The sequence below is a fragment of the Macaca thibetana genome, chromosome 2 (genome assembly GCF_024542745.1).
Source record: "Macaca thibetana thibetana isolate TM-01 chromosome 2, ASM2454274v1, whole genome shotgun sequence".
In the NCBI taxonomy this organism is placed as follows: Eukaryota; Metazoa; Chordata; class Mammalia; order Primates; family Cercopithecidae; genus Macaca; species Macaca thibetana.
Genome location: NC_065579.1, coordinates 48571718 through 48712308, shown reverse-complemented (window position 1 = coordinate 48712308; position 140591 = coordinate 48571718). Strand labels below are relative to the sequence as shown.

Genomic DNA, 140591 nt, shown 5'->3' with positions numbered 1-140591 from the left:
GAAAGGAACGTGTAGTCTATCCCTCAGCAAGGATAAAGCAAGTAGATAAATAATTGTAGCACAAAGCTAAGTAATTATTACATAAAATAAATACAGTGGTTTTTCTTTTATGTGTATTACTGGATTCTCGCAACTATATCATGAGGTAAACATCCATCTCATTTTTCAGAAGAAGCGCAAACCTCATCAACAGGTGATAGTACCAAGAAGATAGAAGTGCTATAAGGAGTCCCTGCTGTAGTTGTAATGAAGGAAAACCAAAGGGTTGGATAAAAGGTGAGACACATGAAAGCTCCTAGAGCTAGAGGAGCTGCTTCCACCTAGAGGTGGAACTTAGTTAATGCAAGAATTTGTAGAGCTGCCCAGTCTCAAGGTTCCAACCAGAAATCTGATGAGGCCAATTTTCCTAATCCTGTGTCCCAGCTGCCCAGAGCAGGTTCATGGTGAATGTTCACTAGTGTGTGTAACGAGGGTGGGGAAGGTGCTAGAGCTGGGGAGATGGTGATGCCTTTGCACATAATATCTAAACCAAAAAATAAATTGCAAATTCTAAAAACATGTGCTGCCATTAGCTGGCTTAATAGTTGCCCATTACATTTCTTGCTGTTCTTAACTTGTACTGCTCCTCAGCAAAGAAGCCAGTTGTGAAATCATGTAATTTGGGGATATATAACTGCTATCTTTACCCAAAGATTGAATTCTAGGCCAGACGTTGGATATGCATCTGGGGCACATATGGAGAAAAAAACAACCTAATTATGAGATAGGTGGGATGATGCAACTACCTATAATAACTAGTGAAAATGACGAAGACTATAAAACCAGCCAGCTCTATTTAATGCTTCCTATAAGCCAGACACTGTTCCAGTTCTAAAGACTTTCCATATATTAACCCATTTAATTCTCATAACCCTATGAGATACATTACTATAATGATTCCCATTTTACAAAATAGAAAATGAAGATTTAGGTATCTTGCACAAAGCCACTCACCTAGCTGTATATACACAAAACTGTTATTTGACTGCCCAAAGCACTGAGAAGCAAAAAGAATAAAGCTGGAGGCATTACATTACCTGACTTCAAATTATATTACAAAGCTGTAGTAACCAAAACAGCATAATACTGGTATAAATATCCAGAGGCTACACTCCAAATTTTTATGCCCTGTTTTTCTTTCATCTCTGTAATCTTTTATTTCTTGTCTGATAACCCAGAAATACAGGGAAGCAGAAATAGAGGAGAAAGGTGGCATGCTACTTCATGTGTTTTAAAATTTAGGACTGTGCCCGGGAAACCTAAGAGACTCGGAAGTCTTGTCTGAGGGTAGTTCTCTCCAGAGAGGCTTACCTTTGCTCCTACTGTTGCCTCAGTGGTGTTACCAGCTGATGACCATTTTTTGTATTATTTCTTCCGTTTGGTGTTTCCCAAGTCATGTATATATTTCAAATATGAACCCCTAAATGATGTGGACAAATCCTGGTTTATGAATTCTCAGGGAACAAATTTTTCCCTACCTGTAGCAGAGGTCAAAACAATCAAGTTTTCTCTTAACTTCTATTTACCAATTTTTCCATTTCACTTTTTACACTGGAGTGTGTCCCTTTGAGACTTTCCACTTTACTGGGGGTCTCTCTTCTAATACCAACCCTTGCCTAAGCCCAAGACCTCACTTCCAGCCTCATGGTGGTGGATAAAATCAAAGTCCCTTGATAATAAACATTGGTGACTCCTTCCATTTGAGAAGCCAAAGAAAACGTCAGACTAAGCTTAATAGTAAGAAATTTCCAATTATTCTTTATTTTTGACTTCTGCTAAAATCTTGTACTCTCCCAAATCTACACTTTGCATCTAAATGCCCTTTGGTTATATTTCAGCCCAAATTTAGGTGTTCTATGGAAAGAGGGTTTTAAGATTATCTAGTCTGCAACATTGCTAGCAATGTGAGTGACCTATTTTTTTAAACTGCATATGATGTTTACAGTGAAGTATTTGGAGGAAAGTTCTTTAACACAAAATCGTGTAATATGGAAACTTGCAACTTATTACTATTTGTTATACCTAACTTACAGCTAAATCTTTATTCTTCTCTTCGAGTAGAATTATCTATCATCATATTATTGAGTTCCAGATTCTCTTAAAATGTTTAATATTTCTAGTACTACTGTTAAGTAAAAGACATTTATTTAAAATTGTGTCAGCTCTTCTATGACCCAGGCTTAGGCAAATTTATTTTAGGAAATTATAGGAGCAATCTTTTCCTTAAACAGTTTTGAAAACATGATGCTCAAATTGCCTTAGCTAACAATCACTAAACATAATTTACATGAGTTTTAACTTTTTTCATTATGACAGATAAAAGATAATATAGTTAGAAATCAGACCATTTTAAAACCTCTTGATTTTACAGAAATAAACGAGTAGAGAGTGCTAGAGAGAAGCAAGTAGAGTGACAAAATATTTATTTGGCTTTGCTACTCCTTGCTCCATATCAGAAAGCTGAATAAAACAAGCTACAATAGGGGGCAGCACCAGCTCGTGGATTTTTTTGTTAAACTATGCTCATTTTTTAATCCAAGAATTTATCAGTACCAATCTATAAATTTTAATGAATAGAATCAGTGAATTTTAAAATCAGAAGTAGTATTAAGGACCATCTGCTCTACATTCTAATACACAAGTGAAGGAAGTGGGAGAGGCCCAGGTTACGTGTCTAAAGTTACATTGAGAATTAACTAGCAATCAAACCAGAACTAAAAATACAGATCGCCATTTTTATTCCAGTTTCTGTGCCGTCAGAGCAAAAATTTAGCAGAGATTTAAAACATTTTAAAGCAACATCTTTCATAACATTGAGATTTTAAGCATGAAAAAATTAAAACCCAGTTTCAAATTATTCTAATGTTCAAAATCTTTTTTAAGCCCATACTCATGGTGCCTACCTCCATGAATCATTTTAATTTCAGAGGTTTTCTAACTATAAAGGAGAAACGAAATTACTATGTTACAAAAACAGCAACAAAACATTTAAAATGTGTGTGTCCCAGATAACATGATTTTTTATTTATTCCTCCACTCATACACTGATAATCCTTTCTCTTCTTCCGTAGTCACCAGGCACATCTGAGTTCAATTTCTTTATTCAAATATATGTTTTTACATTTTTTGTTAAAACCTATTAATTGATAGCTTTTCCTGCTTTGAAGAGATGTAATTATTAGTTAAAACGAGAATGTCAGATGGGCACAGACAGAATCAAGCTATTATTTGAATAGGAAAAGGAAAATATGGCGAATGGGCATGAAATGCAATCTGCCCAGATATGACTCAGCCTGCCTAGTGGCCTGACAGATGACATCAAATGGACAATATAGCTGGGGATGTGGGGGTATTTTTTTCAAAAGTCTGGTAAATCAGATGACAGCTATGAAGATTTTTCCTGGCCATGCTCAGGGTCTATTTTATTCCTTCTAATTACTTAGATACTATTATTTTTTCTAATATTTATAACATTTCTATTTTGTTTTCTGTTTATTGTGTTTGTGTATCTCTCTTAATTCTATATGGCTTTATGCATTTCTGTTTACAAAGTATTCATCCCACCTGTTTGAGTTAAAATCAGAGGGCCTGCCTGGACATAGGAGTCAGGGAGAGATTATGTCATTGACTTCAATGATAGCTCTGTAACTTTCAAAAGGATGCTATGTTTATATTGCTGGTATTTTGAGAGATTACTTTGTCAATGAAATCCCTTGAGAAATAGATATCAGAGGAAAACAGAAATCATTTTTATCCTGATAAGGCTGTTTTAAGGATATGCCATATATTCCGGCAACAATAGGTTTGCAGAATGACATAGAATCAGTTACCCTCCCTGTCTCAGGCAGAGACGGAAAAGCAGAGGGGTTCCTAGTAGAGGCTTGTCTCTGTAATATTATCCCCTGGAGGAGGTAGGACTGTGTGTGCCCTTCAGATAGGCTGCCTCCCCAAAGAGAGGCAAAAAGAAGGAGTTGAACTACTCATGCTCAGTTTTTTCTTTCAGAGGGCAGAGAACGGTCAGGAGTGTTCTGTAATGCCACTATCTCCCATGGGAATGTCAGGGGTGAGGAATGATTGTGGGAGATGTGCGCTTGTCTGTTGAAGTCTTCCCTAATGTTACAGCTTCTGATTTCATTGATTCACATTGAAGCCTGGAATAAACACAGTATTTCCTTTCAGTTAGGTGTGGAAACATGGCAAAGTTCTGGCCCATTAAAAGTGAAGTGTGGCAACTTCTTTAAAAGTTAAGTGGCGTATATCTTTTGCTTCTATTTATTCTTTCCTGCTTCCTGTGGACTCCAGTGTCAATGTAAAGGCTAACAGCAGAAAACCTTTCCTGGACCATGAGCTGTTCTTGGGAATGTAAACCATGAATAGTAGAACAACTTAGAAGCAACTTGGATTGCTGAGGATTTCTTAGATAAAGTAATGCCACCACAGAGCTGCCATATGATTCCTAGACTGTTTTTAGTTAAGAATTAAATTGTTTAAATAAAATTTTTTGGAGGGGCCTCTTATCTGCATCTAAACTCAATGATAAAATACTTATCTCCCAACATACAAGCTTTTAAAATATGTAAGCCCTACAAGACAGGGATGCCGTCTCACCACTCCTATTCAACATAGTGTTGGAAGTTCTGGCCAGGGCAATCAGGCAGGAGAAAGAAATAAAGGCTATTCAATTAAGAAAAGAGGAAGTCAAATTGTCCCTGTTTGCAGATGACATGATTGTATATTTAGAAAACCCCATCATCTCAGGCCAAAATCTCCTTAAGCTGATAAGCAACTTCAGCAAAGTCTCAGGATACAAAATCAATGTGCAAAAATTACAAGCATTCCTATACAACAATAACAGAAAAACAGAGAGCCAAATCATGAGTGAACTCCCATTCACAATTGCTTCAAAGAGAATAAAATACCTAGGAATCCAACTTACAAGGGATGTGAAGGACCTCTTCAAGGAGAACTACAAACCACTGCTCAATGAAATAAAAGAGGACACAAACAAATGGAAGAACGTTCCATGCTCATGGATAGGAAGAATCAATATTGTGAAAATGGCCATACTGCCCAAGGTAATTTATAGATTCAGTGCCATCCCCATCAAGCTACCAATGACTTTCTTCACAGAATTGGAAATAAAAACTACTTTAAAGTTCAAACGGAACCAAAAAAGAGCCCGCATTGCCAAGATAATCCTAAGCCAAAAGAACAAAGCTGGAGGCATCACACTACCTGACTTCAAACTATTCTACAAGGCTACAGTAACCAAAAGAGCATGGTACTGGTACCAAAACAGAGATACAGACCAATGGAAGAGAACAGAGGCCTCAAAAGTAATACCACACATCTACAACCATCTGATCTTTGACAAACCTGACAAAAACAAGAAATGGGGACAGGATTCCCTATTTAATAAATGGTGCTGGATAAACTGGCTAGCCATATGTAGAAAGTTGAAACTAGATCCCTTCCTTACCCCTTACACAGAAACTAATTCAAGATGGATTAGAGACTTAAATGATAGACCTAAAAGCATAAAAACCCTAGAAGAAAACCTAGGCAATACCATTCAGGACATAGGCATGGGCAAGGACTTCATGTCTAAAACACCAAAAGCAACAGCAACAAAAGCCAAACTTGACAAATGGGATCTAATTAAACTAAAGAGGTTCTGCACAGCAAAAGAAACTACCATCAGAGTGAGCAGGCAACCTACAGAATGGGAGAAAATTTTTGCAATCTGCCCATCTGACAAAGGGCTAATATCCAGAATCTACAAAGAACTTAAACAAATTTACAACAAAAAATCAAACAACCCCATCAAAAAGTGGGCAAAGGATATGAACAGAGACTTCTCAAAAGTAGACATTTATGCAGCCAACAGACACATGAAAAAATGCTCATCATCACTGGCCATCAGAGAAATGCAAATCAAAACCACAATGAGATACCGTCTCACACCAGTTAGAATGGTGATCATTAAAAAGTCAGGAAACAGCAGGTGCTGGAGAGGATGTGGAGAAATAGGAACATTTTTACACTGTTGGTGGGACTGTAAACTAGTTCAACCATTGTGGAAGACAGTGTGACAATTCCTCAAGGATCTAGAACTAGAAATACCATTTGACCCAGCCATCTCATTACTGGGTATATACCCAAAGGATTATAAATCATGCTGCTATAAAGACACTTGCACACATGTGTTTATTGTGGCACTATTCACAATAGCAAAGACTTGGAACCAACCCAAATGTCCATCAATGATAGACTGGATTAAGAAAATGTGGCACATATACACCATGGAATACTATGCAGCCATGAAAAAGGATGAGTTCATGTCTTTTGTAGGGACATGGATGAAGCTGGAAACCATCATTCTCAGCAAACTATCACAAGGACAAAAACCTAACACCACATGTTCTCACTCATAGGTGGGAATTGAACAATGAGAACACTTGGACACAGGATGGGGAACATCACACACCAAGGCCTGTCGTGTGGTGGGGGGAGTGGGGAGGGATAGCATTAGGAGATATACCTAATGTAAATGACAAGTTAATGGGTGCAGCACACCAATATGGCACATGTATACATATGTAACAAACCACGTTGTGCACATGTACCCTAGAACATAAAGTATAATGATAATAAAAATAAATAAATAAAATATGTAAGCCCTAAGTCAGATGTTCGTTTTTAAAAATATATCTAAGGGTTGACACATTTAACCTAATTGATTGTTACAATTTTTCTATCTAGGACACATTCTTTTCAGAGTATAAGCGTATAATTCTCCATATTTTGGTAAATGATTAAAAATTTTGGTAAATGATTAAAAATGATTAAAAAGTTAAAAATAGATCAAGGTTTTAATAGCAGTTACCTCTGGAAAGTAGATTTGGGGAGTTCATATTTATTTTAGATTTTTCTGCATTGCTTGAATTTGTAAGAAAAATATTAAATTCAAAATATTAATATTAATTTCAAAAATATAAGAAAAAAATTAATTTCTTTTGAGATATAACTAGAAATCCTATACCTGGAAAGGCCGGGGGATGCCATTTTTAGGCTATAATTTAAGGCTCTCTAATGAAGAAACATTAAAATTTCCTGAAAACTTTTTAGTAATACCAATACAGGGGTCTTGCCTGTAGACATTGATTTAATTATTCTTGGTGGGATCTGGACATGTGTATACTTAAAAGTTCCCTAGATGTTTGTTACGTGTAGGGCAAATTAAGAAGCACTGGACATCAGTCACCAGCTCCTTACTGTTGTACATGAGTCACCTGGAATACTTTGAAAAATCCCACACCCTGGCAGAATTCCAGAGCCACTGCACTGGCATCTGGAGTTTTTCAGGTGATTCTAATGTGGAGACAAGTTTGGCAACAGCTGTTACTGCCTGAAAGCCTCCAGGAAACTTTCCCTCAATTTGCATGTAAGCCAAAAAAAAAAACTGTCTTGCTTTTATCTGTGTTTTTAGCCAAGTTGCTAGATGAAATACAGGTCCTATTAAATGTGAATTACAGACCTCAATTTTTAATAAAAGAATGTCACATGCAATATTTAAGACACACAGAAAAATTATTCATTGCTTATCTGAATGTCCTTGAATGCAATCAAATTTAATTGGGGTGGGTACTTCCTGTATTTCTCAACATTTTTATTTGTCAAATCTGACAACCCTACAAACAAAACACAACAGTACTCTAAAAATCACTAAAAAGCAATGTAAATTTTTTCTGTATATAAAGGAGTGTTAAGGAGACCGAACATTGAGGAGAAAGCAAAGAGAAATCACCTTGCTAATGCCCAGTAATATCTCCTAGAAGTCTTCATCTCCCTTCCTGAATAATGCTAAGCTTTATAACAACTGGCTTAGTTTCTTTGCTGTATGCCCTCACTCAACTCAGTAAGTAGGCAACTCTCAAACTCTACTCCTATTACTTCCATCCCTACCCTCACACCTTCTTCCTTTTGATCAATTCAACCTATTACAGTTTTTGCTAATAATTTTTTTCCTGAACCACACAAAAAAGTTGCAAATCAAGAAAATGCACATATAGGCTAGCTGGTGTGTTTGCAGAACTATTGGGACCCCTTTTCCATGTATCATACCACTTTTATTGATGTGCAAATGTAAGCTTAAGAGGACAGTGAAATTCAAGTAAATTTATCTCCTGACTGATGTTTTCAGTGCCATTTTCAAATATAAACCAGAGAGTCTCTTTCCATAATAGTCTAGAGAGAGAAGGAAGGACTATTATCTCTGCCAACTATTACATTTCATTTTCTGGAATTCTCCATCAACCACACAAACTTTGATGATAGATAACAAATATACAATAAAAGCACAACAAACACTTAAATTATAAGTGTCTAATACTCATTTTGGGGGTAGGAAAGAATATATATGTTAAGTTTTGGATGTGTTCTACAGAAACATTGTGATGTATTAGAGTGTATTAAATTTTGTGGGGCCCAGATGTTGGCTTGAGTCCAGCAGCCAGCCTTACTAAGTAACCTTAGGTGGGACATGAAGCTCTGTGCTCTTCCACTTTTGCATCTGTAAATTAAAGTCATAATGCCTGAATTGTTTTGATAATAGTGTGATTGTGAGAACTAAAATGAGATAATATATGTGGATAAGGCTGGCCCTTGGAAACATTAGCATTTTTACTAAGTAAAAGCAAAGAAGTGTAGGAACTGCTCTAGTTTTGTTCTATACAAGGTAACTTAGGCTCTTGGATAGTCTTTTATGAGCTATCAAGGCAAATGGACCCAGAAATATTCTCAAAGAATAAAAGAAATGTTTGGATAGCAGGCCACATGTAAGCAATGATTTTTTTTTTAAGTAAAAAGAAAAGATGAAAAATGCCAAGCCACAAGATTAGCCCTCTTAGAGGCTCCTGGCATCCTAACCGGGGATCATGGATATGTTAAATAATCATGTTCCCTTCCCTTGATTAGATGGAAGCATTAAGTCATCTCAAACTAAAACTGAGTCACAGACAAACTTACGGGAAGATACTCAAAGTCTGAGTGGTAAAGTAAACAAAATGGTAAAACAAAAAAAGTATATGGATTCCATATTTCCGTATGTCCATGTTAGCGAGAGTTCCCCTAGTGAACCATGACCCATTTCTGTTTTTAGAGTTCAGGTGACTGCCTTTACCTTGGGCCCCTCTATGTTTGAATGTGATCATTTAGACAGACTCTACACTCTATATGTCATTAAAGTTTTCATGAAGAATTTTTTTAAAAATCAAACATCATATTTAACCCTCCAAGAAAGAAAAGAAAAGCAATGTGAGTAGCCAAGTTACCTAGCTACAGATAACTCATTTGTTTGGTTTTTAAACACACTAAATTATTTGCAAACCTAACCGCCCTGTGTGTGTGTGTGTGTGTGTGTGTGTGTGTGTGTGTGTGTGTGTGTGTGTGTTTAACAAAATATTTATTCTTCGTCAGGACTTAGTTGCGGTGAGAGCCCAGTGAGCATAATTTCCTAAGGTTTCTTTTGTTAATACAGTTTTGGAAATCATCTTTTAGAAATGACTCCCTATCCTGCAAACTACAAAACTGAATTCGTGTCATAAACTCTATGCTTCAGTTGAAACACTCACCATATTCACTCACTTATGTTAAACCTATCTTTACCAAATTAAATTACTCCCCTCTGAAAGCCACCAGTGGCTTTCCACTTACTCACAAAGCTTTGTTTCCCAGAAGGGTCCTAGATCATTCTTATGTCTTAAGGTAGCTTACTCCTTTTCTTCATGTCACCACCTCAGAAAAGCATGCCCAGATCCATCTCCAGTCCCTCACGTCATTCTCTCTTTCTTCTTAGCACGTAACACCATCAGAAATATAATTTGTTATACTTTTAGTTCTTTAAGGAATCGCCAAACTGTTTTCCACAGTGGCTGTACCAGTTTACATTCCCACCAGCAGTGATGTGTTCCCTGTTGGCCGTCTCCATGCCAATATCTCCTGTTTTTTTTATTTTTTGATTATGGCCATTCTTGCAAGAGTAAGGTGGTATCACATTGTGGTTTTGATTTGCATTTCCCTGATCATTAGTGATGTTGAGCAATTTTTCGTATGTTTGTTGGCCATTTGTATATCTTCTTTTGAGAATTGTCTATTCATGTCCTTAACCCACTTTTCGATGGGATTGTTTGTTTCTTTCTTACTGATTTGTTTGATCCAGCAATCCCACTACTGGGAATCTACCCAGAGGAAAATAAGTCATTATTCAGAAAAGATACTTGCACATGCATGTTGATAGCAGGACAATTCACAATTGCAAACTTGTGACACCAACCCAAACACCCATCAGTCAATGAGTGGATAAAGAAACCATGGCACGTATATACTATGGAATACTACACAGTCATAAAAAGGAATGAATTAACAGCATTCACGGTGACCTGGATAAGATTGGAGATACTATTCTAAGTGATGTAACTCAGGAATGGAAAGCCAAATATCATATATTCTCACTGATATGTGGGAGCTAAGCTATAAGGACACAAAGGCATAAGAATGATACAATGGACTTTAGGGACTTGGTGGGGGAAGAGTGGGAGGGGGACGAGGGATAAAAGACCACAAATATGGTACGCTGTACACTGCTCTGGTGATGGGTGCACCAAAATCTCACAAATCACCAATAAAGACCTTACTCATGTAACCAAATACCACCTGTACCCCAATAACTTATGGATAAAAAGAAATATAATTTGTTTGCTTGTTTATGCATTCTGAAAAGGCAGAGATATTGTGTGTTATGTTTACCTATATCCTCACTGCCTATAACAGTAACTAACAAGAAGTAGGGACTAAATAAATGTTGAATAAATGCCATTGAGTATAAGCAAAATAATATGATGGTCTCTATAAAGATAACTTCAAATGACACATTTAAAAGGGTGTGGATAAGAATAGCATCATTAGAATTGTTGTGTTCCCAGTCATGATAGTTACTTTAAAACAGACATTAGTTATTTGGAAATATTCATTGGCCAAAAGAAAAAAAAAGCCATTTTTGTTTAAAAATGCAACACGTTCTATATTCAGCTTGACTACTCTTCTTATGCTCTTCTAAGCCTTTTAGCAGACGTTTAACACCTGGCTAAAGTTTTGTCCTCTGATAAAAATCTAGGAATAATTTTTCTCCTAACCAAATTGTCCTGCAGTTCATGCTTTCAGAAGGGTTTAGGAGGTTAGGAATGGAGCAAGTGTTAGGAAACGAGCAAGTATTAGGAATGGAGCAAGTGGTTAGAAGGTTAGGAATGAAGCAAGTGTGTCTCAGAAGTCAGCACAGGAATCTTAGGAGCTGTTAATTGGTCAATTTTCTGTCTCATAACAACTGGTTGCTGGTAAATGAGGGTACCAGTTGAGGAGATGGGAGTCAATTATGTTGTTTTAGGCATTTGTTACAAGGAGAAAACCAGCCTAAGACCTTAGGTGGCCAAATATGTAATCTGGGGCCTTCTCAATATTTCTGGAGACAATAAGCAATGGTTGTAGTAGCAGTTTGTTTTTTGTTTATTTGTTTGTAATCATTGCTGTTGCTGTTGCTTCTGCACCAGGAATGGTGCATTGGTGCAAGATGGCAGAGTCTGCTTTATAGGGCAGAAACTTTGTTGTTTAATGTATTAGAGGCTTTGGCCCTTAGGTTTATGGATGAGAGTAATTAATGACTGTTCCTTTCTTGGTTGGAAAGTCTTTTTCAAATTGGTAAATACTTAAAACAACAATAACAACAAAAACTCAATGGCAAGTTGTTGGCAATGGACAGAGAAACTTAGGCACACAGGAAGTCTATCAAGACTAACTTAGCTGATTTAGCAGAAGTGAACAGAACTGAAATGTAAATCTGTTCAGGGTGGTATGTCAATGAGAAGTAAGCCAATTCTTGAGTTGAAAGATGGGACATCAAATTGATTATATAGTATGATTGCAATGTTGCTTCACATGCATATTCTTTCTTGCTTACGTACACATACACACAACATAAATCACAAATATACATATATGCAGACACAACACTAAAACACATCAGAATGTAAAGACTGGTTACTTCTGGGGAGTTGGATTATGAGTTATTTTGTTTTCTTTATTCTCTGTTCTCCAATTTTTCTTGCCAAGCTTCTGCATTCAGTCTCTTCATATCCAGCTCTACTACCAAAGAAACTCTGATGCTTTTCCAGCCCAAGCCAGCCAAGTCCTGAAGTATCCAAGTTAACCTCTGACTCCCTGGGCTCAGAAATGTTTTGTTGCTTCTGTTTGTTTCCCGTCCCTGGGTCCACGCTCACAGGATTAAATTGTTCTTTACATTAAACTGTAATTAATAGTTTCCCTGTCTGGCACTCAGGTAGTTTTAAAACATGGCCAAAAATTATTTGACACAACTCCTAGCGAGAGATGGGGACTTTGTCCCCTCCCCTTTAATATGGGTAGTCTTGTGATTGTGAATGTTTGAACCAGGTGAGTGTGGTGGGAATGACACTGTGTGGCTTATGAAGCTGGGACATGAAGGGCAGTGCAGTTTCAAGCTTGTTTCTGGAACACTCACTCTTGGAACTCTAAGCCACCATATAAAGTCTGACTACGTTGAAGCTGTCTGCTGTGAATTAGCTCAGGCTCCCTGGAGAGATTATGCGTAGGCACTGAGCCCGACAGTGAGTGAATGAGCCTTCAGATGATTCCAGCTTTTTCAGTTTTCTCTCAGCCTTTGAATCTTCCTGGCTGACACCACAGACAAGGAGAAGCAGGGTGAAGCTGTTTTTCCTGTGCATTTTCTGCATTTCTGAGGCCAGAATCTGTGAGCTTAATAAAATGGTGGTTGTAAGTGGCACTGCCAGATTTTGGGGTGATTTGTTACACAGCAGTTGTAACCAGAACAGGAAATTTGAATCCAACTTGAGTCAGACTTCCTACAAAGGACTGAAGTCAGCTATTTTCTTTCTATGGCCCAGGAGCTAAATCAACTATTCTCCCAGGCTAACATCATGCCCTTCACAAATGTTCCATTAACTCAAGCAGCCTGAAGGAGAAACTCTGCTTCCTATCACAGATATGCTCAAGGAGCCCCTATACATAGTTAGAGATTTCTCTTAATAAGTCGTATCCTTCCCTTAATAAGTCATATCCTTCACCTGTGAAACTTCTGCATCCTGAGATTAAAGGACTCGATTTGCTTTGCTTCCCACGTTCTAGAAATTGTCTCACTTCTTAACAAGCATGAATGAATTTGTCTCCTGGTCCAATTTGGATTTAGCTGAAGATTATAACCTGAATGTTTTCTTCAGTCAGGATCTAAGGACACATATACCCTGAATGTCAGATCCCAGAAGAAAGGACAAAGTAAAGGTAGAGAGAACATGAATATAAATTGAAAGCACAGGAGAAAATCAGAACTAAAAGGAAATGTTAAAAAACAAAACAAAACAAAACTGTCATTCTTGGTCATTTACTGTGTGCCATTATGTTACGTGTGTTATGTCATTTCAACATAACAACAGTTCTAATGATGTAGGTATTTTATTATACCCATGATAAATAGAGGCATGTATCTTTCTTAAAGTGGGCAGAGGTTATAGTTGTACATATTAGTCTGAGACCAGATCCTGCTCTCTTAATCACTAGGCCCTATAGTCTAGAAATAATCAAAATTATTTTTATACTAATATTTAAGTGTTATTTGCCTTTTTTCACTTTCATTATCTCATGAGTATGTGAGGGAATTTTCCAATGTATATTTGGAAGCTCTGTATAACTAAGTGAGCCAATATATTGGAAACATTTGATGCACAAAGTTACAAAATCATACATGGGTAAAAGAGCCATTCAAAGTGCAAGATGCACGAATTGATTTTAATTTAATATAACAATACCAAACACAGATTTCACATCACAACCAACCTTTCAGAAACTGCCACTTTTCAAATTTTGGTATGTCTTCAAAGAAGACTATCCACACTTATCTGAAAAGGCTGTTAAGATAAGCTTATCTTCTTCTTTTTTTTTTTTTTTTGCCACATATTTGTGTAAGGCTAGATTTCTTCATTTACTTCAAAAACCCCATGAGGAATTAAATGCAGAAGATATGAGTGTAGCTGTGTCCTCTTAACCCAAATACTAAAGAAATTTGCCATTCTTTTAACTCAACGTTTTGTTATAAAATATAGTTATCTTTGATATGTTATTGATGTTATCTAGTTAACATTGTTATTTTAAAATGTATAAATATTATTTAAATATGTGTTTTAACTTTGAATACAGTACTTTGAATACAATAACTTTGAATACAGTAAAAATCAATGAATATAACCCTTACAAATAAAAGGTCTTTGGGGCCTTTAATAATTTTTAGGGAGGGAAAATGAGACCTAATGTTTGAGAATCTCTGGCCTAGAAATTTGGTAAATGAATATGTAGCTCCAAAAATATGAGCCTTTTGCTTTTATAATAGAGTTTTTATAATAGACTCTTTTATAATAGAGTCTGCATTGTATTTAAGTGCTTTTAAGTATAAAGAGAGAGAGGTGAGTGTATAGGAGAGAGGGCCATTGATAAGGTGCCGTGTGTGAGGAAGTTCCAAGTGAGTGGATCCGGAGCAAAATTGGAGAGACTTTCCTGGGAGAGTCAGTGATGACAATAAATGCAAGTCCATCTATGGTTGAGCAACAGAAGTAGGAGGGGAATTTAGTGCAAAACCTTTATACTGATGGCTTCTGCTTTTTCTATAAAGTAAACAATAACAATTACTTTAAGATTGACGCTGTGGGTTGGATGTTGAGGAAAGAGGTAGGTAGCTGTACAAGCCATTCAATTAACAGAGAAACCTTCCGAGGATCAGATAGCCCTACGCTGGCAAATGATCAAAAATGAATTCTTGCATTCCTGAACGTCTCATGGAAAAACATAACGGTTTTTTGTTGTTATTTAATATTGTTTATTCAGATTGTACTTAGCTCTTGCAAAGAGCAAAAAAAATGAGAAAAAGCTTATCTTATAAAAAAGGTAACAACTTGGAGTTAGGCATCTTAGGTAAATCTCATTAAATTGAACAGCAAATTAAACAGTTTTTAAAATTTTATTTTAGGAACTGTTGTTATATTCTTCTTTATGTCCACTACAGAGTAAAAACAATGTGACTATTTCTAATGTAGTATATGGTTGACAAGTACAGAACAAGAGTTATTACATTTATGAGGTTGGAAACTAACACTTGATCAAAAATCATTCATCAAACTAACTTCCAAAGTTCCCTAAAACAGAATCTCACCGATGTAACTTAAAAATAAATATTGGGGTTTAACCTGTTTCTGATTCAACCAAGGAAGACATAACCCTCTCAAGCAATTCGATGAAAATATTAAACAATGCTATATCAACTTAACTCATAATGCAGGTTAAGACATGTTTTCCTGGGAGTTCACACTATGAGGTAGGTAGAAAGCCTTGGTGTAGCTCTGGACCTGCTATCTGTCAGGGGCCCAGGAGGTAAGAGAAGGTACTTTCTGATGAGAACTCATTGGAGAAGCAGAAGATCTCCATGCATAATGACCTTACACAACATCTTCCTTTTTACAATTACTACATTCCTTTAAGAGAGGCTAAATGTTTTATCTCTGAAATGCACACAGCGATTATTGGCACTATGAATGATGCCAAATTGTATTAGCAGATCCTTGTGACAACTCAGGGAAATGTAAAACCTATGCCTCACGTTCCATAGCTACCTCGTCACACTGTCATGAGACCAAGACCGAACTTTCTTCAAATGATGCACTAAAAAAGTCACAGAATTGTAGGTGGGCATATGAAAGCCTCAGCAATATTTGATATGAAGGGAACAATATTGATTTAGATTGTCTTGATGCTGACCTTAGTATCTATGAGTACTTGATTCTCAGAGTTATGTTAGTCTAGTACTGCAGATCATCCACAGATTTATTTTACAATTTGAATACAATTGGTTTCTTAGTTACGTTGAAAACTGAACTTTGTTCAGTTTCTAAATGTATTTTCTCAAATTGCTGCAAAGAACAAATTAATGCAAAATAAAGTAGCAGATGTTTTGTGGACCTTCTCTCTTGCATTAGTGCTTAAAATCATTATAGGAAAAACACTGGATTGAGTTTAGAAAAATGAAAAACTAATTTCTCTTGGTTGTAAAGATTATATGTTTTGAGAGCTTTTATTAAAACTGATATTGAATTTGAACTACTTTGATAGTTTTACCTTTCGTTTAAATTTTTTTGACTTAATGCTAAACTGAATTTCATTTAAAATAATTTAAATATACTACAAAGGTTTCAGAGTATACAAATGCAGTTACAAATTATATGCTGTCTAGAAAGCATGCTAGGCATATTGTTTTACATGTTTACATATTGTTCATGCTTTACATGAACAATTGGAGGTTCCAGTTTATTTATGGAAGTTTTCAAAAAGATTTAAATTATTTCATAATCAAGCTTTTAAATTTTACTTTATGCAAAATCTTATTAAAAGCAATCTCAACAGGGCTATAGTTTGATTTAAAATCTTTCTAGTTTTTAATGTGTATGATACTTAATTTTTTGTTTGGTTTGTTTTGGTTTTTTGAGACAGAGTATGGCTCTGTCGACCAGGCTGGAATGAAGTGGCACGATCTTGGCTCACTGCAACCTCCGCCTTCTGGATTCAAGTGATTCTCCTGTCTCAGCCTCCCGAGTAGCTGGGATTACAGGTGCCTGCAACCACACCCTGCTAATTTTTGTATTTTTAGTAGAGACAGGGTTTTGCCATGTTGGCCAGGCTGGTCTCGAACTCCTGACCTCAGGTGATCCACCGACCTTGGCCTCCAAAGGTGCTAGAATTACAAGCATGAGCCACCGCACCCAACTCAAGACTTACTTATTTTTAATGCATGCACAAAATCTTCTACTTTTATGTCTGGGAGGATTTTTCATAATGTACACTCTGTGTTGCTTTATTGCTTATAAATCTTCCTGATACTATCTGTGTAAATTATTTTAAATATGAATAAAAATATTTTCATGCTATAAAATACTTTTTAGTAAAGAAGTTTTTGCAAAATTAAGTAAATATGGGATGCATTCCCATTTAAATAAAAATTAAGGAATCAGTGCCTCAATATTAAATGTAAAATTTTCATTGAAAACAAATGCCACTTGGTAATGTTTTATTTTCTAAGTTAGATGCTTCATTGTATTATTCTTAATAGATTTTTAAATATTATACATATAATTTATTTATAATATTTATATCCATTTTAATTCTGGCCAATTATGATAATAGAATTCTCAGGAAAGTTATGTTATTAGACTTACATAATTAAGTAGCTGTTTCTGAACATATTTAGACAACGTGCATTGGACTGGTGCCCAGCTTAGGGTGTCTAAAGTCGGTTCTGTTTCATTTCCTGTCCTACCTACCAGTTAAACCTTCCTCCTATGAAGGAGGTTTTTAGCAACTATTGGGAGAAAACAGATCATTTCTTAAAAATATTGTTTACTATAAGGAAAACAAATAAAATCTTATTTTAATTCTATTCGCTTTACAGGGGAAAAATAAAAAGGATGAAATTGAGCTGTCTTTGACCATATCCAGGAGGTAGAGTTGCCTCCAATCCATTGTTTACATGGCAGTTGGTAGAATATTTTTGAACAGCAAATCTGATTATGTTTCTCTTGCATTTTGAACTCTTCAACAACTTCCAATTGACTTTTTCATAAAAGCCAACTCTCCTCCACCAAATGTCCTTCCAACTCCACCCTGCCTCTTTAGTTCCACCTCCTCTCACACACTTTGCTCACTACTGGTGAGCAATTTGAGTCTGTCCTCATGCTTTATGATTTTCAAATCCCTGGAATACTCTCTCCCTAACTCCTCCTTCGTCTAACGAGTCTTACAATTTCGGTCTTCATTTAAACATTTTCTTATTAAACCCTTCCCTGACTATGTTAACCCTCCATACCAGCCCACATCCACACACTTCGTACTTCTTCCTTTCATCACATTTACAATGCTTTTATTATTTTTTCATCATCATCCCCTATGATAGAATGCAAGTTCTCAAAGGACTAGAAATGCTTCTGTTCCCAACACACTCTATTCCCAGTACACACGATATATACGGTGCCCAAAGCTCTACAGATGAATCAGTACATTTTTTTATTTAATAAAGCATCAAAATAGTTTCATAAAAGACATTTTCATCCAGTCCCTGAGAGCTGCATCTATTGATTTAAAGCACCCTTAGCACATTTTATTTCTTCAAACAGAAGCATGAATAAAGCAGAGTAGTTTAGTTGGAATCACAAGTATGTCCTTATCAGCAGATAAAACAAACACAGACTTTCTACAAAGAACCCTTAAAACATTTTCCTCCAGATCACCTCATTCCCACAGGTCAAGTTCAAATTTTATTGAGGTGTAATTATACAGATACAGTAAAATAAATATATGTTATGGAATGTTGACACCATCAAGCTCACTCTTTAGTGACTAAGTTCATTTTGATGATACAGTTTTTAAAGAATATATGTTTAATATGTTGACCATTCAGACTTTATATACAAGTTTCAAGAAGCTGAAATGTGTATGCCTGCAGATGAAAATTTCAGTAAGAAACAAAGCATTTCTTGCTAGAAAAAGACTCGTAATTTGGAGCTACTATGTATGTTGGAATGTGAAATTATGTGATAGGGCCACAAGCCAAATATAAAGTCTTTATAGAAAGTCTCTGCACCTCAGATCTTCTGTCTCTCCTGGCATAGACAGAAAACTATTCCTCCCTTGACTCCAACTCTTCAGCGAAATGGGGAATTATTTTCTGCATTGTAGAATAGAGGGAATTGACTACGGAACTCACCTAAGATGAATATAACATAAAGTAATACACTAAAAATATGGCAGCTAAATGAATCTCTACATTCTGAGTAGTAAGACCCACACGATTATTTTAGCCCACCCTATTCAAGAACTAAAATATAACAGCCAAACTTAAAGGCCATACCTCCCCTACATTCAGGAAATTGAAGGTTTCTTCTATAGAGAAGTTGCATCAAGGCCAGGCACAGTGGCTGATGCCTGTAATCCCAGCATTTTGGGGGGCCAAGGCAGGCGGATCACCTGAGGTCAGGAGTTCAAGACCAGCCTGGCCAACATGACGTGACCCCCTTCTACTATAAATACAACAATTAGCTGGGTGTGGTGGCGCATGCTTGTAGTCCCAGCTACTGAGGAGGCTGAGACAGGAGGATCGCTTGTTGAACCCAGGAAGCAGAGGTTGCAGTGAGCTGAGATCACACCACTGGCCTGAGTGACAGAGAGAGACTGACTCAAAAAAGAAAAAAAAAGAAGTAGCATCAAAAGAAAAGACAGATACTGACATCGGGAGCCTTCCCCAAACAAAATGTTTAGATGTTCTCTTCTCTCATCACCTTACAGAATGTATGCCAGTTGACAAACCCCACCTTTGCACATAGAGCTATCTGTCATCTTTTAAACACCTCGTCTGACTAGAAAGTCAAGGATAAGCAGACCATATGAGACAAGCTTTCACATAAATATAGTGGCCAAAACAAATGAACTGAAGAAAACAGAGTGCAGGCATGAAATTGAAGAAAACTATAAAAAAACCACTCTATTATATTTGAAGAATTAAAAGACAGTGTATTCATAAAACAATAATGGACTGACATTTAAAGATGAACATTCAGAAAATAAGAAACAACTTCTAAAGTTTAAATTATGAAATAAAAATTTGAAAGTGGCAGATAAATTTAAATAATATTCTAAATAGAATAAAAAGGCAAATAAATGAAAAATCAGAGAAGGTAAGGAAATTACAGGATCAATATAGGAGAGAGAATAAAGAAAATGGAGTGGAAATTTTTTCAAAAAGTGGTTCACTGAATACACAGAACAATGAATGACAGAAGATTTACCCCAAAATGCATCATTATGTCACTGTGAATTTTAGAACACTGTGAATACAAAATATTTTAGAGGGAGGGAGGGAGACAGAGAGAGAAGAGATACAGGTTGTAAACACAACCTTGATCAGAAGTCATTGTAACAATGAAACAATCTGAAATTCTGAAGGAAAGTGAAAACCAATCTAAAGTCTTATATTCACTAAAACTAGCATTTAACTTATAAGAGTGGAATGAGGAGATTTTTAGGCATGAAAAGTTTCAAAACATTTACATTTCATTAACGTTTTCTCAGAAAGTTACTGGAGGACGTGTTCCACCAAAACAATGGAATGCATCACAGGAATGAGGATCTACTAAAGGAGAGAGGCTAAGGTATTCCAATGATTCCAATGATGAGAAATCCCATGGGAATTTCAGCTCCATCAATCCAGGTAGGAGAAGGATGAAGGTTTCCTCTAGGAGAGTCATCTCTAAGAAAAAAGAAAAAGAAATTGCTTGATGTGATTGACCACATTGGTTGAAGTTTTACAGCTTATCCCAAAGAATTAAAATATAGTGATGGCACATAGAAAACTAAGTAACTGAATAAATAATTTAATGATAATTTATTACACAGTGAATAAATTTAAAAGACAATTATTAATTCCAGGAAAAACAGAAAACATATAAGAAAGGAAATTAAATTATGGTAAATTACTTAGCTTACCAATAAATATTATTTATACAACCACAATCATGCAAACACTACATATTAATCTAACTAAAATTGTGACACACGTGCAGAAGATTGGCAATGGTATGTGTGTGAGTGTGAATGTATGTATGTTTGTGTGTGTGTGTATGTGAGGGGGAGAGGAAGACACACAGAGAGAGAGAGATAAACAGAAAGAGACAGAGAGAAAAGACAGACTTCTACCAATCTACCATCTTCCTTGGCAGGCAGTCAACTAATAGGTAATGGACTATATTGGTTACCCAACCATTCATAATTCTTCCTTATGGAGCCGAAATTTTATTTAAGTTTCCAAATCAAACTGTCTATTGTGTGATTCAGAGAAAGCTGACATCATCTATAGCTCTAGGGATAGATAGGAAGCCAAACATGAATGGCAATCATTTTCTTCTGGCATGGTTGGTTTAAAAATGGTCACATGACCTAATTCTGGCCAGTGACACAAGGTGATGTCTTCTGGGCAGTTTCTGGGTAAAGACAAAAATAAAAGCACTACTTTTTCTTTTTCTGGGTAACATAATGCCCAGGACTTCTGCAAACATGTTGCTACCAGTACAAGAACCATAGGAGGGCAGGGTCAATAACATCGGAGAGAAATAGAGGCAGAGACCTAATAGACTGTGCCTGGGGACTTCCCTATCTCTGGACAACTTCATACGTGCACTAATAAGTTTTATTTAATTTCAGCCAAATCAAGAGGCTAAGAAACAGCCCAGGGTTTCATAGATGGTAAGTGGCAAAATCAGGATTGGAACCCAGAGTGGCCTGAGTCAAAGACCTGAGGTCAACATCATGTCATACTGCCGTTGTTGAGCAATCTTTAAAGTATCCTCTTAAAAACAGAAATCAAATTTGTGATAAAGAAATTAGTGCATGTGAAAGTGGGGGGATGTGCCCTATTGTCAACAATAAAGACTACAAATAAACTCTAAGAACTTACCTTCTACTGATTTATTCTCTCAATAAAAAGTGGCATTTTTGGTTTTAGGTGGTGTCAGTATCAAAACTAATTATTTTCTTGACTATGAAATAATTATATAACTTTAATTACTTAATTATAGACCAATGTCAAATACACTTTAGCAATATCAACAACAAATAACAACAAACAATTACCATAAAAAGATAATTCAAATTATTATTTTATATGGGACACTGCAATATATTCAAAATAATCCAGTTTCCCAAATTGAGAAAATTTATTTTTTCTTTAATACGTTTTAATGTAGATATATTACAGACTAAATCAAGTTATAACAATTTAATTTATTATTTAGCACAGTGATTTGCTTTTGTATGTACATATTCAAAGAGGAAGCAGGATCTAATGCATTTTGAAAGCCGAAAGACAAAGAACAATGTCTGGAATGTGGTCTTTGCACTAAAACTATTTGTTGAATGAAAAACTGTGCATCTACTTTAAGAAAACCAAGAGTGGAATAAAGATAAAAAGAGATTTCTGACTTTTGGGATTGATTTTGGCCAGTCTTGCTGTGTGGATACTAGTTGTATCATTTATTTATTTTGATTTAGAAAATAAGTTATAATTATTGAAAAACTGAAGCATTCAAAGAAGGCATTAAAGTAGTTGATTTAATAATATTTCTCATTTCTTTAAATTTAAAATGTTTAGGGAAAAATTTTTTGTTTAATAACCTGTTGTTCATATAAGTATTTATCTTTTATTATAGCTAAAACCTTTTTCGGTAAATACTGATAATCCTTTGCACTTAAATAATGTTTTTAGGATAAAATTGGTGTCAATAGTCTCTGAATTCCAATTTTTAAGAATCATATTAACAGCCGGAAAAAAAAAAAAAAAAAAGAGTGCCCATAGACATTAACAAAGTAACACTGCAACAGTAATTAAGAAAAATACTGTGGTTGAAGTAAAAGATAAATTAGAGGGCAGTAACCAAATGGTTACCTTTCAATACCAGAGTGGCATAATGTAATGTTAGAGAACTTTGCAAAATAAGATGTCTGCAGGGAGTTCACCCACCATTTCACATGCATTCAGCAAATGGGCTGCATGATCATTATAGTGATCTTCAAAAAGGATGAAGCGGCTCTGTGCATTGTGATCTGTGCCTATAATACAGAAAATTATACCTGATAGAAACCATCCCTTTTAGAAACCTGTTATGAAAAAATACGCTAAGGAAGACAACACTTATAATTCTAAGGTGCTGCATTCAGACTGGGCATGGTGTGGCACACTGGCCAATGCCATGCTTTTCTCTATTGGTATATGCTTTAAAGTAAATTCTCCTTCCTTTCAGTTCTATTGCAAAAATGTTTCCTTTTTTGGGGAAAAAAAAAAGCCACAGAATGCATTACCCAGATTTTAATAATGTAGATTAAGAATACCATTTGTACCTTTATGCCATATTTCTGAAGAATATCCACTTCCCTAAGGCCAAAGTTTTATAATTTTCTATCATTTTATCCTCTCTGTTCTTTATATAACATCTAATATTAGAGTTATTTACATCTTTAACAAAATAACATCTAATATTAGAGTTTTACAACTGTTTCTATTACATAATAGATCTCAGTATTTTCTTAGGTAGACTATACTTCATTTCAAGAGAGCATCCTTAGAGATCTCACCAAGTAGAATTATAATACAATTGTTTAACTGAAAGTTTCTGTTTGAATCAAACACTTGTGATCAATGTATGTTAATCTCATGTCTATCATAAAAAGCTCTGCCAGAATAGGGAGGACCAGAACCAGCAGACTAAGAGGCATGGGCAGGACAGGTAAAGAAATACCTAATAGCAGATGGTAAGACAATGCAGGCAGGAGGCCTTGAGGAGGTTCAGGGGTTCAATTAAGTGACAGAACTCCATTTTCTGGAAAACTTAGAAGAAGATCAGGAAAGATCTCAGTCTGAGATGAATTAGGCAATCAGACAGGGATCGAAGATAGTGACTAAAATACTTGAACCAAGGTATATAAGGACATGCTTAATCATAGAGGAATAAAGTAACAATATCATTATCGGAAATTGAGCATAGCATACAATCAAAACTGACTCAGAAAGATTCAATTCCATGCTGAGCCCAAGAATTATTGCTCATAGACTCCTTGTATTCTCAATACTTACGGAAAGGATTTGTTTTAGATTCTAGGGGTAGGAAAAGAAGCCAGTCAAAATTTATGGGGGTCTAAAGCATTAGAGATCCTTTTAAAAAATTATATGAGTTACAAATATAAAATAAAACAAAGAAGTAAGTCCTCATTTAGAATAAGAAAAGAAAACCTAATAATTTAGAGAATCCTTGGAGCTCAGGCACCTTTTTTTCTAAGATTTCCCCAGGCAGTTTCTGAGAAGTGTTTTCTTAGTGATGGTTCCTGATTACAGCCCGGCTTCCCTTCCAGCCTAGCATATTGTACAACTTCCAGACACTCCTAACTCTCACAGGGACCTTTGCAAGTGAGGGGCATTGACATTTAAGCTTCACTAGTTCCAGGGTAAATCTACCTCTGGGCAGAGCAGATGTCAGAGAAAGGAGCTAAATGGTCCCAAGAAGCAGGAGAATGAGAGATTATAAAGGCAGAGAGTCTTTCAAAAAAAATCATTAGAAACTATTGTTGAACAAGAAAATGTTGACGATACATGGTGATTAATCATAATTAATGCTAATCTGGTGTTAGCTATGCCAACAAGTATGTCATCTTGTGGAACTTTGGTCAAACATATTTGGAAGACTGAATGTGAATGCCACAATGATTGCTGACCCTGTTGGATGACTCATGGCCTAGACAGTTCTGCCCAATAGTTTTGACTAGTCACAAACATCTGCTATAATCATCTTCAAAATACTTGTGTTTGCTGGCATTCTTTCCTATCCTGGCATGCTCTTCTTACTTTGAACTTGACTGAGTTTCGTTTTACATCTGACATCATTTTGCTAGGTACAAGGGTTTCACAACTCATATCCACCTAAAGAAGATTCCAGATAAGCACACTAAGATGACTAAAACATAGAATTAGTGTTATTTAAAAAATATACTGAAAAGTGTCCTTATCCTCTCTTGAAGACAAATAAGAAACGAAAGAAATAAAACACCTCAGAAAATAAACCATGCTCATTTTCTCTGGGATAAATCACTGTTTATGTTGCACCAGGAAACCTGTTTTACTTACGGTTAAACAGGTCATTTTAATGTTTAAGTCTAGCTCCTAGGAAGTTCTTCCCCTTACTATTTGTGTTTGGTTCTTTTTATTTCTAATTTCTTAATGTAGTTGGTCTCATACACGCTTCGTTTGAAAGGATGTTCAGCCTTGAAAAAGTCACCTGGTAAATCATTCCTGTCAAATTACAGCTTAAAGAATTTAAAGGGAAAACTGCTGGGGCCCACAGACTATACTGCAAACCTCTCATATGTAAAGGGCAGCTTCAGATTTGTGGCAACTCAATCATCCTAAAATTAGAGAGGTCATCCCCTAACATCTGCAGCAGAGGCCTGTTTAGAATGAAGAGTCACAGCAAAAAAGCTCTGCTTCATGGTGTTCTCTAAACCCTCATCTCCAGTTTGTATCTTATATTTGCTGTTGTTTCTGCTTCCATCTAAGTTCTGATCTTAAACTATGTTTCCCGACGCTACAATCAATGACTTCTCTGAGGCTTCCTCCTATTGCCCAGTCTCTCTTCTCTAAGACTTCTCCTATTTATCTGAGTTTAACAGTCTCTTTTGCCGATTTCTTTTTTCCTGTTTCCTCAAAAGGGTCTGCCTTCTCTGAGTTTCACCTCTTGGATGTCTGGTGGTTTTTCTTTGTCCTCTAATTCATTTAACATCCCCCTTCATCTGTACCTCCAGGGTTATTACACAAATTCCCGAAGCTTTACTTCTTATTCACTCCACAAATATTCATTGAATAAATATTCGTTGACTCCTTTTTCTCTCTTACGTCCGCATTCAAACATCAAATTTTGTTGGCTCTACATTCAAATCTATCTGGAAATTGACCTTCATTTACTGCTATTGACTTGCTTAAAGCCTCCGTCATCTCTCTCCTGGACCACTACATTATCCTTCAAGTTGGTCTACAGGTCTACAGGCTTTCTGCTTCATTTCTCCACTCACCCTCCCTTATCTTCCTCTAATGTGGCAGCTGTGGACTCTGTCATCCTTTTTAAATCCTACTTCAGATCATGTCACTGCTCTGCTTACAACCATCCAAAAGGCATTTCAATTCATCCAGGGTAAAGGACAAAGCTGCTACCAGGCTTTACCCTTATCACACTGTTTATCTGCTTGTCTCCGCCCTGCTTATTACCTCTCAGGCTTCATCTCCTACTATTCTTACCCATAGTCACTGAACACTCAATTGCCCTCTTGCCTCCTCATAACACTCCAGATATTTCTGGTCTCACGGTCCTTACATTTCCTGTTTCTTCTGCCTGGAACGCAGGTTCCCTGTACAGCATGGCCCCCTCTTTTTCTCACCACTTTCAGATCTTTGCTTAAGAATCATCTTCTCAGTGGGGCTTTCCCAGGATCCCTTACTAAGGTTTCAGTATACCTCCCCTCCTTATTGATCCTTCCTAGTTACGTTTCCTGACTGACTTTCTTTCTACCACTTACTACCATGACATGTTTATCTGTTTCACCTGAAACTAAAGCACAATAGATTTTTGTTTTTTTCTGTCACTAATAAATTTGTTTTTACCAATATCTATCTAGAACAATGCCTGAGATATAGCAGTCACAGAATATTTTTTGAATGAATCAATGAATAAACAAATGTGCTACTATGGTACTTACTCTTCAATGATGAAAAATAATTCAATCCTGACCTTAATAGATACACTGTCTAATAATAATGCTAAGAAAAGACCCTGTCACAAATGAGAGAGGTCTGCTTCAGAAGTTAAAAATCATGGAACAGGGACATCTCTACCCAGCCTGAGGTAGGGCAAGGTACCCCAGTTGGGCTTCCTGTAGGAGGTGGCACTTCAGCTTGACAGATTTTAGCCCGATGAAGGAAGGAGGGCAGGTTTTGTCATCCTTTTTTTTTTTTTTTTTTTTTTAAGATATAGGGATAACATGAACAAAGGTATGGTTGCTGAGCAAATGCTGCTTCTCTCATTTCTCCTCAAATTTCCTTACCATTTCTGAGCATGTCACCCTGAATTGTTATGATCAAGAGTTATATCATTGGAGTGGCTGCTACCACAGCAGGTTGGGAATGCCTGGGAATTAATGAGTGTCCCTCAGCCCTTAAGTCAATGACTGATAGGTGTTGGGAATATATATCCCAGTTCTCTGACCCATTGACCAGGATATTTTTGAGTGATATATAGTATATCAATTTTGCGGGATTAAGCTCCAATTACCCACTGTGGTTGATTTAATTGGATATTTTCCCCTTCCTGTGTCATTTTAGTCTCACCTATCTTGTTTTCTCGAAACTCTCCACAAACTGCTAGTCACTGAATTTGGGCTCATGCTCGGAGGAACCCAAATGATTCCTACCTAAACTTTAGAGAATGAAAGTGACAAAGTATTTGGTCTGCTTTAGGAGATAATAAAGCAAACTACATTGGTTGGGTCTAGTTTGGCATGCAGGGATCTGAATACTATGTTAGGGAATTTGTATTGTTTCCAAATCTCTTATGAAATCTGTTTGGGGATGAAGCAAGCAAAAGGACATGAGTATGATTCATCTAGTTGTGGTATATAGTGGTATTATACTGGTGGTAGGGAAAGTCTACAGGAAATGGCCTAGGATACACTCAAGAGTGCATTAGTTAGTGAGGTAGCAGTGAGAATGGAAAGGAATAGATGAAGACAGAACATAAAGGGGAAAAAATGACAAAATTTGAGTCCAGCTCTGTGAGCTGGCGGGTGTAGGGGATAGGAAGAGAGAAGTAAAAATGTCTGAGGACACATGAGTTAGAGAGCAGTAGTATCAACAGAGATGAGGGAGCTGACTAGGATCTGGATTTGATGAGTTAAAAGACATATCGGGCCAGGCGTGGTGGCTCACGCCTGTAATCCCAACACTTTGGGAGGCCGAGGCAGGTGGATCACGAGGTCAGGAGATCAAGACCATCCTAGCTAACACGGTGAAACCCCATCTCTACTAAAAATACAAAAAAAATTAGCCGGGCCTGGTGGCAGGCGCCTGTAGTCCCAGTTACTCCAGAGGTTGAGGCAGGAGAATGGTGTGAACCCGGGAGGCGGAGCAAGCTTGCAGTGAGCAGAGATTGCACCACTACACTCCAGCCGGGGTGACAGAGCGTGACTCTGTTTAAAAAAAAAAAAAAAAGACATACTGAGTTTGTGCCAATGGAACATCCAAGTAGAAATGTTCAGCAGATGGCTGGAAATATAAGAAAGCAGGAAGGAATTGGTTTCAGAATTGGGGCTCTTTCAGACTGTGTTAGAAGTGTCTAGGTATTTTGAAAATCCCAAAGAAATACTTGCTTTATATGAGTCTCACAGTACAGACATTGTGATTCTTAACAGAGAAGGAAGAATGTCAAAGTAACCTGAAATTATTAGTGGACTTTTGGAGTTTAAAACACACACACACACACACACACCCCTGTGATGCAGAGAAGCCGTTAAGCATTCATGAGGGGAACGGGGGTGCCAGGTTGTAGCTCTGCAAGCTCTTAAAGATACTGGAGAACCAAGGAAGCAAGAAGTCAAGTTCAAGGGGTTTGGCAATTGCAGGTTTGGCTTTCTGGAGACAGATTTGGCCAAAACACCGGCCACTCATAGCAGAGTCTTTGGACTCAGAGGACTGATGCTGTTTGCTTTGTGCCTAGTTTTATGAAGCTGTACTTGCCACACATGAAAGGCTGTCATTAAGGAATCCATCTTTTAGCTTTTTTTCCCCCCTTCAGACTAAATAAACCTTATTTTATTCTTCTCACAGGTCATAGTTTCCATTTCTTTAATTATTTGTTACTCTTCTCAGAACTTTCTCCAGTTTTCCTCTTCTTTTAAAAAAGTGAGACCAAATCTTCAAAATAGAGTAATAACTGGCTTAGTTGTGGGCACAGGAAGTGATTCTTTTTTAAAATGTCACATCCCAGGCAACATTTCTTTGCAAGTTTTCCACCTGTTTCTAATGCTACCAAGATAAGATGAAAGCATTAAGTTCATGTTATCTTGATATGTTAATTTTAGACAAAATGTGATCATAATGGAATACATTTTTCCATAATTTTCGGTTTTAATTTCAAAGGCTCAGAGTTATAACGGGTGTTGTCTCAATTCTGTTTTTTTTCTCATTTCACGAAAATTGAGGCAGGAGATTCCAGAATGGAAGCAGTTTGGTTCTCTTTCTCCTATAAGATAGCGTACGTCATTAAATGTATGAGGCAAAACTGTCAAGCTTTTTCTTAATTGTTCATTTGCTCCCACTCATTCCAACAAATTAAACCCTTGGCTAGTTAAAATGTGAGAACATAAAAAAGGGAATTTTCTTAGACATCAGTCAAAAATGGAAGGAGTGGCGGCCAAGGCTCAGAGACCTCGACCTCTCCGACCACGTCTTTAGGAGTAATTTTCCATGCGGACTGGAGGAAGATCTTGTAAGCACAGCCCTGGCATTACACACGTTGGGCTCTGATTCCGCAGGATTTACAAGCCTCATTACTGGAAAGAGTCTAAGGCTCTCTTGGCACAAGCGGCGGAACAAGAAATGTTCACTGGACAATAAAACTTTCGGTTTACGGAGTAAAATAAAAGCACGGCCTTCGTTTTACAGGGTGATGAACCTGCCCCTGAATTAATGAGGGGCGATCCATTTCCATGGCTTAGAGTCTGGCAAGGTTCCATTCAGACAAGATTGCGGCAGATCTGCAGTCACTTCAGACTGGGTGGGGTATCCAAGGCCATAGAAGAGCAAATTCTCACCCTTAGCGGCTGCTGTGGAAGCTACTGGGGCTGGGACAGCAGAGAAGAACCCAGACGGGAGCACCGCCCTCCCGCCAGATTCCCGGCGGCTCCTCCTCTCTCTCCCAAACCCACTCCCAAAGCTAAGGGCAGTCTTCCCCGTTCCAGGCAGAAGCGCTGCGTGAGTCTCCACACGTAGCCGCAGGCAGCTCCTTAAATAGCGTCCGAGCTGAGCAAACAGTCCAGACGTGGGGCCCAGGAGGGCGAGTGGAGGCGACCGCACCGGGCGCGCAGCGGCGGCGGGTCAGCGGGCGGCCAATAGCCAGGGCTCGGCCCGCCCCGTCGCCTCCCCTCGGGGAGCCTATAAGGCCACTGCAGCGCCCCGGGCGCCTGCTGCTCCGCGCCTCCGCCGACGACCTGACTCTGCTGCGTTACGCGCAGCTCACGCTGCCGGCCCCGCGCCTTGCCCACCCGCTCCCGCCCGCAATCGCTAGCCCAGGGCGGACTCGGGTGTCTGCGCTCTCGCGAGAAGTGCGGCGCTGCGGGGCCGTGGGCGCCTGAGCCCGCGCGGCCCTCGAGGGCCGAACATGGGGGTGCGCACGGTGAAGCCTCAGCTGCTGCTCCTGGCGCTCGTCCTCCACCCCTGGAATCCCTATCTGGGTGCAGACTCGGAGAAGCCCTCGAGCATCCCCACAGGTGAGCACCCTGCGGTGTGCCGCTGTCCCGCGAGGTTCGGCCGGCGGGGGGGCAGTTCATTCATCCACCAACCCTTCCGCGGGGCTGGCCAGGTGAGTAGTGGGGGCCTGTCCCTCCTCTCCAGGACCGCCGGGGTCTTCCCCAGAATTGCGGTCGGGCGGCGCTGGTCCCAGGGGAAGTGTAGGGGCACCCGCGCTCGTTGACTCCTTGGAGTTCTCGGTGAACTCAGCTTGCCCGAATTTCCCTGCAGAACAAGTTGGAGTTTCCTTTTGGACTTGCAGGTCATGGGCACAACACCTTTCCTGCAGCTGTCCTTTCTCTTTCCTCCTTTCTGAGAGTTGGCATGGATTTATCCGTGGTGGACGAGGCAGTACTCCTTCTGTGACCTAAACACGGGGCTTAGTGTACTTTCTAATTGACGGTGACACATTCCTTCCAGCACCCCAGGAAGCAGCCGGTAACACCTCCCTCTTGCCAAAAACAACGCTTGCTCAGAAACCTTAGTTGTTTTCAGTAAGGCTGCCTGGCTACCCAATACCTCCAGGCGGCAGCTTTCCTCCTTTGGGATCTGAAGGGGAAGCTGTGGATACACGGCTGCTCCCCTTACCTACCCTTTTCTAGAGCCCGGTGCTGTTTCTTGTTTTCAGAAGCTGGAGCTGCACGAGAGTCTAGTCAAGTTCTTGTAAAACAAAACTTTTTACATTTAGCCAGATTAAAGAGAGTTTCACAACGTTTGTCTAAACGTGCTTTGCTGCCTTTTGTGGCACATGAAAAATCCTTGGAGTTTTCCACATTTGTGCTCTTTGTGCTCAACTCTCTATAATTAGATCTTGCATTTGAATGACCTTCTAATGTCCTTTTTTTGTTGTTGTTGTTAAGTCATTTTGGCATCTTTTTTTCTCCCAAGTTAATAGAGGGCTTTTCTACTTGAACTTTTCTTAAGCCTAAGGACAGAAATTTCTATTTCAGAGTTACATTCAGAAAGTGACATTTGGTCTGCTGTCCAGCTCATCCATGTAGCAATAGTTTTGTTTTCATCTTTAAGTGTTTCAGATAACGTCAGCAGGCTGAACTGCCCATCTTTCTACAAAACAGTGCTTGCTTTGTTAGCTTGAGAAACTTCAGCATTCAGATGGATTTCTATCAGTTACAGGATGCTTTTCTTTCTGTTAGGTATATGTGACCATTTAAAATGGATTTCTGAACCCGTGTGAGTCCTCTAAATTTGAACTAAACTTTTGCATAATTTAAAAATATTTCTTCTAGCATAATATCTAGAAAGTAGAAAGTAAGTGCCTTCAGCAAATTTGAAAGTGGAGACAGAGACATTTAAAAAGGAAAAACAAAACAAAACAAAAAGACTTCTCCAGAAAAATGTCTGTCTTTGTTGAAACACCCAAGGAAACTTTAATTGGGAAATAAAACAATCTCTAAGGACTTTGTTATATTTAGAGAGGCCTGTTTGGCCTTTGTATATTTTATTCCACTTGATTGCCAACACCCCTTACTTTTTAATAGAGGACCTCCCTTTGTAGCTGCCTTTGTGTTTATAGTCAAAATCGACTTCCCTTCTCACTCTGGATTTTAAATTTCATGGAACTGGACAGTAAACTTTTAATGGATTGTGATATCAGAGAAAGAGAATTTTAGATATGAAAGTTTCCTCAGGAAAAGACCACATGAAACCCACTGTTTAAATCTGAGGACTGGTCACTTTTGGTAAGCAGGCGGGAATTCGGTTAGGATCGAAATGTGGGGAAATACTAATTTGTGATAGGTGAAGCCAGCACTAGTCAGTTTGGTTACAAATTTCGGTGTAGGTAGATGTTCTTGTAGGTTATGTGATAAACTAATAAACGTAGGGGTGAACTGCTTGATAAGGTGGGCAGAATCACGGACTGTGGTCTATATTATTCTTTACATATTTCAACTGAAAATTACTGAATAGAAACCTATTTGTTGACATAAATATCAAGATCTTCTATAGGACCCTAAATTGTCTAGCTTAATAGTTCTTTAAGAAGAGTGCTTATCATCTCTAACCCTGTATATTTGTCAACATGTCCCAACTAACCAAGAAGAAATGGTTTAGATCACAATTTCTTGGCCCTATTGACATTTTGAGCCAGACACTTCTTTGCTTTGGGGAACTATGCTGTGCATCGACGTTTAGCAGTACCCTTAACCTCTGTGCACTAGGTGCCAGTAGTATTCCCCTTCTAATCTGAGCACCAGAAAAAACAAACAAACAAACAAAAAAAGGCCAAATGTCCCCAGAGGGACAAAATTTTGCCCAGGGTTAAGAATCATGGGATTAGACAAATCTATTTGTATTTGAGGCAGTGTGGCATTATAGCGTTACTGAAATGATAACAGCAAATCATTTTTGAAAACAAATATTTATAATGATTTTCAGTTTACCCACTGTAGTTGGGAATGTGACACACATTCATCAATTTTTGGAGTGTAATTTTTCCTAGCTCTGGTGCTTTGTTGACCAGAGTTGAGCTCTTAGCTTTTTGTTACATTTTTGAGAGTTCTGTGTGCTGTGTTGGTTCCTTTTGGTTGCCACTTTATTCTTAGCATGGAAAGACTAAATAAGATTTTGGTTAAAATGATCATTTTCTCTGAAAATAATGTATAGGAATTGTTACCTGAAAATCATATCCTTATGGGAACTTTCAGAGGCAGAACCTTCCTAATCAGTGCCAGTAAATCAGGTTCATACCCTGATTTATCTTTCCTGCCTTTTCTGCCTTCTAGGTGGAATAAGGAGAAGGTGGACGTATTCCTGCCAAGTCTTTGCTGTCAGGTCTCTAGACGTGAATCAAATTTGTGTGTGTTTTCTGAGGCACCTTACTATTCTATGATCCAAATTGGGCAGAAACCAAGTTTTGGGCAAAAATAAAGGAAATGGTTTCAAATGTTTCTGTCAAGACCAGTATTTTTCTACCACATTCATTCATTTATAAACTCTCTAATTTACTGTGGTACATTCAAGGAAAAAAGGAAAGATTTGTCCCTATCTACTGATGCAAACCAGCAATTTACGGGGTGGAGAGGAAAAGAGCAAGGGCCTGGAGAAACCTCTGGAAGAGAGAGGGTCTTGTCCTCTGTACTTTCTGTATTCTGTGCTTCAGCCACACAGAATGACATATCATCCATAAACAGACTGTGCCTTTTATTTCACATGAAAGCAGACATATAAAACAACTCTAGAGAATGTGAAGACAAGAAATGAAAATTAAATTGAGCTACACTTTTCTATCCATCATATGGGACAAAGCATCTTAAAATAAACTCTGATTGTACCAAATGTCAGGATGGGAATTGACCGTTGGTGGAAGCACAGTGTTTTTGGAGAACAATTTAATAATGTCTACTGGAATTGAGAATCCACATGTTCTGTAATCCTAGATATGTACATGAATAGCTGTCTCAAATTTCTGTTCCTTTTTAGTTTTTTGAAATCCTGTTTATTGTTGAAGTCTAGCTCCTAGGAAATTCTTCCCCTTGCTGTTTTTGTTTGGTTCTTTTTATTTTTAACTTAATGTGGTTGGTTTATACATATCATATTTACTTTGTACTATAGGTCCTTATGTTTAATACATTATAAACTCTTTAAAATGAAGGGCTGAGTTTTATTCATTTTTATGCTCTTCAGGGTCTACACTGTACTTTTGCCACAGACATTCTCAGGTTTTGTTTACTGAGTTTCTGGCCTGTTCTGAGAATTATGAAAAGTAGCATGCAATCGATGAGGTTGCTGGTTTCTCCTTCCCCCAGAACTTTATCCGAATTCACTGAGCTTCCTTTCTCTGCTTGGGAACCCATACGCTACATGATTTAACAGCTTACAAGCGCAGTATCTGCTGCCTTGTTTCTGAACCATGTTTGGCAACCCTTCTCCACGGGTTATATTTCTCCCTCTACCTGCTTTACTCAATACAAAGTGGCAGCTGCACTATTACTTTCAGGTAGTTGGGTGCCGTAATTTTTTTTATTGGTGGTGAAATGGAGATTTGGAATGGTTGCGTAACTTGCACAAGCTCACATAGCTGGAAAACAGTAGAAGAGGAGGCTGTGCCCCTTCTTCAGGCTGTGCTTGTCTTTCCTGACCTCTTAATTGTTCTCTTGGACTTCTGGGACCTATGGGAAAGAAACAGAAACTGGCCATCAGTGACTTAGAGAAAGAAAAGGAAAGCTTTGCTAAAAGGGAAGAGACATAATTTGCAGGTTACATAAAAGGAGGAGAAAGAGTAGGCACAGGCTGAAGGAAAACTGGGCCTTAGGCAAGAGTGGCAAATTATGGCCCATAGGCCAAATCTAGCAGACCCCTGTGTTTGTGTGGTCTGTGAACTAACAGTGATGTTTACATTTTTAAATGGTTGAAAAATATCAAAAGGAGAATAATATACTCTGAAACATGAAAATTATATGAAATTAAAGTTTTATTGGCTCTCAGCCAAATTCATTTGTTTACATATTGTCTGGCTGCTTTGGTGCTACAAGGCAGAGCTGAATAGTAGTTACAGAGACTGTGAGGCCTGCAAAGTCTGAAATATTTACTAGCTGGTCCTATACAGAAAACCTTGCCGAACCTTGCCTTAGGAGATGACATTCCCACTTAAGCTGTGGCTCATGCCGATCTGCTGCTCTGTGGGAAGGAGCTGGCTTCTGGACAGTAGCAGCTGGCTCTGGGCATTTCAGAGACCTGTTTTTCATTTTAGAATTTGCCAGTGATTCCTATGGTGTTTTGCATTCAAACATAGAGCTTCTCTGTTACATCTTTTTAAACACAGCACTTGAAGCTAACAAGACATGTTCTTTGGTGTAAATAGTGTTCTCATGATAAAAAATGATTAAAATACTGATGGCTAGTTGGAAAGGAGATGCAAATTTCTTCTTCAGAGCTTGAGTATATTCTAGAAATTTGTTCTTGAAACTTCGTTATGAATTTGTGGCTGAGCTCCTGGGAGGAAATAGTTAGCATGTTGATCAAAGAGTATTTTTATTTTTCTTTAATCATTGCTATAAATTAGGCTTAACTGAGAATTTGGTGGCTTTTAAAGTGACATATTCTTTTTAATTTACGTTTTACTCATTTGCTTTTGCTGTAGAATGGTTGCCTCACCAAACTAAACTGAAGAGAACTAATTTTCTTTCTTTCTTTCTTTTCTTTTCTTTTTTTTTTTTTTTTTGAGACTGAGTCTCGCTCTGTCGTCCAGGCCGGAGTGCAGTGGTATGATCTCGGCCACTGCAACCTCTGCCTCCCGGGTTCAAGCAATTGTCTGCCTCAGCCTCCTGAGAAGCTGGGATTACAGGCGCACGCTACCATGCCAGGCTAATTTTTGTATTTTTTTAAAGTAGAGATGGGGTTTCACCATCTTGGTTAGGCTGGTCTTGAACTCCTGACCTCGTGATCCAACCCCTTGGCTTCCCAAAGTGCTGGGATTACAGGTGTGAGCCACCACGCCTGGCCAACAAAACTAATTTTCAAAGCTATTGAGACTGCAGTTAAAAATGGTTATCTAGAATAGTAGAATTATAGAGACTGTGTTATTTTATTTATTTGTTTATAGACAGGGTCTCATGCTGTGGGTCAGGCTAGAATGCAGTGATGCTGTCATAGCTCACTACAGCCCTGGGCTCTGTGATCCTGTTTATCACCTCAGCCTCCCAAGTAGCTGGGACTGCAACTCTGTTGTTATTTGTTATCTTTATTCTGCTTACCACCTTAAAGCCTACGTGTTGCCACCCATATTTGGTAATTACACTACTAAAGATGGTGTAGCAGTACAGAATTGATTACTGCCCGACTGTGTCACAAAAATACCTCTTCGAAAACTACTGTTTGTAATTTAAAAATATAGTAACTTCAAATAAGTTTTTGTTTTCAGAGTAACTTTACAAGCTATTCAAAGAGCAAAGATATATTGTTTTTATACACAGAAGGAAGATTTTCATTACAGATTTTCTTTTGTGTATTAAAAGAGGGAAATGTACTTTTGTTAATTTTAATTTGGTTTTCTTCAAAACAATACAATCAGGTTTATGCATTTACATACTTAGTTACTGATTGACTCATGCATTTTTTTCAGGCCTTGATTGTTTTAGTAGCATATTGTGGCAGATTTAGGGAAATAATAATATTTTAAAATTTCTAATAAAATATGGATATACTTCCCCTTTCTTGCATTTATTTCTTAAATGAGATGTGATTAAGTGAGAAAATGCTTAATTTGTTAGTGTTGAAATATGCTTCATGTTTACAATTTCTTTTCTGTTATAAGAAATTAGGTTTAAATGAGAACACTTGGACACAGGAAGGGGCACATCACACATCAAGGCCTGTCCTGGGGTGGGGGGAGGGGGGAGGGATGGCATTAGGAGATATACCTAATGTAAATGACAAGTTAATGGGTGCAGCACACCAACATGGCACATGTATACATATGTAACAGACCTGCCAATTGTGCACATGTACCCTAGAACTTAAAGTATAATAAAAAATAAGTAAGTAAATAAATAAATAAATAAGAAATTAGGTTTAAAGTTTAGTTTGTATAGGTTTGTAATTAAATTTTAACCAGGGAAAAATCTATAAATAGCAACTGGATAACCTTTGCTCTTCATTTCAAGAGCCATTAACACTAATTATTATTATTATTTTTTGCTGTTCTTTTTTATTATTAGTCTTCTCGCAAGAGAGTATCAGTTTCTGTGCAAGTTTGTGAGTGATGGGGATACTCCCCAGGCATTATCAATACAGAAGTGACAAGGTATACTACATTGGAGTGTCCTTTCCTTTTTTGGCTAAAGAACTGTATTTATAATAAAATTCAACACCAGAAGTTTAAAGTAAAAACCTTATTTCAAGTTTGTATACGCTAAAGAACATGATTATTACTGTAAATATACTCAACAGACTTTTAATACAAATAAAAGTCTTGGTGAACATACGGCTAAAATGAGGGGCTACTTGAGGCAGGGGAGTGGTCAGAAAATGTGTTTCATATAAACATTGGTGAATTTGCAAAAACAGGCCAGAGTTGAAATTAAATATCATTTGTTATACTGATAGTTTATTGGTTTTAATATTGCTTTTATTATCTTGTGTGCATAAAACATCCTGGTGCATTAACTAATCATCTGCTTATTTAATTTGGGGTTATATTCTCAAATTTTTGCAAAGAACTTTCTCATTTGCTTTCTAGTTACTGCTAACCTGTTTTAGGGTTCCTTCCTTAGGGTAGTGAGAGACAGGAATTTCCTCTGATTTAAATGCTGTTTTTCTACTTTTAAAAAATTTTTTTATTTTTATTTTTATTTTTTGCTGTGGACAGGTAAAAATTCTATATGGGACAAAGGAATTTTTAAGTACACATAATTTGTATTGTTCTTGACAGTACTCCTGGTCAGTCATGAACACTCAAGTGCAGTAAGGAGATATTGAATATGCATCATGCTCCACAACTTGACCCTCCCACAGGCACAGCAACAAGCAGAATAGATAATGTGGATTTTGGCATCTTGGCTTTCTGATGCTAGGGCATCGATCTGGCTTGGGAGAAGAAAAGATCCAGAAGCTATACTTTATTCCAGAACCCCAGCACACAGTGTCTCATAGGCAAGGCTACTCTGTCATTGACTATTCTGTTTTCAATGATTTGGAGCCACAGCTTTTGTGGGCTTTCAGGTGCAAAATACTTACAGATGCTGCACACAGGGCTAAGAAGGGAGCCATAACATTTAGGTCTTTTTAAATGCCTTCTCTAACAGGTTCTTTAAGCATTTAAATCTTTCCTTCCTGTTTCTAGCAATGTACTGAATACCAACAGCTATTTCATCTTTAAAAATTTGGCAAATATAGAATTTAAATTATTTCTTTCTTAAAAAGGGAACCAGCTAACAGTTTACTGGTAGACTAAAATGATCTCCTTAATTTGATCACCTGGGGAAGTCTTAGAGCACTGTTGTTACGAAGAGGGTGGATGGGTTCTCTGATGGGATTTTCCAGTCTTGTCCAAGCCAGATCTGAGGCTGCTTGTCTTCAGAGGCCTCTTCTCCCGCTCTGGCTCTACTGGTTCTTTCCTGGCCTCCAGCTGGCACCACAGTGGTGACCAGAATGTCCTGCTGGTCCAGGGCCTCTGGAATTCCTGCCGGCCACGTCTAGAGAAGGACAATCCTCCTTTTCTTCTTAGTTTGGTTTAGACAAGGTTGGAATTTTTTAAACAGTGACTTTACTAAGTAACCAAGGGCAAAACAAAACAAAACCCCACACTGGAAAATCACCGAAGCAAAGAAATGAACAGACTTACCAAGTAGAGATTCAGAGTTCTTCCTTTCCTCTGACTTTGGTATAGTTAGATACCTGCACACCTGGCACATTTTGAGGGTTCATGAGTTCTGTGCCTTTGCGCAGCATTTCTTTCTCCCCTCTTCACTCTCATTCCTCACTTCTTCCTACCACTTTCTTTTACACCGACAACTCTTCTTCATGGTTGGGGTCCATGAGATCCCTGGGTAGACAAGTGCTAATAGATGGTCTAGGTATATTTGTCATTTCTTAGGGACATATCACATTACATATTAGCATAACTCTAGCCATTGGGCACTTTATTTTCTTCAATAGGTAGAATCTTTTTTTTTTTTTTTTTTTTTTTGGTGAGGGGGAACAGAGTCTTGCCCTGTCATCCAGACTGGAGTGGAGTGGTGCAATCTCGGCTCACTACAGCCTCTGCCTCCCAGGTTCAAGTGGTTTTCCTGCCTCAGCCTCCTGAGTAGCTGGGTTACAGGCGTGTGCCACCATGACCAGCTAATTTTTGTATTTCTAGTAGAGACAGGGGTTTCACCATGTTGGTCAGGCTGGTCTCGAACTCCTGACCTCAGATGATCCGCCCGCCTTGGCCTCCCAAAGTGCTGGGATTACAGGTGTGAGGCACCGCACCCGGCCAATAGGTAGAAAATTTTTATGCTGTTGCCCATAACAATTTTTGTATTGCATTAATTCTTGATTTTAGTAGCAATTTGTGTATGCTTTTATAATGCTACATAATTTAGTAAATCTACGTTAATTTAGCTAAGCTTTACAAATTCTCTCATAATACAATTTTTTTAGAGGTAACTAACAGCATTTTAACTTTTTAGATGCAAATGTATGCCAACAATAATTTCCATTGTGTAATACTGTGAAATTTTTGTAATTAATTTTTTTTTTTTTTTTTTTGAGACAGAGTCTCACTCTGTCCCCCAGGCTGGAGTGCAGTGGCTGGATCTCAGCTCACTGCAAGCTCCGCCTCCCGGGTTTACCCCATTCTCCTGCCTCAGTGTCCGGAGTTGCTGGAACTACAGGCGCCCACCACCTCGCCCTGCTAGTTTTTTGTATTTTTTTAGTAGAGTCGGGGTTTCACTGTGTTAGCCAGGATGGTCTCGATCTCCTGACCTCGTGATCCGCCCGTCTCGGCCCCCCAAAGTGTTGGGATTACAGGCTTGAGCCACAGCGCCCAGCCGGTAATTAATATTTTAAAATATAATTGGAGTATTTATTGACTGGCTAGTCTGTGTTCTGTTGCTTTGTGTGAAGGAAAAAGAGAGAAAAAACAAAGCCAGAATGAACAAACAAAAACCACACAAGGCTCAGTCCCTGTTCTGTATTGAAATTCTAAGATTCTTACAGGGAAAATAATGTATATGTAAAACTGAGCAAATCAAAGAAGCACTTACGGGTAAGCAGCCTGGGCTAGAGGGAAGAACATACACATCTGGCATTAGGAAACCTACATCTAAGTTCTCATCCTTCCTCCTTCCACTCACCAACCTTGAGCTGATTCTTGAGCCTCTTCAGACTTCACTTGTAATTTGTGATCCTTATAGTGTTGTGATTTGATGTCTCTTGACTTTTTTGTTTTTGAGCTGGAGTTTCATTCTTCTCCTCCAGGCTGGAGTGCAATGACGCGAGATCTCGGCTCACTGCAACTTCCGCCTCTGGGGTTCAAGTGATTCTCCTGCCTCAGCCTCCTGAGTAGCTGGGATTACAGGCATGCACTACCATGGCCAGCTAATTTTGTATTTTTAGAAGAGACAAAGTTTCTCCATGTTTGTCAGGCTGGTCTTGAACTCCCGACCTCAGGTGAACCGCCCACCTCAGCCTCTAAAAGTGCTGAGATTACAGGCGTGAGCCACTGTGGTTGGCCAATGGCTCTTGACTTTTAAGTGTCAGAATGGTGGTAGAGACAGAGTGCTGCAGGAATCAGAAAAGAGGTCTCAAGAAAACTTACTATTATTTGTTAGGCCAAAGAAGGCATAGATATAAGGTTGTTTTGTGTTTTAAATTCTACTTTTTCTACTGGTTATTGTATCAAGATCTGGAGTTGGCCAGGACTTGGTGTTACTTTTTTCTCTAATTAGATTTGATTTAGATGCAGGACAATAGGCCAAGAATAACTAGAATTAAATTTACATTTTAAAATATTCCAAGTGTTTTTATATGAGAAGAGAAAACAGTCTGGTGTTTTTATGAAGCTATTTTCTGTTTTCAGAGAGGAACCGTATCCTCTTCAGTACATTTAAATTTTGTAAGCTGTTAAAAAAATAAACTTATATTCATCTGTTTCAGTCCTGAACTTTAAGTCAAATAAATTAATAACAACTATGCTGGTAACTTTTTTTTAACTTTTATTTTGGGTTCAGGGGTACATGTGAAGTTTTGTTACACAGGTGAACTCATGTGATGGGAGTTTGTTGTACAGATCTTTTTTTTTTTTTTTTTGAGATGGAGTCTCACTCTGTCGTCCAGGCTGGAGTGCAGTGGCCGGATCGCAGCTCACTGCAAGCTCCGCCTCCCGAGTTTAGGCCATTCTCCTGCCTCAGCCTCCCGAGTAGCTGGGACTACAGGCTCCCGCCACCACGCCTGGCTAGCTTTTTGTATTTTTTAGTAGAGACGGGGTTTCACCGTGTTAGCCAGGATGGTCTCAATCTCCTGACCTCGTGATCCGCCCGTCTCGGCCTCCCCAAGTGCTGGGATTACAGGCTTGAGCCACCGCGCCCGGCCTATTGTACAGATTATTTCATCTCCCAGGTATTAAGCCCCAGTACCCAGTAGTTATCTTCTCTGCTTCTCTCTCTCCTCCCACCATCACCCTTAAGTTGAGCCCAGTGTCTGTTTTTCCTTTCTTTGTGTTCATGAGTTCTCATCATTTAGCGTCCACATATAAGTGAGAATATTCAGTATTTGGATTTTTGTTCCTGTGTTAGTTTGCTAAGGATAATAGCCTCCAGCTCCATCCATATTCTCGCAAAAAAACATGATCTCATTTTTTTTTTAAATGGCTACATAGAAATTAAAGCGAAGTTTTACGATATGTGCTACTTAAAAATTGGGGACCCTTGTCTAACTTATTACGTAAATAGTCATCAGAATACCTAGATTCAACTTTTAGATTCATTATCTTTAAAATATGATTGCATTTAGTGAACTGAAAACATGGTAAATAAAAACGAAATCAGTTTGTGGGAGAAAAGTATTTATGTGCGTATGTATACATGTATATGTGTATGTACACATTTGTGTATCCTAGCCATGGAGATTATTGTTGAGCCTTAAGAAAGGAATAGAAAGTAGGAGTACCTTTTAATCTGGACTTCTCTTCTTCGATATATTGCTAGGTTATTGTCACAGCAGCATTTGTTCTACATGTGTTTGCATCTTTGAATGGAGCATATCTAGTGAGTGGTACACTCTGCAACTTAATCCTTGGAGAAGATGGTGGTATGCAGTGGTTTTTTTTCTGGCTATTTTTCCTACTGTTTCCAGATGGATTTTATGTAAATTGAAGGAAGCAGTTCAAACAGAACAATTGGAAGGGAAAGAGGGTGACTTAATTTTAAAAACGTATATAGTTACTTATACAGTTGTTTTCTAAGTGTAAGATTAGCAAATATTACAGAAGTATTTAGCCTGGGTGTTGGTTTTTGGAAATTAACAATTATTTATTGAATAAGCAAATAAAAACCAGTAGCTGTTTCTTTTGTACAGTATATTAGGTTGAAGAAAAATTTGGTTTATTAAAATGATAACTAACTTTTATCTTATTTAATATCACTTGATATTTTATGTTCCTCAGGCATAAACATGGTTTTTTTTAAAAAATGAAGTATTACATTTTAAACAACTAGTGTAATATCCTAAAAAACCGAGCTCCTCCTCCCTGAGTGGCTGTATGACACCAGTACCATCAGCTCCATGAGTTGTGGCAGAGTGGATAAGTGAGATTTTTTTTTTATGTTTTGATAAAAGATAAACTAAGAAGTCTGCTTTATAGACACAAACTTAAAAAATAACTATGATTGATAATTATATCTCATTTTCTGTAACCAGATTTAAATTCTTTATTGATGCAAGGCATGAATTTTTCTTAATAATTCTCAGAATATCCCACACTTAAATTAGTTTCGAAGCATATTGGGTTTGTAGAAAATTCTTTCGAAAAAGAGTCCTATTCAGTTTGAAGAGATGATGGGAGTGAGAGGGTAAGTGAAACAGAGGAAGGGAAGTTGCTTTTAAGTGTGGTACAGAATTACAAAATATGTGACTTGAGTGAGTTCACAATTAATTCAGAAAAATCTGAACTAGAAGCCACTGCTGAGTGCTGGCAAGGGAAATTTTGCTTATGTAAAATGTGACACTGAATTCTTCCCTGAACAGAAGTATGGTTTGGGTAGTTTCATCCTTGGGATTTATGTATCTGGATTATGCTTATTGTGGTTGTAGCATTTCATATTAACTGCAACAAATGGAATATCTCAGCCATTCTTTGCATGCTATGACTTTCAGCCTGTGGTCCAGTGTGCATGGACCCCAATGCAGCATATACACTGAGACAGTGTATAGTGCTGAAGTTGTTTTTTATTTGGTTTCAGGAAGTCAGCTGGTTACTTCAGTAATCAGCAGAGATTCAGAAATATAGATGCTGTCATATTATGATGCAGCCATGGATGTGTTTCATATCACTTTGCATTTCTGATAAATTGAGGTACAAATCTGTTGTGCTTTGAATTATTGGAGAGTTGTGTTATTTCCTCTTTTATTATGATTAAGTATATTACAAAGAATTTGGTATGATGTTTTTAAAATATTAGGGCAAATGCAGAAACAGTGCAGAGGAGTGCTTGCTTTCTTGATATAGCCAGAGGGTGCTCACTATACAAGGAGACTAGAGACCTCTAACTTTGAACTTCAAAACTTTGAAGTCATTTTTTCTCATTCCTCTGATTTATTCTTGATATTCAGGTATATTGCTTTGCTCATTATTTTGTCTCTGTCTTTTTTTGTTTGTTTCATCTGTAGTGGAAAATGTGTGTGTGTGTGTGTGTGTGTGTGTATGTGTGTGTATGTGACTCCCTGCCTGCCTGTATAAATAATTAGATATCTGAAACAGGTAAAGATTATTTTTAATATGATTTTAATATTGTTATTGCATTCAGCAGTGATTCCTTAATGTTATTTAATACCTATCCAAATTCACCTTTGCCCCTTTTTCTCAAATATGTCTTTTTATAGTTGATTTGTTTGATCTGGATCCATAAATGTATCTTCCTAAACACCTTCCAAGCTGTCACTATCTTAGTCTACAGTGCAGGACTCTGGTGGCCTCAGGGTCAAATCTAGCCTGCATATTGTTTTCCAAAGTCTCAAATTAAGTTCTGTGTTTCAGGAAATTTTACTTAAAAATCAGAATTTTTCTTGCCTTGGAGGAAAAAAAAGGAAAAAAAGGCCTGGAAACCCTGGATTTTCCTTCCCATGTGGCAGCAATAGTTGGCTGGCTCTGAGGAGTCCTCTCCTTGTATGGGGTGCTTTTGCACTCCAGTCACCATAGCAAGGGCCTGGCCTCTTCACTGATGTGTTTGCAGCCCCCTGTCAGTATACATCACTGAATTAGATAATTATCATTGTTTCTGAAATTATTTTTCTTGTCTCATCTTTCTTGAGTTCAGTGACTCTTAACCAGGAGTGGTTTTGTCCCCCCTGGAATGTTTGGTAACATCTAGAGACTTTTGTTGTGAGCAGTGGGTGCTCCTGGCATCCTGTGGGTAGAGTCCAGGGACGTTGCTGAAACGTCCTGCATTACACAGCATGACCCCATCACTCTCTCCCACCCCCACCCCAAGAAAGAATTATCTGGCCCCAAATGTCAATAGTGCTGAAGTTGAGAAACTCTGCTACAGTCTGATGGCACACTTCTGATTTCACTGCCCTGCTTCTAGTGCCCTCTCGATTTCCAAATGTATTTATTATCATTTCCCAATTTGCGCTCTGTATTCGTACTGGATTCCTCACTATCCAGTCAAGAGATCATGCTTTTACCCATCTTTTGGGGGAGGGGGGATTATATTTCCAGGTTCCTTGACTGTCAAAATACTGTTTGTCATTTTTTAAGGCCTCTATCTAGCTCATTTAGCTAGTTGTTTCTGATGACACTTTATCGCAGTGTTCTCAAAAAATCATTTTGTTATAACTGGAAAATTCCTTGAAAATTTATTTGAACTCTTCCCCTCATTACAGTCTCTGCTTCTCCAGTACTGAACATAGATATATTAAATCTTATATTCTAGTTTTTTTTTTTTTGTAGATTTTTATTGTCCCTTCAGTGTTGAACTTCTGCAGTATTCTCTGCAAATATATAATCTGTGATTTAAATTAGTATTTAGTATGTTATCCTCAGTCTTTTTATATGAACTGACTTTACATTCTTAGTTGGATTTTAACTGGCAAGAGGATAGAGATTGTATCTCTTGAATTGCTGTGCCTTAGAACTCCCAGCCTCTGAAGCTTCTCTGCCTATAGGCCTTACAGAGGGACAGTCCATTAACCCTTGGCTTGCCCTAGTCACAGCTAACAAGATAAGTGGGCACCCTATGTTGGTCCGGGTTTTATTCAAATGAAGAACCCATTTTAGATATCTTGAACAAAAGTAGATTTAACAAAAGTAATTACAAGCTGATACAATTATTAGAATGCCTGGAAGAATGGGCTTTAGCAAAGCTTCAAACTGTGAATTCTAGAAGAGCAGAAATAGCTGACCATACTAGGAGGCTACTACCTCTGTCCCAGCTGGGAATCAGGAACCCACCATTGGAAGTATTGAATTCAGAAATAGGCTTCCATAAATGTAACCCAGGGATGGAGAAGCTGTCTCCATTGATTCCTTATGCCCATGAGGCTGGTGACTATACCAACAATGCAGAATTCAACCACAGCCTTTGCTGCTGTCAATATGTCTGTCTGTCTGTCTCTCTGTCTCTCTTTCTCTCTCCCTCCATCTCCTTCCCTCTCCCTCCACCCACCCTCCTTCCCAGTTCCCACAAAGTGTGAGATTGACCCTAGAACACTGGTGTAGGGTAAACCATATCCTTCTGACCATGCTTACCAATGGAAATGTCCAAAAGTGGTAGGGAGAAGACCATCTGTTTTTCTGATCTCATAGGAACACATCTTGGAGGAGGGATATAATTTACATCCAAATGTTTAGCTCCAAAGAACTTGGAGAAATGCACCTTTAATATTTGATTTTTCTTATGACTTTCATCAGTAATTGTTCTTCTTGAAGCTTGGCAAAGCTTTAAATTATTTTAAAATTTTATGGATGTTTTTGACAATAGGGACCCAGTAAGGGCTTAGCATTACATGAAATACATGCATTTTAACATGGAGCTCTATTACAAAGTTCTAAGCATGTTGAATACTTTCTCAGCTTTTAAGAAGAGCAATTTCTAAGAAAGTCATGGGAAAAAATAAACTAAACTATGAAATAGAGGCAACTAAGTAATCAAAATTTATTGTGCCTTCACCATCCTTATTGTTTTAAGGCCAGTGGATCATAACTTTTATGGAAGAGACAGCATGGTACAACTTAATCCTAATTACAATTTTATGATATTTGTTTGACTTATAGTTATTCATTTCTTATTCAGTAGTGCTTTTATTTTATACAGCACCCTATAACTTTCAGTAAATTCTTGGCTGACTAATGTCACTTTTCTGAGATAAAAGACAGTGGGGCTTCCTCACAGCTTCTGGATTTTGAGAATGTCAATGATAATTCTGGCTCATTAAGGAAGGAAGGATTTAATTTGACTCAGCCTTTTAAAAATTCATGATAACAAAAGTACAAAAGAAAACTTTGTGGATTACCGTAATTGTACTTTCTAATTGTAAATTTATGTTTCATGATTTTTATTTGAAAGTTTAGTTTTTATGTAATTGTTTTTTACTTTTGTAGTTTCTTTGCTCATAACAGTAACGGTAGTTAAGCTTATGGCTGAAACTACTGCTGAACAAATCTACAGAGGAGTATCTTGCATTCAAATTAGAATGTTGATCTTCCTCACATTATTTGGAGTTGGGACACCCCAAGTAACGTGGTATTTATTTATTTTAAAATTTCATTTGTTTTGCTCACGGTGACAATTTCAGGTGCTAAGTAGATGTACCTTAGTGTTCAAATTAACACACGGACAAAACTAGATTGGGAATGGCTGGAATAGAACTGATACATGTCTTTCTGTTATAATGCCACCATGGCAGTTTTAGTTTTTGGTTTTGTATGTGTGTGTTTAAAATGATACAGCTAAAAACATTTGCTTTTATTTTGATGAAGAGAAAAATATTTGGGAAATCTGGATTTATTTTGATGATATGCTTAGGATGTAGTCTGTTTAGCCCTTTAAATGACATTTTTCATCTAAATTGTTCTGAAAGCTCTGGTAAGAAATGACAGAGCTCCTATAAGAAATGTTGAAGCACCAGTAGAAATCAGTAAGAACTAGGATATAGTAGATCTAGTGAAGATGGCGTAACTTCGTTTAAGAGTTGTATTTTCGGTTACAATGACAATAATTGCTTGTAACTGAAAACAAAGATAGTTAAGAATAAATTTAAATTTGTCCATGAACTCACTATCAATTAGTAAACAATGTAAAACACTGTGATAGTATTCATTTTTTTCTGTTTGTATATCTTCATATATTTTCTTTATAAAATCAGGATATACATACATATTGATAAGCATACTGACACAGTTTTGTATTTGTCTTATTTACGAAATAGTATATTTTAAGCATTTCCCATGGCATTGAATACTATTCAAGCCATGATTTTTAAGTAACATTTTTATATCTGTCATGGGATTATACCATAATTTTTATAACCATTACCTTATTATTCAATATATAGCTTGTTTGCCATTTGACGCTAGTAGAAATAATATTGTTAGGGGTATTATTGAAAATAGGTTTTGGTTTCCATTTTTACCTATTTTTATAGGAAAATTTCAAGAAACAAAATATTTAAATCAAAAGATATGTACTCTTTTTGTATCTTGTTACATATTGTGGAGTTGATTTCCAGAAGGTTTTATAAATTTTCACTTCCATGAGCAGTGTACAAAATGGTATGGAAATCTTAGCAAGCATTACTTTTCAAAATACTTTCTTCAAGGTTTTAAGGGAAAATTGTGTCTCTCTTTATCCTCCTTTTTAATTTCTTAAATTTATAGTGATTTATTTACTTGCTAAAATATTTTTTGCTACTTCTGTTTCCTCTGTGAGTTGCATATTCATATCAGTGGTGTGTACATTCTAGTGGAGTTAGAAAGGACAGTAAACAAATGTATTGGGAAGGTATAAATCTTAAAAAGAAAAATAAAATGAGATTAGAGTGATTAGGTTGAAGAATACCAATATAGGTACTGTTTTCAGGAGAGCCTTCTTATTTTTGATTAATTTGAGCATAGAAGGGTGGAGGCTTTCTGAGAGAGGAGGGTTACAGGCAGCAGGGACCACGATATAAATGCTCTTGGCTGAGGATGTGTTTGATGTGTCTGCAGAGCAGCCAGGAGAGCAGTGTGCCTGCAGTAGGGACAAGGAGGATATAGTGATGGAAGAGATCAGATTGTCAGTCAAGACCAGATCGCTTAGGTACTTGGAGTTTGCACTAGGGTAAGGAGTTTGGATTTTATTGAGAACAAGAGGTAAACCCTTAAAAAAACTTGGGGAGAAACGCAAGATATGTGTGTGAATTAGAAGAGGTTATCTTATCTGGACTTTTGGTTGGTGAATGTAATACGTGCTGATTTCAGTCCCATTTTCCCCTTTAGCCTCTCTAAAGGGTGGCTGTATTATATAGTTGCTAAACTGTGTACATTGTGACCCTGAATTGATAGAGTTGTAGCTTTATCATTCTGACCAGTAGAAAGGAGAGATAGACAGTGGCCAGGGTGGATACAGGGAGATTCTCTAACAGATGATTTCAGTAGTCTAGGGAGAAGAGAATAGTGCCCAGGTTTAGACAAGTCACAGAAAAGATGATTAGGAGAGAGGTTGGATCCTGTAATGCTGATAGAATTTGTGGTCAACTTAGATGGAGAATGTGAGAGAAAAACAGGAGTTAAGGATGACTCCAAATTTTATTCTTAAAATTTTACATCTTAGAAGTTTCAATTTGTTTAAGTCTTACACAAATTGGGTATATACTCTACATGCTATTTTTTTAAATATTCTCACTCGTGTTTACATAGACTGGAACAACTTTGAGGGACTCTGGTGACTGTTTTACTCTTATTTTGATAATTACTATTAAAATTTTTAGTCTTCTTTGTGTCTATAATGTTATCTAAATGTTTATTCAGTAGAATGCTAGTGGTGGAAAACAGGACCCTAAAAATATTTTTACAAGGGCAGTCGGAGTGTTTAACTCTAGGAAGTAGGCCAAAATAGCTGCTGTGATTCACTGAGCCGTGAGTTTGGGAAAAAGCATTCTGCAAAACGTTAGCTGATAGCATTGAAAAATAACAGAGCTGCTCGAAGCAGATTTTTCAGTTTACAGAAATTGTTTTATAACCAAAGCATGGGAGATGGGAACAAATGGCAGGGAAATCTGGCTACATGACTCTAAGATCAGTGCTGCTGCAAAGAGTCCCTGAGTCAGCTTTGGTTTGTACCAAGGCATCAAGTGTATTTGGTTTGACAAGAGATTGGAATGTGCTGACAATGCCCCTTTCTTATAATCTTAGGCAGTATATTACAAAGCTTTATTTTCAATGTAGCTTTTATTGTTTGTTGTTTATTGTACTTAAATTATGGTTAAAGGCAAGCACTGGGATATTTGTGTGCTTCAACTTTGTTTAAGGGCAAGAACTGGAGATTTATTTGCCTGGAACAGACCCTGCTCTGCCTCTAGTTTCCATTTAGGTCAGTGGGCAATTAATCTTGTAATATGAAAGGTTTCAGGTTTGTAGTGTTTTTATTGACCAACCTTTACATGAAAGTACACCTACCACGTAACCGGAAAAAGATCCCTGATGACTTTTCTATGTACCACCCTTAGTTTTTGGAAATAGGTAACGGAAGAAAAACTGACAGACTGAGAATGAATAGGCAGAGAGGTGGAAAAACAGTAGACAGAAGTACCAGGAGGGGTAGATTCATACAGCTGGAGGGTGAATTTGGCACTGATCCATTTTGCTAACTTAAAACTTGTTGGATTACATAAATTTCTATTAAAAAAGAAAACACTGCATCCATATTAATTTAGGCAGTATTTTTCTTGATGACAAAAATCTGAATAGAAAAAAATTAATTTCTTTTAATAAAGGACATTAAATATCAGTAGATAGTAGCTTTACTTGTAGTTTATTTGGAAGTACTTTCAAGGGAAACTTTCCTCATCTTTTTGAAAGTTATAATTTGGCAATTGTTTTCTTACAGGAACCTTTGGTTAATGATACAGTAGATGATGTTTTTACCAATATTCTAACTCTCTGGGAACAGAAATGGAGAATGTTGAATCCCGTTCCCCTGTTACACACATTTCTTCACCTGGTGAACTCATGTGTCCTCAGTTTTAGTGTGAATTCCTCACAATTTTTTTCATAAACTTCCAATTTAAAATAACTTCCTCTGTTAAAACCTTTCACCCTCTTTTTGTTTTTGAACTTATTCTTAGTATTTACTGCAGTTTCCACTTTAAATTGTTTGTGGAATTATTTGCTACTCTCTCCCGTCACAACTGTATTGTAAGACCCATGAAGACAGGGATTGATTTTTCCAAAAATGTTTATTGAGTGACTTCCTTCCTTCCAAACATATTTATTGAGTGCCTACTATGTATCAAGTAGGATTCGGGGATACATGAGGTTTACATTCTCTTCAATTCCAGCATTTACTTTGTTTACCATTATATCTCCAACATGTAGCACAGTGCCTGATGAACAGCGAAATGTCAGTACCTGTGGAAAGAATAAAGATGAAATCCCATTGAGGAGTATTTGCAGGGCTCAAATGTGGTGTGGAGTCAGGGGTTAAATCTGTGGTTGAGGAACACGAACTTCTCCCGAGGTGGGGGATGTGTTTCCCCATCTCAATCTGAAATTTCCAACTGTCCCTGTTCTAACTTTTCTTTCAATAAAAATGAGAACTTCCTCAGTGTTAGATCCATTTTGTAAACTGCATGTGGGGAATGTATGCAGTTTAAGTAAACTACAAGATAAATCACAGAAGAGTTAATGTAGTAGTGATCATTTTATTAGCAGTCCACATTAATAAAATACAGCAGTTTAAATTTTAATGTAGTTAACTTTGTACTTTTTTGGCTGTAATTAATCCAGCCATTTATGTTACTTATAATTAAAGGTAGGAAAGCCATTAGAGAACTCATTTGTTCATACTGTGTATTAAATTATCTAATTTATTATTTATCTAGTTTATTATGTACTGAGAGTACATAATAAAACTTAGTAAAACCTCATAATAAAACTTATTGGGGGCAGTAAATGAAGAAACATGTTGTGTTTTTGACAGAGCAGGTACGTGGACACTCAGACATTAAAATGGAGGCCAAGAAATTAAAGGTCAGAAGCAGCATGTGAAAAACATTGTGTCTGGGGCCACTTATTATAGGAATAAACAGCTCTGTAGATTTGGATGTTCTGGGGAAGTACCCTATCATTGGAAAGTATGGAAAGTGATCATGAGTCCTCAAGAAGAGGTTATATTTGTTTGGTATTCTTTGCTTAATTATCACATTTTACAGAATGATTTGCATTATTAGCATCATTAATAGAAAATGTTTAGAGAAAGTTGAAAGGCACCATGGTTTAATTGACGGGAATGCTTTATGACTAAAAATGCAGTGAGTAGTTTGTGAATTTTTAGAAACTGATCCTATTCTTTATTAAAGCGTATTGTGTATTTCTGAAAAAGCACACATAGTATAGTTTAATTCAGATTCTTTGAGCTGTGTATACTTCCAATTATATACTAGTTTATGAAATTATTGAGTTCCTTCTACTTTGAGAAATTCTGGAATTAAGAATAAGTGAGGATTGTTGGGGAGAGGTTGTTGAAGCTGACAGAACACTGAATGCTTACCCTTGTTTCTAGGTCACAGTGAAATCAGACTTCACTGGGGAGCAGTTATCTGATGAGGAATGTCATGAATCCTTTCAGAAATGGGAATGTCTCTATGTTTGTCTCTGTAATGTAGAGGCATCTTGAGGGGCTGGACTTTTGATGAATTGTCATAAGAACTGGCCCCATATAGCACTGGCTCAGCTTTCCAGCAAGGGGATTCTTATTTCCTGCTACACAGATTCCCCAAATGAACCATTGACTCTTTCAGATACAACCTGACCCAGTGCACTGGAGCATCCTGACCCTGTGTGGATTTATACTGCTGAGAATAAATTGCATTCAAAAGAGTGCTATTTTATGAACATCCACTTTAAATATGCATCTCGTTTATGACTAATTAATGCCTTGCTGTGTTTTTGTGGAGCAGTCTTGAAGAACCAGGTGGTGAACCATTCGTTTCTAATGTGTTGTAGCTAGGAATTAGTTGAATATGACTGTATACGAGATGGGGAAAGAGAAAAGGAGGAAGGGAGGGAAGGACCAGCTTTTACACAGTGACATTCTTCAACCATTTTTTTTTTTTTTTGCCAGCAGCTGATATTTCTTCCCTAGTGCTGTTTCAGTGCACATATTCTAAGCCTTGTAATAAATTTCTTGCTAATGACTTAAAGTGATGGCATTTGTACAGGAATGTGTAACTGCTGGCTTGATTTTGTTTTACAAACTGGTTTGAAAAAGAGAGAAAATCCTCTGAATATTCATTTCAGATTAAGTCCAGTGGAAATCTCAGTAAAATATTGGATGTGCAGAAAAGCTTTACACTTTAGAATGAGCTGCGTTATTATCTTTTTCCTGCATCATAATAAAACCCTTAATCCAACATTTAGGTTGTTTGATAGTTGGCGTTTATAACACTACCGGGGTGAGCATTTATCAAGATAAATTGTAGAGATTTATGTTCCTTCAGGATAGGGAATGTGGCATTTAGAATTCTTATTGTTTAGAAAGTCACAGAAGATACTTTAAACATTTTCTTAAAATTTTATTTGTGTAACAGACTCATCTTTTCAGGTTAGTTTTATGAGTTAATTTGGAGTCCTTCACTACTTTAAACATTTTCTTATAATTTTATTGATGCAGGAGACTCATCTTTTAAGATTAATAATTTGGAATCCTTCTTCACTGCTCTTTTTCACAAACCCCATTTAATCTGTCAACCAATGATTTTTAGTCTGCCTTAGAAACATATTCAAATGGATGACTTTTTACCTCCTTTACTACTACTGTTCCTTGTCTGTGTCACCTGGTCTCTAACGTAGAACACTGTTTGAAACACTCTTCAACAGACTTCCTAATTTTGTCCTTGGCCTCTTTCTGTGATAGCAACCAGGGTAATCCTGTTAAACTTGAGTCAGATTATGAGACGCAGTATTGCATAGTAGTTAAGAGCACAGCCTCTGGAGCTAGTCTTTCTCGGTTCAAATATGGGCTCTGCCACTTACTATATATTTAAATTTGGGCAACACAGTTAAATGTAATATTGGAAGAGCAGTAGTACTTGGATTAAATGAGTTAATAGTATCTATATGGTAGACATTGTTATTATATTGTTATTACTATTATTTTAGTAGCTATTATGTCATCTCTTTACTCAGAAGTCTCTACTAGCTTGCTATTACATTTGAAATAAAAACCAGAGTGTTTACAATGACCTCCTAGACCGTGCACAGTCTATTCATTCTGACTTCCGAACTCATCTGATTTTCCCTTGCGTAGTCTCTTCTGGCCATTCTGGATGCCTACTGTCCTCCCTTTTCTTCCACTGCTAATATATGAGGCCTGAACCCAGCTCAGTCAGATTCTCTGTGTTTGTTGTTTCCTTTTACTGGAAAGATGTCCCTCAGATATCTGCATAGCTCACTTCCTTTGCTTCAGGTCACCCTCTCAGTGAAACTTGGTTATGTTATCCAAGATAGCAACCCATTCAGGACTCCCTGTGACACTCTATGACACTTTGTTCTTTCTCTTTAGCCGTGAAAGTTAAATGCAATTTTTTTTTTGTCTCCCTGTATTGGAATATAAACTCCATGATGGCAGAAGCTTATTTTTGGTCTCTTGTCCAGTCTTGAATGCTGAGTCTCTAGAACAGTGGCATGTAGTAGGCACACAGTAACATTGAAGGAATTAGTGAACTTATGGCACCTGGTTAATTCTCTTCTCAAAACCTCATGTGGTATCATCTTTCCCATATATACCCAGTATTCTTTCAGCTGTGCCCTCTGTGGTCTGTGATCTGCTCCATCTTGGCTTCCAGCTATCTGCTCTTAATTCTAAATGGTAATTTGCAATTAACCATTTCCTGTCTTTTGAATAATGAAAACACGAATCCCTCTCCATTTCTGACTAGCAGTGTTTCTCATGTCTTTGAGACCCACTTAACTGTTTCTTCCCCCTGTGGTTTTACCTCACCTTGTCTTGATTTCTTCCTCCTCTGATTTATTGTTGCCCTTCATTGTTTAACTTCCTCATTGTGCTGTTATCTATAATCAGAAATACCAATTTTTTATTATTTGGCATACCTAGGATGGTATTTTTTTTAGTGTGATTCCTGTTGAGCATCGTCTGCATCTCTTCATGACAATGCCTGGTACTCGGAATTTATTCCCCAGGAGCTCCCCATGTAGACTGAATCAGAAACTCTTGGAGTGTGACCCAGCAATCTCTGTTTTTACAAGGCTTTGGGTAGTTGTTCTAGTCTATGCTAATGTTTGAAAAGCACTGAGCAAGGACATTGGCATGATAGGCCAGTTTCCAGACTGGGAATATCTGAGATTAAGGGTCTAGTTGGGGCCAGCACTGTGGCTCATGTCTGTAATCCCAGCACTTTGGGAGCCCAAGGCAGGCAGATCACTTAAGACCAGGAGTTCTAGACCAGCCTGACCAACATAGTAAAACCCTGTGTCTACCAGAAATACAAATTTATTAGTGGGGTTTGGTGGCGAGCACCTGTAGTCCCAGCTACTCAGGAGGCTGAGGTGGGAGTATCACACTTCAACAGTGGGAGCTAATTGAATCAGAGGTCGTTATGTCTTAGGAGACTTTTTGTGAATGTGGCAGATAGAGCTTCTTACTGAATCAAAATGGTGTTATAAAGCCAATTATTTGGAAACAACATTATGGAGCTGTATTATCTTCCTGTTATTTTCAGAATTTTTATGCTTTGATATATAGAAAATACCTTTTAGTCATTTCCATCTTTTTTAAAAACTCACAGGTCATCTTGGAATCATAGTTGAAATAAATAGTATTTCTCATTAAAGCATTAACATGTGAGTTCATCATAAGTTTGGTAATTCAGAATGGAACGAAAGCACTTCATTGTTTGGAATACAGGTTGGATATCCCTTATCCAAAATGCTTGGGACCAGAAGTGTTTCAGATTTCCAATTTTTACAGATTTTGGAATACAATCATCTTGCATAATGACAAAGATATCTTCTGAGAATTGAGTCATTAGGCGATTTTGTCATTATAGAAACATCATAGAGTGTACCTATATAAACCTAGATGGTGTAGCTTACCACACCTAGACAATATAGTATACACTGTTTCTCCACTACAAACTTGTAAGGAGTGTTACTGTACTGAATATTTAGGTAGTTGTCACACAGTGGTATTTGTGTATCTAAATATATCGAAACATGAAAAAGGCAACCCATTGTGCTATGACTGCTACTATATCACTAGATGATAGGAGTTTTTCAGCTCCATTGTAATATTATGGGACCAGTGTTGTATATGTGGCTCATCATTGATGGGACCATCATGTGGCACATTACTGTATTTATATACACATAATGAGATATCTTGGGGATGGGACCCAAGTCTCAACATGAAATTCGTGTATGTTTCATATATACCTTTTACATATAAGACAATATTATATAATATTTTAAATAATTTTATGCAAGAAATAACGTTTTCACTGTCCTCCTCACATTAGGTCAGGTGTGGAATTTTACACTTGTGGTCTTTCAGCACTCAAAAAGTTTTAGTTTGAATTTTGGATTTCTGGACTAGGAATGCTCAACCTGTAATATGAATTAGTAAAGTCTTATCAGGTTCAGTATTTCATTTATTCAACATTAAGCATATGACAAGGTATCAGTGTAAAAAATGAAACTATAAAAGTACTGGAAGAAAATATGAATAATTATTTTATAATTGCAACACGTAGAAGACATTTCTGAAGTGTGAGAAACAAAACCCAGAAGATGTAAGAATTAATGGCTGATTTTTAAAAGTCATAAAAATAAAAATTCTGTCTGTCTGGGAAAAAATCATACAGTCAAAACGAAGTTGAAAGATAAGTGGTAAATGGGGAGAAAATGTTCAACCCACAAGGTTTACTTGGAATTTATTGTAGAGATACAATCTTACATGTAAGAAAATTACTTGTGAACATCATTATCAATTGCAGCATTTTAATATTTAATTTTTATTTTTTTAGCGCAGCAGTGGAATGGAAACAGCCTAAATTTTTACCAGCATGCTGGTTAAATTATGGTTCATTCATACAACAGAATATTATATGTCTGTACTCTATTTGGAAATATCTCAAAGAAATACAAAATTTTTAAAAAGATACAGAGTGGAATAGAGAGTATGCACATGTATGAGAAGTATTCACTTGTGCATGCATTAAAATATCTCTTAAACCATACATCAGAACCAGTATTATTGATATTTTCTGAGGGGAAGTCAGTTAAATGTCTGGTAAAGATTATCACTTTCTACTTCACCTAGTCCAAAAGTTAAATTACAAATAAGGAAAGATCAGCCATGTATATAAATACATGTTTTAGATCTCCAGCTTGGCACAGTGGATGCTAGAATGTTTTTTGTATTTTCTGGGATATACTCCAAAAAAAGATGTCTCCTTACATAAAGATGAGAATTTATGACAGTTTTCAACATGAAGTGAATAATAAACTTTTTTGGAGTCTTGTGGTAATTCTGTAGAAGATATTTGTAGTTGTCTTCATCAAATCATCATTTAATTTTATGTACTGAAAATATATAATATACAGATTCAATTTTCTAGTAATCTTTTATATCGCAACTTCAACTCGTGGAACAATGTGGAGAACTAGCAACTTGTTGGGGGAAGATTCTGAGCTGCCAAAACTGATACCATAAAACTTTCAAGACAGTATGAGGATGAGCTGCTCCTCAAGTTAAATGTACTTATTTTATGCAAGGTAGATAACAATGGAAGATATCTCCTTATAAAAATCATATTATAATGTGTTCATGGCCATGTGGAGTAAAGTAAGCAAATATTTCACTATAATTAAAGATGGTAAATGAAAGTTATGTCTTCTCTCCATTTTTGTTCCTGTTTCAGTCACATCACACTTTATCAGGTCTACATTTAGTTTTGTATACCTCATTCATTTATTTTCATTGCTTTCGTTTTGGCAGACTTGTGCATAAAGGCTGTTCTTTTTCCGTTATGAAGAATAAAATGTTATCTTGATTCAGGCACCTCACCCTTACAACTTTCTCTTAGAGCATGGCTTGCCTAAGCGTAAGTCTAACTCAAGCTTTCTGTTCCAGGGCAACTCTCCTTATTCATATGCGAATTGGCAGGAATATATTACCTCAGCCTGTGCTTGTTTGTCCTGGTTCCTAACTTTACTATTGATCCCCTTTTCATATAAGCATTGGAAATATTTTTAGTGTCTGTGTAAAATATGAAATAAACAGTAACAGATCATATGTGTTTCAACAAGCTACGTAACCTTGGTACCGGATTTCTGGCAGGCAGTTCATATCATCTAATAAAGCATTTGGCCAGCAGATGGGTTACCCCATCCCACTCAAAGAAGGTTTCTCATTCATTTGTGGAGATTGCTGAAACCTTTGAACCCTTGGAATTCAACAGATTAAAGTACTGTATTTGTGAAGGGACAGATCCATTTTCCTTTGACGTTAAAATTATATCTAGTGTATATATTTTTATAACGTTTGAAGGGATCAATTGTATTTTCCAAGTCATAAATTTTGGAAAATGGTCCTATACTCTTTGTTTTAATTTTTATAAAGATAGGAAACATACTGCTTTTCCAAGATAATCTTTCATTTTGGATGTTGTTTATTATACTTTGTGTTGATACGTAATCCGCACTCCTCAATTAATTCCTTTCTCTCTCTCCACCCCAGCCAGTTCTTTCCACTAAAATCATTTAGAGAAAATCTAGTATTGCTTTCTCTAAAAATGTAATGAGTTGGTGGGGAGGTAGTGAATCTTTCTTTTCTTTTTTTCATGTAGAAAAATTCTCAGTCTCTCAACTATTCAATAATGATATGATTGCTAGACCCCTGAACCTACTGGTTAAACTCCTTATTTGTCAAAATTCACCTTAATTTAGCATCCCAAGTTCTTACAGTTTCCACAGATGGGCTATACAGATTGGAGTGTAATCATCACTTCTGTTAAGATAGCTTTTGTTTTTGTTTGTTTGGTTTGGTCAGCCATCTCACATATTGGCTCATTTTTGAGTTTGTATTCAAGTAAGGCCCATAGCACACTTTTTTCCCCAACTTCTTAAAATCAAGTTTCACTCTGATTGAACCTCCTCCCTGCCGTGTGTGATCATTCTTTGCTGTTTGAATTTTACTTTTCCCTTCTGAACTCTGGAAAGAATTTGCTGAAACTCAGTGTATAGTCCTTGGCTGCAATCCATTCATTTCATCTGTGTTTCTGGGAAGGGATTGGCATACATGTGGAGGAGCAGCTCCCCCTTTTTTTAATTGCTTATTATGTTTAGGTTGAGTTCTTAACTTTTAGGTCATGGACAATTGTTGAGAGGCAGAAGTAGAGAAGTACAGGGGTGATGAGGGCCTGTGGGATTTACTGAAGGGAGTTATTGCAAGCAGTTCTAAGTAAAGTGGTTTTTTGTACAGATTGGAAAAATTATATGGTTCATATGTATATATTAATGACTTTCTAAAGTATATGGATACTGTCGAGATTGTGAGAATGTAAATTTATTTAAATGTCACTGTATTTATTTCAACATTTTCTCATAATTTTCTTGATCAGTTGTTGCTATAATATGGCCATAGAGCAGACCACAATGTTTTATATTAAAAATTACACCTCATATTAGGAAACTGGAGCCTTTTATTTTATTTTATTTTTTTGAGATGGAGTCTTGCTCTGGCACCCAGGCTGGAGTGCAGTGGCACGTTCTCCGCTCACTGTAAGCTCCGCCTCCTGGGTTCACGCTATTCTCCTGCCTCAGCTTCCCAAGTAGCTGGGACTACAGGTGCCAGCCACCACACCCAGCCAATTTTTTTGTATTTTTAGTAGAGACCAGGTTTCACCATAGCCAGGATGGTCTTGATCTCCTGACCTCGTGATCCACTCGCCTTGGCCTCCCAGAGTGCTGGGATTGCAGGCGTGAGCCACTGGACCCGGCCAGGCTTTTATTTTAAGATTCAGATCTTTGTCTAATATTTATTCAAGTTTTATTGACCATAAATATACTATTTTTGGTATTTTTTGCAGTATAATCTGTATGTTTTTAAAAAATGTCTTGAAGCTTTCATAGCATTTTGAAAGTAACTACTACTAGAAATTCTTGATCATAATATTCCTTTGAGTTCTGTCTTGAAATTTGTCATCCATTCACTATTAGGTTACCTAACAGACAAAAGCTCACAGGTGGGTATATCACTGGAAAACATGAGTATCCAAAAGGACGATTGGGAAACCTAAATAAAAAGTTCTTAATGTTTGCATGTATAACATTTTTATTTCAAAAAATGATAAAGATATATCATGGCTTGGTTTGAAGTATTTATAAAGGATGGGGATGGTCTCGGTATGCACTTGGTCTTTCACATACCTGTTATCTCTGGAAGTCTTGATCTATTCTTCTTCATTTGGTATCTAGTTAGTGTTGGACCTTATGGTTCTAGAAGAGTTTATTTTTAACTTCATGACTCCTATCCAGGACCATTTGTCTTACAGCCTTTCTGTAAATAACTGGCAATACTTGCCCTCTCCATCCCACTGCACATACTGCTATGGTGACCAACTCATTCCAGTTTGCCTAGGACTTTTTCCAGTTTTAAAACTGAAAGCCCTGTATTTCTGGAATCTCCTCAGCCCTGGGCATACTGGGATGGTGAGTCATTCTGCATACTACCCTCTACTTTTCAGCACTTCTCTTAAGTTGTGGTTTGTCTGTTCATTGTCCAGAGTGGGCTGTGGAAGCCCAGGCATCCATCTGAAAGCTAATGTGTGTGAAGATGCCTTGTATGTAGTGTTAGAGGTTGGAAGTGACTTTTTTCTTTAAGCATTCCATTGACCCTCTTTTTCTACAAAAATGGTAGGAAATCATTGGATATCTCTTGACACATCCTTTTTAGGTTTCTTTTTTTTCTTGTTGAAATTGTGACATGAATTACCCTTGAGGAATTTTTGTCTTGAATTTTTTTCAACAATTCTGCCAAATAAAATTAATTATCTTCAACAATTCCACAAAATAAAATTAGACTGCATGGCTTCAGTTTGTCATAGTTTTTGGTGACTCAATACTTAACAAAGCAACAAAATTGTGCAATAAAATCTAGGAAAACCAAGTTTTTTAGTAATTGTGAATCCCAAGTTATCTTAGATTGGTTACCACTTAACTGCAGGATCCTGGACAAGTCTTGTTTTCTCTTTAGATTATGGTTTCCTCCTTCATGAAAGAAGCGGGCTTTGCTAGACTGACCCTGAGGTCATAATTTACGTTAAAGGAAATGACTTTCAGTCAGTGGAAGAGCAGGGTATAATTGCTTTATGTACCAAATACTTATTTTCTGGAGTCCATTTGGAGTCATTTTTGTGTCTCTCTAGCTTGGCCTCTGAGTACAGAACACAGCATAACGCACTATCCCCATAGTACCTCTTTCAGATAAGACTTCCTGACTGTAGCTAGGATATTATGTCAGACATCCCCAAGACTTATCCTGCGGGTTCAGTGATTCACCAGGAGGACCTACAGGATTCGGCATATAGTTGTACTCATGTCTATGACTTATTACTCTGAAAGGATACAAAGCAAAATCAGCAATGAGAAAAAGCACATGGGTGAGGTCCAGGGAAAACAGGAATAAGCTTCTAACAGTTATTTTCCAGTTAAGTCACAGAAGATGTGCTTAATTCTCCAAGCAGCTAACTAGTTGTGACAACATGTGTGAAATGTTGAAATGTTTACCTACTATGAAAGCTCATTAGAGATTCAGTGCCCATAGCTTTTCTGGGGAATGGTCACATAGGCAGCCTCTGTACCAAAATTTCAAGCACCCAGAAGGAAGGCAGATGTTCAGCATAAACCACGTTGTTTGTATAATTTAGCCATAGTGAGCCATCTTATCTAGGAATGATGGGAACCCTTCCCATTGGAAAACCATCTGGAAACCATATGGAATCCAACTTTTCAGATGCCTGCCAAGGACCAACCTTACAAGCAGATCTTTCTAAGGATAGAAGTCTTAAGTTGCTATCTCTTTTCTGAACATAGTAAAACTCAAAGATTGCTTCAGCCCTTAACCTGTTGTCACCAAGGGAGGCCACATGACATTGAGGAGTAACTCTGAAGTTCTCCTTCTGGCCCTACTAGTAATTTGTTAGGTGGCTTTGGCTAAGTTGAGAGGAGCTGTACCTTCTTCACCTGTGAATTTGAGATGATTATGCTAACTACATAGGGATTTTGTTAAATTATTTTATGCACACGTACGTGCAAGACATATGATATTACTTGCCCCTGAGTCTACTCATTCTGAAATGTTTTTGAAGAACCTACTGTGTGCTTAATATTGTGATAAGCTCTGGGGGTCAAACTGTGAGCAAAAGAATGTTCTCTGCCTTTCTGTAACTTATAGTCTCGTTGGAGAGAGAAACTTTAATCTCACATAATTTGAGAGTATTCATAATTTGAGATTATGCAAATTAATATGTAATTACAATTTGTGGTGAGTGTCCTGAAAGAGAGTTAGAAAGTGCAGTGAAAAATGTTATGGGTACTGACCTATTCTGGTAGGTCAGAGAGGGTCTCTCTAAGGAAATAGTATATGTGTAAGAATCTCAAGTTTGCCTGGGCAGTGGCCACATCAAGATGTCAGGGAGGAGTATTAGATAATGGTCTTGAAAAGGCTCTTCTCTTTGAATGGGAGGGTGCAGACATTATTAGAAACTAAAACACAAGCCAACGTGGTTGAAGAAGAGAGAACAAAGGGGAGAGAGAAAGTGGATGAGACTGGAGAGAAGTAACCTAGGGCCACATTGTAGTAATGGAGTTTCTCTACTATCCTAAGAGGGTATTTACCAATGAAGTGACATGATCAGATATCTAACTATTTTGAAATGATCACCCTGGCTGCTTTGTAAACAAAGGTTTAGAATGTACAAAGTTGGCTTAAGAGGCGATTGGAGAAGCCTGAGCTAGTGCTGATTATAACTTGAGTTAGAGTTATTATAGCTTACTGGGAGATGGAGAGGAATGTAAAGATTTGAGAAGGCCTATCTAGAGTTACTTGCTGAACTGTTTGAATAAACAGTTTCACGACTGTTTTTCCATAATTTTTAAAAACAATCTGTATAGCATCTCTGGTAGAGAAAGGGATGGGAGTTATAACTTGGTGAGTTTTGCACATCAGCTACAATCTATCTTGCCCATGCTTCCTTTGAATATGTATAAGATACTGTCTAACACATACGTAGGAGTTTGTGTCGACTGCTTCATATATACTAACTCATTTTACTTTCATGGAAATCCTGTCAGGTAGATGCTATTATTACAGACATATTACAGTTGAGACACAGAGTTTAAGTAACTGACCAAATCAAAATAAATAAGAAATAGTAGAGCTGGGATTTAAGCTAACTAGTTTGCGTTCAGATCCATATGGCCAACTATATGGATAAGTAGCAAACTTATGACCCTTAGGCCAATTCTGACCCATGGCTGTTTTTGCACAGCCAGCCAGACAACTACAAATTTTTAAAAATTTAAAGGATTGTAAAATATAAGGAAAAAATAAAATTTTGTTAGTGTATGTGGCTCACAAGGCCTGAAATGTTTACTATTTGACCTTTTGCAGAATAAGTTTCTCAACATCTCTATTATGCTAACTTTTACTACGAAAACATTTTTCTTTAGTAGAAAATTGAGAAACTTTCTACTTTACAGATAAAAGATGCGTCCAGTCATAAAATCAGTTAGTAGTAGAATGAGAACAGTGTACTCCCTGTTACTTCTGTGACACAATAATTTGTTTTTTATTGTTGCCAGTTTAAAATTAAGAACTGTGTTTAAAGTTACTTGAGAAGATATGGATAAAAGGCAGCTGGGCTAGTGCTGAGTTACTTAACTGTGATGCCCTCATTAAGAAAACGGATTTTAGCACCACTGAGACTCCGTCTCAAAAAAAAAATGGATTTCAGATGGATTTTATAAGCTGCTTTAGCGTTTGGTGACATGATATATTAGCAAAAACAGTTTCTGTTTTGAAACCATGGTTTGTTTTTAAATAGAAAAATTGTGTCACTACTGAATATTGGTAAATTCTGTTCCGATATCAACAGCTATTTGGAGAAAAAAATGACTCCAACAATGCATTTTTTTTTTCTTCCAGACCTTTGAGGACATAGCATGTTTTAGCCTTTCTAAGCAAATTGACCTCTTGATTTTTGGAGAAATTATAAATTCATCTGAATTTTCAGACGGAGAAAAATAACCATTTAACAAATATTTATTAAATCTTACTGTAATGTTAGGCATTTTGGAGGATTATGTAAAGATGATTACATAGTCTGCCACTGGTTTTCATTTGGTAAGTGGTTGTTCAAATCTACCACACTGTATAGATGCATCACCTGTTTCTTATGCATGGAAACTGTATTGATCTGTTGTCTAATAGAGTCTGAAGGTGGCAATAGAGGTTACATTTGGCTACTGATGAGCTTCCATTTGCTTGTTTTTTTAACATCATGGTGCCAGGTATCTTGCTGAAACCAAGAAAAAGAGATAGCTGTTGCTGTTATAGATTGGTGGTAGCAGTGGATGGCGGGTGCCTGTTATTGAAGCACCATTCCTCAGTCATCTCACTTCATCATTCATTTGGCTGGTGGAGGGTGGATTGGAAAAGGTATTAATTATAGTTATTTAAATTATAATATTGTTTGGTTAAAGAACTCTGTATATTGTATGTTTCATTATCCTTAGATGATTCAGTCTGCTAAAAGATTCACATTGCAGAATTTTCTATCATTTTTTTTGATTGGAAGTTTAGAGATTTTGCCTAAAGTTGTACTCTGTCTTTATAGGAATTCTGTATTTTTAGTTATTTGATAACTTTCCATACTATTTTCCATGGAGGTTGAACTAATTTACATTCCCACAAACAATGTGTAAGCGTTCCCTTTTCTTTGCATCCGTGCTGACATCTGTTGTTTTTTGACCTGTTAACAATAGCCATTCTGACTGCTGTGAAATGGTATCTCATTGTGGTTTTGATTTTCACTTCTCTGCTAATTAGTGATGTTGAACATTTGTTCATGTATTTCTTGGCCACTTGTATTTCTTCTTTTGAGAAATATCTCTTCAGCCATTCCAATACTGGGTATCTACTCAAAGGGAAAGAAGTCATTATATAAAAAAGACACCTATACTCATAAGCTTATTGCAGCACTGTTCACAACAACAAAGTCATGGAGCCAACCTAAAAGTCCACCAGTAGTTGACTGGGTAGAGAAAATGTGAAATATGATATATATAGACCATGGGATATGACACAGCTACAAGAAAGAATAAAATCATGTCCTTTGCAGTAGGATGAATGGAGCTGGAGGCCATTATCCTATGTGAGCTAACTTAGAAAACCAAATACCACATGTTCTCACTTATAAGTGGGAGCTAAACAATGGGTACACATGGACATAAAGATGGAAAAAATAGACACTGGGGACTCCAAAAAGGGGGAGGTTGGGAGAGGATTGAAAAGTTACCTGTTGGGTACAGTGTTCACTATGTGGGTAATGGATATACTAGAAGCGAAATCCTTACCAATATGCAATGTACCCATGTAACAAACATACACCTGTATCCTCTGAATCTAAAATGAAATTTAAAGAAATAATAAAAACAATAACTATTCAGCTGAGCTCATATTGTAGAACCATACGAAAATAAAGTTTTATATTTTTTAACACTGAATTTTGTGTTTGTGTGCAACAGTGAGTAACTGAACAAGGGACTTGGAAAATATGTGTTGACTCAATAAGTAAATGAATGAATAGATGGAAAAATAATAATTATAGGGATTTTTAAACATACAAAAAATGCAGTTTCAGTATTTATCACATATGACCAGTCTTGTTTTAATCTGTCTACCCGAATTAACTTTAAAACACATTGTAGGCACGATATCATTTGATTGGATATTACTTCAGTATGTGTCTCTAAATTATAAGGACTCTTTTTTTTAAAAAAAGTAAATGAAATTAGCAGGCTAAAAAGTTAACTAATTTCTCAATATCACCAAATATCTAATTAGTATTCAAATTTCTCTAATTTTCTCACAAATGCTTTTTTATAGTTTTTACAAATCAGGTCCGAACTCAGGGCCATGACTAACATTTGTTTGAAATGTCTCTTATGTTAATATTCTGTATATTTCCCTTCCCTTTTGTGCCTTTTGCCATCGATTGCATAAGTCATTTGTCCTATAGAATTTTTCATGTTCTGAATTTTATTGCTGACATCTCTTTCCTGTCACCATATCTTTGTCTCTTTATTTCTGGTAAATTTGTAGTGTAAATGGTAGTGAAATCCGAAAAGTATGTATCCTAACAATAATACTTCATAAATTTTCTAACAATAATACTTCATAAATGGTGAGATGGTTGAATTTTTGAATTGGTTGATAAAAGCATGTAGGTGATACATGTCAACACTATTGTTTTTTTTTTTTTTTTCTCCAACTAAGATTTATTTCTTATTGCAGTCATGATGATACTGAATAGCAAGTTAGAGGAAACAGCTGTTCATGTGTAATGTTACTAACCAGACCTTTCTTTAACAAAATTACGTATTTGTGATTTGGTTTAGGTTATTTATAAAGAGCAACAGTACTGAAACAGTAGGAGTTCTTATTTGGCATAGGATTGCTAGACATGGTCAGACTACACATGAGTAAGCTTTGCCTTCTGAGTCATTGGATTTGGTAACATTTTTGTCTACTCAAGGGTCTGGCCAACTTTACTTTTCCTACTAAGGATGATGAAATCCTTGCTGTTAACTTTATGCTGGAATTGTAAGTGTGAAAATTCATCCAGTAAAACCCGAAACTTGTAGTTAATTCTTATGATTTATATAGAAGAATTTAAGTAAGAAATGTAACTTTAAATAGAGTAATTTTATTACAGATAGACTTTAAAAGCCTCTTTGTTCTTATAAAATAAAATGTGGTATTCCCTATTTTGAAATTTATTCTGAATAATGTTAAATTTTCATAATCAGTTAAGCTCTGTTGGAAACTTTATAAACGAAAATTTTTTTAAATAGTTGATTTTAAAAAATATTCTTAAAATATATTTACTTGGGCCTGATCACCCAGACTGGAGTGCAGACATGTGATCTTGGCTCACTGCCATCTCTGCCTCCCGAGTTCGAGCGGAGTTCGAGCGATTCTCCTGTCTCAGCCTCTTGAGTAGCTGGGATTACAAGTGTGTGCCACCATACCCGACTAATTTTTGTGTTTTTAGTAGAGACGAGGTTTCACCATGTTGGCCAGGCTGGTCTCAAACTGCTGCCCTCAAGTGATCTGCTCACCTCGGCCCCCCAAAGTGCCGTGATTACAGGCATGAGCTACTGTGCCTGGCCAGGAAATACCTTTTTCTTAGAAAAAAATCCAAGACTGTTGATGTTTATCTTCATGGAATTTTTTTTTTTTTGGTTGACTAATGAATGTTTGAATTTAGTATTTCTTTGTATATTGTACTGATTTATATTTTATTGTAGTTATTTTCAAAATTTGATGGATAAGTACATTGGTTCATCTGCTGTAATTTTTATAATGCATTATTGCCATGTTTGGTGATTATTGCTTAGGGGATACTCAAAACCTGTATTGTTTTCTTATAAATAGAGTGCAAGTGAGAAACAAATGATGTTACTCAGAGAATATTGAAAAGATGTTAGTTTTGCTTTCTTAGAGTGTGGGTCCTTCTAAATCTTTAGTTAAAACAAAAACAACAACAACAACAAAAAAACTGTTCCAGCCCTTTTGGCATTTGTTGATGCACTTGTTTCTTTTGTACATTTTCCAACATACCTTTTCCTATTAATAATAATCATTATCTGTAGTAGCTTATTGTAGGTGTTTTGAGACAATTCCTTAACTCTGTCTACTTCTACTGAAAAGTGTTATGTGGGACTGAAAATAATAATTCATTATAAAATGGTCGTTAACAGTTGTGTATTTACTAGGGCAGTGGTTATTTTGATTTCATTTATTCTTTAAAGATAAACCAGAACACAATAAATAATGTTGTTGCTTATAAGAATTTTCATAAAAAAGCAATCTCGAATAGTAGAAAAAAATTAAGATTTTGTTTTTAAATATTTGCTCCCAGTCGTCACAATTTATTTTAGAAAATTGGGATCAGATTTAATGGTTGTATTGTTTTTTGTATATGTCATTATTTTGATGAATATAATTTGCTGATATCCTTGCTGATGTCATAAATCAGGAATGATTTATAGATGATGGTGAAGTTTGTTAATTAGATAATGTCAGAGAATCTTAATCATTATGGATTATAAAAAATGTTCATTTTATGGAAGTTTTTCTCAATGTTGAAATACTCTATTGATGGCATGCTTTTTCTTAATCATCGGTGTACTTTTTTGCATTGAAATAACTGTCATTTGAAGGTTCATCATTTGTCAGTAATACAACCAATTTGAATCATCTGTTGTTTCAACAGCTCTTTGTTTAGTCTTGTATAGATCAACAAACCAGAATATTCCCATGGGTTTAGTGAGGTCTCTGATTATTGTAGTGAGTTGTAAAATGTGAGCATTTGATCTCTTGGTAAATCTTCTTGTGTTTCCTTTTGTCTTTGCAGATAAATTATTAGTCATAACTGTAGCAACGAAAGAAAGTGATGGATTCCATCGATTTATGCAGTCAGCCAAATATTTCAATTATACTGTGAAGGTATGGTATATCCTTTAACCTTTGAAGATCCTATAATGTGTGCCTAAAGTACAGTTTTCATAATAACAGCACTACAATCTGTAGTCCTCACAAGGAAGATAGCATTTGGTTACATAATTGCTGTTAGTTCATATAGTTTTTGGCCTTATTAATATTTCCTAACACAAATAAATGGTAAATGCTTGAGGTGAGGGGATAGCCAAAGTATTCGGATTTGGTCATTACACATTGTATGCCTGTACCAAAATATCACATGTACCCCATAAATATGCAGCTATTATGCACCTGTAATAATTAAAATAATGCCACTTAAACAATAATTTCTTAATTTTTGCCAATGCTTTGTATAAATATGTTCTATAAAACAGCAAAAAAAATGTTAATATGTATTTGCATATATATAATTTTTTTCTGGCAGGTCATATACAAATACAATGTTAATAAGATTTGGCAGGGTTTTTTTCACTGAATAATTTTTTCTGTAATGGACTTTGCTATCATAGGATGATTGTTTGTTTACAGAGAATTAGAAACATAAATGTGAAGAGGGTGCCTTTTCTGTCTATTGAGAATTTTCTCTTTTTTTTTTTGGTTCGTTTGTTTTCATTTAGAGGAATTTGGGAGCGTTGTTATTGTATTTTTAACCAAAGCATTTTAGAAAATTTATCTCCAGGTGAACATCTCTTTGACAAGTGATCAGAGGAAACTTGGGGAAACTGATAGAACTATTAAACTTAGCTATGAGAGGCCTGCCATTTTATTTACTTACTTGTTTTTTTTAATAGAAAGAAGGATCTGTCAGCCAAGTCTTTTCTACAAATAAGAGGAGAACAAGGAGATACCTAGGTAGGAACACAAAAAGCAAAAAAACTTTTTTTTTTAAAAAAGAAGAAAGATTACTTTTTGGAGAAAAACTGATCCATTTGAGTATATAATGTATTAAAAAGGTAGTTTTTATTAAATATCCACTGGAATACTAAATGCAGATGTAAATATGGAACAGCTTAATGTTAATATAGAATAGCTAATAAACAGCTAAATTTTGCTGAAAAGGAGATGTAGTGGTAATAACTAGATGTTTAATACAGGATAAATGAAAAACATGTTAGAAATATGTTACTATGGTAGAAGAAAAATATATGCACCAATAGGAGACACTGTGGAAATAAAATTAAAATTAAGATAAAATAAGGCTGAAATCTAGTTGGGGAATCATTAGGGTTCAGACTGGAGAGGGAGTGGAATGTTTCTTATATGCAAGGCGCCTTGTAGGGAAATTTATATATGATATGCTGTTAAGTCACTATATGAACCGCGTAAGGTGGATACTACTTTATTTCTGGATGAGGAAAACTTGTCCTAATGCAAATAACTATAAAGTATAATATCAGATCTTGGACCCCATCCCCACTTAACTTACTGGATTTTATGATCCTTTTGCTGTCTCCTCATATAATGCAGTGGTTCCCATTAAGTGGTTCCACAGTAAGTGTGGACCTTAGACCACCAACATCTGCATCACCTGGCTGCTGGTTAGAAAGAAAAAATAGTCAGACTCCACCTCAGACCGACTGGATTACAAATTCTGGGAGTGATACCCTGAAGTCTGTGTTTGAACAAGGCTTCCATGAGATTCAGATGCACACTGAAATTTGACAACCACTAGTGTAGTGGAACAAACATAGAGGGTGGTGCTTAACATGGTGTATTGCACAGAGCAGATTCTCAGATGTCATTGGGTCCAATATTGCTTCAGAATTAGGGATTCCAGATGGGTTGTGAAACAAATCTCAGGGCCAGAGGAGGCCAGTTTTTAGAGCAAGTACTATTAATGCTTCAAGATTAGCCTAGTTTGAATCCAGATCCAAAACAGCTTGAGTTTTCTTGGGTTGTATTTTTCCCTCAACCTTCCGCAAAGGAAGTGATAAGTTTTAACAAGACATTTGAGGCTGGGAGCCCCACAGGCTTTCCCGGCAAGACTTATCTCTGACTCAGTATTAAGTAAAGTTAGAACTAATGTTATTTATTATTAAATTTTATTTTATCCTTTTCTTGTGTGTTTATTTTTAATTTCATTCTCCATTAATTTCCCAGATCTCTTAGTAGATTATTATAATGGCAACTTCAGACTTTGTTTTGATGAAACGAAGAGAAAAGGTGTGTGTTGTGTGGGGGAAGGGTCATGTATTGTACTTTCTGTTCCCTTAGAGTCAGTGTGTCATAATGCATTTCCAATTCAGGGAGCAGCTGCTGAGGCTCAAGCAAATAGTGAAGAGAAAGGGTACAGGGTAATTAAAATGAAATTTAAAATAATCGTACTTAGGCAGTTTTTTGCATTGAAAAATCCTTGTTAAGCTTTAGACAATTACATAAGTTTAAGAAGTATAAGGTAAAGAAGGTGATTTTTTTTTCTTGATGCCCTCTGTAATTCCCTGAAAAACCCATTTGGGTTCAGTAGGAAAATCACTTAGAGGCCTCTCATCAAGGAGTCACTGAGCTTCAATATTGATCATAAAGATTTCTTGCCAGATTAAAAAAAGTGATATGGGAAATTTATTCATTTTTCTTCTTTTTGGTCTGAACAAATAGGAATAAAATGATACAATGTGAGAAATACTTTCTGGGTCTACTTCCTTGGGTTAGACTCACAACTTTTGAGATGGTAAAATTGAGAAGGGCATTTTGTGGATGGATAACATTAAAGAATTATGATCTCACTTAGGCATCTAGATTTTTTTTTCTAGCATCATGATTTCATGAAACATTAGAAGAGTGGTTATTGTACAGTACTGTTCAAGTTGATGATGTCTTTAAGTTTTTCATAGTACTTTCATAATTTGAGTTTTGCTCAGGAATGAAATGTTTTGTTCATAGGTCCTTGGTCAAGGAGAAGAATGGAGAGGTGGTGATGGAATTAATAGTATTGGAGGGGGCCAGAAAGTGAGATTAATGAAAGAAGTCATGGAACACTATGCTGATCAAGATGATCTGGTTGTCATGTTTACTGAATGGTAAGAGAAACACCTGTGAATTTTAAAATCTGTATTAAATTACTTTTTAAAGAGCTGAGATTTGTGTTTGTAGATGATGTATTAAAATATGGTTGGATGGGTGGCTCACGTTTGTAATCCTAGCACTTTGGGGGGCCTAGGCAGGTGGATCACAAGGTCAGGAGTTCAAGACCAGCCTGGCCAAATCGTGAAACCCCATCTTTACTAAAAATACAAAAAATTAGCCGGGCATGGTGGCGGGCACCTGTAACCCCAGCTACTTGGGAGGCTGAGGCAGAGAATTTCTTGAACCCAGGATGCGAGGTTGCAGTGAGCCGAGGTTGTGCCACTGCACTCCATCCTGGCGACAGAGCGAGACTCCATTTAAAAAAAAATTATTGACAAGGAATCATTGTTTTAAAAAGTAGATATTACTCAGTTATAAAACTATTGTATTAATTAGTTCTCATGCAACTATAAATTCCTGAGACTGCATAATTTATAAAGAAAAGAGGTTTAATTGGCTCACAGTTTCACAGGCTGTATAGGAAACATGATGCTGGCCAACTGCTTGGCTTCTGGGGAGGCCTCAGGAAACTTAGGATCATGGCAGAAGGCAAAGGAGGAATGAAAGTCTCACATGGTTAGAGCAGGAGGAAGTGAGGGGAGGTGCTACATACTTTTAAACAATCAGATCTCGTGAGAATGCTGTAATGAGAACATCACTAGGGGGATGGTGCTAAACCATTAGAAACTGCCCTCATGATCCAGTCACCTCCCACCTGGCCCCACCACCTCCAGCACTGAGGGTTACATTTCAACATGAGATTTGGTTGGGGATGTAGACTCATATTATATCAACCATGGTCTGACATGATGTAATGCCATCAAAGACAATGAATTATCATGAACACTAATGAGACAACATGGCAAGAGCTAACTAACGTTTTTGTGAAATTCATACTTTAGTCTTGAGTTAAGAATAAATATCATATTGAGCTTTACTCTTGAGAAGGGTGACTTAATGGATTCGGGTTAAACAGAAGAAAAAAGACCACGCAAAGTTATAAATACAAGTGAGACGTAAGAAAGCCTGTGTTACTAAGAAAGAAGAACCTTTTTAATGTAAATGTATTTTGTGTAATATTTCCCTCCCTTATTAAAATATCCACTGTCTTTTTTTGCCATTTTCTTATAATTTTATAATAACATCAAATTGTCGTGAGTTATTAGTTACTACTTCCTTTCTTTTATTCTCTGTATCTTATTTGTTTTTGTTATCGATTGCTCATTTTAAGTCCTCGTGAATTTTCCCCTCTAACAGGAAAGTCGTTTTATATGTTTCTTCTCAACTTGAAAATGTAAAGACACAAATTATTTGCAGATGAAAAGAGTAATATTTTTATGCATTAATATACATAAGAAAGTTGTAAATTATGAAATGAAAATAGATATTAATATAATGAAGTGTGCCATACACACTTAAAAATTTTCAAAAGGTACATAACACTTGCATCTGTAAAATTTTCCTGTTATATTTTATGCAAAAAATTAAGTTCTACCTGTGGTTACCTATTTTGCAAGATGAAGTATGGTAAGGCAAGTGTTAACCATAGTGTACTGGCAATTTTTCTACAGCATTTGTTGTTTTTTTTTACACTTAGAAAAAGAATACCAAGTTCATTAAAATAGCTCTGTAAAATAAATACTGAGTATGTTTTGGTTTGAAATTACCATGGATTTCAAACAACCATATTAGTCAACTTAAACTTGTCACATGTACATTTTCACTTTGGCTCTGAGGCAGATTCTCCTTGTAAGAGTTACTACATACGAGTCAGTAAAGATTTTAGATCCCCAAGGTTCCTTTTGGGTTTTAGGAAGAACTCCTTTTCTCTACCATTACTCTCACATCACCATCCGCCACCTCTGGCCCCCTATCTAACGTTTATCCTTGTGGACAGCTGATATAGTGAGGGACCTATTTTTTTCTCATGAGAATTAGGACACTGTGAGATACCTAAAGCCAGCTTGAGTTTGAGTTTGTTGATTTAGATGATACTTTTTAAGACCTAGCTTGACAGAAAAGATAATAAAATTTTAATGGAAGACACAGTGTCTTCCAGGCACTGTTAGTGTTTGGGATATATCACGGAAACAAACAGATGAAATTTCTTACAACTCCTGTGAGAACAGCCAGCTAACTGAAAACATGGGTGCCCACTCAGCCAAATAATTGTCTAAGAAGAGTCATTAACATTTTCTCCGTCATTACCTACCATGACTACCCTCTGGAAAAAACCTAGGGGTCATGAGAAAGTAGCCAGGGGAGTAAAGAGGGATGAGCAATTGAAGCCACATAAGAACTTTTTTTTAACCCCACTTATTTTTTAAAAACAACACACTTTTTAAAAAGTATATACAGAGTGATGAATTTAGTTGAAAATTGTAGGTAATCTAGGGCCCGGGAGAATGAATTAAGTGAACTAAGCTGTTTGTAAATGGTTTGAAATATGATGCCCATTCTGTAACACAATTCTTAAACTCTTAATTAAGGTTAGTTCTGGTAAAGGGCTGGAATTCAGGATATATTTATTTTAATAAAGCAAACACATTCTTATTTTTTACGTGGTATTTTTAAGGACAATTCAACTGTAATAATTAGTTTTATGGAAGCATAGGTCACTATTATATGAAAATATACAGAGATTTATAAACTTGGTGGTTTAGATGAGCCTTTTAAGAAACACAGCTTTGTTATGGTATAATTTATATAACATGCCATAAACATTTGTAAGTGTAAAATTCAGTGAATTTAATTAAATTTACAGAGTTGTGCAGTCATCCCCATTATTCAATTTTAGAACATTTCCAATACCCCATAATTATCCCGTATGCCATTTAGACATGCTAAAAAGCCCGAATTAATTTGGAAACAATTTTGTCACATTCCTTCCATGGAATATGTATACTAAAATTACTTTTGGATGAACATTTAAAATTAGAAACTGGCTCTTTATAAATATAATGTGTAGGGTAAGATTTATTATACTTAATTTAGATAAAAATAAATATTTGGCAAGGTTTTAGGTTATTCTCAGAACAAAAGGAAAACTGAAGATATCCATATAATAAATTCAATCTTTTTTGCAAGTTATTTCATGCTTCAGTGTGTGTGTTTACTTGCAATTAAAATGGCTTATAAAGTTTGATAATCTCTCCTTGATTAGAACACCAAAAAATATGAATTTGGTGATTTTTTTTTTTAAATAGGCTAATGAAAATTTTGGGGACAAATACTACAATTTGGTAGCTATCAACTCCTTTATGGAGAAAAATGATGTCATAAATATTTTATAGTATACCTTAATCAAGTGAATGAGCATGTTGAGTTTTATAACTGGGTACTTTACATTTGTTTTATAATTAAGTTACAAAGCTTGTATTTCTTCTATTATCGTCATATTGAAGAGAAGTGATCAGACCTAATTATTATATGTTGGCTAGTGCTTTCTTATTATTTTTATAAGGATAATATATAAACCAAAATATAACAAATTATTTGTGTTTTTGGGACTAAATTTGTTACACACTTAATATCCTCACACAACTTTTGCTGTGCTGCTTACAGTAAAATATAAACTAGCAGAGTCTCAGGCCCTAAAATAAACCTATGGTGAAGTAAGTTTTCCAGATTTGGGGGCATCAAATAAAGTCGCCTAATAAAAATTTTGACTGTTCTTTTTTCTTTTTGACTAAAAATTTCTTTTAGATTTAAGGAAATTTAGAAGAAAACCAGTTAGAAATAATGTTGGCGTAATTAATACTTGAGTTTGAATTTGGGACAGGACAGACATTTACACTTTCATTGGTGGCACTTTGTGTAACTCAACTGATTAGAATGTAGATGTGCACCATATTGAAGACTCCTGGCATATGAAATATTTGAAAGACATTTGGTGGTGGTTACTGGCCTTACAAAAAAGGAGTATTTCTTTTATGGAAATATCTACTCAAAGATATTGATATATAGAAACCTCCCAGTTCTTTGAAGTATTTGTTTAAAGATGATTATGAGTTGGAGGTAAGATAAAAGAATTGGCTGTTGCGAATTTAAGTTACCAGTAGGAAAGACTAAACAGAAAAAAAAATTGGAATGGTAGTCAATGGTATACTATACAAGTTGATATATATAATTAAAATAAATGTAAAGCGTAGTCATTATTTGAGCAGTTTCTTAGGCAGCTCTGATCTGTAAAGTTGATCCAAGATAAATAAACACTGGTTAAAATGGAGGGATAATTTCAGTCACACAAATCCTTGCTAGTGTACCTTATCACTTTGATTGTATATGCATAGTTTCTTTTCAGTTATGCTGAATTGTAATTGTGTGTTTCACACAGTGAAGCTGGGGCCTGTTCCTCAATTACATACATTCAGGGTGCAATAGCAAGAAATCAGTTGGGTAATGGTGAATTGCATTAGAAGAAGAAACAGGCCTCTTAAGAAGGGAAAATAATGGCGGATGCTTTGAAACTATTTTTTGAGATTTTTTGTTGTTCATTTGGAGAAATAAGATGACTTCTAAAGGCAGGAAGGTATCTGAACTTTTTAAATACCAAAGGATGGAAATTATTTAAAAGTTGAATTTTGATTAGAAAATATGGATATGAGGATATTGTTTCTGATTTCATATGTCAGCCAACTTTTGTTTTCCTTTTGGCTTCTCATTGATCATTATTTTGCTGAAAAAGTGGCATCAGTGAACAGGTTTTCCACTTTGCATTCAGAATACATATGTTGAGCACAAAATGTAATCCAGGCATTGAAGTTAATACTATAGAAAAAGAGATATAAATAGATGCCACCCTCAAGGAATTCTCATGTATATTGTACTAATTCTGCAGACAAAACAGAACAAACATTGTGGAAAAAGAATGCATAGCTTCTAAAAAACCTGAATGTTGGCATAATCTCTTTAGAATCATTTATTTTTGGGAAAGTTGTGAAAGATTGTGTTTTATTGAGTCACTTAGATATTATTTTGAAAATAACATTTTTATGATTTTGTTGTTATGTTGAACAATAATTTATATGTGTTATTCTAAAGGTGACCAGATCTTACTTGTATTTAGGATACATTTTATACCTCTCATAATTCAGATTGCATTCCTAACATACTTGACTTTTATATTGTCTTACATGATTTATAGAAAAGACAAAGTTTTTTGAAAGAAAAACTTGTAAAATACAATATCTATAATTTTAAGTAACAGCGGCAGATTTATTTGACGCTTTCTTGGTGGTGATGACATTTTAAGTGTGCAGATGCAAGGAACTTAGTCATTAGTGAAGGGCAGCATTTCATTATATTAGTGTAAAGGAAAGCCAAACCACATCATGGATCCTAGTTTTTGTACTGCTTTCTTCTTCCTCTTTTTTTTTTTTTTTGAAGGAAAGATTGAAATTATTAGCTGTACTTAAATATATTGCACTGCCTTCTGGTTCATCTAGAATAGTGTGAAATGTGTTTAGGAATTAAGTAGAAAATGAGTGACGTTTCCTTTCTTAAATTGTTCAAATGTTCTTCTTAATGTTTACTGAGTATGGACAAGCATATTCATGAGTAAATTGAAATGAGGGAAAAGAAGGTAATGTACAAAAAAGTGTTAGATGTTCACATATGTGTAGATTGCCCCTGGGTATTCTTATATGTGATTATTTTGTCTGACTATTATATGTATGTAGGTGTGTATTCCCAAAATGGATTGTCTGCTTGAATTTTATTCTTCTTAGGAAAATGTACTAGGCATCAATCATGTTCAAAATATGATGCTGGCTGCTGTGGCTGGATCTGTAAAATATGCTTCTAGCTGCTATGGCTGGGGGACTGACTGGGGCAGAAATTCTCATCTCTGGATATATTTCTTTCTCAGCAACTTGGTATTTGTTGTATCTGGCATGTGGTGGCTACATCATAATAGATGATAGGAATTTCAATTTTTTTCTTAAATGTTTATTTCTTATTTATTCATTGATTTAATGAACACTTATTGTGCATTAAATATGTATCATATTTGAGATTTCTAATATTGCAGAAATAAACTTAACTGTCATTTCTTAACTAGAGGGAATTTTTCATTTAATTTATTCTATCATTTCACAAGTAAAGAGACTGACCCCGAAACAAGTAGATATTGCTTATGGTCCTACAGGTAGATAGCAGCTTGCAGTCTTTGCCACCATTTTCTCTTTGGCTGCTCTTTATCTTAGGTGGTGTTATAGCTCTTGGGCCACTCTCAGAAGTCATTTTGGAGGAAGTAACCCTCCAGCTAGACAGTGTCCTCATTGACTTCCACCTCTGCCCAGCTTCAGCCAGGATTTCATATTCAGCAAATGAAATTATATACTATTCCAAAGAACATCCCCCACGTAATATTTAGCTTTTTTATTGACGCATAATATTTATACGTATGTATGTGGTACATATGATATTTTGTTACATGCATAGAATGGTAATGATCAAGTCAGAGTATTTAGGATATCCATCACCTCAAATATTTATCATTTGTATGTGTTAGGAACCTTTCAATACCTATCTTTCAGCTGTTTTGAAATATAGAATGTGTATTTGTCCATTTTTATATTGCTGTAAAGAACTGCCTGAAACTGGGTAATACATAAAGAAAAGAGGTTTAATCGACTCACAGTTCAGCATGACTGGGGAAGCCTCAGGAACCTTATCATCATAGTGGAAGGCGACGGGCAAACAAGGCACCGTCTTCTCAAGGTGTCAGGAAGGAGAAGTGCTGAGCAAAGCGGGAAGAGCCCCTTTAAAGCCATAAGATCTCATGAAAACTCACTATCATGAGAACAGCATGAGGGAAACTGCCCCCATGATTCAGTTACCTCCTCCTGGTCTCGCTTGACATGTGGGGATTTTGGAGATTATGTGGATTACAATTCAAGATGAGATTTGGGTGGGGATGCAAAGCCTAACCATATCACAGTGTGTTAACTATAGTCACCTTACTCTGCTATAGAGTGTTAGAACTTATTCTTTCTATCTAACTGTGTGTTTGCATCCATTCACCAACTTCTTTTCATCCCACTTGGCCCCCACACACCGTTCCCAGCCTCTGATAACTATCATTCTGCTCTCTACCTTTAACTTTTTTTTTTTTTTTTTTTTGATGGAGTCTCACTCTGTTGCCCAGGCTGGAGTGCAGTGGCGCGATATCAGCTCACTGCAACCTCTGCCATGCAGGTTCAAGCGATTCTCCTGCCTGAGCCTCCTGAGTAGCTGGGATTACAGGCACCTATCACCATGCCCCACAAATTTTTGTATTTTTAGTAGAGACAGGGTTTTACCATCTTGGCCATGCTGGTCTTGAACTCCTGACCTCGTCATCCACCTGCCTCAGCCTCCCAAAATGCTAGCATTACAGGTGTGAGCCCCTGCGCCTGGCCCCTTTAACCTTTTTAGCTCCCAGATGTGAGTGAGACCATCTGATACTGTCTTTTTGTGCATGGCTTATGTCATTAACCTAATAACCTCCAGTTCTAACTATTTTGTTGTTGCAAATAACAGGATTTCCTTCTTTTTTATGGATGAATAATATTCCATTATATATGTACTCCATATTTCCTTTATCCATTCATCTGTTGATATATACTTAGATTTGTTCCATATATTTGCTATTATAAATAGTATCGCAGTAAACATGGAAGTATAGGTATCCCGTTGATACACTTATTTTCTTTCCAACAGCACAACAAAAATACCCCATGATCAAGTGGGATTTATCCCAGCAATGCCAGGATGGTTCAATATTTAGCTGTTAAAATAATATTCATTTTATGCCAACTAACTCCCTTTCCCTCCCTCCAAAATTTATAAAATAATTTTAATCAATTCATTGCAATTTTTATCATAATCTGTTGTGCAAGGTCAGCTGGGTAAGTGGGTACTTTTAACTGTGTGTGTGTGTGTGTTGTGATGGTGGGTGGTTAGGAGTGGATCCATAGTATTGGTTTATGGTGTTAATTATCTCTGGAAATACAGACCTATGTTTCAGGTGAAGATATGATGAAAGAATTATCAGGTGTGAAACTACTTCTGTGCTGCTGATAGTTTGGATGATTATAATTTTTCACTGAAGTTTATGCCTATAATGATAAAGGATCAGGGCTCAATGACAAGGTTAGGGAGCACTTCTGTTGCTTTCTTTTTTGGCTATATGGGAGCTTTTGCTTCTTGTTAAGACTCAAGATGATGGATTCTGTGGCTTGTAACACTGCCTGTTTTTGCAAAAAGTTTTGTTGAAATGCAGCTGTGCTCATTTGTTTACATATTGTCTGTGGTGGCTTTTGCAGCACAGTGACAGCGTTGTCACTGTGACAGACAGTATGGTCATCAAGACCTAAAATATTTTCTGTAAAAGGCCAGAGAATAAATATTTACTGACTCCTGCTGTAGGCCATAGTTGAGAACCATTGATAGGGTCTGGGAACTGGCACAGAATGATTTTTAAAAGAGTTTGTCAGACAGTCTTAATTATGAGTGGGGAAGAGATAGGTAATGTGGAGGTCTCTAGGGTTTTAAAATTAATCTAGCCTTGTGGCTTCTAGTGGGAGTGGAGAGGATTTGAATGCAAAATAAATTAAGTAGACAGAATCAATAGGATTAGGGAAAAGATTCCATGAGATAGGCCATGGAAAGAGAGGAGTGAAGGCTGAATGAAAGATTTTCAACCTAGTTAACTATGTGGTTGATGGTGTCACAGAAGTAGGGAACACAGAAGGACAAAACGGAAAAACACTTAGGAAAATCTCAGTCATGTATTGAGATAGAGCACTGACATGTCTGGCAGGGGACTCAGTATGACCACATCAGGTAGAGTCTTATGGTTTTTGCAGGACCCAGGCATACTTACCACAGTTATATATGGCAAGTTTTATTTTCTTCATATGTAAATGGACTCAGTTTCTGTAAGAATATTTTTATGACCTGTGTGCATTTTTAAAAATTTGACAATTTGACTTTTTGTAGCCAAAATAAATTTAAGTAGGAAACCTTTCTTGCCTTTTGAGAAGTTTTAAATAAGTTCAAATAACTTTTCTAAAGTATTTAAACACAGAAATAGCAGTGCTACTAGAATGAGATAGGAAAGGTTTCAGCAATGTGAAATTTTTCTTCAAAGGCAAATTTTTAATTGAATTATGTGATAACTTTTGTCTTGACTTTTTGCCTTAAAACAATTGTGTTTTGTTATAAAGATAATGCAGGCTTATAAAACGCTAAATTATAAGAGTTGCCATAACTCCTTTTCAAACAACTGACATTTATTAATAGTTTGAGCTGTACTATTTATATAATCTGTATCCATCATTAGGGCTTCAAAGACAAAAAATATTCACTCACATTCCGAAGTGCATTTATAACTTTTTTTAATTTTTAAATTTTATATTTATTTTACTTTAAGTTCTGGGATATATGTGCAGAACGTGCAGGTTTGTTACATAGGTACACATGTGCCATCGTGGTTTGCTGCACCTATTACCCTATCATCTAGGGGTTTTTTTTTTTTTTTTTTTTTTTTTGAGACCAAGTTTCGCTCTGTCGCCAGGCTGGAGTGCAGTGGCGCAATCTCAGCTCACTGCAACTTCCACCTCCTGGGATCAAGCAATTCTCCTGCCTCAGCCTCCCAAGTAGCTGGGATTACAGGTGCACACCACCACGCCCAGCGAAGTTTTGTGTTTTTAGTAGAGATGGGTTTTCACCATGTTGGCCCGGATGGTCTTGATCTCTTGAGCTCATGATCCACCTGCCTTGACCTCCCAAAGTGCTGGGATTACAGGCGTGAGCCACTGCGCCTGGCCTCATCTAGGTTTTAAGCCCTGCATGAATTAGGTATTTGTCCTAATGCTCTCCCTCTCCTTCCCCCCCCCCCCCCCCCACCACCGACAAGCTCCGGTGTGTGATGGTCCCCTTTCTGTGTCCATGTATTCTCATTGTTCAACTCCCACTTATGAGTGGGAACATGTGGTGTTTGGTTTTCTGTTCCTGTGTTAGTTTGCTGAGAATTATGGGTTTCCACCTTCATCCAAGTCCCTGCAAAGGACATGAACTCATTCTTTTCATGGCTGAATAGTATTCCATGTAGTGTATGTGCCACGTTTTCTTTTTCCAGTTTATCATTGATGGGCATTTGGGTTGGTTCCAAGTCTTTGCTATTGTAAATAAGGCTGCAATAAACATATGTGTGCATTTATCTTTATAGAAGAATGATTCGTAATTGTTTGAGTATATACCCAGCAATGGGATTGCTCAGTCAAATGGTCTTTCTAATTCTAGATCCTTAAGGAATTGCCACACTGTATGCATGCTGCTACCTGCAAAATTTCGTATTCAGTTTGGTCGGAGTCTCCAATCATAAGATGCTCTGACATCACAAGCTATTTTTCCCCATCTCCAGGCAATGCACAAAGGCTCTGTTTATCACTCGCATGGTAGTCTCTGTTTCAGAGACTGGTTTATTTGCCTCACTTCTCATGGCCCAATTACCCATAAAACTGGTCTTATTTCCCAGTCTTCGTTATTAAAAAAACAATTATCAACAACTTACAGTCTTGAGGAAAATATTACCATTAAATCGGGTTGAGGAAATCAGTTGTACTTAGCAGAAAAAGTACAGTGTTATGTTTTGTAATGTCAGATTAATCAGTTTTTTAAAATATACGTGGCAAAGTTTGGGGTTTCAGTCAGAAAAATTTTATTGTAATTTCAAGTTCAGTTTCAAAAGTACAAGTATTTGGCTAAAAATAAAATTATTTTAACCTACAGATTTGTAAAAGCTTTGAAGTGAGTTTTCCTCTGTCTCTCCCTTCACTCTAGTCCCTTTCATGTTAATTTTTAACTTTGTTCAGTGTTTACAGTGTGCCAGGAATTATTTTTAATTTTTTAAAATTTTAACTTGAGGATATAGATACTACTTTTCCCTCCATTTTATACACTTTACAGTTAAGTAGTAAAGTATAAAGAGGTTTAGTGACTTGTCCTAAGGTTATTCGCATATCAGGTGGCAGAGCTGGGATTAGAAACCCACCTGGCAGACTTCAAATTGTATGATGTGAGTGGCTTTACAATTATGCTATTAGCTACTGGGATGGTAAGTCATTAATTTAATATCACTGGAAACCTTTGGTCTTAAGGTGCACTGATGTAAAAAAATGTAAAATAATTTGTGATTGTAATGAATAAATAACTTATTGCAAAGTAGAAAAATTTTGATAGTGACTTTTATATTTCACATTTTGTTAATTCATTGTGATTCTGTGAATGAACTATGAGGAAGAAGGTCATCAGAAAAATCAATGAAATTATAGATATTAAATGGTAGTGTCAGTTTTTATAAAAATTTCCCCCGAGTATATTGAGCTTTAAAAACCTGCAGTTTTCTGTACACACTTATTTTAAGATTCCGTGCTAAACAGTCATTCAAATATTCAACATATATTGATGACATTTAGCAGTTAAACACATTTTGTCAAAGATAATTCTTCAGAAACTGTAATGGACTGGTACCAATTTATTAGAAATATTAGGCAGTTATGGCAACTTCTGTAAATGACTGTATCTGTATTATTAAGTTATACAACAAGTAACTGCATTTCTAACATTTCAATCCTGTTTTAGAATTTCAATTTGGGAATAAGTGATTATTGAAAAAAAATTAAGGCTAACACTAAAAAAGCTGTCTTTCATTTGGACTTCATTTGCTAATGCAATATAAACACTAATAATTCAATACAATTCATATAATTTGAGAGAAATTTTGTTTGGTGTTCTGTGTAAATAGTTGGCACAAGTATTAATCTTGCATTGTATTCTAGATTCTGACTTTTGCCAGGGAACTTTTCATGGTTTATGTGCCTAGATTCTGACAAGTGTATTTTAAAACACCTTTTTTCCTCATTGAACAGCTTCGATGTCATATTTGCTGGTGGTCCAGAAGAAGTTCTAAAAAAATTCCAAAAGGCAAACCACAAAGTGGTCTTTGCAGCAGATGGAATTCTGTGGCCAGATAAAAGACTAGCAGACAAATATCCTGTTGTGCACATTGGGAAACGCTATCTGAATTCAGGAGGTGAGTTAGATACTGGAAGAAAAGTTTAATGCAAGTTATAAAGACTAATGAAACAACCATTTTTGTAGATGTAGTAACTTTAGATATGAAGTTTTAAATAACCCTTATCTTACTATTACTATATTGACAAAGCATTTTCCCATTTATTATGTGAGTTGGTGTTCCTAATAACACTAGGTAGTATGAATGTTATAATTTCCACATTATAAGTGAGGAAACTCATGTTTTTCAAATTTAAGTGACTTCTAGAGAAACTCTGTTGTTAAAGGAAGAAAATTACGGATCCAGTTCCTTTAATATGACACACTGAAAATTTTCTTGCTATAGGATAATAAGATTGGTAAGTTTCCTTACTTGAAAAAAATTATTCTCAGTCTTCAATCAAGTAGCTTTTAAGAATAGGTATTACTTAATATTATCTGATTTTAAACATTTTGGGAGTAAATAAATGATCTGTCTTGAACTCAGTAGTGAAAAATATCTAACATTGGGTGTCTGGGTATACTTAATATTGCATTAGCTGTATTACCATGGATTAAAGGAACGAACTACCACATTCCTTAGTTCAGCCTTTTGGAAATTAAATAAAATTAGGCTTTGGACATTGCAATGGCTACAAATTTATTTTAACTAGTTTGAGATTAATGTAAACGTAGGGACAAAAGACATAACCAAATGGGATGAAGGACATGTTAGAGAAACAAATTGGGTACAAATTGCAAACCACATTGGAAAAATGGATTTTGGGGATGGTCTACATGTATATAACCAATACTTTCCAGGCTAGTTAAAATAAGTGCCGCTCCAGGTTCTAGGCTTTGCTTAGCCACTAGGGTGTGATTTAGTTTCTTGGTAATGCCTCAATTTCAGCTCTTTGCACCTTCACTTTATTTTATCAACCTATTCTCACAGTTGTACGTTGGAACTTTGATAGCTCATATAGATTTTGTACTTTTGAAACCTTAAATTCCAATTTGTACTGCCTGGCTTCAAATCTCTTTTCCTCTTCGTCTCAATATTTCTACAGGTAATGCTTTCTGGGATCTCTTGACCATTTTCTTTTCTCCAAATCTATCTACCACCTTTGGATTTAACTTCCATATTCAAGTGAGCACCCAGGGTTTATCATATTGGTTACTCTGTGCTTCTTGCCTTAGCAGTCTTTCTCTGTTGGACTTCCAGTTCGTGAACCATCAAAGCCTCTCCCTAGTACGGGTACCCACCCTCACTTCTCTGCTTGAGCATTCAGCTCATGGATGGGTGCTGCTTCCACATCATGGCCTCCATACTGTCAAGACTTCAGTAACATATGTCTAATCTTGCAACTTATTCTAAGTCCTCCATTGTTTAAAACCATTTTTTTTAAAGGAAATATGTAGCTATGGAACTCTGAGACATGTTTTATTTATACTTGTTGAACATTTTCTGAAGATGACTTGCAAGTGAAATCTCATGTAAATTTATCTCAAATAGTGATGTATGTACTCAAGTGGTTAGGTTTCAGACAGGCTCACAATGCTTTGGAAACAGCAAGAAATTAGCAAGCAAGTACAGTTGTAAGCCAGTTTAATTAAGGAAAAGGTGTTTATAAGTGGGAAAGTAATCATAAAAGGATATCAAAGCATCATCCTTATGCTTTCTATAGTCAAAATAATTAGAGAATGGCAGAAAATATAAATGTTTAATAAAAATTTGAATAATTTCACAGATCACATATTTATAGTTATTTAAGGAACATGAGTTGTTTATGGGCATACTATTTAGTTTTTAAAAGTAGTTTTAGGCCAGGCACCATGTCTCAAACCTGTAATCCCAGCACTTTGGGAGTCCTAGACAGGAAGATGACTTGAGCCCAGGAGTTCAGGCCAGCCTGTGCAACATAGGGAAATCCTATCCCTACTAAAAAAATTTTTTTTTAATTATCTAGGCATGGTGGCACATGCCTGTGTTCCTAGCTACTTCGGAGACTGAGGTGAGGAGATTGTTTGAGCCCAGGAGTTCGAGGCTGCAGTGAGCCATGAGCGCCCCATTGCACTCTAGCCTAGGTGGCAGAGTGAGAGCTCCATCTCCAAAAATAACAACAAAAAAAGTTTTTAATAGAAAAATATAAATCAGATAAAATATGTAATGTGAAAATAGATGCTTTTTTTTCATTTATTGAGGACATTTAGGATCTGTCAAATAAGGAAACAATTTTTGAAGAACAGTAATATAAACCGTTGGAAAATGTTGCATGTCTCTGTGTGGTACATTTTTCATCATAGAAGATTGGCCATGGGATTTAAAAAATGTGTTACCTTCTAATGTTATAGAATTTTTTTTATTTGATGCCGGGCCTGGTGGCTCACACCTGTAATCCCAGCACTTTGGGAGGCCGAGGCGGGCAGATCACCTGGGGTCAGGAGTTCGAAACCAGCCTGACCAACATGGTGAAACCCCATCTCTACTAAAAATACAAAAATTAGCCGGGCATGGTGGTGGGCACCTGTAATCCCAGCTACTTGAGAGGCTGAGGCAGGAGGCGGAAGGTGGAGGGGAACTCGGGAGGCAGAGGTTGCAGTGAGCCAAGATTGTGCCTTTGCACTCCAGCCTAGGCGACAGAGGGAGACTGTCTCCAAAAAGAAAAATTTTTTTATATGGCAAGAACCAAAAAATGAGCAACCAGTGATTGGTTTTGGTCATGTTTTCTTTTTTTTCTTTTTTTTTTTTTTTTTGGTAACAGTAATTTCCCTGGACCTATTTTTTAAATTCTTTTAAGAAAATTTTAATTTTGACAGTTAAAAAGGTTTTTCTTCAACTTACAGGAGTAACATTGGTTCCTTTTTCAAAGTACTGAATGTCAATGAAACATAGCAGCTTGGCTGCATTTCCATAATTCAGAGGAAGATTCAGACAGGAAAAATGATTCCTTTGTGTCTTTAATGGACAAATGTTATTGGCAGTCTTAATGCTTATGCTCTAAGGCCAAGGAGAACAATCCAATTTTAGACTTCCTTTTTCCAGACTATGACACAAAAAACCTAGCCAGAAAATGGTTTAGCAGGCACAATGATGACTGGCCAAAGTAATGGGAACATTTCCAAAATGTCTTAGATATAAAATTTCTTTGGGATGTTTGCAGTTAGTGACAAATCCAGCATTCCTTTGATTGCATTAGCATCTCTGGCACTGACAGTAAAACCATCGTAGTAGAGATTTTATCCTGTAAGAGAGTGAGTTTTCTGCAGAGAATCCAAGAAGAGCTTTGTAGAAGGTCAGAGAAAAAATTCTTGTCTCAATCTATTCTTTTCCTAGTAAATCTGTTTCCCTTAGGAGCCTTGGAAAACATTAGTTCTCCCTCCTTTGTCAATTAATTGTGGAGACACATTTATTTAAAAAGAGTTTGGTTATTTTCTGTTTTGCAGTTGGTAGCAAACAGTCTATTGGAGTTTATATATAAAACAAGTGGCACTCAATAATTCATATTTCTTTCATGATGAGGTGTGAAATTCCAACCTAAGAATTAGACTTCATGACTTCACAACTCTGTTCAACTGGTCAGTGAAATTAATATGACACCAGTTTTGGTCTTTGAATCCTAAATTATCTACTTTCTCTCTGCTGTGTTGCAGGATTTATTGGCTATGCTCCATATATCAACCGTATAGTTCAACAATGGAATCTCCAGGATAATGATGATGATCAGCTCTTTTACACGAAAATTTACATTGATCCACTGAAAAGGGTGTGTAACAGCTGCAATTTTTTTTCTTTTATTGATTTGGTTTTGTGTGTTATATTGTGTTAATGTGGAGTGGTCAGAAACAAAGGATTTTATGATAGTGTGGCAACTGGTAAACCGAATTTCAAAATGTTCTTGGTGATAACATATTTTTAATAGGTGATATTGGTTTATGTCACCTGACTGGATATCAGCACTAGCTTAGTGTGTCTTTATGGCTTCTCTTTTGTGGCCAAGTCGGCACACTCGCCAAACTTGGTTGGATGAGGCAGAAGGAAAGAAGAACTATGTAATGCAGTGCTATATGTATTGAAACACATATTGAAATGACTTGATACTGAAATGAAATGGCAGCCCTCACACCGTTGTCATGGCCCTACCTCCACTGCATACTCACTTAGGCTGCCTTAGAATAACAGAATAAATTACATTATCAAAACTTCTGAGCTTGGAGATTTAAAGAAACAATAATGAAATCCTAAAGATTCTAGAGAATGTCTTCTTTCATAATCTTGAGTAAATAGCTGTCATTTATCAACGTAGAGCATTATAAATGTGTATTCTTGTATTCACTCCATCTTGCAGCTATAACTGTTTTCTCAAAAGCTGCACCAAGCCATTTGATACCAGAGTGAACTTCTGCGGTTTAAAAAAATGCAGTGTATTTTCACTTGTAGTCCTTTAGCCTTGCAAAGCCCTTTTATAGCTCTCTGAGCTTCTTTGATCCTAGATAGGCTAGATGCTAGACTCTGTATCCACACTTTATCCATAGAGAAACTGAGACCACATAGTCAGTGACATTGTAGGGACTGGATCCTTGGTTCTCTGAAAACCAAAATCTGGACTTAATTTTCTATTTCATTTGATAATAACATAGACTCTATGTGTTTAATTGGCTACAATTGTAAAAGAACACCTTTTTTGATATTTTGAAATGACATGTGACTAAAGCCACTCAAAAGACAGGTTTTAATTTGAAAATTACCTGTAATACCCCTGAGGACAGAGATCTTCCTCTGAGATTTGGAGCCTGGATATCATGGGTGTTGAGAAAACATTGAGGCCAAAAGCCCTGGTCCTTGTTCAAGTGTTTGGTGGCCCAGAGTGGATAGAGCCTGTAAGGATGGGTATGATCCTTTTTAGGAGACTTTATAGCCAATTTGTGGATTTCAGATATTTGAAAATATGGAGCCTGAAGATTTAAGGAGATGATAATGAAATCCCTAAGAGGTTAGAGCCTGAGGATCCATGGGACTATGCTATAGACACAGGCTTTTGCTTTTTATTCATAAGAATACTTAAACTGTAGTAAATAAAGCAACGCAAAATAGCAGTGGTCTAAATAAGAAAGATATTTTTATTTATTTTTCCTTCTCCCACATTAAAAGTAATTACGAGGTAGGGAGCACAAGGCTGTTAGGGAGGCTTTATGCTGTCAAGAGGGATAGCTCTTTTGTTGCTCTATCATTGGCCCATAGCTCCCAGTTTTAATCTTACTTCCTTGTCCAAAATGACGACTTGAGTTTCAGTTATTGCATTCATATTCTGGGCACAAAGAGGCACAGTAATAAAAACAGGCCATCTCAGTTTCATCACTCTCTTTAAGTAGCCTTTCTAGAAGTCTTACCGAATGGTTTATCATACTTTGATAAGAACATATTTATGTGCCTACTCATAATACCCAAAAGAAAATGTTTTTTTTTTTTTTAATTTTAAGCAGATGTGTGCTACTAAAATCTGAGTTCCCTTATTGGGAAGTTGAGGGAATGTTGGGTACAATAAGCAGTCTCCCATAGGCCCTAGATAGAATATTCCTGAAATTGATGTAAGTGAAACTTTGGAGAACAGTAAAGCAAGATTTTCTAATTTGGGAATACTTTTATAATATTTACCAATATAAGTTGATATTTAATAAATTTACTATATATACTGGATACAGATATAAAAGTTACTTAATTGTGTGTTTGTAGTTGCTGTCATTAGGAAACAAGATTTTCTTTAAGTGTATTTTGCAATGAGTTGTAACCATAGCAGTTTCTATGTTTTAGCTAAATACTTTAGTCATCTAAATATTTTGGTTAGACACTTAAGATATAAGAATATTTAACTTTAAATTCCCTCAAAGAACAAACTGTATTAATAATGTTTGCTGCTTTTGTTGTCATTTTCAGTATCATTTCTATTCTTATGTTTTAGGAAGCTATTAACATCACATTGGATCACAAATGCAAAATTTTCCAGACCTTAAATGGAGCTGTAGGTATGGTTCCTAAATACCGGATTGCTTAAGTACACAAACACCTGTGTTTTCAACTATCTTTCCTTTGTTATGTCCATTTGGGGGCTGTGACTAAGGTTGACAGTGTAAATATTGTAATTATTGTAACTTAAAAAAAAATACTGGACTTGAACTTAACTTTGGTACATTAAAATCATTTCCTATGACTAGGGTGAAAAAGATAAGCTTCTGGCTTTAGGTAACTTAAAATTTAGTGTGTCACCATTTGGGAACTTTAGATAAGTTTATGAATTGATTACACTTTATCATTACACATTTTCCAGTGAAATTCTTTGTGTCACGAATTACCCAGAGTGTTAGGGTAGATCCTTTTGACCCAACTGAAAGATAACTGGTGACAACTAGACAGGTAGACCAGGGAAGAGTGTGAGTGTGTGTGTGTGTGTATGTGTGTGTGTATGTGTGTACATGCTCATGTGTGGATATACATATGTGCTTGTGTATTGTAGCTACATATATCTTGATAATATATTAAAACCAATCAATACAGTAAAATTTAAAATATTATAATTAACACATAAATACTTTAAAATATATGCATAAAATTGAGAATATATTGTAATTCAGTCAGTACTTCAAGTCAGTTCATTTAGTAAAAAGATTCTTAAAATCTAGTCAGGCATGGTGGTGCGTGCCTATAGTCCCAGCCATTTGAGAGGCTGAGGATTGCTTGATCCCAGGAGTTTGAGGCTGCAATGAGTTGTGATCATGCCCTTGTACTCCAGCCTGGGCCAGAAAGTGAGACCCAGTCTCTTAAAAAAAAAAAAAAAAGGATTCTCACAATGCAAAATGTTTAGTTTGGATTGCTCAGTAAATTTTTAAAAGATGGCTGTGCTCCCCTCTGACTTGAGTTTTATCTTAATTAATGTGCTAGGTCTGATTTTTAAGAACGGGAAATATTATCATTGGTAGCCAATTGCAGAAACCTTGCTTATGCCAGACAATATTCTACTCACCATGTAACCCTAAAAGGCAAGCATGGATACCATTTGATAGATGGCTAAACTGAGATACTACTTTAACTTGGCAAGAATAACATTACTATGAAGGGGCAAAGGCAGGATTGCAAGATGAATTATTCTAACAGACAGCTCAGTGGCTTTGCACCTCACTCATTTTACTTGTGCCAGGTTGGAGTGAGTTTGGTATCAGTATCTGTTGTCACTGTCATCCTTCATTTTGGGTATCTGCTGACTTGGAGTAGATGAAGTTACTAGAAGTGTTGTAGCCCTTGGAATATTACATTCATGAGAAATTTTTTAATGATGACACACACACATACACAGACACACGAATACAGACACACACACACACACACATATATTTTAAATTACTAAAGCCTATTTTCTCTTTTTAACCCAGATGAAGTTGTTTTAAAATTTGAAAATGGCAAAGCCAGAGCTAAGAATACATTTTATGAAACATTACCAGTGGCGATTAATGGAAATGGACCCACCAAGGTAAGTAACAGTTACTTTCATTTGGCTCTTTCTTGGAGATAGACTATGGATTGATACGTGGAATTTCATCTATTTTATTTTTAAAAATTTCTTTCAAATACTTTATTTTGGTGCTAAAATAAAGGCTTCATCTTTTACACAGTATATCATCTGGGTTTATACTAATTAATTAATCAAACTGATGATTTTTCCTCAGCAGAGTGATAGCCTTTTATTGTATTATAGCACATTTAGTGTTTCATTAAATAATAACAACTAACTTGGGAGTGAGCCACATTTCTCTATACTGGGTATCCTTTCTCATTAGGAATTGCTCAGGACGTTAAGAGATCATTTGTTTCACCTGACTTGCCGTTTTCTAAGTTAACAACACTGTTAAGATTGGGGTATTACATATAGCCAGAAAGCTTCCTCTTTTTCTTATTTCATTAACTACAGTAATGAAAGTGACATAATTTGACCAATAATATTTTGGATCCTTTCTGTTTCAAATGTATATAATTGAGCTTGCTAAAAATGTTATTGACTGCAAAATTTATAGATGAAAAGTTTGTTTTGCGTGGTCCAATCAAGCTGGAACGTAAATTGCATTGAAAAAATATAGTAATACTGTGCTTAAAACAACCTTCTGACATGCTGAAATGCCTGGTTTGAGTACCTAGAAAAGGGATTTACGGATTTTCATTGTGGGAAGAAAATATTGGGGGATGTGGGCTTCTGTTTTAACATTTGAAAATGGAATGAGTGATCTGAATTCCAGGAAAAGATATGTGAATGGAAAGAAATGCAAGGAAAACCCATGCTGGCAACTTTTGCTCCATCAAACTGAAAGAAGTAGATTCTTGTCTCTTCTAGTTAATCTTTTCCCTTTGGTTTTTATCCCATTCTAGCCTTCCTACAAAGCAATCTCTATCTTGTGCCCTCCTTCAGTTTCTATCTTATAATCAGTTTCCCCAACTCTGTCATCTCCTTATTAGCATTTTGAAGACCCTTAAGTCTCCTCCATCTTGCAAACCAAACCCAACCAAGCCAACACAAGGTAAAACATCCTCTTCAACCCACACTGCCTTCCAGGCTGCACCTGACTTTTTTATTCCCCTTCACAGCCAAACTTTCTTAAAATATAGATAACTCGCTGTCACTATTCCACTTCTTCCCATCACACTAAGAAATGCTCTTGTTAAGGTCTGTTGTGAAATCTTTGTTGAGTAGTGGACATTCTTCAGCCCTTATTTTTATTTCACCTAAAGACAGCATTTGAAAATTTGTTGATCTCATTTGGTCCTAGTTGAATGCTCCTTCCTTTTGCTTCCACGATGCTCTGCTGCTTTGTCTATTAATTTTCTGGGCTTTCCTCTTCAATCTCTATTGTTCTTTAAAATGCTTATTTTTAAGTTTGTGTGCAGGCCGGGCGCGGTGGCTCACGCCTGTAATCCCAGCACTTTGGGAGGCCGAGGCGGGCGGATCACAAGGTCAGGAGATCGAGACCACGGTGAAACCCCATCTGTACTAAAAATACAAAAAATTAGCCGGGCACGGTTGTGGGCGCCTGTAGTCCCAGCTACTCGGGAGGCTGAGGCGGGAGAATGGCGTGAACCCGGGAGGCGGAGCTTGCAGTCAGCCGAGATCGCGCCACTGCACTCCAGCCTGGGCGACAGAGCGAGACTCCGTCTCAAAAAAAAAAAAAAAAAAAAAAAAAAGTTTGTGTGCATGTAGTGACCCGCATCCTTACTGTTTTAGTAAATGTTCACAGGGGCTGTCTGAGGCCTCTTCCTTTTCTTTTCCATATACTTTGTTGGGTAATTTGAGTCATTCCCTCATCAGTGAATTCTCTAAATGCTGGTGGTTTTCAAATCCTTGCTCTAACTCCTGTGTCTTTCTTAAACTCCAGGTCAAAATACTCAAGTGGTAGATTTCTGTGTTATATATATCCAGAAATTAAGACTCGCAGCCTTACCTTCCCTTATAACCCAGTGGTTAACCAGAACCTCTGTTTTGTTTTGGCTCTAGGCACTTCCCACTCCAAAAACCCTCTGTTCCTAACTCCTGTGCATGCTGGTTTTATCTGATTTTCTCAGTGGCCATAGCAACTTTCTTAGTTCAGGCCACCTGCAGCCTCCCAGTAGTAGCAATCACACCCCCAGGATCCTGAAACTAGAGTATTCTGCCAAAGCAGAAACCCTGTCACTCTACTCACCTATATAATGACTTTCTGTGAACTTAGGTATAAAGTTGAAAATCCTCAACTTGTCTTACAAGGCTCTTTATTTTGCTCCTGCTTTGGTGGCCACCAATCTACCACCCCATTCACTGTCCCACTCCCAACACTGCTCATATTCACACCCTCTTCACATTCATTTTCTCCTCCTTTCTCCCTCTCTGCTCAACAATACTACATTACTTTCAATTTTGCAGAAGTTTCATGTTGCTGTGTCTGCAAGTCTTCTGTACATGCTTTTTATATATCCTGGAATCCTCTGCCCCAATTCCCACCTGCTGTATCTCTACCTGCTAAGTCCTCCTTATCTTTTAGGTGTCAGTGTAGTCTTTACTTTTTGGGTCCCTTGTATGCTTTTGTAGTATCTGGAACTACTTCTGTTACAGTACATATCACACACTGGACAGGAATGATATTTGCCTGTTTTCTGGTCTCTCTTACTTGTTAGGCCTTTGGTCTAGGAATTACAGAAATCTTATCTGTCTTGTTTACTTTTGTTTCCCCAGGGTCCAGCACATGTGAGGCAAATACTAGGCTTTCAACAAATCTTAATTGAATGTTAGAGTCAATAATCTAATGACCTAGCATTATTCTTGGGAGTAGTAAGGCAGATTATTTTCTGGCAGGGCAAACGAATTATCAGATTACTATTGGTTGGCTGGGCACGGTGGCTCATGCCTGTAATCCCAGCACTTTGAAAGGCTTAGGTGGGGCAGATCACTTGAGGGCAGGAGTTCAAGAGTGGCCTGACCAAGACAGGGTGAAACCCTGTCTCTACTAAAAATACAAAATTAGCCGGAGGTGGTGGCACATGTCTTTAATCCCAGCTACTTGAGAGGGCTGAGACAAGAGAATCGCTGGAACCTGGGAGACAGAGGTTGCAGTGAGCCAAGATCGTGCAATTACACTCCAGCCTGGGCAGCAAGAGCAAAACTCTGTCTCAAAACAAACAAACAAACAAACAAACAAAAACTACTCTTGGTCACTGTAACTTTCCCTAGGCAAATCTGATAAATGAATCCCTTTACTATGTGTGTGTAGTCACTTGTTTTAGCTTTCTGTGATACTGTCAGTGCCAGTTAGTCAAGAGTTGGTAGAATCCCACTTTTCCCATAACTACATAGTGTTCTGTTCCTCCTTGGTAATATAATGTTTGAATCAAGTTTAGGCCAGTGCAGTGGTTCATGCCTCATGTCACAGCCTGGCCAACATGGTGAAACCCTGTCTCTACTAAAAATACAAAAACAAAACAACAACAAAAAAATTAGGCAGGTGCTTGTAATCTCAGCTACTTGGCAGGCTGAGGCACAAGAATCGCTTAAACCTGGGAGGCAGAGGTTGCAGTCAGCCAAGATCGGGCCACTGCACTCCAGCCTTGGCGACAAAGCAAGACCATGTCTCAAAAATTTAAATGTCTTTGAAGAGTGATTTTGGTCTGAGAATTTAGTGATTATGGATAAGGCCTTATGTTCAGTGATTTCAACGTGATCACCAATTCCTTCCAAATTTCCAGGATGTTGCTGACTGGAGCTTTAAAAAGTAACTAAAGGACATATCACAAGAAAAGGAGCACGAATCCTTAATCATTTAGAAAGACCTAGGTGTACTAAGAAATATTAAGTCTTCCTGGAAACATTTTCAATTTGCGCTATCACTGTTTCTGGCGTTTCAAGCTATGTGATGCTCGTATTATGTTTTATCTGATATGATCATATCTAGTTCATTTTATTATTCTATTAGACAATAAAATATGAAGCTTTATTATAAATATTTGGTATAATACAAAAACTCAAGAAAATTTGAATATGTAAATGTTTAACTAACACTAATACTTTCTAATATTAGGTTAAAATTAAATAAATTCAAATGAGTTTGTCACATATTCTTCTTATCCAGGCTGATGGGAAAAGAAAGCTGATCACTACAAACATTTTTTAACCTTTATAAAAAGTGGAAGGATTTTTGGTATGATTTTTTGTAAGTTAGTTTTACTTATTATTTTGTTTAGTAATGGATGTTTATAATGACGGGGTTTTGAGCCATAATATTGAACTAAACATTTAAGCAATTTTTTTCATTAAAAATATACACAATCTATAAGTGGTGAAGTGATTATAGTGTGTTCATAATACTAAGCTATGTAAAATGAGCTTGTTTCCTACTTTCTCCAAATTTTATGCCATCAGAAAAAATAATTTTAATAATTTTAAATAATTTATACTGCCCTCCCATATGGTTTTAATTCATAGCTGCTTTCAATTTTTGTGTCTCCTCAGTGTATATCTTTGAACATTTATATTTTCATTTGTTTTCATAGTAGTATATAAACAATTTTGTGTTTCTGAATTAACATTTTATTTACAACGTGTTTAGGTACTTTAAATAATTATTTTCATACTTGTCTGTATAAATCTAACATGAATCAATTTTTAGATAGAAACTGGTTTCTAGTTTGAAGCTTTACTTCTTTACTTTTTATTCTTGAAACCCATTTATTGTTAGTAATGTATAAGATGCACATTTTAATGTTCAATCTTTTAAATATCAAACAATATACATCTTAATTGTCACGAATTTGGTTGCTTTTTAAAATTTTACTTTAAGTTCTTGGATATATGTGCTGAACGTGCAGGTTTGTTGTACATAGGTATACATGTGCTATGGTGGTTTGCTGCACCTGTCAATCTGTCATCTAGGTTTTTAACTTCGCATGCATTACGTATTTGTCCTAATGTTCTCCCTCCCCTTTCCCTCCACCCCGTAACAGGCCCCAGTGTGTCATGTTCCCCTCCCTGTGTCCATGAGTTCTCATTGTTCAGCTCCCACTTATGAGTGAGAACGTACAGTGTTTGGTTTCCTGTTTCTGTGTTAGTTTGGTGAGGATGATGGTTTCCAGCTTCATCTTTGTCCCTGCAAAGGATGTGAACTCATTCTTTTTTTATGGCTACATAGTACTTCATGAAATACGTGGTATTTCATGCCACATTTTCTTTATCCAGTCTATCACTGATGGGCATTTGGGTTGGTTCCAAGTCTTTGCTATTGTAAATAGTGCTGCAATAAACATACGTGTGCATATGTCTTTATAGTAGAATGACTTATAATCCTTTGGATATGTACCCAGTAATGAGATTACTGGGTCAAATGGTATTTCTGGTTCTAGATCCTTGAGGAATCACCACAATGTCTTCCACAATGGTTGAACTAATTTACACTGCCACCAACAGTGTAAAAGCATTCCTATTTCTCTATATCCTCACCAGCATCTGTTATTTCCAGACTTTAGTGATTGCCATTCTAACTGGCTTGAGATGGTATCTCACTGTGGTTTTGATTTGCATTTCTCTAATGACCAGTGATGTCATCAGTGATGAGCTTTTTTCCATGTTTGATGGCCACATAAATGTCTTCTTTTGAGAAGTATCTGTTCATATCGTTCGCCCACTTTTTGATGGGGTTGCTTTTATTCTTGTGAATTTGTTTAAGTTCCTTGTAGATTCTGGATATTGGATGGATAGATTGCAAAAATTTTCTCCCATTCTGTAGGTTGCCTGTTCACTCTGATGATAGTTTCTTTTACAGAGCAGAAGTTCTTTAGTTTAATTAGATCCCATTTGTCAATTTTGACTTTTGTAGCTATTGCTGTTGGTGTTTTAGTCATGAAGTCTTTGCCCATGCCTGTGGCCTGAATGGTATTGCCTAGGTTTTCTTCTAGGGTTTTTATAGTTTTAGGTTTGCCTTTAATCCATCTTGAGTTGAATTTTTATAAGGTGTAAGGAAGAGGTCCAGTTTCTGTTTTCTGCATATGGCTAGCCAGTTTTCCCAGCACTATTTATTAAATAGGGAATCCTTTCCCCATTGCTTGTTTTTGTCAGGTTTGTTGAAGATCAGATGGATGTAGATGTGTGGTGTCATTTTTGAGGCCTCTGTTCTGTTCCATTGGTCTATATATCTGTTTTGTTACCAGTACCATGCTGTTTTGGTTACTCTAGCCTTGTAGTATAGTTTGAAGTCAGGTAGCATGATGCCTCCAGCTTTGTTCTTTTTGCTTAGGATTGTCTTGGTTATACGGGCTCTTTTTTGGTTCCATATGAAATTTAAATTAGTTTTTTCTAGTTATGCGAATAAAGTCAATGGTAGCTTGATGGGAGTAGCATTGAATCTATAAATTACTTTGGATAGTTTGGCCATTTTCATGATACTGATTCTTCCTATCCTTGAGCATGGAATGTTCTTCCATTTGTTTGTGTCCTCTTTTATTTCATTGAGCAGTGGTTTGTAATTCTCCTTGAAGAGGTCCTTCACGTCCCTTGTAAGTTGTATTCCTAGGTGTTTTATTTTCTTTGTAGCAGTTGTGAATGGGAGTTCACTCATAATTTGGCTATTATTAGTTTATAGGAATGCTTGCAATTTTTGCACATTGATTACAAAAGAGAAAGTAAACGAGGGAATAGCCAGTGACCTGATCTGCACATGAACATAACTAATTTCTGAAACTGATTTGTAATAAAAATAGAGATGTTAATTTTGTGTATAAAAACTGTAGTACTTCGGTCACTGTGACCTTGAATAATTGGATATAATTCTTAAAAGGAAGAAAGAGGAAAGAATTTGGGTGGAAAAGTTTCTTTGTCAATGAAAATGACATCATACTTGGGAACATTTTGATATTGTGAAAGAAGAATCAGGAAAATACTACCACCTAGTAGCCCAAGAGTGCCCGTAGCAGCCTAACTGCATAAACAGCCTTCTGTGCCATCTAGAGCTGCCAGCAAAAATGTCTGCAGTTTTCATGAGGAAAACAGATGTGAATGGGAGGTGGTGATAGTGGATAACCTCTGCCTGTGTGGTGAGAGGTCCAAAAGAGGGAAGTTTCTAGTCAAAAGTAATGTTTCTAAAAGATCTTAGTTATCTAGGAAACAAATTGAGATAAAAAGCAGAAGGTAGGAAAGTGACAGGTTTAATTCTGGAAACTGAAAGTGCTGTCTTTTATGCTCTAACATTTTAAAACTAGTGATCATTTTAATATTCATATAGGGATTCTAGTAGACTGATCAATAATTCATGAAATAAATTTTACATTTTTAATAAGATTTCTGAGGTGGTGGAAATACCATTCTTTATATATAATGGAGATTTTAGATATGGCCAAATATTTGGGAAATTTTTTCTGTCTTTAAAAAAAAACTTTTTCTCAGGATATTTTAAACAAAACTATGCTTTTCACCCTTGCATATTCTTCATCTTTTTAAAAAATAATGCTAAACAGGAATACATTTCCACATAGATATTTTTCCTTCAAAACGGTGATATTTTGTAGAACACAAATGATTAATGTTTGCCTTTGTAGAACACAAATGATTAATGTTTACCTTTGTCATTTGACAACAGTAAAATATTTATTTTTGTTTTTATTATCAAGACACATTAAAATGACCACATCGACTCTTGAAATGTCATTAATATCATGACTGCATATTTCCTGCCTTGTAATTTGTTTCCTGAATTATCCTGTAGTCCAGAAGAAATTTTTAAATGGCTTACTTGTCCATGTCTTCTAATTTTGCTGTAGAGATTCAATGTAGCTATATCTGTACAACGTAAAGTTTTTCCCATTTTAAAGTTCTTGTTTCAGCAGTATTTGTTTCAGTGTTTCAGTACGATAAGAATATTTGAACAGGATCCCAAATATTTGAGAGGAACCTGGCAAAATGGTACCCAACTACTTCATGTATTCCTCACCTTAACATCTCCTTTAGGACTTTAAGAAGCTAGAAAACTATAGTTGACATTTTTGTCCATTTTTTGATCCCCATGTTTAACATGGACTTTCTTTCTTTTGATTTCATTTTACCTTTCCAATAAAAAACTATTGACCATATAATCATAATAGGGATTTTAGGTACTTCTTTTTAATAGCACGAGGCAAAATTATAGTTTGTGGAAAGAAAATTTGAAAAACCTATTAATATAAATGCTCAAATCACTACTGAGTATTAAAATTGCGATGTAGTAATTTCACTTATTTACTCAGCAGGATTTTCCCTAACGTGTTCAAATTCTAGGGATATTAAAGATTTTGTTTGAGGGTTCAGAGCAAATCTAAGTGTGTCTACCTCCATCACCTATCCTTCCTCCCTCACACCATCCCTCCCCAAAACACACAGAAGAGCACAGATTTTTTTTAACAGTTAAAATGAATGCCAATAGCTGTTTAAGGACTGATACTTCACAAAGGGGATCCTCAGACAGATTTGAAAGAAGATGGGTAGAGAAATAATATTGTACTTTAGCTTACTTTCAATAGAGTTTGGCAGGTGACTGTTATTAGGGGTTGCCCTGGATCTGTTTTGATCTGCAAGCTGTCTTTTCCTGAATCAGTACCCCTGAATCACTGCCCAGAAGCTTAGCTTATAGCAGCATAGTTTCCTGGAAGAGCTTAGTGTCTTTTGGTTAACAGAGCTTACTTAGTATTTATTTTGTGTGGCGTTGTGCTAGTTAGAGGTCACATTTACTACTGCCCCATTTACTGTGGTGTCTGTGCTCAGCTTTAAACAGGTTTATCTTATTACTAAATTACTATTCATGTGACTCTTATTTGTATTTGTATTTTTCCTAATAAGTCTTACTAGCCTATTTAAACACCATTTCATTGTTTGCTTTTTCTTTTTGATCATCCTTTCCAGTATTATATCTTACATAATATGAAATAAAATGACCTTTATGATTTAGAAGACCTTTATGATTTAGAAGACTTTTTTGGCATTTCTAGACATACTTTTTCCTGCTTTACAATTCATATTCTGGAGAAAACTATTCAGTGTGCACTACAGATGATATATTAGTAGAATTACTAAAGGAATATGCCTACTGCAGAAAACATGCTTTTAAATTAGATGATTATAGAATGAAACCACATTGATGAAAGGCCTGCTTTCATTAATAACCTTTTCCTTCATTTACAAGATTCTCCTGAATTATTTTGGAAACTATGTACCCAATTCATGGACACAGGATAATGGCTGCACTCTTTGTGAATTTGATACGATCGACTTGTCTGCAGTAGATGTAAGTGGAATTGATTATGTGTGAAATGCAGTAATAGAAAGTACCTTGTCATGAAATACAGTGATTTGTAGGAAAAAAGGCAAATTATTTTATAGTTTTGATTTTATGATAGATAACAGGTACCTAGTTTTAAAACATGGTGATTCAGCCAATTGATACATTTGTGTTTCGGAACTGTTTTTGAAAGAAAAACCAGCTAATAATTGAACCCAATGAAAGAGTCCTATGGTTAATATTTAATAGCTTACTACGATTGGGTGCTCTTATGTTCAGTCTGTTAGCTTAGGCAAAGCATTGAGAAAAAAATCATTACAAGGCTTCAGTATTTTTATTGACTAATTTTATCTGTGCTGGATTTTCAAAATTGATATGTAAAAATTAATATTACCTGATTATATAACACACTAGTGTCCTAACTACTTTACGTATAATAACTCATTTAAACTTCACAAAACTCCTAAAGTAAGTAGCACAATTGACTCAGTTTTACAGATGAGAAAACTGAGGTGCATAAATGTAAGTAACATGTTTAAGAGCACACAGTTTTAAGTGTTGGAGTTGGGATTTGAATATAGGGAGTCTGGCTCCAGACTATGTTCTTGACACTGTGTATTTTTACCTGTGTGATGTGTATATTCTAGGCATGGTGTTACTTGTATGTATTTCAGAGACAGATATAGTTATATTTTATCATTCATGTTTTGAGGGTGAACAAAGAGTTGAAAATATTTATTATTAGTCTATAAAACATTTTTATGTATCTTTGTTCTAACATCAGCCAGAGCTGATGTCTTACAGTAACATTTTTCTTCCAAAAAATTGCTCTCATAACTTGGAAGATTATATGTACGAAGCATTGATTCTAGGAGTTATTTTGTCATTAAGACTGATTTTTTTCCTTCATTCACCATAGTTTCATTGAGTACCTATAGCAGCCAGAAACGTAGAAGCTATATAGGCAAAAATAAAGCTCTTAGGAATATAGTACTACTAACTCTGGAACCCATGCAAATGCAAAACACTTTTACTGTAATATGTTCAAGCTCCTGAATTAAATAGTTTCTATTCTTACCATTGTCTGAAAGGAGTATAAAGAGTAACTCGTGTACATGTAGGAGCTTATGAATAGAGCCCTATTTTACTTGAAAGTAAGGTTTTTGGCCAGTCTCTCAAATAGCAAACTGTTTCCTATCTGGAAAGAATGCCAGAATATTTCTGAATGAAGCTGCATCATGAAGATATTTAAAAATTTATCCTGATCTTTTTTGCTGAAAGTAGTGTTGTCTTCTGGAGGGCAAGTTAATACTTTTTATCTATTTTGTGTCCTTTTATATAAACTTTCTGGTGCAAAGATAGAAAAATATTTATATTAACATTTTTTCTTTTTGCATGTTAGGAGTATGTGATTTAATACTTAAGCTATTTTGTCTTACAGCTTGTTAAAATGTGCTAGAAAAGAAAACTATTCATTCCATTATGCACAATAAAATTATGTGCTACATACAGCTATTTTTCAATAGGGATATAAAAATTAAAATTGTGTAGGTAGTTAAGTCCCAAGCCTATCGTAATGTTAGATGTGGGCCATAGGCAAGTTTCTTTATATGTAAAGTCATAGTGACTTTCTCAGAGTGTTGGTAGGAATGTTAAATGAAATTTTATACACATATATATTATGAATATATATAACAAATATGTAAATAATACTTTATTTGTATAAATTTAATATACATATACGAAGTGGTCAGCCTTCAATAAATGTTAACTGTTATATTGTTGTTATTATATAAACATGAACTTAGGTTGATAATGGTGATGTAGTAGATTGAAACCCAGCACTTTACCCTCAAATATGTGTGTTCTGGGTTACTTAAATTTCTCTAAATCTCATTTTCCTCATGTGCAAATTTGGGAAAAGACCTCTAAGACTTTTATAAAAATCAAATGAAATACATCATCTCATTTGATAAAGGACAGTGTTGACCTACTTTTAAAATTATTTTTCCTATTAAATTGAGAACTACTAGAGAGTAGATATTTTGTGTTCTTTGTATTTGTTTATTCATTTAATAAATATTCGGGCAAGTGAATGAATGAATAAAGAAGTATGATAGTGTACAAGGTGTACTTTTATGCAAGCATATGTTATTATACAGATAATGGAGGAATGTGTGAGGTACTGTGTATGAAAAAATGGAATAAGGTTGCTAATTCAGCACTTAACGTATAAGGTATTTAAAAAAATTTGTAGTTCTTTTGTTCAGACTTTAAGACATGGCTTTGGTAAGACATTATAAACAAGTCTTCCATAGATTTCTGGTCATGACACTGTTATGTGGGCATTTACTTGTGTTTCTGTCTTCCCCATCTACTTGAAAGTCTTTCAAGACAGGAACTTTCATTCCTTTTGCTAAATACTGCCCATGATGTGGATTGGAATGTATAATGGCTATTTCAGAATTGTTTGTGCAATTAATGAAGGATAAACTCCACACCAAAACATATCTAAAGAGAACTTAAGAAAATATATTAAAACATATACATTAAGATAAGATATATTAATATTAGTAAAAGAAGATAGCTCTCCTTATACATAATATAATAATGAAAGGAAATAAAAGGATAAAGTCTCAGCTCTCCCACGATTGCTTTTTTTGTGCTCTAAATTAAGCCCTGAACTTTAAGCCATGAAAACAAAAAGAGAAACACAATTAGTATTTTGTTTCTTAGATGAAGCTTTCAAAATAGCTTTCAGATGTGAAGAAGTTTCGGCAAGGGCTATTTTAAAGGAAGCATTGACTAGTAGTGTAAGCAGTACCATGAATTACATTCATGTAATAAATATGATAATTTCATCTTTAAACCTAACTCATAACCAAGATGGGATTCAGAAATATGATAATTTCATTTTTAAACCTAACTCATAACCAAGATGGGATTTAGTAAAATCACTTTGATGAGAGGGCCACAAAAATTTGTTTCAAGTGTTAGAGAACTGCCATGGGGCAATTCAAATTTAGCAGATTATGTTGAATTGGTATTCTAGTATTTTTTGTGTCATGGTGATTAAGATTTGAATAAAATTTAAAATAAAACCATACTAATGATAATTTTTTATGTTTGGTGTAAAACAAAGGTCCATCCAAACGTAACAATAGGTGTTTTTATTGAGCAACCAACACCTTTTCTACCTCGGTTTCTGGACATATTGTTGACACTGGATTACCCAAAAGAAGCACTTAAACTTTTTATTCATAACAAAGTAAGTATTTGAGAAAAGAATGTTTTATGTTAAAACGATTTCTGGTCTTTTTTGGAACTATTTGTTATTTATGTCTAATAAAATTCATTGGGTTAAGTTCAGTGGAGGATTTTTGGAGTAATTATAGCCCTGCCTTTTTAGGACCTAAGGATTTTAGAGTCTAGAGACTAGCACCACAATATTGATAGGAGCCACATGAAACTGCCAGTTTCTGTAGATCAAAAATGACTGAATATTAGCCATCATCATATAGCTTAAATTAACATACAGTGAAGGAGATTCAAAGGGCCTTAAATCCCTTTGCCTTTGGGTTAGTTATGGTACTTTCTTCTATAGAATTGGTCATTAAATTGTTTGCAATTTAAAACAATAACATATCATCAAAACTTGAAACAATTTCCAGATAGAGTACTGTTTTGATGAATCACACAAGGGCATGCCATTCCCCAAAAGATTTTGATACTGTCATTTTCTTCAAAAATATTCAGAGCCTCCTACATACCTCCCACATATTTCTAAACTTGAAGATATTTTTCCTCAATATTTTTTCAGTTATTTTTCATCTGCTAAAACAGTTGGTATTTAACATTGTCTAGAAAAACTCAATAGCTGTGAATTGTGCGATTTTCTCTATTCTGTCCTAATACTGTTTGTTTACCATTGTTCTTTTTTCCTAATGTAAATGTCAGCTAACCATTCACATTGTCCAGGGAATATTTTAACTGCAGGAAGCTAGCTTAAATGGATTTAAAATGGGGAAAAATTGAGCATTTGCTTTGTAAAATATGTTGTAATATATATACTTTCACTAAAGTATTTTGGTTTTATGTATTATCTTTTATTTATATTTTCCCTGCTTTCATAGGGCCTTAAAATCCTTGATGGCAGAAGTTTTTTCTTATCTTCAGTTATTTAGTTTTAACTCTATGTTGCTTTTGTGTGATAAGTTATTTTAAAAATCTGCAAACAACAACAGCTTTTCAGAAAACAGAGACTTGACAAAAATCTCTGAAATACTCTAATGACGGAGACAGATAATCTTATGTGAATTTTAGCACAGTTGAATCACACTAAAATTGGTAACTTTTATGTTGATGGTTTTCCCATAGAATTTTGTTAAATTTTTCCTTTTTTTGGTAAATAAACAACTTTATTATATATGACCATTTATTTTGCTCTCTGGTTTCAAAGAGTATTTTGTAAAATGTGATTATTTAAATTTATAACTTAGATTGATGACTATTATGCTTGGAAGACATAGTTTTCTAGACATTTTACAACATATATCTAAGATTTCCAGGCTACAGGCCATATGTTTCTTCTCCAATTGGAAACATTTTATATTACTCAGGATTTAAGTATTTATGCAAACACCTATTAAAGATTTAAGTATTTATACAAAGACTTGTCTAGCAGTAGATGTTGACAGATTTTTGAAGCATCTTTAAGAATATTGATACATATGTATTTAAGATTATTCATGTGACATTTAAGTGATATCTAAATATACCATGTTTCATGTGGTTATTATTTTATATGTAATTGAATATCTGAATTGTAGAATTCACAACTTTGAATGTGAAGCACTCTCTACATATGAATACTTCAGTCATCTTATTGTCTTATTCTCTAATTTTTGATTTTTAAAATATGTTACAGGAAGTTTATCATGAAAAGGACATCAAGGTATTTTTTGATAAAGCTAAGCATGAAATCAAAACTATAAAAATAGTAGGACCAGAAGAAAATCTAAGTCAAGCAGAAGCCAGAAACATGGGAATGTATGTTTTAATAAATTAAAATTAAATTATTCTACTAAGGAAACTTTAAGAAAAAATAAACTTTTAAATTAAAATTGTTATGCTAAATTTGGGTGTCTCAAACTATTTGTCTGTGTATGCAGTAGCCAACTTAGACTGCGTTTATATTTGTACGTATTTATACATAAAGGGCTGTAGAAGTTACTTATGTTTTTCTTTTAATGGCTACGAGTCAATATGTTTAATCAAATGATGACTCAAAGTAAGATCAAGATTTTTTAAACTGCAGATAAATGAATAGTATGACTTTTTTTTTTTTTTTTTTTTTTTTTTTTTTTTGAGACGGAGTCTGGCTCTGTCGCCCAGGCTGGAGTGCAGTGGCGCGATCTCGGCTCACTGCAAGCTCCGCCTCCCGGGTTCACGCCATTCTCCTGCCTCAGCCTCCCGAGTAGCTGGGACTACAGGCGCCCACAACCGCGCCCGGCTAATTTTTTGTATTTTTAGTAGAGACGGGGTTTCACCGTGGTTTCGATCTCCTGACCTTGTGATCCGCCCGCCTCGGCCTCCCAAAGTGCTGGGATTACAGGCGTGAGCCACCGCGACTTTCATAGCAGTGACTTGAAGTTACATGTACGCTCTGAAGGTTGTGTGTAGTAAAAGTGTGTTTTTAGACTGTGGGGGAAACAGGTGCTTTTACTCTCCAGTTGCTCACTGATCTAGATAATACTGTAATCCCAAGAAGGGGTATTGTAGGCCTTTTGTTTAGCCCTGTTAATACTTCTTTCTACTAATAAAACTCTAGTAGTAGTAAAAACAATCGTGTATTCAGTGAATGCCAGGAAGTGTGTTAAGAGCAGCTGATAAAAAGGTGAAGACATTATCCATTCTCATCAGGAATTAGTCTTATCTACTACGAACCCTCATGCCTGTGCTGCAGAAGCTGAGGTCCCAGAGGGTTGGATTCTGACTAGGTTGGGGGTGTAGGGATAGACAGAAAAGAGGCCTCTGGAAAACCAAACTGATGTTATTACTAATGATTCCATAATTTATTCATTGGAGAATCCTCTGGGTCCACGTTCAGAACATATTTTTAAAAAATTTTTTTCATGATTGTACCAAGTGTTCCTGTCTGGTATTTTGTTTGACAGTTGCTTGGAACAAATGTGGTGTGGAGACACACACTGACAACAGCAAAAAGTGCTGGCTGGGACTGACAGGGAGGGGAGCTCAGAGGTAGGAAGTTGATAACCCAAATGTCATCTGGTATCTTCAGTTGTTCATTCCTTGATATTCCTGATGATAATGTTACAAACTGTACCAGGGAAAGCAAAAATAGTCACTGCCCTTCATGAGAAGGCAGGGGAATAACTCTCTTAGAAAACTTGATGCAAATCAAGTTCTTAAAATATTAATACCTGAAAAATCATATACTTATATCTCCAACATTCTTTTAAAACTGAGTTGTGGGATATACAAGTTGCATTTGTGTGCATGTGTATGTATGTGTGCAAAAACATTTTGATTTGTGGATGTTTTATGCCTTAAAATATTTAGTGGCTTGAAAATATATTTTGACTGGCCTAAAATTTTAGAGGTGATCTCCTTATGAATATCTGTGTTAAATTGAACATTTTGAAATTTAAGACAATATATATATACTTTCAGCTATTGTCTTTCTATTTTGATTAGAAAAGTATGCTAGAGAACCATATTTTATGTATAAGAATATTTATGTTAACATTTTTCAGTCAGCAGATACTTATTTTATCTCATGCCCATTTCATTTTCTTTTTCAATGTTAGGGACTTTTGCCGTCAGGATGAAAAGTGTGATTATTACTTTAGTGTGGATGCAGATGTTGTTTTGACAAATCCAAGGACTTTAAAAATTTTGATTGAACAAAACAGGTACTGTCTAAAATTCAATATCAATTTATGGTTAAAATGATCATTTTTCATATTGATGTGAACATAGTGTAGTTATTGCGTGTTTAGTAAATTGAGGGAACTTAGTTATATTCTACAGCTTATAAACTTTTCAATTCAAGTTAATTATTTTTCATTTTAAGAGTCATAGAAAACAACCTGAATACATCTAGAAATATTTAATATTAGTTATAATCACAAATACAATTACTTGGCCCATTTTTCTGTTTAAAGCTAGGTGAAATTATGATATATCTGATACGAAAATTTAGAGTTGTTTTATTCTCTATAGATATTTTTAAAGTAGAATTTCACAAAACTTCTGACCAAAATAGTTATTGCATACAGAGTTGTAGTCCTTAGTATCAGAAAGAAATTTCAGAGGTATAAATCATCCCACAGTCATATTTGTAGCTTTATTTACTTTTAAACTAATTAACACCTAACAGCGCCTATTTGCTCATTTAACTCAATTGAAATGGGAAAAAGACACCACGTATATCAGTTTATAATGATATTAATGTTTGTTTGTCAATACTACTACTAATACTACTAATACCATTTTTACTACTCTTGCTAAGAACTCACCATTAACAAGTGCTTATTAAGTGCCAGGTGTTGTAAGTACATGTATTAACACAATTATTTCTCATAATAAGTAGAGTGTTTAGCAGATGAAATGTTAGAATGACTGTTTTTATTTTGTTAAGTAAGATACATGAGAAATCTAGTATACTTTATTAACCCACCCTATATATAATATCTATATCTATATCTATATAGATATATCACTAGAATTTGTAAATTTGAGAATTTAGTTTTTACTTCAAAAATCTAAGACCTCTCTGTAGCAATCTGTATATACAACACAACTGTATAGCTGTGTTATAGATACTCAATATCTAAGTTAACTATCTATACATTGTAGGTAATTTTCCAAAGCATATGAATGAGGTTTTGATCATTTGGCAAGGAAAAGCAGTTGTGATACCCTAGAGATACGAAATAGTGTATGATTTGTAACTCTTGAAACCTAGTTTAATTCAGTACTATTTTCTTGAATTTGCATTGCTTTCTCTTAATTTGATTGAAATGCTATAGTGTGTAATGCACATATGCTTTTTAATAATATTTAGATGTTATTATTATATGGCCCAACGTGTGTTTATTTTATTTCACTTTTGTGCATGTAATAGGGCGCAGCTGGTCTTCACAAGATAGAGGTATTTAATAATATTTAGATATTTTCATTTTATGACTATAATTTAGATATTAATTATTCTCTTGGTGAACTATTTAATGAATTTACACCATGTATTTGGCATATATCCCCCTTAATATTAAACATTTTAAACCTTATAAAAGAAAAAAAAATTCCCTCATAAGGGACTTACCTGCCATCTGGGTCCATACCCCTTAAAGAGTAAAACTCAAGCCATGTCTCCATGGAATTCTGTTAGTCAAAGGTTTAGGTTTATGGAGTACCTATGGTTCTTGCTTCTGTATCTAGACATGCGGTTTCTATAAGCTATTCACATATGCCAGGAATGTTGCAAGATTTAGTAGATTCGACTGAAGGGTAGAGAAAGAGATGTGACACATCTTGGGCATGTGGCTTTCTAGCTTCTCATCGGCTCTCTTTTTTCCTCTCCTCTTCCTATCTCTATTTGCTCTCTTGCTCTAAATTTTACTCCTTAAATTGTATAATAATATGAATCGTTCCTCGGCTGCCATCCTTCCTTTTCATTCACAAAAACATCGAGATATACAGCAGATGGATTTTGGTTTCCCAAATTTGTTGGTTTAAACCTTTTCAGGAGGCAGCTGGGGTTATAAATTACAAGTTCTTTTTAAATTAAGTATTTGATAGTTATTCATATTGAATTATTTCCAAAATTAATGTATGTAGATTCTAATTCATGTTATTATTTCCAATATTGTAGGTATTCAAAACAAAACAATATATGTGTTTCTGATTAATAGTTTAGTCGGAATTTGGAAGAATAAACCAAAATTTATTATTTTGCATGATGTGTATTTATTTTTATTTATTTTTTGAGACGGAGTCTAGCTCTGTTGCTCAGGCTGGAGTGCACTGGCACGATCTTGGCTCACTGCAACCTCCGCTTCTCGAGTTCAAGCGATTCTCCTGTGTCAGCTTCCTGAGTAGCTGGGATTATAGGTGTGCGCCACCATGCCTGGCTAACTTTTTTTGGTATTTTTAGTAGAGATGGGATTTCACCATGTTGGTCAGGATGGTCTCAACCTCCTGACCCTGTGATCCGCCCACCTTGGCTTCCCAAAGTGTTGGGATTATAGGCATGAGCCACCGTGCCTGGCCCGATGTGTGTTTATTTTATTTCACTTTTGTGCATGTAATAGAAAGGGCCCAGCTGGTCTTCACAAGATAGAGGTATTGTGAAATAGGGTTGTTTTTTTTTTTTTTTTCTTATAAAGAATAGTTGTTCCATAAATTTGCTTTCTAAAATAAAGTTTAGTGTTGCCAGGACTAGCTTACTGTAATCACAAGTCATTTTTTAAAGTCATGGAAAACTGGAAACATACTTAAGTAATTTGAGACTTAATTACAGGAAAATTGTGCCTATTTACAAACGTCTCAGTTCATTTTCATTCATTTTTAAAAAATTCAACAAATATTAATTGAATATCTTAATGCATTGGGGCTGTTTGCCAAGTGACAATAAAAATATTTGTTTTCATTTAGTATAGGTTCCAAAATACTTTAATTAAACTTAAATATAATTAAATAACTAAAGTAGTTTCCCTCTGTTGGATGTAAGCAAGGCATTTTTAAAAGTCATTTTTATGTATTCATTAGCATTTTCAATTACTTTTTCCTTCTTTGTTACTCTTTTTAAGAAATATGGTTGAAAATTAGCAATATACTTATTTAAGCAAAGATGTTGGGAAAGAAGATCCTTATTTTATTTTTATTAACTGCAGGTTTGTTAAATGAGCTTTATTGTGTTATGTGTCATGCCAAGCCCAAAATACATAATTCTGTGGTAATTTAAAAATAAATAATTATATAGGTTTCTCTCTCTCACTCTCTCTCTGTCTTCAGAAAGATCATTGCTCCTCTTGTAACTCGTCATGGAAAGCTGTGGTCCAATTTCTGGGGAGCATTGAGTCCTGATGGATACTATGCACGATCTGAAGATTATGTGGATATTGTTCAAGGAAATAGAGTGTAAGTTACTTGATTTAATATTTTAATGTGAAATATCATAAACTAAAGATGTAGTCTTATTAGTATTACTTGAAATTTTTTTTTATTCATCTCTTTTCTTTATAGTTAATGGGAATTTGGGAACCCAAGACCACTTGGAATCCTGAAATACCAGTATAAAACTAATATTTAAAGAAATTGTTTTAAAGTCCCAAATCTTCAAAGGAACAAGCTCATTGCTGTGGGGAATACTAAGAGATAATATATGGTTACCATACTCACAGTATGGTTGATAGAAGAGTAATACTCTTTATTTAAAAGTTTGGAAAGGGGATTTAGTTTACTGACTTTTTAATGGTTATAATTAAGGGTTGTTTTGATAGGTTTTAAAATTTATAATTAAGCCAACAGTAACACTAACAGCCAGAACACTCCAGTATTCCTGATTGCATGATGTTTTTGTGTGTGAAATAGCTATTATTCTGCTTTAAATATAAGTTTTTTCACAAATATTAGATTTTTACTTCTAGAGATTGAAAAGAATATATTTACTGAAAAGCGTGTGCATGATTTATATTTATTTCAGAGACAATGGTTGATATTACTAAAAATAATCACAATTGAAATAGTTTTGCTAAGGTAATATTGGGGAAGAATGTCATTCTTCTTTTCATACATATGATGGACCAGAGTGACTAAGATATTACATGCTTTGCCTTAGTTCTCAAACATGTCAGCCTGATTACAAAGGGGCAGTACACTCTCAGGACTAAAAGGATGTGCCCTTAAATTTAGAAGAAAAAAAAGGTACACGTTTCTGTTCAAATAGTTGAGTGGTAAAAAGATGTGTTGCTTGTTGAAATAGTAACTGGTGTGGAAAGCTTCAATCTGAATGATGTAAATACAATAAAGGTTTTTGTTAGCTGCAATTAAAATGCATGGTAGAGGAGAAAATGCTATTAAGATTGTGTTCTGTTGTTTCTATGCAGTTGTATTGACTCTGGGTGAGTTGTATAGACAGTATACCCGATTGTATCTTGGACACATCAGAAATGAGGGTTTGTGAAGGAAGAAGGGAAAATTCGTTTCAAATTGCTTTAGGCATTGGTGATTTTCTGTCCAACCTCCTATCATTGTTGTCTAAAGTATAAGGAAAAAAATATGACAGAGGCTTTTGAACTGGAATACACTTCATGTCCAAAAGCTACACGAAGGAGCAACTTTGTGTGTGTGTGTGTGTGTGTGTGTGTGTGTGTAAGCTGAAGCACTGAATAATTCCCCAGAGATTAATTTCTGAATTTAGCTGATACGTTCTATACAGTAATTCCTCCTTATCTGTGGTTTTGCTTTCCATGGTTTCAAGTCAACTGTGGATTGAAAATACGAGGATATGTTGAGATAGAGAAATTGTAAACATTCATGTAACTTTTATTACAGCATATTGTTATAGTTCTATTGTTGTCTTACTGTACTTTATTTATAAATTAAACTTTATTATAAGTCTGTATGTGTAGGAAAAAACATAGTAGTATATTTGTAGGGTTTGGTACTATGTGCTTTCAAGTATCCACTAGGGTCATGGAATGTATCACCCTCACATAAGGCGGGGACTGCTGTAACTCCTTAAGGCATTTTTCTTTGAGGCTGGTCTAGTAAGATACAATATCATATTTCTTTTAATATCTAACTACATTTCTTGGTCAAGATCTTGCCTTCATGTTCTCTAAAAGCAAGGCACACAGTCTTAGAGGCAAAACTTGTTTTGCAGTTTTTATGAAATGAGTCATTTTCAGAGTGAGAATATAGATGTGGGAAAGGATGAATTACAAAAGAACCTTCCAACATTCATGTGCTACCAGCTGTATTTCTTCATGTTTTCCTTTTTCTATAAAATATTTAAGATGGCTTAATGAATGGTAAGAGAATATAGTTTTGGAGAATTTTAGGCTGTATTCAGTGGTATGCTGGTCAATGTGTAACAACTGGCTTCTGGAGGTGGAGGATTCCCTGGTTTAAACAGCTTGCCCATTTGTTTGGAGTAAATACTTCTACCATGGCTGATTTTAAGTTTCCAATGTGAAATTACTGAACATGGACTTGGCAGTAAAAGTTAACTTTGGGGAGCCAGTATGAGCTGTGTCTAGTGTACCACTGGTTGTGTGTTATGATTCATCCTATCAAATTCTTTAATTTTAAATAGAAACACCTTCTATATAACAGATTATAGTAGTCTAATTGTAACAACTGATTGAGATATGATAGCTATAATAAAAACGCCAAACAAACACCAACCCAAAATTGAAATGTATTCAAAGGGGGGGTGGTTTATCTCCTGAATCTCATTAAATATACTATAAAAAATGTAATCATATATATAGGGCAAATATCATTGAATACATTTGTATATTGATTCAATAATGTGTGTATACAAAATCTAAACACAAAGCATTTATTTTAAAAAGGTAAAAATGAAACTTAAAATTGTTTCTATTTGTGGTATTTAAGAATGTCTTCTCTTTACTTTCAGAGGAGTATGGAATGTACCATACATGGCTAATGTGTACTTAATTAAAGGAAAGACACTCCGATTAGAGATGAATGAAAGGAATTATTTTGTTCGTGATAAACTGGATCCTGATATGGCTCTTTGCCGAAATGCTAGAGAAATGGTAAGATATGCAATGATGGCTTGCTTGAATGTTCTTGTAAGATGGCTTGCTTTACCAGTTCGTGTGTCACTGTGTTTTGATGCCCTTTGTCTTGCTAATTTGTAAGTACTAGCCAATTTTTTTGGTTCTGTATTAAAAATTGGGGAGCAATTTTGGAGATAATTTAACATTTACTTGTAGGAATGGCATGAAAAATGTTAGTTTTTGTGCTCACGCTAATTCATAGGCAACAGAGTTGGATTTCAAAAATAAAGTTGTGTTTGTTACAAATCGGCTTTGCTCTTTTAAGAATACATCTTTATTTTAGTTTGAAATTCTATAGTGAACACTTGACCTAATTAAAATTAATTAGATAAGCTTTGATGAAACAAGATTTCCAGATTTAAGGATGTTTTTGTTCTAAAATTAATGTCTACATTTTCTCTAACCAGGTGAAATTTTAAAATTATTATTAACTTCACATTCTTAAAAAGCAGGATTATTATCACCAAACTAGTAGAAAAGTTGAGATACGTAGTATATTTACTCTAAATAAAATACTAATGATACCTTGCTGCACTACAAATAAACTTAAAATGACTAGAAAATTCAAAATGTATAGATATGGTTTAGAATATATTGATATGATTTTTGGTTTTGGAAATGATAGGGCTATTTTATTTCTGATTTCCAAATTTATATAAGCAATTGTGATTTGATGAAAAATCAGAAAAGTTGGCAAGTATTTTTTTTCTTAGTTTAACAAAGCATGTGTTGTTTGAATATGTTTGTTTTCTCTACAAACCTATGTGCATTATTATGTGATTGTATTTTGTGCTCATGTTTGGCTAATTTGACTCAACAGCGCATCATGGAATGGCCTCTCTCACTCATTTTTTCCATTGTCTTACGTGTCTAATGAAAATTCTGCTAAGGAATGAGCTTAGACTTATGTTTGACCCCCCAACACCTCCCAAAAAGAAAAGAAAGGGCTGAAAGAGCTGGAGATGTTTCTTTGTGTGCGCTATAAGCTTTGCTTGTTCTGCATGTTGTCTATGAAGGACATTTCAGAATGTTAGCTTTTGATCAACAGCTGCTATTATTTTTATTTACCAAAGGATACCTGAGAGAGCGGGTGTACAGGTCAACTTACCCAATGCTTCTCTTCATTTTAGACTTTACAAAGGGAAAAAGACTCCCCTACTCCGGAAACATTCCAAATGCTCAGCCCCCCAAAGGTGTTATTTTTACTTATTTTATTTATTTTTGTTTATTTAATATTTGATATAGTATATTGCCTAGTAGTAAAGTTTCTTTAAGGGCCTTATTTGCATTTAGCTTGGTAAAATGTTGATATTCATCAGTCATCTGTTTATGTGTGTGTGTGTTTTGCGTGTCTTGGGCATGGGTCTTGTGCGATAGTCAACTCTTGGCTCTTTGAGCTGATTTATATTTTATGGTTGACAGGTGAGAAAGTTAAACCTAAGTCCCTTTCATTCTTTCTTTAGGTTTTTATTTCTTTTTAAAGGGAGAGAAGGGGATAGAAGTAGGTATAAAATAGAATTTGATTACAGTAAGGTTTAGGTGCACCTCATTGAGTAATTAATCACTAACTCTTTTACCATTAAAACAGGTCCAAAAAGAAACAACATTACCTCGTGGTGTTTTCCACATTTGTCTGGTTTGGGGCAAGAATATGAGACTGGTTTTCTTTATCTGCCTTTATAATGCATAACTCCTTTGCGCGTTAGCCTTTAAACATCAGAAAAAGAAAGGAATGAAACAGACTGGTGAAATATGACTGGCAGTGAATTCTTGTTTAAAAATGTGATGTTTTCTTTGAAAGAGAAAGAAACCAAAAGAGGTATAATTCATTGCGCTGTGTCTCAAAAATATTTCTGCTTTCAAACAGGAATTTTTTTCCCTGATGTCTGCATCTAGGATCAATGAGAAAGGGACAAAAACAGTCCATTCTTTTTTTCAGTTGAGTGTCAGTGCTATCTACTAGTTTTGTGTGGTGTCTGAATTCATAATCAAAATTTGAGTTTTTTATTTAAAACCAGGCACTTTTTATATGAATACTAAAAATGCATGTTCATAAATGAAATACAAAAATTGAAATTAATATCTTCTATATATTTTTCATATGATTAAATTTACTTTTTTACCTACCTCTGACATTAATGCTGTTATTTTCTGACATATAGGGTGTGTTTATGTACATTTCTAATAGACATGAATTTGGAAGGCTGTTATCCACTGCTAATTACAATACTTCTCATTATAACAATGACCTCTGGCAGATTTTTGAAAATCCTGTGGTATGTATTTCATATTCAACTTTATTATTTTTCTGTAACTCTAAGTGGTTATAAATCAGTTGTTTAATAATATGAAATGTGGTTAAAGGCTTTAAAAAAATGACATAATGTGAAATGCACATCAAAACCGCAATGAGATGCTGTCTCACACCAGTCAGAGTGCCTATTATTAAAAAGTCAGAAACAGATATGGGTGAGGCTACACGGAGAAAAGGGAATGCTTGTACATTGTTGGTCACTATGTAAATTAGCAATTTGGAAAGCAGTTTGAAGATTTCTCAAAAGATCTTAAAACAGAGCTACCATTTGACCCAGCAATTCCATTACTGGGTATATAGCCAAAAGAAAATAAGTCATTTGACCAAAAAGACACATGCATCTGTATCTGTTCATTGCAGCACTATTCACACAGTAGCAAAGACATGGACTCAAACTAGGTGTTCGTTAATGATGGATTGGATAAATAAAATGTGGTACATACACACCATAGAATACTATACAGCCATAAAAAAGAACAATATTATGTCATTTTCAGCAACATGGATAGAGCTGGAGGCTATTACCCTAAGTGAATTAATGGAACAGAAAACCAGATACTGCATGTTCTCACTTATGAGTGGGAGCCAAACATTGGGTACTTGTGAACATAAATATAGGGACAGTAGATGATGGGGATCACTAGAGGAGTGAGGGAGGAGGGAGGAGGACAAGGGTTGAAAAATCAACTAATGGGTACCATACTCACTACCTTGGTGATGGGATCAGTCATACCCTAAACCTTAGCATCATGCGATATGCACTTGTAACAAACTTGCACATATACTGCCTGAATCCAAAAGCTGAAATTATTTTTAAAAAGTAAATAAAAAGAAAAAAATTAAAACGACATAATTAATTGTATTTCATGATCTATACAGTAGATCTAAACTTGACCAATAACTTTCTTTTTTATTAGGACAGTTATTAGGTTTGGGGAAGGAAATTATCAATTTGTTGTCTTCCAATATTCTAGTATTTTTGTTTTGTGTATTCAAAAGCAGCATCCAGTTTTAATCATAATTTTAGAAGCATGTCTACAAATAGCTCACATATTATAATAGTTTGATTTTTTAGAAGAAAATTCAAAAATTTTGTTTAGGAAAATACATTTTTTAAATTATTTTTTGGCAATTTTGTGAATGTACATCAAAGATAGCCAGAGAGAATTGCAGAGAACACTGATTCAGCATATGAAGAGAGTCTTAACTTGAAGAAACGGTTTCTTTTTAACATCTGTTTTCTTCTTTTTTTTTTTTTTTTTTTTTTTTTTTTTTTTTAAACAGAGTTGAATCTGCAGTAATTAGCTCCTTTTGTGTTTTACAGGGACATCTTTTTGTTAGGCAAGTGGCACACTTATTCAGGGGAAAATACTCTCTTCAACAATCAGACATGTAACACAGCTGTAATGATTTTCCCCTTGCCAATAGTAAAAGTTTTAAATTGCAGACTAAATCCACCGGAGGAGAGTTGTCCTTTGTTTTGTAGGAATAGTTAAGATACGGGGATAGTAAGTGTAGTAATCTCTGAATATTCTGAATAGGAATATAACATCTTTTGACATTTCGTTATTTTAAAAGTACTTTTGTACCATTTTAGCCACATACCTTCCTCTTTCACAGAAGTAAAGTTGAAAAGAGGTGTTTTCTAGTCGTGAGGGTAGAATTCCATATTTCACTTCACCATTGAATCTCTTGGTGTTCTTAAGGGATAGAATTATTTGATTTCTTGGATGTCATTAGGTTCCTGGGAGGATGTCCTGAATTATATCCTGAATTGTAGATATTTGTGCAAGGATTCAAGTCTTTGGAAAGTAAGCAATGAAAACATCAGAACTGAGTAGGAACAACTTTTCTTTCCATGGCTTTCTTTGTTCTCTGTTAAATCAACCTGTTTAATATGCCTCGTGAGGGATATCGCGTAGCAACATGCATATTGATTATCCCATTATCAGAATATCTAAGAAATTAATAAAGTCACAGTTTACTCAATGATTTAAAAGGTGATCTAAAATGAAATGTTAATACTAATGCCCTAAAATAAAATCTTGGGGGATTTTTTTTACTTGAAGAAAAATCAGTATTGATGCACAGGTAAAAATGCTATAGGTAAAAATTCTTAAATCTTATGGATGATTATTCAGTTTCTTCCCATATTTTAGAATCAGAAAGCTAATTAATATTAGAGGGAATAATGAGATAATATAGAAATCTGATCCATATATACCATATAAACATGAAATTTATTAAAATTTTGAAGATTACCTTTGTTTCCTCCACATGAAAAATGTTTGAGTTCCATATAAACAGATATACAAAACTAACGACATAAATTATGATATAAATATTCAGACCCTAAAATGGAGCCTCAAAAGATGTATTTAAGGCAAATATCTTTTGAAACATCTTTTGATTGGAATTATTTTGAATCTGTGTCTCACTTCCTCCCTGCTGGCTCTTTGTATTTCCACTTTGTAAAGAGAAAATTAACAATTTCTAGAAATATTCTAAATTTAAGAGATCTTTTTGGATACTTGTATCACTCCATATATTAATATGTTCACGTTTTAGTAAATACCCATATTTGCATAAAGAACTTGACCCAATAAAATAATTATTTAGCTTCTGTTGAAAAAAGTTTAGATATCTTTATGTGTGGATTTTATGCCAGAAATTGGTCAAAAAGAATCAAATTCATGAATTAGAATAAAGAGGAACTGTTTTTCAGTATAGAGCCCTAACCCTTATTTTAGTAACTGAAAGAAGTGAAAGTGCTAGTAAACTCATGTTTATTCCTTGATAAATATTAATGACTGAAGTGAAGGCAGAAATTTTTTAAATTCATTAAAAAAATCAAAAAAAGAATAATGTACTATAGACATATAAGACAGACCCTAGTTAATTAATTCACTAATTCATTTTTACAAATATTTTTGGTAGAATTTTGCCCCTTGTCTTTTACCTTTAAGCACGCATTTGTTTACCTACTCTGTGTATATATTAAAATACTGATGGTCCCCAACTTATGGTGACTTGATTTAGGAATTTTCAACTTTATGATGGATTTATCAGGGTATTGTGTGTTTTTAACCTCCCACGAGTTTATTGGGACATAACGTCATCGTGAGTCAAGGAGCATCTGTAAAATGTGTAAATCTATTCACCATAAGATTACTTAAAATATCCTGAGGTACAATATTTCATAAATAAAAATTTTGTATTTCATAGAATGACATAAGCATATTCAGAACCAGGCAAAGATTAAACCATATACTGTGGCTTCTGAAAATTACTATTTTGTCCACTATACATAATCATTTATAAGTTGAATAATTTCTAAAATGCATATGCTTTATACTTTTCAGTATTTATAAAGATATTTGTTTTAATATGTACTTCTTTTTATAGGACTGGAAGGAAAAGTATATAAACCGTGATTATTCAAAGATTTTCACTGAAAATATAGTTGAACAGGTTTGTATTAATGATTACAAAGTATAGAAAATTTTGCTGTTATTTTCCAGAATAGATGTTATTAATATAATACTACTTTCACAGAAGATGTGAAAGTGGAGAAATTTTAAAAGCATGCCTTTTTAAAAAGCATGCTCCTAAGTGTCATAGCTTTCTGACACCACTAGATACAGGAACTGTTGACAGATCTCTGATGTAGAACTCTTACAGTGAAAGCTTATCTTTGGAAGAGACTTGGCTCTGTTTCTGAAAGAGTCTTTTCTCAGAGACATCTTCAAAACATGAATTCTCTTTTAGCTTATTGTTCAAAACTACTGTTAATACCTAATTTTTGAGAATGTAAGATGTCATCAATTCTGAAGTGCACCATTATTTATGTACCATGAGAAAAAAAATACTGTCAATAAACCATGAAAGAAAACTATGTTTCCTAGTCATATAGGATTTTTTATTTTATACTTATTAAAATAACTATTTTAGACTACGAAGACACCGAAGTTATTATGTCTTCTAACAATGATGCATATTTTATAGCCCTGTCCAGATGTCTTTTGGTTCCCCATATTTTCTGAAAAAGCCTGTGATGAATTAGTAGAAGAAATGGAACATTACGGCAAATGGTCTGGGGGAAAACATCATGTAAGTCATAATTTCACACTAAGAACTAAAATGTGTGTGTGGGTTAAGTAGATACTCAGATAATTCTGAGGGGTTATACACTTTTTCTCATATGTCTTTGAGTTCTAGACCTAGAAAAATTGGCTAGCCAAGGCTGATTTCAGTCTACTTCTCCCACCAACCAGTTATTTAACACTTATGTAATTTCATCAGTCTGGGTGGGTTTCTCATTTATGCATTTGATTACACTGGATGTTTGCTAAGGGTCGGTGTCCTCAGGCCAGAGTTAATGTTAGGTAACACATGTCTTAGAGTGATACTACTGTTTTCCAAGGCCACTTTTTATTCTTGCATTTTCACAGTGAGCTGTGGTGAAAACTCTAAGGCAAACTTTATCTGTCAAAACTGTGTTTTTGTGTGTAAAGATAGGAAGGAGGGATCTGAGTGCCTTAGGTGTGATTCAGTTTTGCATTTGCATTCAATGTCAAAGACTTGGCAGGAAATACCCCTGCCAGTTGTTAGATGTGTTTCTTTTCCTCTGAGAACCACATGCCATTTTAGTAGAATACTCTGGAATATTACTGCCTCTGCACGATTATGTCCCCCAGCTAATGAGCTGATAAGGGAGAGGGAAGCTTAAAGTATAAGGAAAAACTTGAAGTTGGTAGGTGGTGAAATAATGAAAAGCAATCGTTCAAAGACTTTTGAGTGTTACAAATATAGAAGTGAGGAAGGGCGGGGAAAGCTTGTTTTCAGTATTTGGTAATACAGAAAGCAGATATGCCATCAGTATGCTCATCTAGCAGCTAAGACTGCCTAAAGGGTCAGTGTAAAAAAAGACTCATTTTTAAGAGGGGATATGAGGGCTTAGGAAGTCAATTTTATTTACTTTATAGTTAAACTTTACATATACATATAAAAAGTAGGAAAGGAGTCTACTGACCTTATTTACTTTGTTTCATCATTGTATCATTGACAAAGATGTTACCTAAGTTATTTTGATAATTTTACAGTTAAAGCAGATGATATGCCACATTGGAACTACTGTTATTTTTCTTGTCTATTATGATCTGTGGTTGAAAAAAAACTATAATATAAATGGGATTTGCACGTGGACAACACCTATGATGTCATTAATGTTGTTTCTAGGATAGCCGTATATCTGGTGGTTATGAAAATGTCCCAACTGATGATATCCACATGAAGCAAGTTGATCTGGAGAATGTATGGCTTCATTTTATCCGGGAGTTCATTGCACCAGTTACACTGAAGGTCTTTGCAGGCTACTATACGAAGGTAGTTATCCTCCCACCCCTCCAGCCTCTTTCTTACCAACTTTTACACAGGTGTTCTTTTTAATGTTTTTATTAATAAGCAAATCCACTGGCTTTGCTTTTTCAGGGATTTGCACTACTGAATTTTGTAGTAAAATACTCCCCTGAAAGACAGCGTTCTCTTCGTCCTCATCATGATGCTTCTACATTTACCATAAACATTGCGCTTAATAATGTGGGAGAAGACTTTCAGGTAATTATGACTTTTGTGTTTTTAGATTTTTCAAAAGAAATATGTCATTATGAAAAGGACTTTGCCTTAGGCCTTACTTTCTTTTTTAAATTTTGCTCAAATGACATAATTTGAATTTTGCCACTGGTTAAATATAATCTGATATATTCCTTCATTTTAACTTTTTTAGGGAGGTGGTTGCAAATTTCTAAGGTACAATTGCTCTATTGAATCACCACGAAAAGGCTGGAGCTTCATGCATCCTGGGAGACTCACACATTTGCATGAAGGACTTCCTGTTAAAAATGGAACAAGATACATTGCAGTGTCATTTATAGATCCCTAAGTTATTTACTTTTCATTGAATTGAAATTTCTTTGGACGAATGACTGGCATGAACACGTCTTTGAAGTTGTGTCTGAGAATATGAGAGGAATATTTAAATAGCGTCAACAGAACAACTTCACTTTGGGCCAAACATTTGAAAAACTTTTTATAAAAATTGTTTGATATTTCTTAATGTCTGCTCTGAGCCTTAAAACACAGGTTGAAGAAGAAAAGAAAGAAAAAACTTAAATATTTATTTCTATGCTTTGTTGCCTCTGAGAATAATGACAATTTATGAATTTGTGTTTCAAGTTGATAAAATATTTAGGTACAAATGACAAGACTAATATTTTCTTATTTAAAAACATGGGAAGATTTTTATTTATCAAAATATAGAGGAAATATAGACAAAATGGATATAAATGAATTACCATGTTTTAAAACCTTGAAAATCAGATTCTAACTGGATTTGTATGCAACTAAGTACTTTTTTGAACACCTATGCAGGTCTTATTTACAGTAGTTACTAAGGGAACACACAAAAAATTACACAACGTTTTCCTCAAGAAAATTAGTACAGGGGCCGGTCGCGGTGGCTCAAGCCTGTAATCCTAGCACTTTGGGAGGCCTAGGTGGGCGGATCACGAAGTCAGGAGATAGAGACCACCCTGGCTAACATGGTGAAACCCTGTCTCTACTAATACAAAAAAAAGAAATTAGCCGGGCGTGGTGGCGGGCCCCTGTAGTCCTTGCTACTCCGGAGGCTGAGGCAGGAGAATGGCGTGAACCTGGGAAGCGGAGCTTGCAGTGAGCCAAGATCGCGCCACTGCACTCCAGCCTGGGCGACAGAGTGAGACTCCGTCTTAAAAAAAAAAAAAAAAGAAAGAAAGAAAATTAGTACAAAACACAACCGAGGAGCGTATATAGTTGAAAACATTTTTGTTTTGATTGTAAGGCAGATTATTTTACCTTTGTATTAAAAATCAAACCCTATGTTTCTTCAGATGAATCTTCCAAAGTGGATTATATTAAGCAGGTATTAGATTTAGGAAAACCTTTCCATTTCTTAAAGTATTATCAAGTGTCAAGATCAGCAAGTGCCCTTAAGTCAAAACAGGTTTTTTTTTTCTTTGTTTCCTTTTTTAGAAAGTTCTAGAAAATAGTGAGGAAAAAGAAAAATTTCATTGAGATGAGTAGTGCATTTAATTATTTTTTTAAAAACACTTTTTAAGTACTTGAATTTTATATCAGGAAAACAAAGTTGTTGAGCCTTGCTTCTTCCCTTTTGCCCTTTGTCTCCTTATTCTTTTTTGGGGGGGAAGGTTATTTGCTTTTTTATCTTCCTGACATAATTTCCATTTTATTCTTCTGAGTGTCTATATTAACTTCCCTTTATCCCACTTATAAAAAAATTCTCCAACAAAAATATTTGTTGACTTGATGTTTTATCATTTCTCTAAGTAAGGTTGAAATATCCCTATTGTAGCTACTGTTTTTAATGTAAAGGTTAAACTTGAAAAGAAGTTCTTAATCATGGTGCCAAAATTCATTTTCTAACACTGTGTGTTAGAAAATTATAAAAAATAAAATAATTTTAGAAAGTTTTGTTATCTTTATTATTGGTGTTTATCTTCAGAAGTGAATACATGATGAAATTGTGTGAAAATGAAACCTATGATTTTTCATTTTGCTTAGTAGATTTAATGATATGTGAAACTATTGAATTATAAATGAAATTATAAAATCTTCAATTTTAGGATGACTACGGATTTGATATAACTTGTTTTACAAGTGAGAAAATAGAAGCCAAACGTTATTCAATATAGGTTTATTTGTTTATTAATATTTTCCGAGTCTCTATTATGGTCCAGGCACTGTTCCAGGCACCAAGGATATGTTGATGAACAAGACATTATAGTCACTGGGAGATGGACTTTAAAAGATAAGAAAGTTGGGTTCTACCCCGTTCTCTTCTTTGGCGACACTTAATACCCAAAGCAAATTTCTACTATCCATCAACTAGGATGAGGAGACATTTTAGTAATGATTTGTGAATTATGTTACTATACATCAGGAATGGTTTTCAAAATATGTAACACCTGGTATGACGTAGAAGCCAACTCATCAGAACAGACTCTGGTTATAAAAGCAGATCAGTTCCTACCAGTGCAAGCCAGCTTAATATCTCTTGTGGTACAATTCAAAGACATCTCCCAGATACTAGTTCTTTTCCATTTTGGTATCCATGGGTGGTTTCCTAGCGTAACTATTTCAGTCTCATGCCATGTTTTCAGAAATGGGATCCAGGTAGGCTATTGAGCACACTTTTTTGTCTTTTCTCTTATCCTACATTCCATGAAATAATATGAAATGTAGCTTTAAAAACATGATTCATAATTAGTGAGGGAAAATTAGAAAAATTCCCATAAGTAAATTAAAAAATTTGAAAAATGGAAAGCAAGTAGAATCGGAAGGATGGAGAAAAATACAGTTTGAAACACACAGAGCAGAAGACACAGAAAGTATATCTATTGTTTGATTCATTCATTTTATGCAATATGATAAAGACTTTTAAAAGAAAAAAATACACACACACCCCCATATATATAAATAATTATCCCCTGAATAATGTGGGTGTTGAGGCACTGATCCCGTGCAGTCAAAAATCCACATGTACCTTTTGACTGCCTCAAAACTTATCAACTAATAACCTACTGTTGACTGGAAGCCTTATTGATAACAAACAGCTGATTAACGTTTATTTTATATGTTATGTGCATTATACACTGTATTGTTACAATAAGCTAGAGAACAAGTTATTTAAAAAATTATAAGGAAGATAAAATACATGTACTATTCATTAAGTGGAAGTGGATCATCAGAAAGGTCTTCATCCTTGTTGTCTTTGGGCTGAGTAGGCTGAGAAGGAAGGGGAAGAGGAAGGTTGTCTCGGGTGGCAGAGACAGAAAAAACCCGCATATACATGAGCCTGCATAGTTCAAACACATGTAGTCAAAGGGCTTATTGTGTATCTCCAACAATCAGATATCTCTGACAGATGAACCTGATAAAGTCACACTGTTTAGAGTATAATACCATTTATGTTAAAAAAAAAAAAAAAAAAAAAAAAAACTATGTATGTGTGCATAAACCTACAGCAAATTTCCGAGAGAGGAACAACTCTGGAGAGTGGTATGAGGTCATGGAGGAGTAAATGGGATTTATGCCTTTTACCTTTTACACTTGTGTTTTTGAAATATTATAGAAATATATTTGTGTATTGATTAAAGAAAAAAAGACTAGAAAGGAGACATTCACGTAACTAATTTGAATAAATGAAAGCATATGGATGTCAATAGTAACTGTGCGCATGTTTGTGCACAAGTGTGCATGTGTGTGTATGTATATACATACATTGCCAAGGTGCTTTAAATGCTCACCGTGGTGGAATTTTTTCTAATTCTTAATGTGCATAGGAATCAATATGAATATTTTCCTTAATATAGATACTTCAGTAATAGTCCAGTGCGTTAATCTTCATTCTGCTTCATCTTTGAAAACACTAGTAATTTATCTGTATTGGTAACTTAACTAAGAAGTCAAATATCCTTCTATGGAATAGAAATGTGGAAAACAATGAATATATGAGTTGAGTGGTCCATTCTCGTCACAGAATCTCGTTTTATACTCACTTCTATTTTCCTGTCTGACATATGTATATCTTGATTTATCTGCTTTTTATGCCCTAAAGCCCATTTTACATGACATGCTGGTAACTTGTCATTCATTTGGAATTTGGAATGGTTATTCAACAGATTTCTTAAAGTTGCAGAAGAGCCCAGTAGAATTTTTAGTCATAATTGAGTCTGTGTAAATAACTCCCTCTGACTAGATGTTAACTGTTGTGGAATATTGAAGTCTTCAAGACTTCATGAAGCAGTGTATCAAACAGAACTGTTTGTTTTGTGGTCTTTTAGAGTAGCAAGCTACAACATTGTTTAAGAATAATTATTAGGAAAAAGCCATTAGGAAGAAAAATAGGGAAATGTATAAAACTTTTTAATGCAACGAGTTTTAGATTAAAATGGAAGAGAAGTACACTGAGAAATAATGAGAAGAGAAAGTTGTACATGTAGAAATGCTTTAAAAATGTGAAGTATCGTGTAATTACATTATTTTGATAAAAGAAATTAGAATGGGAAGGTAAGTAAACAGGTTAGGGATTTGTGAACTTTATAAGTCTTAAATCTTTCTAATAGCATTTAAAAACGTACTTAACATCATTGTTTATCAGAGAAATGCGAATCAAAACTACAATGAGATATTATCTCACCCCAGTTAGAATGGCTTATATCCAAAAGACAGGCAATAACAAATGCTTGAGAGGATGTGGAGAAAAGGGACTCCTCACACACTGCTGTTGAGAATGTAATTCATTACAAACACTGTGGACAGTTTGGAGGTTCCTCAAAAAAAAACTAAAACTAGAGCTGCCATATGATAGAGCAATTCCAGTGCTTGGTATATACCCAGAAGAAAAAGAAATCAGTATATCGAAGCAGTATCTGCACACCCATGTTGGTTGCAGCACTGTTCACAATAGGTAAGATTTGGAGACAGCCTAAATGTCCATCAACAGATGTATGGATATATTTTAGTTTTATTCTTAATATATTAAAATAAATGAGGAAACATTCATTTGGAAAAGTGGTTTCATTCCTGACAGGTATTAATGAAGTGGTGGTAATGTTTGTTTAATAAATCAAGAGACTGATGAGCTTAGCATGCTATTCTATCTTCACTGAAACTTGGTTGACTCAAAATCTGAATATTCTCTTTTGAAAATTAGAAATTTCTGCCTTTTCAACAATACAAAACACAAATAATCAACTGCAAGAATAATTTTAGAAGACAAAATGGATGACCCTGAAGTCAGTATTAGAGTTCAAAATAAATTAAGCGATGGAGGAGGAAAAAAAAATACATTTTATGATGGTTAATGAACTAGTCTGTGATTAATTATAAAATAATTTTAAAAGACATTATTTTAACACTGGTTTAAAGCCACTAAATCTGTTTGGGATCGTGATGTGAAATGACAAAATAATTCTGCACCTACTGAAGACAATTTTATATATGATAAAGCTCAATAACTGCTAAGTGAGAAGTGGACAAATTAAATGATAGTTTTCTTCTGATAATGTTTGGAGAATTGATTAATTTTAAATAGTGCATATTTGCAAGATGAGACTATCCTATTATATTTTGTTTTATTACATTATTTTCGTCTGTATTTACATGGTTTTTGTATCTTACAAATCTTGCCAAATTGTGACATCACAGCTCCACCTTGTGGTCAAAATAGCTAACGGAATCTAAATTTAAAGCAAATGCAAGAGCTTTATAAAATCATGTTCATCAATTTTTTTCCCAAAGGCTAATACTAATAAAATGATAAATATTGGATGCTTTTATTCAGGAATTATTTATATGTTTTTAAGTATGATACAATACAACATTTTAAAAGGAAGAATTGTGACACCTTATTCTGAAATAAGGGGTAGCTAGCGTATTTCCAGTTAATACTGGTGATTTATTTTCTATTTTTATTTAATTTGTAAACTGCTTTAATCTATGTTCAATAGAGAATATTTACTTGGATTAATAATAAAATAAGCATAAGAGTAGTCAGATTCGACTACAACTGATAAAATAATTTGTTTAGAGTAGATAAAATTACTTAATTTACATAATATTAAAACAGTTCCATAGGATCTTATTGTAAAAACAAAATGTTAAAAATGTCTGTTTGTTAGGAAAAGGTAAATCATAATTTTTTTATTATCAGTACAGAACTGGTAAGTGCAACAATGAGGACAAGAGTCTTGTGGTACTCAAAATTGGGCGATTCAGATACTGTGAAAATTATAATCTTTGTTTTGACTTTTTGAAGATTAACAAAATTTATTCCTGCTGAAGTTATGCACCAAAGTAGTTCTAATTTATTCCAGCTGTTGCACATTTACTTATTGACCACACAGCCTCCTAGATCACCCTTTTCCTCCTTTGGGTCACTTAGTGTCTTAGCTGCTGGATGAAATCAAGGGGATCCTCAGCTAATGCTGGAGTAGTGTCATTGATTTTCATATTGTCTCAGATAGCTTTCCCATTGACCTTCTATGAGCCAAGAGGAGAGGGAATTTTAAAAATGTGTATTTTTGAAATGATTTTGTGCCTGTGATAGCAAGTCGACAAAGATGGTCCTCAATGAACCATGCTTCCCAGTACTCGTACCATTGTGAACCCAGGTGGGTCCTCTGTAACCAACAGAATGCAGTAGAAGTGACTGCCTAATTTCCAAATTGAGTTATGAGAAGCTTTGTGGTTTTGAGCTCTTGGAACATTTACTGTTAGGACATTCTCTGTAGAATCCAGGTGCCATGCTGTGCCCATGCCACATGGCAAGGCCATGTGCAAGCACTCTGGCCAACATCTGAAACCAAGCTCCTGCATCAACTTCTACCACATAAGTGAATTATTTGGACATCAATCCCAGATGAATATAGCTGTTGTCAACTTCTGCCTGCAACCACATGTGAGACCCTTCAGCCAAGAAACACCCAGCTGAGCTAAGCAAACCCATACAGAGCTATAAAAGATGGCAATTTATTAAGTCACTACATTTCCACATGGTTTGTTACATAGAAATGCATAACTGAAACAGGGTTAATTGCCTATAGTGTATCTCTAATAGGCTTTCCTTCTCAGAGCACTTTGCATACTGGATTGTTTACTTACCTTTCATTCTCCTTGATAAGTCCATGGGCTCCTTGAGGGCAAGGACTGGGTCTTATTCCATCTTTTCAGTTTTAGACTCTAGCATACAGTCTGTCATATAGTATGTATTTGTGTGTTAACTGGAAGTTGGTTTTATGTCTGAAATTTTATTGTATTTGAATCAAAATGATCCCAGAGGGGGAATAGGTGTTTTGAATTTAAGAGGTAGCCAAAAAATAAACTTATGTGTACTTTAATGGTGTGAAGTAAAGATGTGTGAAAGATTGTACAGTTTGTCCCTGAATAAAAGAATATGTAGGTGGCCTCAAGTTGGATAGAGTGACGCACTAAGACAGTATAAAAGGAAACTGCTGTCACTGTTATCCTCAGCATTCTAGGCCAAAGGACTGAGAGAGGGAGAGTTCAGTTTATGAGTAATTTGCTTAGTATGTGTATTAGTATGTGCTTACTATGTGTATTTGTATGAAACATTCAGTAAGTGTTTAAAATTGAATTTGCTTTTATACATCTTAAAGCAGTTTTCTAAAAGGTGCTTTAAAAAGTGTTATTTTATATAGTGACTACAAACTCTATATATTATCCTCTAACGTTAAACTAGAAAATAGTTCTAAAAGAGAAATATGTGAAGACAGTGGATTTTTCAAATGCCAAGGAGAGTGTAGCTTTGATAGTTACTGACACTGGAACTAGTGTTGTTACCCCTGTTACATATTCGATTGTCCATTGGGTATGGCCTCTCTTGGTTTTGACCAAATGTTATTTTAACATCTATGCAGTCTGGTCTTATAAATGTGATAAATAATGGAATGAAAACTTTATAATTTCAGAATTATGAACCTGTAGGACTCTGTTCAAAATATGAATTATTTAGGAAAGATAACTGCGGTGATGTCAGAAAAAATAGAACTTAGAACATCTCTTGAGGTTCTTGTGAAGTTGTTTTTTTAATCGATATAGATGAGCTATTTTTAAAATTGGTAAGTGAATTGCCGAATCTGAGACATTTAAAAGGTACCAAAGAGCAAATTTAAGTGCATGAAGTAATAAGAATTAAGAGGGAGCAATGAGATTCAGGAGTTATGATTAATCTAATTATATTTCAAGTAGGTATGTAGAGAATGAACATAAACACATCTAATTTACCATTGATTAGAGGGGTTTCATCTAATAATTTGGGACATTTGTTTTGATATTAAATTTTCTGATCTATTATTTTTGGACAGAATATCATCTACACTGTATTCTAGACAGTTTCATCCTCCGATAGATTTTCTTGCAGATTTTTAATCCAATGTTACAGTATTTTTTTAAGTTCTAAAATGAAGACAGAACAAGAATTACAGAACGTGTACTTGTCTGTATGACATAATTAATGTGTACTTGTCTGTATGACATAATTAATTTGTGTCCTCTCTCAGATGCTGGTAGCCCTGAATCTTAATCTTCATTGATGGTTTACTTTTGTGACAGTTGCATGTATAGCTAGCTGAATATATATGGGTTTCCCAGATTTCCTAGACATTGATAGTTAGGTGGAATTATGGAACTGCTTTTGGCCAGTGGCCAATGAATGGAAGTTATGTGGATTACTTGCAAAGCCACACATTTATAAGCCCATTTTAGAGACCCTTGAAGCATAGCTATTGAGATACCTGGATCTCTGAATCACTATTTTGAGTAAGTTGCCCTTAATAGCTGCCAGGACCACAACAGATTTGTGTGAGAGAGAAATAAAGTTTCCTATGTTGAGCCACTGAAGTTTCAAAGCTTGCAAGACCACTATTTTAACCTGACGAAAACAATAATCACAAGTGTGAGAAAAAGATAGATACTTTATTTGGAGAAGATGAATTTAAGTTTATGTTGATTTACAAATAATAAAAATCTAGAGTTATCTTAGGATTTTGTGATTGAATTTGTGTCATCTAACAATAGAATCTGAGAATTGGGAGTAGTGTTAAAAGCTATATAGTCCAAGGTCTGTCCTACCTTGACGCTAAACAAATCATCTTTAAGCCTACCTAGTTGTTGAACACTCAGGTTTACTTGAAAACTTCATTTAGTGAATGTTTATGAGTATCAGTTACAAGCCCATCAATGTACCTGAAATTACAAACATGAGTTAGATATCAACCCTGCGTTACAATCTGGTAAAAGGCAATTTACTGCATTCTAACATAGAAACAGCAAAGCATTTTCCATAACTGTAATGAAGACTGTCTTTTGTAAGTAAAGTTTATATGGATACACTTGGTTGGAAATTATATGAAAAACCTAATACCTTTTAATGTGGGTTTATAAAATATTTAACAGCTGTAATCACAGCAGTTGCTTCCCACCTACCACCCCTCTATGCCTCACCTTACTACCTTTTCCACATTTAGATATACTAGATTCTTCACTTGTCTTTCTCTGACCACCCTCACTGCTCCTCCCAGCTGACGGGCTTGCTGATTTTACGAAGTCCTAATATCAGTATCACTCTCCTCTACATTTGGAATGGTTTATCAATATAGCCGTGGAAGGGTGGTGGCCAGATCTGAACTTAATATGCTGGGTAGTACTAGGTATAAGTGGTATAGAAGTAAAGAAAAGACTCATTCATATTTTGTATTTTTGTTAATAAAATTATCAAATTACTTTTGATGAGGGATGGGCAACTGTATTATACTGCTGATAATTTGCAGTCAGGAAAAATTTTGTTTTCCTTCTCATAACAACACTGTTAAGCTATGACTTCAGTTTATAGTACTTGCTTTCACATTTTTCTTGAGCCAAGTATAGAATGCTATTAAATTAAATTTTATTGGTTTTAAATTATAGTTTTAGCCTATTTCGATCTTTGTGAAAGCTAATTCTATCACTCAACATAATTTAGTTATTCTCCTCTTGGGCTCATACCACCCAAAATGATGAGCTAGCTTTCGACAGCTGAGTCTTGGTAATTTACAAAACTGTTCAGAAAGACGAACCAAAATTCGAATGGCTTGCTGTGTTCTTTATAAATTTATAATCGAAAGTCTGATCATGGCTACAGGTTTTTTTTAACTTGTTCTGTTTTTCAACAAACAATATACTTATTTACAATTAAATGAAAATAAAGCATTGAATTCTGAAGTTTGAGAGAACGACCTTAGAAATTTTTAGTGGTTGTTGGCCTTAGCCTCCTATTAAAATCATCTGGGAACTATTAAAAGCATTTAATGTTGTGACCCTACCTAGACCTATTAAATTCCATTCTCTGGGGTGAGGCCAGGCCATCAGTTATTTTAAAAGTTCTCCAAGTGCTTCTAATTTGCAGCAAAGGTTGAGAGAATCTGATCTAGTTTAGCACTTAAAGGTTATAGTGATTATTTCTACGACTACATAACACTTCTATACTGAGTTTACTGCAGTGTATTAATGGAACTATCTTAAGTGAAAAATGTCTGATCAATCATTAAATAGCAATCTAGGTGAAATCTATAACTAAAATTAGTATTTTGAAAGACAAAAAGAAAAACCAACTTCTCTTTGAGGGTATGCTATACCCAGCGGCTTGGCTAGGGCTAAGGAGGGTGTGGTAGACTTCCTGAGGTCACACAAAGAATAAGCAGCTCATGCTTGGTTCTGTCCAATAGGCTGAGTCCCCTCAGTCCTTCTGTTTTAGCCTCTAAACCACTAGGACATGATTTGAGAAATTTCGTGAAGCCTCAAGGTGTTCTTTCAGATTATTTGTATGATGGGGAAGAAAATATCTATAGTTCAACCTCTTTCCCATGTCCATGACAGATCACCTGGCCTGTGCTTGAGTATTTTATAGATTGTTCATCTGTGGCTGAAAAGCTCTTATCAAAATGCTCTTACTTTTATTGAGCTGATAAAGTTGCCATCCTAACTTCTATCCATTGGTTCTGGCTCTGCCTCCTGGAGGAACACAGACTATGTTGATTGTCTTTTTCCTGTGTTAGCAATGCAGATGGATTGTAATTTTCCTAAATCTGCTCGTCAAGATAAGATTTCAGGTTTTCAAAACCATATCATCATCCTGTCCTCAGTGACACCTGTTTCTCTCCTTTGTCAACAACACCTTTCACAATGTGTCACCTGGGTAGCAGATAGAACAACCCGGCTATAATAGTGGTTCCGATAGCCTCCTTTGATCTGGTCATTGTATTCTAGAAATGAAGCCCAAGGTTTTATCAATTTTTACCACTGTCATACCACATTAATTTAAAAGATCAAGGATTTTCAAGCCAGGCTGGACATTAAAATCACTTGGGAGAGCTTTGAAAAAATATAGCCATACCCTGTTATACCCTTGATCAATTAAATCAGAATCTCTGGGGGTAAGGCCCAGGTATGGTAATTTTTAAAAGTACTTCAATGACCCTAATAGGCATCTAAGTAAGTTCTATTCTTAAATGTGGTTTCTCTCAACTTGTAGGTATACACAATATGTTGTTGTTGTTTGAATGTAAATATCAGGCTTTTGATCTATTCTAGTTTAATTTTCTGATAATAGTAGTCCCAGAATTTTCAAATGCAATTCTTTAAGACTGCAGTAAAATTAGAACACTTATGTTACTGTTTATGTCCAAAAATGTTTAGAAAAGTTTGAAAAGGATTTTGAAAAAGTAAAGATTAACTTAGTGTTAATATTTCTTATATTGCTGGGTTTATGCATAATATAATTTGGTTAATATGTATCATAAATAAAAGTATTTTAAGATTACATCATGAACTTGTATCATCATTGATAGCAAATGACATAGCTCATAAGCATGGGATCCAAAACTGGTTTTCCAAATTTAAGGACTTTCCAAGTAGAACAAATTTTAATGTTACGCTCATTGCTTCTCTTTTTACTTAAAGCATTGGGTTTTAAGACATAACCAAAATAAACTACTTTTTATTCCTTTGACTTTAGATATCGTTCAGCTGTTAAAGGGAGTGCTGTTTCATAAAGGCTGACAGAAAACTTTCAGTCTCTCTCATCTGAAATTAATCACAGTATTGACTAAGAGTTACCCGGAACAACTGCAATGATTTATGGTGACCCTGGATCATTTGGCAAAGGCATTTTTTCCCCAAAGTTTTTAAGATTGCCTAAGTATTTCAGCATAGTGAATAGAATTTTTTAAAAATCAGTGTTATTAGCCATTTACATAAAAGGCAAATAGCAACCTTTGTGGTATCCCCCATTGTTCTTGAAATACTGCATACATTGTTGGTGAGATCAGGACGTATAATTCTAAAGGCACTGGTTCATAGGCTAAAGTATCGTACATTCATATTTATACTATCTGTCACACTCAAAATGAATTAGAGGTAGTCCAAAGGAATAATGTAAATACTATTAAAATGAAGACAAGAAAGGTTAGAAAACACTGAGACAAAGCAGTGAGAGGCCTATTGTAATTGCACACGCACACAAAAACTAACATTAAGCTCTTTTGATGCCAGCTCAAAACAAACACAATGGGTTATGTATATTAGGCCTTCTTATATTGTCATAAAGGCATTCCTCTTAGTTAACCATCATCTTTTCTATGTATACATTAGAACTTCACCAATAGATTCAGGCTTGCTTTCAGCTGAATTCTAATCTTATCTGTGCTTACGGGCCTCAAATAACTTGTCACATATCAAGTTAACACTGATGCCTGCTTTGCTTTGACTTTTTCTTTCAAATCTGTTAACGTCTATTTTGAGCCAATGGATAAACTATGTACTCCACTTACTAGAACTGGATTTGTTTTGTTCCTTTTATTGGAACATCTTCCTAGATATCTTGATTCTCATAGCTGTTACCATAAGACTGAAGTCCTATTAGGGATTAGAGGTCAGTTTTTGTTTATGAAGATTTCCATTAGCCTTTGACATGCAAAAGATTACATAACAAACCACCTCCAAGCACAGTGCTTTAACATGCTGATAATTAATCTTATTGATCTATGGGTTGGTTAGGTTTAGTTTAGCAGGATTTTCTCCACTACACATCTCTCATCTCCCTCCCAGGGCAAGTGGGCTAACCCCAGCAATGTTTTCATCATAGCAACCTCAGAGGTAAAAGAGGGCAAATGGAAACATACAAGGCCTCTAAAGGTCTAGGCTTGAAACTGGCACATGATCACTTCTACTTTATTCTTTTGCTAAAACAAATTATATAGCTGAACCCAAATTGAGTGATGGAGAAATACTCTTGGAACTTTTACTAGGAGAAACTGTAACATCACATGGTAGAAAATACTGAACCTAGGAATGTTTTTGGAAGATACAAAGTGTTATTTAAATACATTAAAATTTGTGATTTCAATTTAAAAATTAATGTGTTGGCCGGGGGCGGTGGCTCACACCTGTAATCCCAACATTCTGGGAGGCCGAGGCGGGCAGATCATGAGGTCAAGAGATCGAGACCATCCTGACCAACATGGTGAAACTCTGTCTCTACTAAAAATACAAAAATTAGCTGGGCATGGTGGCGCACGCCTGTAGTCCCAGCTACTTGGGAAGCTGAGGCAGGAGATTTGCTTGAACCCGGAAGGCAGAGGTTGCAGTGAGCCAAGATCATACCACTGCAATCCAGCCTGGTGACAGAGCAAGACTCTGTTTCAAAAAAATAAATAAATAATAAAAATTAATGTGTTAATGTATTATCAAATTACCATTGTGACATCTACCAGGAAAATGATTTTTCCTTTATCAATTCATGTCTTTCAAGAAATGCTTGAGGGTCCAGTCAGAAGACTATTTACTTTTACTTCTGACATAAAACTCACATAATCTTGGGCAATTCAATTAAGATTTTTTTTCTCAACAAAACTGTTTTTTTGGTGTACAGTTTCAACATAATTTTAACATAAAGGTAGATTTGTGTAACAATCATTATAATCAGAATATAAACAGCCAAATCACACCAAACCATTTTTTTTTTTTTGGCCCTTTGTAGTTAAAACTTCCCCTTCCTCATAGCACCTACGAAACTGATCTTGTATATAGTTTTGTGTTTTCTAGATTGGCATGTAAATGAAATCATACAGTGTGTAACCTTTTGAAAATGATTCTTTCACTCAGTATAATACCTTTGGAAATCAACAGTGCTATTGCATGGATAAATTTTTCCTTTTTATTGCAGAGTAGTAATCCATTATATGGTTAAATTACAGATTTAACCCATTTACCTACTAAAGGACATTTGAGTTGTTTCCAGTTGTGAGTAAATACAAACAAAACTTTTAGAAACCTTCATTTACATGCTTATTGTGACTATAGATTTTCATTACTCTAAAATGGATAGCTAAGAATGATATTATAGTATCCTATGGTAAGTAGCTTCTGTTTTTCATTCTACTATTTGTGCCTTTTTGGATTATTCAAATGTTTTCAGAATTCCATTTTATCTATTAGATTTTTGAATACCTTATTGTATATCTTCCCAGTGGCTACTCTAGAGATTACTATATATATATGTAACTTTTCACAGTTTACTTAGAATTAATATTCCCCTTCGTGTTTTAATTGTAATACTTATTAACTCTGTATATTAAACAACCCTCCAAAATGTTATAATTTTTGCTTTTAACAATTATACATCTTTTTGAAACTTAGGCATAAAACAGTCTATAATATTCATGTGGATGCTCCCATTTGTGTTGCTCTTCTTTCAAGTTTCCCTCTGGTACCTCTTCCCTTCCACCTGAAAAAATTACGCATTTCTTTTGTAGCAGATTTGCTGGTAATGAATCCTATTAGTTTTCATTCATCCAAAACCGTCTTTTTTCATCTTTCTTTTTTATTGTTGCTATTGTTTTAATTTTTGTGGGTACATAGTAGATGTCTATATTTATGGGGTATGTGAGATATTTTTGATACAGACATACAATGCATAATAATCACATCAGGATAAAAGGAGTATATATCACCTCAAACATTTATCATTTATTTGTGTGACAAACAATCCAATTATACTCTTAGTTATTTTAAAGTGCACAAATTTGTGTAAATTCTTGTTGACTATAGTTATGCTGTTGTGGTATAAAACACTGGATCTTATTTATTGTACATATCTATATTTTTGTTTCCATCGACTAATCTCCCTGAGCTCCCATGACCCTTCCTAGCCTCCGGTAACCATGATTCTACTCCCTTTGTCTGTGAATTCAATTGTTTTAATGTTTAGCTCCTACAAAATAAATGAGAATATGTGAAGTTTTTTTTGTGTCTGGCTTATTTCACTTAAGATAATCACCTATACTTCCATCTGTATTGCTGCTAATGACAAGATCTCATTCTTTTTTATGGCTGAATAGTGTTTTATTGTGTATATGTACCACAGTTTCTTTATCCATTCATCTGCTGATGGACACTTAGGTTGCTTCCAAATCTTGGCAATTGTGAATAGTGCTGCAATAAATGTGGAAGTGCAGATATTGCTTCAATACGCTGATTTCCTTTTTTTTTGGATATATTTCTAGTAGTGAGATGGCTGGGTCATATGGTAGCTTTATTTTAAGTTTTTTGAGGAACCTCCAAACTGTTCTCCATGGTGCTTGTACTAACTTACATTTCTACCAATGGTGTGCAAGTGTTTCCTTTTCTCCACATCCTCGTCAGCATTTTGTTATTGCCTGCCTTTTGGATAAAAGCCATTTTAACTGGGGTGAGATGATAGCTCATTGTAGATCTGATTTGCATTTTTCTGATGATCAGTGATGTTGAACACTTTTTCGTATTACTTTTTTTCTATTTGTATGTCTTCTTTTAAGAAATGTCTATGTAGATCTTTTGCCCATTTTAAAATCAGATTATTAGATTATTTCTATTGATTTGTTTGAGCTCTTTATATATTCTGGTTACTAATCTCTTTTCAGGTAGATAGCTCACAAATATTTTCTCCCATTCTGTGTGCCGTTTCTTCTGTTGATTGTTGAAATGAAAACAATATAACTTTGGACAATGAATTTAACGTCTTGAAGATTAAGTATTGACGTCATCTCATAAATCAGTTTAAAATTTCAAATTCACCATGTAAGACAAATAATTCTGGAAAAGAGTCACTGAATTGTGAACATGTTAATCTATATGTATACTCTAAAAGGTGGTAAACAAAGAGAGGCATTTACATTCACAAAAGTCCTGGACTTTGACCAAGAATCAACTTAAACATAATTATTATGAATTTAGTCACATTATAATCCAATTCTAATTGTGACCCTTATTTGCAACTACTTCTTCCTGGAGAAACTTATCAGCCCCTAAATGCTTGTGGTCTTATGCCACGCAGACAGTCCTGGGGTTTTCCATTCATGCATATTTGAGAGTACAGACTACCATGTCTTGCAAATTTACAGATTTTGGTTAAATAAAGCATAAAGAGTGGTAATTCAAGCTTAACCACAGTAACATGTCACATTTGGGGTCAAGTCTGGATATATCCAGCATCTGACCAACATCTGTCCCGTATTATTGAGAGATCAACCGTACTTTCTGAAGAATAACATTTTATGGACAGTATGTTAAGGCACTGTGCAAACACTCCAGGATTTTTTCCCTAATTTAAACAGTTTACATATTTTGGTTTTTTTCCTTTTATAGTAAGCAGCGGTCAAAACATTTATGAAAGGCTGCATTAGAAAAGGCTAATATTCTCCCTATTTGTAAAGAATATTTTTATTTCTAGATAATAAGTTGTGGTGTATTATTTGTCTCCTCATCAAGTCATCTAAATGTCAAAGTTTATGGGCAGATGTAGGCCTCTGGCTGCCTATAAGCCATTTAAATTTCTCACCTACTTCCACTATTGAGGCTGAAAAGTGAAAATATTCAATTTCCAATCTTCCCTGGGCAAGACATCATATCAGTCCTGAATTTAAAGTCTATATTTTTGAAAAATGGAATTTTAAAAGATTGTGGAGATGTTCTAGATTATGTGCTACAAAGAAAAGAGAATATAATGTTTTTAATTCTCATGATTGAAGCAATCAAGAAAAAGTTGTATTTTTTAGATAAAAAATATAACAAAAATTTTTGCCATAAAGCCACTTTTTTCTGTTTTTAAAATCTAATTCAGTTTTAGTTTGAAACTGTTGTTCAAAGGTAATCATCTGTGATAAGAGACACAAGCTGTTTCAGAAAGTGGCTGCATCAGAAAGCAAGCTGTTAAGAGTTGCTGGTTGTTAAATTCGCTTTTGCATGGCAGTAGATAAAAAGTGTTGTTGCACTTCAGTTTTAGTTTATTTCAGAAGCTTCCTAAGAAATCAGACCTGAGGCTATGGTAGCCTAGGCACTAAAAACAACAACAGCAGCAACAACACAACAAAAACAAACAAACAAAAAACAAGAAATCAAACAAAAAAATACACAGCAAAACCTCAGGGAAATCTCCACCTGGGGGAAGTTTACTTTGTTGGCTTTTTATACAGAGGGCCGCTGAGTGATTCTAATCTGTTCTGTCACTTTCTGCCAATTGGGAAGAAAGGGTATGGGAGTTGAAAACTGGAAATACTAATGAAGAAGAATTTCTGATGTTTAGCAGAAGTATGTGCTATCTCTTGTGTCTTGGGGCTTCTTTGAAGCCTGGCATTGCTGGCTTATATACCTCACCTGTCAGAGTTTGATTTTCTCACACAGCTAAAATGTACGAAGTATAAACTCATTAAAACAACATAATGGCTTAATGAAAACTTGCTGAAGTTTACCAAAATAAATTGCTAACCAAGGCAATGATAAAAAGTGAAAAAAAAGAAAACTGCATTATTTTCATGTTTTATTTAGTGCATGGTAAAGGTAATTGCATTTAGCAATTTTAATAGCATATTTTTGCAATAAAAATAAATATTTTAATAAAGAAATGACTAATATGCAGTGAAATGCATACATTTTAAATGCAAAATTTGTAGAGTTTGAATATTTGCATACATCCAAATAATCCATAATCTATCAAGATATAAAACATTCTCAGCATCCTAGAAATTCTTAGATTAATCCTTGTCACTGCCCTTACCGCAAGCAACCACTTATGATTTATTTCTCCATTGCTTAGTTATCTTGCTCTAGAACTTTATATAAGTAAAATCATACAAGATATACTCCTTTGTGCCTGTTTTCTTTCACAGAATAATATTTTTAAGATTCTTCCATGCTGTTACTGTGTATAAGCATGTTTTTTATTTGTCTGTTTGTTTACTACTAATACTATTTCATTGTATAAAACACAATTTATCCATTCACAGTTGATGAACATTTGATTAATTTTAGTTTTTGGCTACTATGAATAAAGTAACTATGAACATTCTTGCATAGTTTTTTGTTAACATATATTTTTCATTTCTCTTTAGTAAATAACTAGGGATGAATTTTGTGGGTTATAAAGTCAGAACATCTTGAATTTTATAAAACATTTCAAAACCAGTTTTCAAACTAACTTTACCAATTTATATTTCTGTAATGTGTGAGTTTTCCAGTTGTTCCACATTCTTGCCAACATTTGGTGTTGTCAGTCTTTTTTACTTTTTTAATTTTAGCCATGCTAGTGGGTATGTAATGGCATTTCATTGTGACTTTAATTGGCATTTACCAGGAAACAAATGGTATTGAACATCTTTAATGTGTTCATTAATCATTTGTATTTATTCCTCAGTGAAGTGCCTATGTAAGTCTTTTGCCAATTTTTATATTAGGTGGTTTTTCTTATTATTGAGTTGTTGACATTGCTTATATATATAGTCGTCTTTAAGTATCCATGGACGAATAGACCCAGGACTTCCCACAAAGACCAAAATCCACAAATGCCCAAGTCCTTCAAACAAAATATCATAGTATTTGCATATAACCTATGTACATCTTCATGTATACTTTAAATCATCTCAGGATTACTTACAATATATAATAGAGAGTAAATGCTGTGAAATAGTTGTTATACCATATTTTACAGGAAATAATGATAAGAAAAAAATCTGTACATGTTTAGTAAATATACAATTAAAAAATGCTTTTGGCTTGTGGTTGGTTGATTCCATGAATGTAGAACCTATGAATAAAGAGGTCTGACTGTATTGTAAATGTTTTCTTCTAGTCTATGGCTTTTCCATTCAATTTCTCAGTAGTACCTTTTAATGAGCAGAAATGTGAACCTTGATGACATCGATTGTATCAATTTTTTAAATGCTTAATAGTCAATAGTTAAAAATGTTAATTTTTAATAGTTTAGGATAATTAATTCTAGATCTTGCCTTAGAAATCTTTGCCTACACAAAGTTTATGAAGATATTTTGTTATGCTTTCTACTAGCAACTCTATAGTTTTTTGTTTGTTTGTTTGTTTGTTTTACATTTAAGTCTATAATCTATCCCAAATTAATTTTTCTGTATGGTGTGAGGGATGGGTGGAGGCAAATATTTTTCCTCATGTAATACTGATTTTTTTTAACTACTGAAGGAATTTCTTGGTTATCTACAATCTTTGCCCAACATAATACTAATTAGATTACTTAACAATGATGGTAGGGAGTGCACAGTTACCCTAAAGACACAACAGTCCCTCAGTGTCAGCCAGTTGGGGCCTTGCCTGACGGCTGGTGCAGTGTTGCTTAATATTATGTATTTTTATTATTTTTAAAGAAGCAGAAATTCAAATACAAGTAAAATTATTTCATTATTTGCTGACAGTTACTTTTCTTTCTTCAGGTCAACACTGAAAAAACTCAGATTTATATTATGAGGGCAATTTTCAAATTTCTGCTTAGACTATTGACTCAAGGTAAATGTCACTATTTCTTAATGGTTACAAAGAAGAAATGATTAGGCCACCATAAGGTGGACTGTAGAAACAAAGCCTATTAAGTACGTCTT

The 140591-nt window shown here is 35.4% G+C and overlaps 1 protein-coding gene across 4 annotated transcripts; it reads left to right on the top strand.

Annotated features, from left to right (window-relative positions):
* Nucleotides 1–29997: 29997 nt before the first annotated feature.
* Nucleotides 29998–122564, top strand: PLOD2 (procollagen-lysine,2-oxoglutarate 5-dioxygenase 2). 4 transcript variants are annotated; one of them, XM_050778152.1, is made up of 21 exons: nucleotides 67945–67992; nucleotides 68778–68838; nucleotides 70087–70149; nucleotides 70867–71003; nucleotides 82968–83131; nucleotides 86743–86855; nucleotides 89049–89112; nucleotides 90514–90611; nucleotides 99796–99897; nucleotides 103034–103159; nucleotides 104819–104940; nucleotides 106722–106826; nucleotides 109930–110055; nucleotides 112562–112703; nucleotides 113858–113920; nucleotides 114890–115003; nucleotides 118447–118512; nucleotides 119047–119151; nucleotides 120280–120426; nucleotides 120532–120657; nucleotides 120827–122564. In XM_050778152.1, the coding sequence occupies exons 3-21, from the start codon at nucleotides 70108–70110 to the stop codon at nucleotides 120980–120982; spliced, it is 2118 nt and encodes a 705-aa protein (XP_050634109.1). In that variant the 5' UTR covers nucleotides 67945–67992; nucleotides 68778–68838; nucleotides 70087–70107; the 3' UTR covers nucleotides 120983–122564. The 4 variants fall into 4 exon arrangements, with proteins under 4 accessions (XP_050634107.1, XP_050634108.1, XP_050634110.1 ...); XM_050778150.1 differs by lacking the exons at nucleotides 68778–68838; nucleotides 70087–70149 and adding an exon at nucleotides 29998–30303 and having other exon boundaries at nucleotides 67901–67992; XM_050778153.1 differs by lacking the exons at nucleotides 68778–68838; nucleotides 70087–70149 and adding an exon at nucleotides 30323–30395 and having other exon boundaries at nucleotides 67901–67992.
* Nucleotides 122565–140591: the final 18027 nt, after the last annotated feature.

Bases quoted from the DNA above. Each gene is read 5' to 3' on its own strand.
- PLOD2 (XM_050778150.1), top strand. From the start codon at position 30,195: ATGGGGGTGCGCACGGTGAAGCCTCAGCTGCTGCTCCTGGCGCTCGTC. The intron at 103,160-104,818 runs GTAAGTATTTGA...AATATGTTACAG, and splicing joins AACTTTTTATTCATAACAAA to GAAGTTTATCATGAAAAGGA. The intron at 119,152-120,279 runs GTAAGTCATAAT...TGTTGTTTCTAG, and splicing joins GGTCTGGGGGAAAACATCAT to GATAGCCGTATATCTGGTGG.